A 144,179-nucleotide genomic window follows, 5' to 3' on the forward strand; every position below is an offset into this window, starting at 1 on the left:
TTCAAAGCGTTTCCTTATCACAAACCTACTATATATATAAAATACCGATACGCGCATAGTACCTAGAATACAAGTCGCGTACCTGATAAAGTGACAGGAGTCACTTGGAGAAGGATGAGATTTAAAAAAATACCTTCTACATACACCACTATAGTGCTCAAAAAATATTCAGTGGAAATTAAAAATGTTTAAGTCAAAAATAATCTTTGTGCAAGTACGATAGATGGCACTTTTGATGCGTATACAACACAAGTGAAGTTATAAATATATGTATATTTTTAGATGCCTTGACGTTCTTTTAGATAGAAGATACAGACAACACAACCTTGGAACTGTAATTATCATTCGTATACGTGTTAGTATCAACATTACCCAGAGGCTTTAGGGTAAAAATAAATATTGAGTTTTGAGAGTAAAAAGACCCATACCCAGAATTTTAGAAAAATGACGTCATACAGCCGCCATTTTGAAATGATGTAAGGACTCTAACGATCCGAATCTCAATCTTACATCAAAGGCATCAGTTCAGGCATTTAAAAGTCACGGCTGAATAAAGTACTTTGCATACGTACATGAAACCTGTAATATTACACAAATCTGCCTACCTTTCGGGGGGACCGAGTTCGAACGCTAGCATGCTGTCTCGTGTTATGTGCATTTTAAGTAAAAAAATATCAATTCTACTATGAAGATAAACGTTGTAGGGAAACTGGAAGGCCGAAGAGTTCTTCAAAACGTTTTCAACTTAACTAGTGTAATAACCAGAGCTTACAGCTTTCGCATTCTAAGAGAAGGACCCGGTGCTTTGTAGTGGACTGGTAATGTAACTGGCTTCGCGGTAAACATAATATAATATTTTATAAAACATAAATAAGCCTATAAGAAATACTTTTTATAAAATAAGCTGCAAATAAATCCTACTGTAACATAATCCTATTGTTACACGAAAAAATCCTATTATTACAAAAAATATTACGTGAACAATAAAAACGCTTAAAAACGAATTGCTCAAACTAGATAGCCACTAGGTTTTAAAATATTTGTTATCGCCGGAAAAAATAGCTTTGCTTGTTGGTCGCGTTTGGAAGTTTAATATATCACTCTCTAGCTCTAGTTTTAATATATAAATATGATGATAACCATCATCTCTAATAAAAAAATATTAAATGAAAAAACTATATAGTATGAATGTTTCAGGCGTATTTGAATTAAGAATTTTAGATTTGATTTGCTACGAAATACTTATGCATTAATTAGGATCTAACTGGCTTCGTACTTGACCATGGAATATTATTATTAAACTAGCTAATAGATCTTTGCGATACCGAACAATTTTATGATAGAAAGGTGGTTACAATGTTTGATAAGATATCGATGCCCTTAATTGTGTGGTTTGCAATACTAGAAAACTTATCGGCGACCCAGCATTTAAAACTGAGTTTGGAGCATCCACGCAATTTTCCCTGGCTGTCGGTATTCTATAAGATATACGCAGCGCAGCGCAGTGGTGAGCGTTGCGTTCTAATAAGTGGGAGGTTCTGGGTTCTTTCCCTGGCAGGGATAATTTGAAAATTAATAATGAGAGATTCGAAGGCCGTTCAAAGACATATACAACGTGTAAGTGAAAACCGAAATAATACTTCACAGGTTTTAAAGGTACATTATGTACTACTATCTGTGAATCCGACACGCTAATAGTCGCAGTGTAAACTACACCGGTTGCAGTATTATTTCGACGACGAATTACGTTATACCTACTCTTGAAGGCTGCCTAAATATTTTATAAGGAATCACCCCGTAAAAGTCCGATACGCGCATAGTACCTAGGATACGCGACGCGTACCTAATAAAGTGACAGGAGTCATTTGATTTTAATTTGTATGTGATGTTAGGGCTGTATCTAATTTCCTTCAGTGAAAACTATGGCAGTGGGTAAGTCCAATATTTTTAGGTTTTTGGTTTCACAGATAAGTCTCCCAGACAGTACATGATGTACCTCTAAAGTCGGTGAAGTAATATTTCTGTTTTCATTTACACGTTGCATATAAATATGGACTAACCACAAAACACACATAAAAAATGGACCAATATTGAAAAACAGCTTGCAGGCTAGGTACTCCTATTTCCATACACCATTTCCTCGTGGCCCGTAAATCTAGTTTGTAGTACATTCTGACGCGTTAATGATGTTTTAGTAACCTGTGAAATCGCAGTTTACTAACTAACCCCAAATTTGTTATTCCTGGAGAAAGGAAATGGGTCATAAACTGCAATCTACATAAACAGAAGCGTCATAGTTTTTAGAAAAAACAAACATACTTTTTTATCTGCTGTCCATATCATAATTAATCATTTGAGCAGCACTACAGCTTAAAAGAAATATACCTTCTAAATCAAAGAAAAAACTTTAATTCGAATACGGAAAATTAGTCAATAAAATAAGTTTATCTAGGGATAATAATAAAAACTAAAAGTAAGCTGGAGTTACTTTGCGGAAATCCATGATATATTATGAAAATTAAGCTTAATTTGCTATACTCCGCGAAAAGCAGGAGTCTGTATGGTGTAATTTATAATTTCTTCAAACCCAATAATTGGTAACTCAACAATTATTCATAAAGTAAAGTTAAAGTTAAAGTTAGCGGTAGAGTCAACATCTAAGGATGCTCCAATTTCGGAGCGAGACGTGCGTAGAGGGTACATTGCCGAAGATCTGTTTGGTGTGTTGTCTGGATATGTTGTTTTTTTTTTTAAGTAAGTACAGGGAGATCGTATCGCGGTGCACCTATTTACTTTCTACGGCACCCAGGTTGGAAAGCCCTGCTCTAGTTTATAGATAACGCAAAACGCGGACTCCGGTTTAGTACTAACTAACTGTAGATTTCTTTGACAGAAAAATTCAAAACCTATCTGACCATATTTCTTCTGCCATCGAATACACGATCTCGTCGTGCGAAGTCGAACTACTGGCTCACTGAGGCTACCCGATTATATTATATCCTAATCATGAAATAATAAATTCCCACCTCCCAAGTCGTAACATATTGATTGCAAAAGAAGACAAACTGAAATGAAACCGGATATGGTTTGTTTTGTTTCTTTTGAACAGTGGATCGTTTGAAACTAAATACATTATAATTCTAAGCACATGTTAACCTCTATTAATAGCTGTACGATTTACTTAGGGCTGTTATTATTTAGAGTGACCAATATTTTGTCCTTTTAACGATCTAGTAAGAATAGTTGGGTAATGTGTTGATCATTTTTAGGTAAGTAACTATGTTTAAGTTAGACCGAGAGATATTCTGTAGGATCGATTTTGGCCACTCGCCTTGGCTACGTGAAGAAAAGTGGTTTAGATTAGTGATTTAGTTGTTCGTAGTATGCCGAACGGTTTTATAGGTACGTAATTCTGTAACTTAAGTTCTTAACAGATTCGCGAGGAAACGGTCTGATCGACTTGCTTTGGTGAAGTGAAGAAGTGGTTCAGATACTTTTAATATTTCGTTGCAACCAGAACGGTTTTTTATCTGGTACGTAACTATCCTAAAGTTAGCCAGGGTAGGCGGGGAAATCGTCTGATCCACTCGCCTAGGTGACGTGAAGAAGTCTTTCAGCAGTTTTTTATAATATGCAGGTAATATAAATATACATAGATTAGGCTCAAAGCTTTGTCTGCAGAGATACCGTCAATTCACTCGACTCAGTGTCCTCAAGAGAGTGGAATAGTTCTGGTATTTTTATTTATTTATAGGGTCTACCAGCGATTTCACATAAATAAAAATAATATTACTTATCATATATATACATTACACAGATCATGCAAAACCATTTAAAGGTAAACACTACATGCTAATTCCGCTTATGAACTAATAATTTTCAAAGAGAAGCAATAGAAACGAATAAAAAGAACAACAACGATTTTAAGCATTTCGATGTATTCATGTGAGTATTTACAGGATTCCAGGATCCAATAAGTTTAGATTGTACCAAAGCTTATCCTGTAAAATCTGGAGGGATATTTTCTGGCCATTCGAATCGTCAAAAGACCGCCTCAGGTTTCTTTAAAGTATCAATTTTTTATAGTGTTTAAAATCTAAAGCTATCTCTTGATGCAATATCGTTACCAGCACGTGCCCAGACATAGGATTCTAATGAACTCTATCAATAAAGGCTAGCTTAAATAGGGAATGTAAGTATACCGTCGAGACAATCGATTCATACCAATCATAAATGCTAACGATAAGAAATATTAATACAAGAATGACATTTAAGACCTTTAGAATAAAATATAAATTCCAGTGTAGGTTTTTGCAAGTTAAATGTACCTAGGTATCTAAGGATCGGGATTGAGCGATCCGAACAAATTTCTACTATAACGGGTACAGAACAAAGACTAAGATGTGGGCGTACTAAGTGCACAATAAAATTATTGAGAAACGCGTCTATAACACGTATATATGGACATTTAATGAAGCTGTTATTACCACTTCCACATTATATGAAAATCTTGAGAACTATTATGATGATGATACATTACAATCATTATGGCGCCTAAAATATAGCTTTACAACACTAATTTGTAATAACTGAATAATATGTCATGCTTAAAACTGGTATTCGAGAGGTTTTATAGATTTATACTTTTTATTCAAACCTGAAAACAGTTTGCTTACCGCAATTTTAATACACTCATACAGTGTATTAAAATTGCAGTAACTTACTTAAAAAAATAATTTATATGAAATTTACTGAAGAACTCCTAACTTTGTGCAATAGTATTCAAAATATTTAACGTCTGACCAGGAAAATCTCGCCATATTGCGGTTAAAAAGGGAACTATTTTTTTTTGTACAAATGTAATGGCAATGTGGCGACTTCAGCATAGGTTTTTTATTTTCTCGGTTAGACTTAACTAACTAATAATAGTCAGTAGTTTGTGAAATAGCAAACATTACGTATTATTACGTGTAGATAGTGTTACTCACTATATTATCTCTTATCATAAGAGTTAAGATAAATTTTCGTTAAGGTTGAGTTGGGTTTCAAATGATATTAGGCATGTTACCAAGTGCCAACACGACTCAATAAATTTATTATCTGTATTATATGATAAGTCTTTCAACAAGCAACTTTCACTGGAAAGTTTTCATGTGAGATTGTTGGTAATTTTCTGAAATCTATATTAATGCTGCTCGGGTATGTTTATTATATTAGGAAAACGAACTCATTTATATTAAAAAGTAAGCCTTAATCGATGTCTGCTAGAGATCTAAGACTCAAAACTTGGGGACTGTACTCCCACCGCACATGCGTGAAATTTGGTAACCAGTACCTTTGGTAACCAGATACTCAAACCTAAAACAGATCTTAACAATATCGGGACGGTATCATCATCATCACATCAACCGATAGACGTCCACTGCTGGACATAGGTCTTTTGTAGGGAGTTCCAAGTTCCACGGTTCTGGGCCGCTTGGATCCAGCGGCTACCTACGACGCGCTTAATGTCGTCTGTCCAACTCGTTGGGGGCCGCAATAATATTATAGAGAAATAAAAAACTTGTTTAACGGTGAAGAAAAAACTAGGAGGAAACTTTCATGCATTCTCCATAACGTTTCCAAAGGCGCTCGTAGTCTACCAATTCGTAAAATCGCCCTCTAAAACTTTTCATTCGGAGGGAAGATCCGTGATTTATAATGTAATGGATCGGTAATGAGTTTATAATGATGAATGAACTTGTATCTTGAACTAGGACTCTAAGGACATTCAGCCATTTTTCTCCGGAACCCTAAATTGAACCAATGTTGCATCATCTTTCTAGAGTTCCCGTCGCGTTTACGTTAAGTGACACCGAGATCTGCCATATATGAAACCTTATATTGTACATACACCGGTCTTAAATTATTAAAGAGAATATTTGACGACGAAAAGGAGCACATTCAGTCTCGACTCGGGCCGAGTTCGCGTGGGTAGGGCCTACGCACCATTCCGGCAATAAAACCCTAATCATCCAATAGAAGTAAATAATACAGCGCAGTGAAAATAGCAGTATTTCCTTTAACTGCGACGCGTATTAATGCGGCAATTGTAGAGTTTGGTTGTTCTATTTTTGAATTTTGGCGCGTCTAGCCAGCTAGTGAGCAAATGGCTTTTATGGTCGCCAGCGCGAACTTTGAAGGCTCGAGAAAAGAGTTTCTAGTTTAGATATTAGAATTATTGTGTGTTCGAAAAGTTTAACAGTGGATCCATTTGTAAAAAGGAAAATGAAAATTTTCAAGAAGAAGCTCCGTTTCTCGATAGCTTCAAGCTACATCTAGACTTTTGCGTGTAGTTTAAGGTTTTTTATAAGTTTTGGTGTGCGCCTACTCACATATCAACAGCGACTAACCTGTTTCGTCACAGAAGGTAAGATATTTCTTTATACCTTTTGAGCAGTACAGTGACTTGAGTGAATCTCAGTACATAACATAAGTCGTACAGTTTTTAAAAATAAAAAAAAACATTTTCAAATTCGGAAAATTCATTCCAGCGACGAAAAAAACGTACATGTTCGTCAGGAAAGGATTTCTCGAAAATTCCGGAAGACAAAGTTTATATCATGGTCCCGGAACTTTTGTATTTATAATTAAACACGTGTTTCCGCTTTTTTCCAAAAATCTATCCAAACAGAGTAAGGTTTCGTTAGGAGGAGTAACGCGTAGACACATTAAATATTTTAATAATAACAAAATGTTGTGCTATCAAGACTCAATGTAAAAAATAACCGTGCCTAGAACCGTTTCGTAAAAATTTTAAAGTAGTCATCAACATCGTCAAATCAACCTATTGACGTCTGGTCTGCTGGATATAGGTATTATATTGGTATTGTGTAGGAAATCCTTAAGTCCACGTTCTTTAGCCGCCAACTCTTGGGGTCTGCCATCGCTGCGCTTACCGGTGTGGGGTCAACAGATGATGAACAATGGGTGAAAGATGAACAATGGGTGGGGGGATGGAACAATGGGAACCTGAAGTTGAAATGAATGGGCATAGGCCCATTCATTTCAACTTCAGGTTCGTGATTCGTATGTTAAGGATCTCCTAATTTCTGATTTGATCACATAGAGTTGCTCCGAGCATAGTTCTCTCCGTTTTTAGCTGAGTGACTGTGAGCCTTCTTATCAGGTCCATACTACATTTCTGAGGCGTAGCGCACGCACCCCTAAATCTTCAGAGTTATTTGCGTTTGCGGTCAAGAAAATATCTTGAGAAAACCCTCATATCTAAGAGTTCTTTATGATGTTTATAAAGGCGTGTGAAGTCTACCGCACTGGGGCAGCGTGGTGAAAACGGCTTTAACCCTTCTCATTCTCCGTATCTCCGGGACACCGTATCCGGCAGTGGACCCGTAATGGGTTATTGAAACATTTATCAATCACGTTTCAGTGTATTTTATTATCGAACCATAACGCGACCTATTTCTGATTTAATTATTGAGAGGTTGTCCTGTTCTCTTGTTCACATGTTTGAGATCGTCTTGTTCATTTAAGCCGCGAATTTCTCTAATACTGAATAAAGTCGTTTTATATACATTTCTTGCTCAAAATTGATGGCCCTTGATAGTTAGAGCAACACAACAAAGCAAAGTTGTAGTATTCCGGATGAACTCTGTCACAAAGAGCTCTATTACTTTTAAAAATAGCTCTGGTTGTTGTAGTGACTCTACCAGTTCGCACGCTCTTCCAACCGAAAAAGGAAATATACTGTGTGAGATATCAGCGATGTTATTATGACGCGATAGTGTTCGCAAATAAAGAATATTAACTTATCTCATAAATATTCAAAGATAAGATAATAATAGGTATGAAGATACGAGAAGACTGAAAAATTACAAATCCTCCCTTTTTATACGTAACAGAAAGGTCATTCATTCCAGCGTCTGTTTGCCCAGACATATTTATTAGGTTCCTCTAAGTTAAGATATAAAAGGCATTTTCTATTCAAGTGTGAAACAATAGGCACCCTTTGCTTTGATTTTAATTTTACTAGATATTAATAATTTTTATCAATATTATTTTTACTAATCCTTCATTACGCCTTGCACAAAGGCTATATTATTATCAGTATTTAGATTATTGTCAAAAATATTGCGTACGCTATACTCGTACAAATAAACTGCCGTGTGATGAAGGCAGATCAGAATACAGTTATTCCCACAACTCCACTTTCCGCGTTTGTCTTACGATAAAGGGATAGAACAGAGTACCGGTCCGGAGGGCTCTGTGCTACTACTACTACTGATTACTGCATTCACCAAGCTCTTTGCCCAGCGATTAAGGTCAAACCGTCCCATTGGGAGAGCCCTTTATTCCAGCAATGGAATGTTATATTATTATGTTGATTAATAAACAAAAACAAAGCGTCGAAATAATAAAGTTTATACTTTTACTAACAAATTTGTGCGTAAAAAGTGGAATTATAAACAAACCATACAGTATGTTCGTTTGTAATGAATGACATCTGTATTTATTCAAAGTCATATAAATCCTGCGTGAGCATACTTTTTAATATGTTTACGAAGGTAATCTAGATGTTATATCACTTTTATTACATGTATGCTGCTATGAAATTAATGAATTTCTAGATCCATGAAAGCTATAGGAGCCTAAGAAAATAATATTGATTCTGGAAAAAGCGATTGGCTTATGAATATAATTGCAAATATACTTCTTTACTTTACTTTTAACATTGGTAGAGTATACTACATCCAGACAGATTTGACAGTTAAAAGTGCTCAAACTGGTTATGAGGTGCTATCAGGAATTTAGGCTTATTGTAAATATGTACATACAAAGTATAAAAGATCAACGTGGGCTTTGAAGAAACAATTTTTCATATTTTAGTGCATAAAATGTTTTCCTAGAAACTAATTAGAATAAAATTACATTATTTGTTTTCCTCATTTCATTTCATAGCACTGGAATTTCTAATACTCAAAAAAGTAAAGTTAAAGTGGGTATAATAGATACGCTAATATTGCAAAGATGTTCTTATCTATTTAAATAAATACTCTTAAGACATCTGTTATCTTTATCCATGAGCAATCTCCTGGTGAGATACCAGACCTAGCTAAACCTCTTGGTGGTCGCAATAAATACTTACCTTTCTACCAGAATTGTGACATGTAGCTAAGCAGTGAGTGTGGTCATAGCTATATAGCATAACTATAGATAGGCTATGAAACTAAATTACCGTTTCTCAGGATTGCGCTGCCACGCTATTTTGCATGATCTATTCCATTAGAACAGTGCATTTTTCCGTTGTAAAAAGTAGCCTATACCTATACAGGTTGATACTCTCCAGCCCATAAAATATCTAACCAAAAATCATCATCAATCAATTGCTCTGCTAAAAGAAGGCTATCAACAAACATAGCTTTGCATTTTTAATAGTGGTACGGATTAGGACATTATTCTTGGTAAAAATAGAGTTATTAGTGGATTACACCTACACACAACTGACCATATTTATCCAAAAGGATCGACTCTTAAAGATTACGACTCACAGTATAGGTAATAATCAAATTAAAGATCCTATTTGATTATTAGGTAGCTCCAGTAAGTTAATTTGATTATTAGTTATACTGTGTCGTTCTTTTTATGAAAGTCGGTCCTTTTGGGTAGATATGGTAGCACACCTACCATAATCACTCTCAGATTTGCCCATAATTACCACGCTGGGTATTAGAGGCGTCGGTCATTGCAGTAGATTGTAGTAGTAGCACAAAGACCGCTGCTTCCTGATCTCTATTATATGCCCTTTGTCGCCTCGTAAGACACCTGCGAGAAGAACTAAGCCAAGCTCCACGCAGCCATGTTGTTTTTTTTTATATCTAAACAGGATTTTAACAAAATCTGTTCAGTGGTTAAGTCAACCTCGTTGCTTTCGATTTTTGTTTAATGTTATTGCAATCATTTCTGGTCTATCTATTAGATAAAAACAATTAAACACAGTGAGAATTAAATGATTGCGTTATATAATTTTTGTCTCCTGTAACAAAACAATTTCTCTATGAAGAGGTTAATTCTTCATTTATAAAGTCAAAACCAAAGTCAAATATTTTATTATTCAAATAGATAGATGGCACTTTTGATGCGTACGGTACATAAATCATATGTATGGTAGTAAGATAATGGCAATTACTATATTCGTAAATTTAAAATTAAAAGTTTTAAAAACCTCCGAAAACCTCCGGTAAAGAAATAAATGTAATTCATTAATTTTTGGGGCGGCCATCTTGGTTATGAAATTTGTCATAGTATTCTACTAGTCATTTGAACCCAATATTCAGAGTAGGCGGGAGAAAAAAAATGTTTTGTGTCATTTTGTGGCGGCGGCCATTTCGGAAAATTTATCCTAGTGCATGGTATTCTACTAGTAAAGCTTTTTCATTTAATATCCATAGTGAGGGAGTTGTGAAAAAATATATAATCGCCATTTTGTGGCGGCGGTCAACTTGGACCGATTTTCGTCAAACATAGCTAAGTTCTTAGCTATTTTCCCGACCTTTCATACTAAAGAAACAACATCAAACTCGGTTCATCCGCTCGGCCGCTACAATGCAACAGACAGACACACACATACTGACACGTCAAATGTCAATCCAAACATGGTGGACTACGGCCTTAACCCTTCTCATTGTGGGAAGAGACCCGTGCCCTGTAGTGGGCCGGTAAAAGGTTAAGATGATGCAATTAAATCAATGGCTACGATGTTTCGAAACGCGCTCTAAGAAGCTCACAAATAACTTAGTCGGGTGCAGTGGCGTGCAAAGAGGGTATCACAGAGGGCACAGCGTATACAAATGATGTAAAATGAAGAAAAGTTACGAGTTATAAATACTTAAGGGTTGGCTTTTTATAACTCTTACAATTCCCATCCTTATGTTTTTTATAACTCTTACTGGAGATTTTCTTCATTTTATATCATACCCTGTGCATATCCTCTCTGCACGCCGCTGGTCGGGTGTAATGTTAGTATAGGAGTAAGGATATCATCGATCGAATTATTGCCCTTAGTTTATCGTCCAATCATCGTTGGTCATCGACTCTAACCAAACCATTTATTATTAGTGGGTAACGTCTAACGCGATTTTGTGCGTCTAGTATATTATTATAAATCGTATAAGGAGAAGGCCTTATTCGTAGCGTCTTTGTTTGATGAACAGCCATGTTATTCGAATACTTAGGAAGCTATCGCCGGGATATTATTGTTTTATTTGTAATGAATATTAAGAAAAACGAAGCTGATATCTACATACAAATTTCCATAATATAGCTTTGCAAGGCCAACCTTTAATTTGATGACAATTCAATCAATTAATTTTAGTATCTACTGTTAATATTTAGAATATGACATTTTTAAGGTACCTCGTTACAAAATAAAGGCCCCAAAATCAAGGAGAAAACTGAAAGAGTCCAAATAGTTGATTTACTGAAGTAGAGCTGACATAGAAGTAGTTTCGAAAAATGTTTTTTTCTTATTTTTTTTCTTTTGCGTAAAATTGTTTTTTTCTTAGTAAATACACCTAAGACCACCAAACTTAAAAAGCAAAACAATGACTAAATACACATAACATAATCCAAATCGTTATCCAACAAAATGCATCCATATATGTACAGAATTTTTTACCCCTGGACCAGTGGCGTGCATAGAGGGTATGCGCAGGGTATGCAGATGATATAAAATGAAGAAAATCCCCAGTATGAGTTATAAATACTTGAGTTTAAGCTTATTATAACTCTTACAATGCCTTTACTTAGGATTTTTATAACTCGTACTGGAGATTTTCTCCATTTTATATCATCTGCATACCCTGTGCATACCCTCTATGTACGCCACTGCCCTGGACAGAGCAGGGGGATAGAATGGAATAATCCCAACAATAGCTCGTTTAATATATTCAAAATATACCAATCTAAACAGGATGTAGTTTTTCATAGAGTCTGGTCTTGCTAATGATTGTGGAACACGCTATCCAGCTATCGCTATAGCCTTCATATCTAACTACTGACGCACTCTTTGCAAATTCTGTATTCCCGATTTATAGAGTTGAGTAACTGAAAGGTGCTAACGGGAACTAAACCTTCGCTGCCTATCAGTCTGTCCGTATGTCTGTCAGTGTGCTGTACATAATAAAGGTCTCCTACTCCGGTAGCAATAATTTTACATTCAAGCATATTGTTACATGGTAGAACTATTTAATCAAGGTTTTTATTATGTATTGTTTTTGTTACAATTCATAAATAAATTAAATAAACTGACCGGAATATCATCAATAACACATAACAGTTCACTGCTGGACTAAATGCTTCTCCCAAAAGAAGGATTTGCCTATAATCACCTCGGTTCCTGACTCTATATCGAGCATATTCCATTAACCAATGACGCACTCTTTGAAGTCGCAAATTCTGTATTCCTGATTTGTAAAACGGCAACAATAATTTTACATACAAGCATATTGTTACATGGTAGAACTATTTAATCAAGGTTTTTATTATGTATTGTTTATGTTTTGTTTGTGAAATGCCTCTCCTAAAAGGAGGATCAGCCTAAAATCACATCGCTGGGCAGACCGATTGGTGATACTGTCGTAATAGCACAGAGCAGGTTGCTGTCCGTTCTTCGTTATATCCCCTTAGTCGCCTCGTATGACACCCGCAAGATTAGGAGGGGTGGTGGCAACAGCATTCTGATGTTATGCTGTCACCACACTGCATAAACGAAGTTAAAATTTTCAGTATGTATTTTCATTGCCGTTACAATTTTGATGGCAATTTACAGTATTTCTTGATTAATATATGCTAAACTTCAATGAGGCCCTCGTGTAAACAATTTATCGAACAGGTTTAGTTGTACTGCCTGTGCATTAAAGAAAATGCGTCAAATGTAACATAGAAACTGCTAGGCTAGAATATTTCAGTTGCTTTCACAGCAACTGAAGCAGCAGACATATGGAATTTTACTATGGGGTAATGCTGCTGAAATTGGCACTGTTTTGCGTGCTGCCGAACAAGGCTGCTCGTGCGATGTATTAAATGGTTCCGAGAGAGTCTTTGAGAGATAATTTCAAATAATGACAGTCGATAGCAAATACATATTTCAAAATTTAATGTATTTTCACAAAAATACTTATATCTCTTTAAGCTACCTTATCACTTTTAGTGATAAGGTCGCCTTTTGCTTTTAATTTTTTGTTTAACTATATTTGTAATTTCTCCTTTATTACGCAATAAAGATGTTTAAATAAATAAATATCTAAATTTAAGAGAAAATGTGACTACAATAATTTTAACGTTAGAAGCAAAAATAAACTAGCAGTGAAATTTACTAGAATACATAAAATAAGTAATTCATTTAAAGGAAATTGTATACAATTTTTAAAAATTACCAGTTTATAGCTTAGTGATGTCTCAAACAAAGTTCAGTTTATATTAAGCGAAAGCTTATATAGAAAAGTCCTATTATAGTAAAACGACAAAAATTTTTGGGTGTGAATTATTGCTCTAACCAGGTCTCATCTAAAAATATTGTCAAATGACAGTGTGTGATGGTGATAACAAAAAAAACTGTTGTTGGCTGTCTGTGTTGGCTTCTTCTTAGACCTTAGCGCGTTTTGAAACCACATAGCTTTAGTTTTAGGTTTACGAATGAAGTTGTCGCCATCACTACTCACTACTATGTACATATTTTGTATGTAATGAACACATCAAAAGTGCCATCTATATGCCTACTACGAATAAAGAAATATTTGACTTTGCCTTTAAATTACTCTGTAGCGTTTCATATTGCACTATGGGATGGAACTCTTCGTATGACCAACTCTGTTTTATATTACAAAATATTACACCATGAGCGCTGATTGGAAAAGCGTGAACGTATTTGGGTCTTAAAACAAGTGGGATAAGTTCCATTTTACTTTGAAGTAGCAGTGTTTCGGACTCGTATACTACTCGATGACTGAGCGCACAAATGTTGTAGTAACCTATTTGAAAGACCCTATAGAGACGTACAGGAAGTGTTCTCAAGTTACGCATAGATTATAGATAGGTATACTTACTACCGTTTCATTGATAAAGCTTCATTGATACATCCCATGCTAGTTTTATACTTGAATTCCCGCCGAAGTAAATCTCATCAAATCACACTTAAATACCTCTCGTCATACAAGCACTTGTTACCAAATAATGCAGGGCAATTTAGTGATGAATTTCCTTTTTTTTTTTTTTTTTCGGATTGTGTGTAGCTGATTAACCCTAATGATTTCAACAGCGTAACGCGGGCTTGTTGGCGAGCCTCGGAATGGGGCTCTGCCACGAAGAGTTTGAACCCTAGGGCTCGAAAAAGCGAAGGGATCGTCGGCCTGAGGGCGCCTCATGTGAGGCCGAACCTCGGCTCAGAAGACGATTGGAGTAAAAGGGTTACGGACGGTGGTTAATCCGCACGCTTCCGAGAACGTGGTGCGAGCCCACGTCCGGTTGACGTTAGAAGTCGGGGACCTCGCCAGCGAAGACGCTGTGCATAGGTTGATTGTGTGTTCTGATAGGGAGCATTGTCAGTAGTAATCTGATCGTCAGAGTCGTGAAGGTCGCCAACGTCCATACCAAGTTGAATACACCGGTCCTCGTCCGATGAATTTCCTGCACGTGTAACTACAGTAAGGCCTATTTTAGCTTCTATTCAAAATCTGTAACCTTTGACGTGAGTATCAAGGTAGCCCATACAATGGGGCAATTGGTATAGATTGGTATACAATGCCAGGTCCTTACGTGTTACAGCATAAGGAATTAAACTCTTAAAGATTAAGGTGGTTTTTCACTAGGTAAATCTCTGCGGTTGCTGTGCTTTTTGTTTTTGCTTCATTTTCATGTCTTAATTAATTTTAGTAATTAACAGTGAGTCAATAATGTTTTTTTTTAATATTTGCTAAAGGGGGTGTTTTATGTACGTTTCTACTATTTAAAAACATTATTGTAGTGCACAGAAAACAGAAACAGAAATTCTATATAACAGATTACAAACATAAAGTAATAAATAGGTAGATACAAAAAGGAAGTCTTTTAGTTAGAGTGGGATCTTTTAAAGACAACATTCAGTTTAGGGAGAAATTGAAAAAGTGGACACTAAATGTTGTTTGTTGTATTAAATATGTGCGCTCGTTGTTCTTTGAATATTAGCGGTTTTTAAGAAACTATGTTTATATATTAGCATATTGTTGGAAACAATCTATTCTCGAATCTTGAAGGCAGACGGACGGACGGAGTCAAACGGAATTTAAAAACATTTATGCGGAATTGGTCAAAACTAGTTAATCTATTAATTTTTATGGTTAGGTACCAAGTCGGTAAGGATATTTTTCGTCAAAATGGCATAACGTCGAAACTCGGTGTAGTAATAATGCAGTGTTTATTTCAAGCTCTGACATTTGAAAGGCTTTTTCAGTTGTCACACTGCGAAAGTATCCAAGGCGTTATGCCATGTTTATATGGGGGTCAGTAATAAAGTTATTGGTTCAATCAAGACCCTGGGTAGACCGTAGACATAAATCAAGAAGATGCCATATAATGGAAATATCCTCGTTATAAATGTGTTATATAATATTATTAGGGTAGGCAGTTGTTAGGGGAGGTCCTAGGTTTGAATCCCAGGTCGGGCCAAAAATTATATGAGTGTCACAGTAATTTTATAAAGTGTTTAAATATCCAACCTTTTGATAACTATAAATTCATATTTGCCAAATATTTTATTACATTTTTTAGGATTTACAAATTCCCTAATAATTATTAATTAATTAATAGATAGTTTTCAAGAAACAATTAAAATTATATTTGATTAATAACCAATGTTTATGACATTGAGTTGGTGGGTATTTTGATATAAATACGGGTGCATTTTCCATACACTTCAGTCCTACATGGACTCGAACGATGCAAATATGCCTCCAGGTGTCTTAATCGTTTATCATGAAGTATTGTGTATTTTCTATTACTTAAAGAATTTTCAATACCAGCCCGGAGTTAGGAAACCGACGGTATCAAACCCAGTGCCTAGGAGCTAATGTTAAACTGTCGGCCCTGTCTATTAGCACTTTCTTTTGGTAATACTCGTTAAAGCTCACCGACCTCGATTTGAGCAGCGTGGTGGGCCTATGCTCTAGTACCGTCTCTCCTATGAGAGGCGAGGCCGTTTCTGGCTGCAGATAATGACGATGATGATAATGGTAGGCAATGCTTTTTTGCATATATGAAGTGCGCGCCACTGGTAATATTTCGCTTTTATATATTTAAAATGGTTTTACGGTGAAATACAGACTATTATTTTGCAGACTTCAAAAGGTACGTATAGTACCTGATCGCCCACACTAAATCCCGATCGTGGGAATAGAGAAGAATGTGTGTATGATTGGCCAATTTATACAATTGCTCGTGTAACTCAGTTGACATAGCCTACCGGCATCCTACGGGTCTGCGCAGACTGGGCGACATCTGCGAGAGCATGCGAGAGTATTTATCCCACAGACGAGAGACGGCTTCTCTGATTGCAAAGTGTGAGATTTTCTACCTACGTTTACTTATTCGATCTTGTAAAAGTTAACTACGACTTATATGGTATTGAAGGAGCGCCACCTAGTTACAATAAAAAAAAAACCGTACTTTCACTAGCTCGAGCTTTTTAGTTACTATATAATTAATCGATTATAACTTCCACGCGTTCGAATAAGTAAACGAAGGTAGAAAACCTTGCTCTTGGTACTCTGATGCAGTAATCTACGCAATTGCCTTATGTGGCAAAGCCAGGAACGTGATTTTCGTAACATAATAGATTTGAGTTGGCTTTTGGGAGACCTTTGGCGCACTGGAAGAAGGCTCGAAACGTCTAGGTGAGAAAACAAACGTCTGTGCACCACGACACTTACTCAACGAATAAACTCCGACTTAACGATATGCGTATCGTTTAGTCGGAGTTTTCGTTCGTTTAGAGTGTAACAAATTTACGATTATTCTACACGTGACGATATGCGTATTTCGTTTGTTTAGAGTGTCACAAGTTTATGATTATTCTAAACGTGACATCCAAACGAATACCTTTCATTCTTACATTATAAATGCGAAAGTGGAATTGATTGTTTATTTCTTTGTCTATGTTATGAACAAATGAAGTTTTCGATTCAACACTATGTTCTATTTTGTAATTTTTTTCGCGATTACTTCACCAATTATAAACCGAAATTGATGGTTTTTTTATTTGGTACTTCATATCTCAAAGGTGGTCCTATTTAAATTTGGTGTAGATGTATGGAAGGGATCCTGGAAAAAATGAGGGAACTCTTCTGATATTATATGCACAGTTATAGCGATTGGAGTACTTTTTCATGTTACTTGAGATTTTTTTTTCCAAAAGCACAATTTCGTCAAGTGAAACTGGTGATGAAGACCACAGATGGCTACCGAATACGGACGTTATTACACGATTTGCGCTTCGATTAAGACATATTGTAGGTAAGCAATTTATGCTTATCACAATAAAGGAGCTGATAGTGAAGTGCCGGGAGAATTCCTCAACCTTTAACACTTTAGGAAAAGCAATATTTTGTAAATGGTTATGAGGGGTTGACATTTGGTTATTACAAGTAAGATATCATTGAAAACCTACCCACTAAATAGCGAACTTTGAGACCAAAAAAAAACTAAATTTGAAAATAAATAAAAAGCAAGAATTAAATATTTTCTAAAATACTTTTTATCAGGGAACGTTAGCGGAGTTTTAAATAATAACCTCTGTTTCCTTTGCACAGCTACTCCGATCTTGAAAAATATTATTGCCGCGCCTTGGTAGTAAAATCGACCATACGGGTCGATTTTACTACTAAGGCGCGGCAATAATATTTTACGTTACGGAAAACGGTATTACACGTTCTTTTGCCGTCATGTCCTCTCAACGCGACTTTCTTATGTGTTGATGTTTGTTGATATGCTGGCCATCCGGTGACGGCCATTTTTTGCAAACCTAATTGGCATATAATATAGTAGTACTACAAAAACATAAACTTAGCTAATCAGTTGAATAATTTGTTAATAAATCTTTTATTTGTTCGAAACTGACGAGTTTCGAGAATTTTACAATTGTAATGGAAATTAAGTTACTCATAACAGTAAAACTGGTGTTTCTTCTACGTGATGGTTAAGGCATTTAGATTTGTAATGACAATAAAGATATTGCTAATGAGCTGATTTTCTCGGCTTTAGCTAACAGACGTGCGAGTTAACGCCCATTAAGACTAATCGCTTTATGTCTTACAAATGTTTATGACTTTAACAAAAATGGATGTAGTTGTACATATATAAGTATAATGTACAAATATACACATATATGTACATCTTCATCCATTTTTGTTAAATGTAAATGTCTAAATTTACGGTTTGAACATTCTATTGTCAAAGACTATATCTACTTTTTAATCACAGATTTCACCAAGGCTACATTGTCTTTCTCTTCTTCTTTTACTTTTTTTGGCTATTAGATGTGCAAAATCAGCACGTTGTATTTCGCCAATGCCACGTAGTTACATTGTCTATTTGCTTGTTTTTTTGTATATGTCAAATACATATTTTCATTTCCTTTCCTTCGTACACTTCATGTATCATATGTTCACAATCACAATTTATGGTACATAAATATAAAAAAATACATGGTCGTACAACCGTAACATATTAAATTAATGCATGGTAGTGTGCGTAAAGTTTTTTTATTGATTTAATGTATGTTTTATGGATAATTTAATAAAATTTTAGCATTCTGCAGTCTATTTTATAAGAAATTTATACTCTTCTATCGGCGCAATTTTGGTAAAAAGGGGTACAATGTTTTTGCTTCACTTATTAAAATGTATATTATTTAATTGTAACCAGCGACACCACAGACGTCCTGTGCATTCAAGCAGCGTCACGTATAGGGTCCAACATGCAGAAACTCATTGAAATATATAGACAACCTTTCATACAAATCGGTCCAGCCGTTTAGGCGTAGTTGGATGACAAACAAACGTACCAAAGAGTTATATTTTATATTCTTTATCTATAGATTCCGAGCTATGTCGCTGTTAAACAATATTTGCAGTACGATCTGTCAGCCGCGCTTGGTTATGTTACAAATTTACACCAGGACTACAGGGGTCGAGGGGTGGAAGTTATTTTATTAATTGTTTGGTATCGTTTAATAATTTAATTTAATTAAAACGGTAAAACATCGTGAAAGATACATTTGATAACTTGATAACGTTTTATTAAGACAGATCACAGTCCTCATATATAATTACAAAAGCCTCAAAATCTACGCAACAATATTGTTTATAAAGAATCCTTATTGAATGTTTAGTAACTGTATCTAACCAGGTTGAAAGTAGGAAGTATCTCATTGTTAAAAATGTGGGGACGGGAACCCGCATGTCTCAATCTGTCTCTATCGATAAGTTTCACGATTAATATTTATTACAATGCATGTTTCTCTAGCGATCCAGGATCATGATAAATTTTGTGTCATCGATATAGGTGTGTTGACGAAACCCATTGACGAAATGTTAATGTTGTGTACTGCAACTATTTTTATATGTTCCACCACGTCACATATAAAAATAGACGTTTCAATAATGTACTTCCTTAATGTACTACAAGACTCTAATATCACCTGGTATGCTGATTCAGTCTAAGATGGTAGCGAATTTTGCTGTTATACCCGTCTTACTTAAAGACAGTGATATTAAACCCATCTGGTTTTAGCGACATCTTACCTTAAAGTCTATCGTTTAACAGAACGTCTTGTCAGGTAACTAGCCTAAGCTCAAGCTTTCTTCCAGAAGGCGTTATTTTGTTTCGATTCTTGGAAATCAACGTCAAGGGCACTGAGCGTGCTTTTATGATTAGAACCTAACAATAGCGGTATACTTAGATAAAATAATTGTTCAATGAGTAAAACTAACTGTTTGTCAATTTATTATAATAAATTCCAGCAGAGATACATGTAAATGGGGCATATTTAAAATGGCAAATGAGATGCAAAGTTTTGCTAAAATTTCCATCTGTTTTCATACGAAAGTGTAACTTAAGAGAGCTAAAATAGCTAGAGAAAACAGTTGCATCACAAAATTATTAATAATTTAAGAGTGAAAGAATTTCATAAGCTTGGACGGCCGATTGGCGCAGTTTGCAGCGACCCTGATTTCTGAGTAGGCCGTGGGTTCGATTCCCACTACTGGAAAATGTTTGTGTGAGGAGCATGAATGTTTTTTAGTGTGTCTGGGTGTTTATATGTATTATTCTAAGTATTTATGTATATTATTTATAAAAATATTCATCAGGCATCTTAGTACCCATAACACAAGCTACGCTTACTTTGGGGCTAGATGGCGATGTGTGCGTTGTCGTAGTATATAAATTATTTATTATTTTATTATTATTATTATAAGCTACTGCCAACTACTAGATTTACAGAATGCTCGGAAAATATGCTGTATGCTTTACATCAGCTTTTAGTAGGGCTTTTTGTGTCAGAGCTAGAGTATGCATATTTCTGCCGCCAACCTGCATTGCTGTCATTTTTACGGCCGATTGGCGCAGTTTGCAGCGACCCTGCTTTCTGAGCCCAAGGCCGTGGGTTCGATTAACTGTTAAAACAAGTGATATTGGGATTTAATATGGAAAAATTAGATGTGTGGCAATTTAACTTCAGCGCTTTCATAAGCTGCCAGTATGATTCGGTATTTGAACGACGGCAAAATTATAAAAAGTCTGTTATTGTTTAATAACAGACTTTTTATAATTTTGGTCTTTCTGTACTAGGCGGCTGGTTAGTTATCACCCTATCAAAAAAGCCGTGACGCGAAGCGATTTAGCGTTCAGGTACGATGTCATGAAGAAACCAATTAGGCGAATGGGTTACTGCCATACCCATAAAAGGTTGGCCCGCTACCAAATTAGATTTTGACATCAAGTGGCAGCCGGTTGGCGCTGTGGGCAGCGACCCGGCTTTCTACGTCCAAGGCCGTGGTTTCGATTCCCACAATTGGAAAAATATTTGTGTGATGAACATGAATGTTTTCCAGTGTCTGGGTGTTTATCTGTATATAATAAGTATTTATGTGGATTACCTATATTTATAAAAATATTCATCAGCTATCTTAAGTACCCATTACACAAGCTACGCTTTCTTTGGGGCTAGATGGCGATGTGTGTATTGTCGTAGTTTATTTATTTAGTGCAGTCAAGGGCTAACTTGTAGTGGAAGAGAAATAGAAATATGGCAAGTAATTTCCGTGAGATTTGCTAAGTCGTGACTCCTGGGTATCAGCCAGATTTTTATATGTCAGTAACATTTTCCGATCGTATAAAATGTATACCAAAGCGATAAACGCAACTATTAAGAAAAGTCTTAGATATTCCTATTTTTTGCAAACAGTGTACATATCATCAATCCGATATGGTTATCAGGGCTTATTTGTTCCAATTAAATTGTGATCTGTCTGTAACATACTTAAATTGAAACTAGCTGAGCCGAATTGTCTCTTATTGTAATGAAATAAAGCTGGCATTGGATGCAAATATAAACTTTGCAATAGGCTTTGCTTTATGAGGATTCAATGAGTAGGTATTGTGTTTTTTATATTAGGTTTTTATCCCGAGGGTCAATATTATTCTCATTATATAAAATTACAAAGTCAGATTGAGATGAATAATCTGGCTTTGTTTGTTTTATTATATTAAATGTTAAATCGGGTTTTCTATATTATGTTTGAGAAATGCAAAGGTTAAATGTTAAATTAAAATTTGCTGAATTTTAATGAATTATTTTGTAATAGCCATTATCCTTTGATCTTGTGCAAAGAACACACCATAGCGGATCTCCTTGTTTGATTCTCAGTTGGTAAATTAGATATTGATACCACCTCAACAAGGAATACTGTTGCTCTAGCAATTCTCTATATTAACGTTATCGTGTGATATATATTTTTTTTAAATAGTAGTAAGTACCTTAGTCACCAGTAATATGCACCCTTCAAGAATAATTCGTAATTCGGTTACACGTTGCATATCGATTATTTTATAGTAATTATATCTACAACTTTAACCAAATTTGAAAGCTATGAATATTGCGCTTTTGAAACAGGGCAGAATTTTTGGAAACATGGTAGGAAATTACTTAAATAAAGTTCAACGGGTACATACCACGATAATATTTTGGATTTGTCAATATTTCGACCCAGTTTGCATGGATCGTGGTCCCGTCGTGACCACACACGTAAGAAAATGCCGGGACTTTAATGTTATACCGACATGTGTGAGAATCGCGCCGCGTAAAGATATTCCTAATTCTGAGCAAATTCTTAGGGGTCCCGTCGTCACCACGATCCATGCAGACATATCGACAAATCCAAAATATTATCGTGGTATGGTACCCGTTGAACTATATTTAAGAAATGTTGATTAACCACGAAAATCTTAGTTTAAAAAGGAAAGAAATTGTAAATTTGCTTGTCACGTTGAAAGTTCGGTTAAAAACGGTAAAAAATATAACATTTCTGTCATGAAATTTCCAGTACCAGCCCGGAGTCAAGGAATTAGCGTTTTAACGTTAGGCCTAATGGCCTAATGTGGCCTAAGAGTCACAAATATTAACCCACCCATCAATATTTGAGGTGAAAGAGCTTTAAATCCTTCACTACTGAGATTTATTTAGAGGCACTTGTGACTTAGTGGGGCATTAATAAGACTGAGGGCGGCGATGATAATTTTTAAAGATTATGCAATTCTCACAAAAAGTTACTCATGTTTCGAAATGATTTAAAAGTACCTAGGTATTTCCCCTAAGTCAGTGTTATTCAAGAGTTAATACACCCCAAGCGTTAGATGCTTTCCGATTATTTACTAATAAGTCAAAGCAGAAACGATTGGATTTTTTCTGCGCATAAATAAGACGTTTTGTGATAACTTACCTACAAACTTGTGGTCAATAGGGATTCCCTTGCGAATCTCTTAGAACTAATATATTTCCTCATAATAAAAGATTGATTAACTGATGTTACAAGTGAATCATCTTATCGTTATAAGCGATAGTAGGTAACATATTAAAACAATGATTATTAAGTAGTATTCTACCCGGCTAAGTTTGTTGTGGGCTCTTCTAAGACCAGGGCGCGTTTGGAACCCTCGTAGCTTTAGATTTAAGTTGGCGAACGAAGTTATCACCATCCCGTTACAATTATGTAAACAATTATGTATGAACGCTTCATAAGTGCCTGTGATAGGCCTACATGAATAAAGAAATTTTGAATTTGAATTTGAATTTGTAGTGTGAGATTTTGTTATGGTCTGCAGTATGTTAATTGAATCTGTAGACATCAGAAAAATTATTATTGTAAAGATATATTTTTTTATAGCATTAAAAGTTAGCCCTTGACTGCAATCTCACCTGGTTGTAAGTGATGATGCAGTCTTAGATGGTAGCGGGCTAACCTTTAAGGATGAATGGATGGATGTATATATGGATGGATGGATGTTCGTTACGCTTTGACGCCACGACGAGTCAACCGATTTGGCTGGAATTTTCCAGAGTTATACAATATAGTCTGGAATAGCTCATAGGCTTCTTTTATCCCAGAAAAGCAAAAAGCTCCTACAGGATAGCATCCCTTTTTTTCGCATCTGTCTTTCAAAATCCGCGCCACAGAGTTTTAGATTGACGTTGGATAGGCATAGTTGAGGACTTGAAAAGTGACAAAGGTTACTTTTTATCCCGGGAAAACCAGTAGCATCGTGCGTGCGTGTGTATTTGAGTGTGTGAGTTCGTGTTTGTGTGTGCGTGTGTGTGTCTGTGTGTCTGTTGTGTGGTTATTCAAGTTGGACCTATCGTTTAGAAGTTACGATAGGTGTAGAAATGCTAAAAGCAAGAAAAATGCCGAGGGTCGCCCGGCCGCGTATTGTATAGTTTGGAGATAAAACTGGACCCGGTAGGTGGCGCTGCGATAAGGTAATTGTTTTTTTTACATATTAAATCGGATAATAACCAATTTGATGCAGATGAATTTGCACGGGCCAGCTAGGTCCTAAATAAAAAGCTCACCGCATTAAGAAATTTCCGCTTTTTCGTCAAGTTGGTTTAAATAAAGAGAATTAAAGTCAAATTACATACTCGTATGTCCACGTTTCATAATAGTTTAATCTCTTTTTATTGCACTTAAGTCGTAACTTCATAATTTGCATACGGTTAAGACGTTAAGCGTGGTCTACACAACCGAGTAAAGTATAAAACTTATATTAAAATTAACAATTAATGTTTCATACATTCCAGATAGCTCTAATTTACAAAATAATGATGAAAACTTTTTGTACATAATTCTATCAAATCTTAATATATATAAATCTCCTGTCACGATGTTTGTCCGCGATGGACTCCGAAACTACTAAACCGATTTTAAATTAAATTGGCACACCGTGAGCAGTCTGGTCCAACTTAAGAGATAGGATAGCTTAGATCTTTAAGTAAAGTCACAATTTTATTTTATTGCAAATTATTTGTCTATAATTAATTGACAGTCACATGTTATATGTATATACAACTATATTCATTTAAGGCTTAGCGATACTGAATACTTTAAAAACAAAATCAAACGCAGACGAAGTCGCGGGCAACAGCTAGTTAATTATATATTAATTTGATAGAATTTCAAGTAAAACATATATTTTCTTCAATACCGAAAGAGGCCCTGGTGTTTCTATGAGTGGGTGTCTAAAAGTTATAGCATAACATACTTTTATAATATTTCCGGAATTGCCGTGTGGTACTGACAGCTATTTAATACCACTGGATAGGTTGCTATAACTTTATTTTGGTCTTTGATGGATTGACGCCATTTTGGCTTTGTACGTTTGATGTGCGTGTATGTGTGGGCGTGTATGAGACGGTGTTTAACGAATGTACAAGAAACTAAAATGAGAATTATTAAAAACTACTATATTGTAATTTCCAGAGAAACTCGTACTATATCACATGAAACGCTTCCAATTTGGAAGATTATCCTGATGCACGGGTGAGCACTGTAGTCTTTTTAGCGGGAGGTATCAGGCTCGATCCCCGACAGTTTGGAATTTATAAATTTCATATTGTTTTTAAAAGCTGTCCTAACGCGACAATGTAGCACGCTAAGTATATTAACCTATAGGTTAAGGTACCTACATACGATAAGGTCTAAATCATTATCCCTAAGAGTCTACTCAGAGTACAACAAAATAAATCAGTTCTACCGGTTATTATATGTTGTAGTGCAATAAAAAAGCTGTCATTTGTATAATGAGCCAGTCTATTGTGTTAATAATAACGAGGATTAATAAGCATTAATGTAAGACCGAATGTATCTCTGTGTCTGTCACTCGGCCGTTGTGTAACCGCCCTTACACTAGCGTATCCTATATCACACAAACTGTTGGCGCCAAATATTGCGACATAGCGACGATTTTCAAGTAAATCTTAAACAGAATTTTAATTACCACTTTGGCTTTTGTCGGTACATATTAAGATTAATGCCGTGAGAAAAGGGTTTTAAGTAACTTTTAAGCTTGATACTAGCTTCTTGAAGCTAGAAGCTTCACACGCGTTTAAGCAAAAAAACTGTAAAAAACGAGGACAAAGAACGTGGGCAAGTACCTTATTTATAAAAAAATAACAATACTGTCTAAAGGTATCAACTTGCGTTGAACGTGAGCGTAAATTTAAGTGCGTATGAACGTGTGTGTGATTTTTTTTTGTTTTACAATAATTATCTCGGATTACCTATTACTTTTGCCATAACATTCCATTACCCCACCCCCATTGAAGGTTAAAACCTTATATGTAAACATGGACAACCATGGTAACATTAAAAGTGCCGCGCAATTAGTTCTTTATGACTATTAAGAACATTTCTTTCTCTAAAAGTATTGATCTCAGGAAAAAGGTGTGAAACAATAGTTTTTAATAATTATGAATACTGTACTACCCTATCCTTTATTACCTCCTTACTAACACCTTGAATACAAAGAACATACTCATACCTATATATCGAGAATAATCTAAATGAGTTAAGAAATACAGCTCTAAACAGCATCAATGGATTGCTTAATCGCTTGACAACACGGACGTACACTTCATATTAAGGTCTCCATGCACGCTGCAATCTTTTGTCTTGTCCATCCGTCACAGCGATATCGCATACGAAGGTTTGCACGTGTTCTTCTTAGGCAAAATTAAATTGACGTGTGTGCAACACGACAATTTTATTGAAACTATTGTCAATTTTTGCCTGTGTTCCAGGCGAATTAAAGAATATGAATAAAAAATATTCATTTACTTTTCCCGTTTATCGTTAGGAACCCTCCAAACCTGTGAGTCCTCCATAACTGTACTGAAAGGCGTTTGAAGTTTGAAGCCTTGGCCAGCGTGGTGAACTACGGCCAAATAAACACTTCACATTCTAAGGAGATCCTTCTCGTGTTGTGACCCAATAATGGATTCATACTAAAGATAAAGATGATGATGAAGGAAAGAGAGAAAAAAAATATTTTTTTACATTGCGCCACACATTACAATATTAACGACACGACGTATGACTGTTCTTTAGACTACATCAAAGATGATTTCGGAGATTTGTGGAAGTCTACTAAATGGCGCCACAAGAATAAATGTGATCTAACATATTTTGGACAACGGAAGACACCACATATGGAAGTGTTCGCATAATATGAGCGCAATATAAATTTCCAAGGATTGGTCGGACTTTGGTCCCAGAACATAACATCAGCTCAAACGAAGATCTTTCAATTAGTACGGTCGACCGCATCATCATAGATCCTTACAGATTGCATGTAATACGGGGCGTTTGCACAAACAAGTACGCTCGCATAAGTCTTGCAAAATCTACCGGTATGTTGGTGCAAGCTTCTGCCCCAAGTTGAACGTACTACTGTTACACACGTGCTATTTGCTTCTCGCTAATCGTAGCAGCCAATGGATCGCTGTAATTTGCGTGCAATCGCTGCGAGACGGATCCCCCGTGAATGGGGCCCTTTAATTGGTAGGATACGTACTTGGAAATGTAATTATAGGTAATACAAGAGCCTAAACATATCCGTGAGTCGGAGGTCCGTCAAATTATTAAGCTAACGTCATCGATGAGCACCGGATCCGAGGTCAACGCAACCTTCCTTGTCACTAGCTTAGAGTTATTACTTAAACATAAATACATAATATATCTTCATCATATCAACCCATTACCGGACCACTACAGGGCATGGGTCTCCTCCCACAGTGAGAATAGTAGTACACCACGTTGGCCGTATGCGGAGTTGTGGACTCCACACACCTTTGAGAACATTATGGAGAACTCTCAGACATGCAGGTTTCCTCACGATGTTTTCCTTCACCGTTGAAGCAAGTGATGTTTTAATTGCTTTAAACGCACAAAACTTAGAAAAGTTAGAGGTAAGTAGATGTTCTACCCACTGAGCTGTCACCGCGCATATTATATTATATACTTTGAACAAAACTTATAACTAATTTCAACATCATCATCATCTCCACCTCTTACGCCCTAATGCTGGGCTAAAGAGAATTTTTGAGCACTGTCCACGCTACTCCGGGGGTCAACACTGTCAAAACTACGTCAAAATACAAATCCTTATACGCCAGCCTTTTTAACCCGCCCTGGAAATCGAACTCGGAATCTATATGTGAAATTGTTTAACTTTAGAGCAACGAGGGAGTTAACCATTACCAATCTATTTTTCTTGATAAGAATCACATTGTTTTAGTTACATTCTAATTGATTGAGACGGAATTGACCTTTATGCATTGTATTAAAATATACTATTACATCATATTGGAATATTTGTACCTCAATAACTCTGGACTCAAGATCTTTCGCAACGGCCTTGCTGTTTGTTATGACGTAGGCAATGCAACGACAAGATAATTTTTCTACCTATGTTAGCTTATTTGTTACCTGCATACATTTTGTACAACTACTGCAATCTCAAGTAGACATGAATTCTGTACATGGACATTATAGATTTTAGGTCTAATAGGGTAATTAATCGTTGGGTCGTGTGGTGCAGGCATAGTTGTCAACTCTTCTACCGCAGTGTCAAGTTGGTGACTAAGGGAATATACGTCAGCGTCTTCTGTACTACTACTACCATTAACTGCGTTCGTCTACACATCGTAGGGATTATGGGAAAACTGTCCCATTGGTCGAGGCTTTTCGTCCAGCCAGGTACCTACTAGCCTATTAAAGGGGACACGAATTATATGAATACTGTAGCCACAAGAGTTAGAATTCAAAAGATACATTTATTACCAGTAGGCTACTCCATGAGCACTTTTGAAACGTCAAAAGCGTCTTTTATGAAAACTGAAAAATATATTTCTCAAAGTGAGAATTAGTTATACTTTTTATGATGGCCAAGTGCCCCCAACCCCCTTTCTTTTGCAAGGTTTCTATCCAAGTTATCTAAGTTTAAGAAACGGTATAGCTACAATATTGAAGTAGGTACTGAACCTACTAGATCGACAACTCGATAGACATAATAAATTTATATTTTAATACTGATAGTGTTATTAGGTACATATTATAGACAATGAACACAAACGAATGTCCTCACTTCAGAGTCTCAGACTTAACCTTGTCTTTATCGTCTCCTTCAAGTATTTAATTATGTTAATTGTTTACAAAGCATTATCAAATTCCAATGTTTCCTGACGCAGAAAATTCTCCTAATTCCGCAAAAGATTATTTATATGACACCTACAGTTGTATTTTAACGGTTAAAATGTTATGTACTATTTGATATAATATTTAATTGAAAAATTAAAAAACGCTTACTTTCTATAAATTTATTATTTTACTAGTCAAGCCCCTTCATTTGATACCCATATTGAGGAAATTATAAAAAAAATATAATTCGCCATTTTGTGTTGGCGGCCATTTTGGATTTGAAATGTGTCATATATTGTAGTACTCATATTTCTCATTCTATACCCATATGTAGGCAGTTTTGCAAAAATATGTAATCCCCCTGTTTGTGGCGCACAAACACTTCACTTTACACGTCTACACACGTCAAAATTATAAAACCCCATTGTTTTTGCAACGAGGGTTAAAAAAATAATCCTTAGGTTGTGACAACCTCTTTCCCATGTAATACTAAAGTGCATTAATGGTTATCTCATTAGGTCCACATCGTTAGTTCAAGCGTTTATAATTTTTTATCATTGCGCTGTTGACATGCATTCATATTATATAGGGAGCATTTTAAGAACTTTTTTGTAGATATAAAGCATCACGAACAAGCTACTCTAGAGGTTATTCAGCTTTCAGCAGTAATTGTCGCTAATGGGTATTATGATTTTTATTGAGTGTGAACTATGTTTCTTATTTATTTATTTACTCGTATAGCCTTTTCAACAATCTTATCTTACTGATTATTTACTTATCAAGACATCGGTTGCGCTTGATTGTCTTGCTTTAGCATAGGCCTCCCCCAGGTTCTTCCATGCTTCGCGCTCATGGGTTTTCCTTGTCCATAGAGGTCCTGCTGTCGCTCTTAAGTCGTCTTCCCACCTTTGCAATGGTCTTCCCCTTACCTTATCTACTCTTACCTTATCTAGGATACCACTCTGATATATTCCCTTCTTTCATCACTCTTCTTTTTTTTCCTAATTCAAAGGTTCCCTGGCAGAGATAGCTATTAAGCGATAAGGCCGCCTTTTGTATTCTACTTCTTTCTAGATGTTTCTGTTTTTATTATAATTTGTATATGTTAATGTTGTGATATAGAATAAAGAGTTTAATAATAATAATATTTGGCGCAATTTTTTTTTCTCCTCATTAAATGAGAACTATGTTAATAATACTGAATAATAAATGGGTCACGTGTATTTCTCAAACAAGAATTTGTGAACGAGAGAATATGCAGTACTGTTAACTAAGGAGTTATTCAGTGAACTTACTTAACAATGTTTAAGCGGTTTATCCGGCAATAGTAAAACTTGTTCAGTGTTAATCAGCTGTAAGCAACATACTGTGAACCTAAGGCAAACATATATGCAGATAGATAGCAGCAAACGACTATAAATTAGTCCACAAGTATCCCATGATTCCTGACTTGGGTTGAATAGTAGGTACTTTAAGGAACAGTATACGACCCTTACTGTAAACGTGGAACTTAATATCGACTTGCTGCTTAACACCTATGACTTAATAGGTCGTTAATTTAGCGTGTTGTTTATCCGCAACTTTTTAAAGAAAATACCAAACAATATGGATGCTTAGAGAATGTAGTTTTGCCTTTATTAAAAGGATGTAATTGAATGCGAATGAGTGAATTGAAGTTATTTGTAGCGATAATTATTCCAGAAATAAAAACCACACTAAGTTAACCGGTCAAGCCAAACAAATGTAAAAAATGCTATTTGTTTAAATCCCGCAGATAATGATAAAACAACAGCTTTTCCGAAATCAATATTATCCTATGCCTATCTCCAGGAAGTAAGCTAAATGTGTACCAAATTTCATCAATATCGGTTCACCGGCTAAGCCAAACATAGATGAAGAGCAAACGAGCAGACACTTTCGCATTTATAATATTAGTATGAACTAATGTGATTGATTTATTGTTATTTTATCTCGTAAAGCCACTAAGAAAAATAAACGTGCGAAAACCTGTTATTATTTCTCTAAATGACCCAGCTCCTACGTGAGGTAGAATAGATTCTTTTTAAAAATATAGTATTCCATTTCACGTTTCAAAACATATTTTACTTCATTTTCAACCATAAAGAGTTTTGTGTTTACGACGTGTTTAAAGACTCAGAGAAATAAAACGAACAATAAAGATAAACCGAAGACAATGTTATTACTTCTTGCTGCTGTTTTTACGTTTTTAATTGAAGTTATAATGGAGCGTTCAACCTGTATATAATATTAATATTTTAATTAAATAAGATTCATTATTTTTAGATGTATGACTGACTTATAGGTAATTAAGGAACCCAACTAAGGAAAACGTATTACCTCTATAAGTACACGAGCTTCAAAATATAAACCAAAGTGACCCGTTTACTAAGCCTACGCAGTCCGTCTGCCTGTCCGTCGTTTCGGTATAAGTCAGTCAGCGGGCTGTATTTCCTGAACTGTAATAGATAAAACTTTGATATTTTCGCACAAGAGCCCCAAAGAGGTTGATGGAGCACATGGGAGGGCACATAGAGGCCGAGGACGACCTAAGAGTCGGTGATCGAATGGAGAGGGATTTGGTGGTTTTGGGAGTTCGGAGTTCGAACGAAGCAGCTTCTTACCGCCTCAAATGGAGAAATTTGCTTGACCAAGCCAAGGCCCACCCAGGGCTGTAGAGCTTTGATGATGATGATGATATTATCTTCGTCGAATGCGTCTTTTTATTGGCGTGTTTTAGTTTTAAATCAAAGGGGGCGTTTTCACGCTATTTTGCCCCATCTTAATTATGTGAGTACTATTTACGGAACCCTCTTGTGCATGTCCAGATCGCACTTTGTCCGGGTTTTTTATTTCCTCTGGTGAAAAAGTAATTTACAGGGACGTTAATGACGTTATTCAATTATAATTATTAATCGTTGTTGAATTGGTTAACATGTTCAACTATGGATTAAGAAGTCCTGGGTTGCCAGATCGGGTCTTCCCTTTACACTCGACAAGTATTTGCTAGTTTATAAACTGAATTAGATGATCATCATCAGAAAATAAATCAAAGAGTTATAAATGCCACGTTGTGTCAAAAAATCTGTTTTAACCTCTTTTAATCAATTTTAACAAAATCGGTTTAACAATTTTAGTTTTAACCGATTTTGATAAAATCGTTTGATTGTGAGTTTGTTCATTTGCCCTTCATCGCCAAAGAAAATTTAGCATGTTTCGCATTAATAACATTAAACTAGATGTGCCCGCGTTCTTCGTCCGCCTTTATTATGTTTTTTTACGAATCCCGTGAGAACCGGTAGTTTTCTTAGGATAAAAAGTAGTCTATGTGATTCTTCATACTTTCCAATAACTCTATACAAAAAAATCAAGTCGATTAGTTGCTTAGTTAAGGCGTAAAGGCGTAAAGGTAGGACAAACAAACAAAGACACACACTTTCGCATTTATAATATTAGTAAGGATTTGGAACGAAAGTATTCACGTGGCATTAGCATTAATTACATGTTACAAGTCAGAGAATTAATCTATATCGGGGACAATGAATTTGGAAGATCCGTTTATTTATTCACTAAGTTATTGTGAGTTTATCTCATTTACCAACTGTTCTAGACAGTATTTAAAACCTTACGGACCTTCACGCATCAATACTTCAGAGGAAATTGTTAAAATTAATTAATGCAGTAAAAGCATATCGTCGTTATTTTAGTCGATACGTCCTTATTTCAAGTTTGACACCTAAAAGATACATTACTTTTCAATTTGGATTTCCCAATTCATGATGAATTCATCGCTTTTGGTAAAATTCAATGAAATCAAGGAAATCGGTGACAATTAATTTTTATGTTACGTACGTACTATATTATACTATGTCATAGTTGTATTTATTTACGTGTGATTAGCGATTCCTTGGTACCTAGTCCTACCAAGCATGACGCGTGTATTTTATCTGACGCTAATGTAATACCTATAGTTAAGGTAGGAGAGTACATTTTACCTTGTAGGGTTTTCCGTTATTTTTTTGTTTGGCTACGGTACGCTAAGATGCGTTCAGGTGGTAAAGGCTCTATGGTCATTTACCGTCCACCAACCATATGTAACGTTCGCGGGCGAACGCATTTTGAATGCCGGTGTTCTAATTCCGAAGTTTTTATTAAATTAATTGTTTATTTTTGCGATTCATTTATTATAGTCTTTGGTTGTGATAATATTTAAGCATTATCTGTGATTCAGTGAAATAATGCAAAGTGAATTATTTACGTAAAGGATTTTTTTTATCGGACATTTTTTAATGTGAGTATTTTTTCTTTAATATTTTTTTTACAAAAATTTTTTTGGGATTTTTTATGTTGATATTATTTTTCATTTACTTATTTAGTTCTTCAACATTACACATTTTTATTTTATATTTTTTTTATAACTTAATAAAAAAAATATTGTATCTTTGAAATAAATACTTTTATAGTATCATATTATGCCATAAACAAGTTTATTCACGAAGGCACAAAATTATTTTTATCGGCATTTGAATTTGGTGAAAATTTTTATGAAGATATTTGAAGATTAGATAAGAGTATTAAACTCTTTAATACAATGAAGCACTTTAATAGAAGTACGCCATTAAAAAAGAAAAAATCCTAAGCCACTAAAATTTAAAAATATGTTAAAAAAAAATTGGTAAAATTATTAGTTTACGAAAAAAAACCAGATAGAGGTATGGCAGTTATATTAAACCCATTCATCTCCAGTTCCCGACACCGTACCGAAACGCTAAATCGGTTGCAACTCATCTTTGTCGATGCCCTATCGACAAAGATGAGTTGCCAACCGATAACAAGAAACAGCCGAAGCCCCCGACCAGACTAGACCAGAGAAAATTCAGATATAATGAATTCCCAAATCCTCTGCCAGGAACTGAACCCAAGAACTCCAATTTATAATCCACAACGCTTAGCATTGCGCCACTGAGGTCGTCGGAATTGCACTACAATCTTAACTCGTAAAATAGATGCAATTCCAAACTTTTCTTTATCTTCGCTTTACTTTTTTTAATAGACCTATTATTTTAATTTGTCTTCTAATCCGACGTATCATTCTTGTGCACTCTCACTTTTTTGAATAATTGTTTTAATTTGCATATTAAGATTATAATCTTTAAAAACACACACCAACAACGTTTTAGGCGCACTTTATTATGTCCGCATTGAGATAGGTCGTTACGAAGTGTTTTAAATGAATTATTTAGTGTAAGCCATATTATGTGATGGTAGCGGTAATAACTCAGTGTATAGCCTTTCTTTTGGGGGGACCGAGTTTTATACCCGGCTTTTTGGAGTTACGAGTATGTGCGTTTTACTTTTAATTTTTATTTTTGAGTACGGAACACTATGTGTAGGATTATGAGTCCACAGAACTAAGATCATACAGAACCGTCTTTTAGCCATTATTGCATGCCGGGCATTGTGTCCAAAAACAGTGAAAACGCACCGCGCAAGTCTCACTTCACACCCGCGGAATGTTGCTAGCTCACAATCTTTTACCAACTTCGGGATGGTGCTGAAAAATCCTACTACATAACATGATTTCTGAAGACACACCCGAAATCTGAAATAGTGAAAAAATAACACGAAAAAATAAAAATATCTACATTTATTTATTATTTATTTAATTTGTACGGACAAATCCACTTACGATTCTCATTATACTTATGAACTACGCGAGCAATATGTATTTATTTAAATTTAGGGTACAAAAAATAGAAAAGAGAGAAATACTTATAATAATTCTAACAACAATACAAAGAAAACAGACAAAAAATATGTTTATTAAAAGGTTACCTATATAATCCACAGCCTATCATCCAAGTATCATACAAGTGTTTCAATTGTTATAAACTAGCATGTTTACATCAAAGTCCTTAAAGCTCAACAATAAACACAAAGCGCCATTGTAATAATAATATTGGGCAAATATGCTCAGTAATTCTGTATAGAATCTACATAGATTTGTTTGTTTTGGACTAAGAACCTATCTAACTAACTTGTAATAATTGTGTATATCGTAACACAATATTGCTTTATTAGTGGGATCTGACTGTATTAATGAATAGTCATCTATTCCATACAGCTGGATTCAATTCAATGAGGCTAAAAGACCAAATCTTACGGATTTATAAGTTATAACGACGATACCTTGCAATTTACAATAAATTACCGGTTGATATCTTGGGGATCTCTCTAAAAAAATTCAAAGTTTGTATTAAAGAAAAGCTTATAGAAAAGTCCTATTATAGTGTAAAGGATTAAGTAAATGATGAAAAAGTTTGGGTGTGAATAATTGCTCTAACCAGGTTGCTTATTAAATATTTTCAAATGACAATGTGAGATGGTGATAACATAAAGAACGCCCGGCTAAGTTTGTTGTGGTCTTCTTTTGACCAGGGCGCGTTTGGAACCCTCGTAGCTTTAGTTTTAAGTTTACGAATGTAGTTATCGTCATCACTACTCACTGCTATGTACACATTTTGTATATAATCAACACACCAAAAGTGCCATCTATGTACCTATTTGGATAAAGAAATATTTGACTTTGACTTTGACTTTGACATTTTACCATCGTCTGAGTCTCAATACAAGACTGAAGTATTAAAAATGCATTTACATCAAAATAACCACTAACGCAATGTCACGTACAGTAATAATTATATGCCTTGAAACCATAATATTTTTATTTATTTATTGAAAACTGTTTACCTTTTAATTAAGTAGGATTTTTTAGGCCATTTGTTGAAATGCAATTTAATAAAATATCTGGCAAATATCAAGTTAAAGTTATCAACGTGTAATTATTTAACCACTTGACAAAAATACTGTACTATGTTTCCTCAATACCAAAGCTGTACAGGTAGCGTCATCAATGAATAATGGAAACTAATTAAACGTATTAATTGGCTCTAAAGTGTGTTTTGTGTCATTCATTAAATCCTCAGTTTACCCTAAAGGCGATGGGGAAAAAAGTACTTGAAAAGTTTAAACATACCAAGTAGGTACCTACCCTGAAACTTCAATAGTTGGTAGCCGTAGAGATTTTTGTGGCAGAACTAGTCCGGGGAATTACCGCAATGGTTATTTCTTCCACTAAACAAAATTGCTGTGTGTTTTTTTATTTCTCTACAAGTTAGCCCTAGACTGCAATCTCACCTGGTGGTAAGTGATGCTGCAGTCTAAGATGGTATCGGGCTTACCTGTTAGGGAGTATGGTAGTCATACCCATCAGTTTCTACGCGACATTGCACCGGAACACTAAATCGCTTAGCGTGCCGCTAGGGTGGTCACGGCTAGCCACGGTCAAAGCCTCCCATCAGACCAGACAGGAGAAAATTCAGCTGAAGAAAATAAAGCTTATTTTGCTATACTCCGCGAACAGCAGGAGAATCTGTATGGTGTAATTTATAATTTCTTCAATCCGTATACTTCACACCAAACAGATCCTCGGCAATGTACACTCCACGCACGTTTCGCTCCGAAACCGGAGCATCCTCAGGAGATGTTTACTTTACAATGGCTTAACAATTATTCACAGTAAAGTCAATTAAGCTTAATTTTCATAATATATTATGGATTTCCGCAAAGTAACGCCTCTTTCTATCCAAGAAATTATTAATTTCCAAATTGCCTCTGAACCCGGGACCTCCTACAAGTGTGTTCCAGTCTGAAGGACGTCTTTGCCGGTGTGATTATTAGACATGCGGCTTAAAACCTATGCTAACCTAACCTAAGGATAATGGGCATAGCCGCAGCACGTTGTAGGACCTGTTCATTCCATGACCTGTGAAGTGTTGATCTGTTCAAAGGCGACAGTTTTCTACTTGACATCAAGTGCGCCATCTGCTTGGTCAATAAAAACTAAAAAAAAAAAAATTAATATCCATTGTTCATATCCTAGAGAAATTTCGAGCAATCTCTTAAAAATTGGAACTATACATACCTCTTTGAATTATCTACCTAATCATGATGGTTACGGAAATGAAGCAATTTCAAATATATGTAAATCTTCTTTACATTATGTAATTTTGTACAATCCAGCCTTTTTTTTGCGTTTATAATGGGAACTTCTGTCCAATTTTAAGCTATGTCAAAGCTGTAAGTTGATAACAACTAAATAAATAAATATACTACGGCAATACACACATCGCCATCTAGCCCCAAAGTAAGCGTAGCTTGTGTGTGTGGTACTAATATTTCTGACTACTATATGACTTGAATATTTTTATGATATATTTTTATGATATACTTATAATACACAGATAAACACGCAGACATTAAAAAACATTCATGTTCATCATACAAATATTTCCCAGATGTGGGAATCGAACCCACAGCCTTGGACTCAGATAGCAGGGTCGCTGCCCACTGCGGTACTCGGCCGTCGAATTACTTTTTTCTGAGATTTTCTGTCGAGACATCTGCTATGGGTTGAACGCTCGGAGTGGAAACAGGAAAACTCTACCAGGAAAAAGTACAGGGAAAGAGATAATTACAAAAGAACATTATTTTCAAATAATATAAGCCTAGTCAAATTTCTACGACTGGGAACACCCCCTTATAGAAGCTCTCTTCTAAATTAGAAAAGTAGAGTACCTACTACAACGTGGGCGGTGAGTGCAAATCTTAGTTTCCGATTATCATCAGGTTTTAGTGATTATGATCGGGACTTTATGCACGGGACTTTAGGTATGGAGACATTCGAACATTTAAGGTGAACCGTGCACACCCATCCAGTGGCTGACACGGATCAACGATGCAACGTTGCAACGACTGCAACGCTATCGACTGATTTACGTTGTTACAGAAACATTTGACGATCTCCCCGGTGTAGCTGTGAGCGCTGTGGGTTCAACGGGGAGGTCGCAGGTTCGTCCCCGGCGGGGGCAAATTGGGAATTTATAATTTCAAAATTTTCTCTGTTATTGTCTGGTAGGAGTTAGCACTATACCGACAAGGAGGTTAAGCTAAGCGTTTCAGTACGATGTGGCTTAGAAAATGATGAGGCGTATGAGTTTAATATAACGATGTCTCTCAATAAGTTCAAAGTTTATATAAAACGTAAGCTTACAGAAAAATCCTATTATGATATTAAGGATTACTTAAACGATAAAAAAGCTTGGGTGCGAATTGCTCTACCTTCATAGCTTAATATAAATTGACATGATGGTGATAACAAAAAAAAATACTCGGCTAAGTTTGTTGTGGGCTCTTCTTAGACCAGGGCGCGTTTGGAACCCTCGTAGCTTTAGATTTATGTTGGCGAACGAAGTTTTCACCATCCCCTTATATAAGTGCCAATAAGTGCCAGTGATAGGCCTACATGAATAAAGAAATTTTGAATTTGAATTTGAATTTAACTGCCCTTCCCGTAATAGGTTAGCCTGTTACCATCTTAGACTGCATTATCACTTACCAGCGGGTGAGATTCCAACTTAAAGGGCTAACTTGTAGTGGAATAAATGTATTGGTAACATCGTTGTACTACTCTGAAATTAATATTTGCTTTATTAAATAAATATCACTTATTTAAATTTTAAATATGCTTTGTATCCCGAGGTCCTATGTACTCGGCTCAGGCCAAAAATGAATGCTAAATTATTTAGATACTGAGTTTTGTCGAAGTCAAGAAATTCCGAATAAAGAGTTTGGCAATCTCTCGTGTAATAAAAAATTAATTAATAAATATGCTACGTCAATACACGCATCGCCATCTAGCCCCAAAGTCAGCGTAGCTTGTGTTATGGGTACTAATATGACTGTTGAATATTTTTATGAATAATATACATAAATACTTAATGTACAGATAAACACCCAGACACTGAAAAACATTCATGTTCGTCAAATAAACATTTTCCAGTAGTGGGAATCTAACCCAGGGTCGCTGCCAACTGCGCCAGTCGGCCGTCAAAGTTACTCGTAATAAGTTGTATACGCCAATTTCCTTTATCCCAACAATGGGTAGGCTTTGAACCTACAAAATTTTGGGTTCCTGCCCGCCTTCTTGCAATAGTTTACATATGAGCTTTTGAGGCTATCCATAAACACGAAGTCCGGTTCATGAACTAACTAACATCTTTAATAAAATACCATCTCGGTCAGTCTGCGTACGTGAAATAAGTTCTTAAGATCGCATACCGGATCTATGGGGTTTTCCGAAAACCTTTTGAAGTATGCGCGTCGGGTTTTTTGAGTCTGTGATCTTTAGTATAAGCACTGCGTACGTTTTAGCACATTGAAATTTATTTGAGGGCCCATCGAAGTTTACCATCTTAAGCTAATCCTAGAAAAACTGTCATTTACACCAGTTCCAGTTCCTCATAACTATGTAGGTACAGTTGTTCTCACATGCTTTACTTTGCTTTGGTAATATGATTTTATACAGTTGGTTTTTTAATAAACGACTCTATAACATCTTTGAGATTTTGTTAATGTTTGGCCATTCATATAGTATATTAATATTAATAAGTTGCAAAGTTTCAAAGTTACATAAATCATAAGCTAATCAAAAGACGATTTCTCGCGACTCATCCGCGTATAACTCATCCTCAAAAGATAGACACATGCTGATGCGTCTTTTTTAGAACTTTTTAAGCTTATACTTACAGCTTAACAACTGGGGTACATGATTTTTTCGAAGCTTTCAAAAAGAAAAAAAACACCGATTTTGAAACATTCTTCACTGTTGATAATGCTTCTATTAGTCTTAGCGTGTAGCCTTCCTCGATTAACTGGCTACCCAACAATGAAATAATTTTTCAAATCAGCCCAGTTCCTGAGATAATCGCGTTCAAGTAAATGAACTAGCTCTTCAGATTTATATATTAGTATAAAATAAGACTATAAATTAAGTATGAAAGTAAATTAAAAAACAAGAGTACTTTTTGCTCAGAGTGTACTCATTTAATGGAGTTAATTAAAGTAAGCCAGAATAAAATGATTATAAATAGTACTATACCAGGTTGAGTTTTTGAGGTTATCTTTATAGCGTTACTTTGGAAACCCTTTATAATATGATTAAAACACTTATTAGCATCACGTTAAATTAATAAAACAACAGAATGGAAAAGCTTTCACTCATCACAAATATTTTTGAAAGTTATATCCAAACATACCGTGAGAGAACGTGAAAAACATTTACCCCAATTTCCATTTTTCCATTCATGTAAAATAAGACTTTTACTTAATAACATTATAATTATTCAAGAGTTTATTTTATCGCTTTGTGGGCGTGATTAATGTGTACCTACTCATGATAAATTACAGGTTTCTAGTACTTAGAATTTTCGAGCTAAGCCGCGGACGGAAGCACAGATGGACCGACGTTACTTAAAACGCGCACGTAACTTATAAAAGTAAGAGGTGGCAGGGATCGAACTTCGCCCCCCCTGGAAGTAAAACCGAAGTCCTAGCCTCTAGGACTCTCACCACTTTGCAAAATTGTCCTTTGAAGGCATAAGTATTCACTTTTTGATCGAATGCTATAAAACTAATTAGTCTATCCGTTTGACACATAATAATAGACAGACAGTTATCCAGGAGTTAAACTTACAATAAACCTACATTAAAGGTTCCGAATGTCTATGCCTGCGACATCGCGCAATTTGTGAACAACTCGACATTCTGAACCCAACCTCAAAGATACATTGCAGTAATGCTAATTGTACTAAAACGGGTTTCCTTTCTAATCACGTGTTTAGCACGCTTTACAAATAAGTTGACCGCTAGCTATTGGCCGTGGCTATGCTCACATTATATTTTGTTACAAATTGTATGAAGAAGAATTTGTGTTGAAAAAGTAACCATCAGGTACTATAGATAGTAGGTATACAATTATAGTAATAGAACTAAAAGAAATCAGATTTTGTAAAAAAACTTACGCTTGGTAAAAAATTATACTAGATCTTTATCGGAGTGAAGGTATATTTATTATTCTGAGGAATGAATACAACGTTTTGACAGTTATTGCATGGGAGATTTTCTATGCAAATACTGTCAAAACGTCGAACATCAATTCTCAAATTTCGTTACTTAGGTTATCTAAAGTTTTAAGATTGAAAATACAGCTCCGAAAATAGGGCAAATATGTCCCGCAACGAAGTCTTCTTTGCTTTAATTTATCATCTATATACGTAATATATCATCTATATATTAGTGTTACGTTATCAACTTAATATTATATTATTCGTCCCAGTCAACTAAAAGATTTTTTGGGAAAATTTTTACTAAACAGCAATTAATTTTACCCAGATTTGGTGGTTTGGTTCTTATATGTAACAAGCCTTTTTCTTATGCGAGTTTTATCTATCAAGTAGTGGATATTAATTTGCTAAGGATGATGATAATTAGACGAAGTAGTATATAGAAACAAAGAATACGTTATATTATTTTCTCAGGCTTCAAATTTGCACTTTATATTTTTTAACAGACATATGCTAAGGTAGTATTTTATGTGCGGACGGTTACGCAATATTTGAATATTTCATTAGGTTAACTTTATTTTTGAGTAGCCATGGCCGATGGCCTCATTACGAATGCGAATTACTAACATGTCTAGGTAATTTTACTATAGATCACTATTTAGATAAAAACAATATGTCTTACGTACTAATTTGTTTACAGTTGTTATCTATATTAATGGTATAATTGGAATGCGGTGCAATGTAGAGGCGATAGGCCAGTGGGTAGGACTACGACTTTACTTTCGCGGGGCCGAGGGCTCGCCTTTGAGAATATTATGGAGAACTCTGAGGTATGCAGGTGTCCTGACGATGTTTTCCTTCACCGTTGAAGCAAGTGATAATTTTATTTCTTAAAACGCACATAACTTAAAAAAGTTTGAGTGCGTTACTTAACTTTTGTCCACCAATTCGCCCTGGACCAGCGTGGTGGACTATGGCCTTAAACCCGTGTCCTGTAGTGGGCCGGTGTTTAGTTGATATGATGATGATGACTGGGATACGAACTGGGTCGCCCAAAAGTGAAGTCGAAGTCCTACCCACTAGGCTATCACCGCCATGTATCTCAGACGAATTTTAAATTACAAATACTTTGCAATTTTGGGTGTAGTTATAATCTTCGGGACAAGTTTAATTAAGTATGAAACAATTTAAAACAATTTTTAATAAAGATTATGTTCGAGCGAATTTCGATGTTTACATTATGACCCACCGACTAGTATCCAAAGTGAACTTTAAGAAGCCTTAAGGGTACGAGCGTCGCTTTTAAACTAGTCTGTACTAAGTTGGTGATGTTAATATTAATTACTTACCTACTTTAAACTTGCTCCTGCATTGGTTAAAGAACTTGCTCTGGAAAGTATAAGAAAGGACAAATGAGATCATCATCATGATCATCAAATAAACCGATAGACGTCCACTGCTGGACATAGGTCTTTTGTAGGTTCCAAATTCCACGGTTCTGTGCCGCTTGAATCTAGCGGCAACCTGTGACGCGTCTAATGTCGTCCGTCCACCTCGTCGGGGGTCGACCAACGCTGCGTTTACCAGTGCGGGGCTGCCATTCCAGCACCTTGGGACCCCAATGTCCATCCCTCCCCCTAACTATGTGCCCCGCCCATTGCCACTTCAGTTTCGCGGCTCGTCGAGCTATGTCGGTAATTCTGGTTCTTTTACGGATCTCCACATTTCTTATTTTATCACGTAGAGATACTCCGAGCTCCATAGCACAAATACTATGTTACAAATAAGATGACTTCGATGTATTAAGAGTTTTTTTTAACCATACTATGAAACTAAACTAAAGACACACGTCATTCGGTTTGCTTAAAAACACTTTGTAGGTTGCATTCCTTGCAAGTCCTGCAAAGTGTTGCTCTGTTTATATACAATGGGCAGTGTACTTTTTTTTTTTGTCACTTTTTTCTGAGTGGTGTACAAATAAACAATATAAATAAATAAAAAAGGGTTTTTATGTCATCATATAGACCCATTGCCATTGATGAGGATGATGCCTTTGAGAATACTCTCAGGCATGCAGGTTGCATGGTTGGAGGTGCGTGCTGGGATTCGAACCCGGCCCCCCCCGAAACTGAAGTCAAGCTCCTACCCACTGCGCTATCACAGCTTCACACAGGTTATGTACCTTCTATATACTAACAGGTAAGCCACCTTAGTCCGATAATCGTTACAACATAAAAAACTACTAAATTATGCTTAGATTTATCTTTCAAAGTGTAGTTATACTCAATGCCGTAGATTGTCGTTGACCCTTAAAGCGTTTGGTCTCTCCTCACATTTGCATTTGCGTAATGTGCAAATTAGCCTTGAGAGTTACCTAAGTACCTATTTCTCAATAAACAGGTACGATCTTCACTTAAAGCTGCATATACTCCAAAAACGTAGGTACTTTATAATTTAGATAATAAAAACAGCTTCAAGTACGTCAACCTTACAAGCTCTTGTGAAATGACAAGTATTCTACTGCAAAGAGGATTCTACGCAAAATAAGCCGACAAGAAACACTACAGTAGCTGTGCCTGATTAATTATCGTTCTGTAAATATATGAAATATATAACTACTAATAGTAAGTGGTGATAGCCCAGTAGTGGTGGTGGGAAGGAATTCGACTTCACTTTCGGGGGGAGGCGAGTTCGAATCCCTCACCACCTCCTAACCTCACGCACCTCCTACTTTTCTAAGTTATGTGCCTTTGAAGCAATTAAAATATCACTTGCATCGTAAAGTAAAACATCGCGAGGAAACCTGCATACCTGAGAGTTCTCCATAATGTTCTCAAAGGTGTGTGAAGTCCACCAATCCTGACTGGGCCACCATGGTGGACTATGGCCTTAACCACTTCTTATTGTGGGAGGAGATCCGTGCCCTGTAGCGCTCCGGTAATGGGTGGTATGATGAAGATATTGATGATATAACGATTTGCTTATGTCTTCGACTAAGACTGCGTTTTCGATTTTTTGAATCCCTTAAGCATAAAAAGTTTTATATGTTTACAGAATGCAAGGTATCTTTATGCAAAATTGCGTCCATATCAGTTATTGGGGCTAAGGTAACAAAGGCTTTTTTTGTAAGCTCCAAGGTAAAGTTTTCCAGGTGTTTTTTCACCTATCAATCTAAAGGATTCAAAAGAGGTCAAAAAAGTTAAGTTAATATAAATAAATAAATAAATATACTACGACAACACACACACCGCCATCTAGTCCCAAAGTGAGCGTAGCTTGTGTTATGGGTTATAGGGCTATAGCTGATGAATATTTTTATGAATAATATACATAAATACTTATAACATACATATAAACACCCAGACACTGAAAAACATTCATGTTCTTCACAGAAACATTTTCCAGTTGTGGGAATCGAACCCACGTACCTAACCTAAAATCAAAGAAAGGGTACATAGCTCGGAGAACCAAAAATTAAGTTAAATTTAAAACAAAAAACAAAAATTTAAATTTAATCAACCATTTCGTAATAAATTAAACTCCACCATTTGTGCACTCTAAGTTAAGAACCCGTTCTTCATATTTTGTCAGTCAATAATGCAAATGAGCCCGTGGGACGAAAGCCGCCCTAAGCACTCTGCTTTACATGAAACTTACATTGAATTGAACTTACTTTACTTTATTATGTGTCTAACCAGCAATCCGCCCCGGCCTTCCGATAGTGCTTTTAAATAATGTGGACAATCCTTCATCATATCAACCCATTATCGACCGACTACAGGGCACGGATCTCCTCTAAGAATTTAAACTGTACCACGCTGACAAACTGCGGACTTTTAGACTTCACACACCGTTGAGAACATTATGAAGAACTCTCAGACATGTAGGTTTCCTCACGATGTTTTTCTTCACCGTTTAAAGCAAGTGATATTGAAATTAAAAACGCAAATAACTACGAAAAGTCAGTGGTGCGTGCCGTCGAACTCTGTCTACACAAAAGGAAAGCTGATACCTTTCCCACTAGGGTATCAGCCCTTCATTATACACAAATAATTAAAATAACGATACGAAATTGTTATAGGTTTTCTCAGGAATATTTTTCATGTAATAACGCGGATGCCATGTTATTACATGAACGAAGTAAGTGCCTTTGAGACACTACCTTACTGAACACGATGTGCTTCATATTTAGGGACAATCTATAAAACATACAAGTCATTAATGGTGCTTGTCCATTGATGCGCACGGACTTACTCCGCAAGTAACTCAACTCTGATTAATTCTTTTTAAATAAACACATAACACGTCATCATTACATCATCTAGGAACTCGTACAATAATTGACGCTATCCCTGACACACGCGTATTTATGACATCCTAATCGAATCGCACTCTTCACCACAATTTGTGGTTACAAAAATTACCAGTGCTTTTATGAAATATGAGACCAATAATTTATGCAAGGGCTGTCCTCTTATACGTCATATTAAATGCGTATTAAATTTTTTTTTTAATTAAATTTAATTAAAATTCCTATAGTTAAATTTCCTATAAGGTATTATTACTTTTATTAGGAGTATACCTAACAGGAAGTCAAGGCCTGCTCAAACCGTGGAGCTCAAATTCCACGGTTCTGTGACACAAGGTCCAGCGACACAGTGGAAATGTGCTCAGCGAGTCTTTTTTTTTTATTAAAAGGTATTATCATACTAAGCCCTTAACTGCAATCTCAGCTGGTGACAAGTGATGATGCATTAAGCCATTATATGACAATGACATTTAACTCCTTAATGAAAATCTAAAACGATTGGTGGCACTTTTTTTTCGGGTGGTAACCATCCACAGACCAAACCAAAGAATAAACTATACTACTAATACTAATATAAATATATATACTACGACAACACACATCGCCATCTAGCCCCAAAGTAAGCGTAGCTTGTGTTATGGGTACTGAGATAGCTGATGAATATTGTTTACACATAAATACTAATAATACACAGATAAACACCCAGACACTGAAAAACATTCATGTTCATCACACAAACATTTTCCAGTTGTGGGAATCGAACCCACGACCTTGGACTCAGAAAGCAGGGTCGCTGCCCACTGCGCCACTCGGCCGTCAAAGAAAACTAAGGCATTTTAAATTCCCAAAATTTACCTTCCTGGGATTGAACCTTCGACCTACAACCTATAACACCATATCAATCACCACTGCGCCAGAAAGTTCTATGTGCAATGGGCGGTTGGATAAAGTCGAGGTACAGTTATGGAAAGGTCTGTCTTGACAGGTTGAAATATATAGAGCTTTCGCGGCATACCCCCGCATGCTTCTACCTAACGTGCGCTGCAGGTATGGATCAGCACCTTTAAAAGTAACTGAGATCGTTAAGATATCCATACTCACGATTTTGACGAATGAAGACTGAATAAAACCAACGAGATTTTCCTCATTATACCGATTTTTAAGCAAGTGTTCTTTACTTAATTTTTACCTGTCTACATTCGCTAAAAATACTCATATAAAAGTTGTTTTTCTAAAATACCAGTTGAAAAAATCAGGTACCGATTTTTTCCAGGTGGTTAAAACATAATAAAAACAAGAGTAAAAAATTACTTTTTTGTTCGGAAAGTCTTGGCTCACGATTTCTTTGAATTGATTTTAAGCAAAAGCAATTGGTAGGTGTTTGTTTTGTTTTAATAAGTTTCTTTTTAATTGTATCCGGATGTACCTTTTTTATTGCAACGACTTGAGTTAGGTATACAAAAGAGAGCTGTAGAATGATTACTTAGAATCCGTGGAAGTTATTTAAGAGTCGTCTGAAGGACTACTTACTACATCCCTTTGAGTGATGAAACTTTCAATAAATTTTATGTTAAAATCTACTTATATATGTTATGTTTGTTATATATTTATATATATTATGTATATTTTATATTTATATATTATGGATATTTATTTAAATTTATAACATATAAATGTATTTATATCTTTACATTTTGGTATTTATGTTTATCTATCAACAATCCCGTTCTCTTGCTGTAATTCCTATCTACAAACTGCCTGTAAGAGATTGCTTGCAGCAATAAGGCCGCCTTTGCATGTCTAAATTGTGTACTGTATACTCCTTGCTGTTTCTTTTCCAGTATGTTATACGTGCAATAAAGTGTTTCTTCTTCTTCTTAGAATATTATGCGGATAAACAATGTAACGTTTGAAAGTCCATCATATTCTTTAACTTAAAACGTTTTAATGTAGAATTAAGTAAATTCTTATCAAAAAACGTGTTATTCAGTTTTATATTGTGGTTATGGTAACATAAGGAAAATGATGAAAAATTTACATCTGAATTGTCTACTACAATTACATTAAGAATTTCAGTTAGAATTGTTTCATGGATCTGCAAGTCATTGTGGAAAGTGTCTTATTGCGTAGGTATGATATTATTTAGTGATGCCATGACCGCCTGTTTTTTTGTAGTGAACTGCACTTTTAACCTAAGTAAAAATAGGGAAATTAATGAGCAAACTATTTTTTTTGAGATTATAGCTTATAATAAATAAATGTACTACGACAATACACACATAGCCACCCAACCGAAAAGTAAGCATAGTGGTATGGGTACTAAGATAACTATATATAGAAGCCTGTAATAGTATCTATTCAATATAAATTTTCACTTGATAACTCATGCCATTACTGATTAAAAGGGCCTTATCATTTAGACCCGAATCTATAAACCGCTTCATCCGACATCAAGCTGAGACCAACTTCTAAAATATCTTGCAATAATAACTTGAGAACCTGTTCTCAGCTTGATTATAAGTTTTTCATTTTACCATTGTAAAATTTTGAATCCTAAAAAAACGACGAAACGGTAACCTAATCAACATTTAAAAAAATGATTCCTGTTCAACTCTTTTAGTATAATATTATCTATGTATGTTTCTCTACTTCTGATACAATTGACAGTGTCAATAAGGAGCGTACTCTTAGTATTCTTTCTTCGCCATCAACTCCAGACTTTTTATCTTTTACCTTCAAGACTTTCACTGAATGTGATGTTAAGAAGAGCATATTGTCCATCGCCTCGAATGCAGTCGGTACTGATAGCGTCAGCCGTAATATGATCGTTCCCATTCTTGATGTTGTTTCCCCTTTTCTTACCCATATTCTCAACTATTCCATCTTGACTAGCAAATTTCCTGAAGCTTGGAAGAATGCACAAGTCACCCCTCTGCCTAAAAAGGCCAATCCTGTTTCTTTCTCTGATTTCCGTCCCATTTCTATTTTACCGTTCCTTTCTAAAGTTCTTGAGAAGCTAGTTTACGAACAATTCCATCTTTTCCTTAATAAAAACTTACTTCTCAGTCCCTTGCAATCCGGCTTTCGTGCTGGTCATAGTACAGTCACAGCGCTAGTAAAAGTAACTGATGATATTCGGTGGGCGATGGATAATAAGGAACTCACAGTACTGATACTGCTAGACTTCAGTAATGCCTTTAACTCAGTTGATTATGATATCTTGTTGAGTATCCTGCGCTCCATTAACATATCTCCATCGGTGATAGATTGGTTTCGGAGTTACCTGTTTGGTCGTCGGCAACGCATTCGGATTGAGGAGACCTCTTCATCCTGGTGTGATGTTGCGGCCGGGGTACCTCAGGGCGGCGTGTTATCTCCCTTACTCTTTGCTATTTTTATTAATTCAATTTCCAAACGTATCTCTTCTCTCTATCACATGTATGCAGATGATATCCAAATCTATCGCCATTCAACCCTTGATAACCTTGGTTCTACTGTTGCTGCTATTAACACCGATCTTAATGAAATTTTTGAGTGGAGCAGGCAGTATGGACTTAAGGTTAATCCAGCAAAATCTCAGGCTATTATTATTGGAAGCCCTGGTATGCGGTCAAGGGTTGATTGGGGAAATCTACCTAGTGTTGATTTTAATGGTGTCACAATTCCGTTTTGTGCCTCTGTAAAGGACCTTGGCTTGCATCTTGATAAAGAGTTATCGTGGTCTGTGCAAGTCAGGGATTTGAGTAGAAGGACTTTTGGCACTTTTAGGTCGCTGTGCCGTCTGCGATCCATTCTTCCAATCCCGACTAAAGTTATGTTAGCACATTCTCTTTTTCTCTCTATTCTCGACTATGCGGACGCAAGCTATCTTAATTTGACCGAGGACTATCTTAACAAACTTGAGCGTCTTCAAAATCTAGCTATTCGGTTCATATTTGGATTACGCAAATATGACCATGTATCTGAATTTCGTCAGAAGCTTAAGTGGCTCCCTATCCGCCGTCGCCGGGATCTTCATGTACTTTCACTTCTGTACTGTGTGTTATTTAATCCTAAGACTCCTTCTTATCTTAAGGAGAAGTTTAAATTTCTTGGAGTGCAGTCGGAACTTAGATCGAGTCGTGCGCTGACTTTGAGCATGCCGTTCCACAAAACGAAGTTTTATAAGCATTCGTTCACTGTCAAAGCTACTGAATTGTGGAATGCACTCCCATTGATCATAAGACAGTCGAAGTCATTGGGCATATTTAAAAATGCTGTTAAGGCTCATTATCTCGCTCAGTAAAGACGACTATTATTATTTATTATTATTTATTTATCTACTCAAACTCGTATTGAAGTATTTATGGTATATTAGGATATGTATTAGTATATTTATTTTTTTATATTTATCAATAGTATTTTTAATTTTTTTTTATTTGTGTAGTCTGGTTTATGTATTAGTATGTAGATATTTGTATGTATGTACTAAATAGTGTACCCCACCTATTTGTTTTCTTTTTAGTTTTCCTAATCCTAAGGTTGCCTGGCAGAGATCGCTACTTAGCGATAAGGCCGCCTTTTGTATCCTGCTTCATTCTTCATGTGTTTGTTCTTTTTTTGTCTTGTTTCTTTGCTTGAGTGGTGTACAAATAAAGAGTATAAATAAATAAATAAATAAATATGTACATCGACTATATTTAACGATGTTATGTACTTTGCAATAGAACAATTAAAATATGTAATACGTAGGTATCGTTTTAATATGCTTTATTTCACAACTAAGTAACTCCTATAAAATTACAAAGACAATGAGTGAGTCAGTTGATGCAATTCTTCCGCGGTACGTCAAAAAGGTTGTAAAACAAAAACCTTCGCGAATTTGACCTTGACGGAAATTAAGGAAAGCGTTGACGCGTGTCTTGTAATAAACTATTCATGATTAGGAATAATGGTTTTTCTGAAAAGCCACTGTCAAGGATATTTTTATCTGACTACCAAAACACGTGGAAGGTACTTTACTTTTGCACGCCTCATAAGCGAAGCGTTGAGGTTGTGCTGTGTTCTCGACATTTCAAAAAAAGCAGTTTTCTCGAAACTGAAATTGATTTTTTGTTATTTATATTGCACTTTTGGATTTTCCAAACTTTTTACTTTTGCATTTTCCGCCATATCTTGGCTCTATTGTATTTTGTTAAGAAATATTTTACAATCATTTAAACTACCTGCAAGAACAATCAGTTTATCATCATCATCATCAACTCTTGATCGGCCCACTACTGGGCACGGGTCACCTCTCAGAATCAGAAGATTTTAGGCCGTAGTTTCAGTTGAAGTTTTTAAGTTACCTCATGATGCTTTTTTTCACCGTTAAAGCATATGATACTTCATTTCTTAAATTAAAAACGCACATAACTTCGAAAAGTTTGAGGTGCGTGCGGGTATCAAAATCGGTCCTTCAGAAAGGAAAGCCGAAGCCTTACCTGCCATCACCGCTCGTTAAACATATTATAATTTTACAATTTAAATTAAAAAATGGCCTGAGTGCATTGCTAATTAAGCCTCAGTGCACGGCTACAGGGCTAAAAAAACCATATAATAGTTTCAGCATCGGTGCTACGGACTGTGTCTTAATTGGCGAAGTACTCATGCCGCGATTGCAATAGAAATGCGGGAAATCCAGCCGATTATTTCATATTTCATTCAAGTGTATTTTAAAAACCGTAAATAAAAATAAAGCCTCAATAACCTATCTATTGGTCCTTTGAATAAAGTTGTGTTTCGTCAACACAACTTTATTCACTGGAGTGCAAAACAGAGCAAAGACTTTTTATTTGGACTTTGAAGCCAAAGAGCTTGTGAATTTATCATCGGCTTGGGTATCAGATTCTGCAGAGCGAATGCTAGTACCACAAACAGGCAATCTTATTAAACATTGTCACAGTATTATTTCTTGCAAGCCGTGGAATTCTTCACAATATGCACATTTTCCGTGTTAAAATAAGGTATATAAGCCAAGTTAGGGACGAGGCGGTAAAACGGTTTTACAAATATTTAATTTGAAAAAAAATGTTGCTGTCATCACAATAATAATTTCTTTAGTAAAATTACGTTAATACAGTTGTGTAAAGCGTTAGGGCATAATAGAGCGTTATGCCATTTTACGTGACGGTAGGTTTTAAAGCCAAAGCATGCAGTTGCTGAGCACGTCAGTGAAACAATGTAGTCAGGAGAGCCCTCGTGTACGAGGCAGATCAGGTACTGAGAGAAGATCACCCTCTTTGTCTTTTTTTTTTTAAATACTTATACTCTCTTTGATCTAACTGCCTCTTTAGTCAAGTGGTAAGCATGTTCCACTACCGATCGCGAGGCCCTTGGTTTAATTCCCAGGCGGGCTATTAACATTTTGGTACCAGCCCATAGTAATAAAAACACACTGTCGAGCCCCTAGCTTGGCGATCACGTTTATCTAGTCGGTATCGATTTTTATAACTAACATGACAAATGCCCTATATATAGGAGCAGTCAGTAAGGTCAGAGGTCAACTCCCCCAATGAGTGACGAGCCCAGCATTGGGTGCGAAGCCGAAGTCTTAACGACTAGGCTATCACCGCTTGCCAGATAATAACTAAAACAATTTAGACATCATTTATCCTCTAATGTATATATTATGAAAATTAAGCTTAATTTGCTATACTCTAAGTATGGTGTCACTTATAATTTCTTCAATATTTATACTTCCCACCAAATAGATCTTCGATAATGTACCCTCTGCAATACACATTATGTAAAGTCAACATCTCCTTAGGATGCTCCGGTTTCGGAGCGAAGAGGGTACAATGCCCAAGATCTGATTGGTGTGGATTATACAGATTGAAGAAATTATAAATTATACGATACAGATTCTCCTGCTTTTCGCGGAGAATAGCAAATTAAGCTTAATTCTAATAATATATGGAATATGATATAGAGTCAAGCCGAGAATCGAACTTGCGACTTCTAACGAATACGGCACGGCGTATGCCAATGGTTGAATCATATCAAATAGCTACCACTTATAAGAGAGATAAAAACTTTTAAGGGTTCCAGTTACCGAAAGCCGTAAAGTGAAATCGGAGTTAAAAAGTTTTATATTATGAAAACATTTTATGACGAAATCATTTCGGAGGATAAATGTATCATGAAATCCCTAAGACATTTAACCTTTGGAGTAAATTTTTCGCTAAGATGATTTTGTTTGTGAATTTACCATTAAAAGGACTTCTATCTGACACATTGAGTGAAGAGCTTATTATCAAGATTTTGATTGTGAATTTCTTAGTTAAAGTACTTATGTTTGAGAAAAGAAGACAATCAAACGTTTTTTGTTTTTGGTCAAAAAAACTTTCAGTACAAACTCTTGGAGTTAGGGATTTGACACCTTGTGCCTCGGATATTGAGCCATCAGTATTATTGTATAAGCTGATATGATAACGATCGATAATGACTGCCAATCCGTTTTTGAGCTTCGCGTTGGTTTACGCTCTAAATCTCTCTGTCCTATGAGAGAGAAGGTATGGTGTAATTTATGATTTCTTCAATCCGTATACTCCGCACGTGTACGGATTGAAGAAATTATAAATTACACCATACAGATTCTCCTGCTGTTCGCGGAGTATAGCAAATTAAGCTTAATTTTCATAATATATTATAGATAGGATCACGCTTGACTACAATCTAGCAGGGCTAGCACGGACAGGAGACAAAAATTATATCCCCCGATTATATCTCCTTGGTTATAGTGGACAGCAATTATATCTCCTAAGATATAATTGCTGTCCACTGGTCCACCTGCTACATGGAATAGGAAAAGTTTACCCCCGTTTTTTTATCATTTATTCTTTTTCATTTTTTTTTTTATTTTTTTATTTATTTATTCCCATCTCACATTTTTGTCATTACAGGAAAAAGTTATCCTAAAAAAAAATTCAATTATCAATAAAATAAATTAAGAATATTATAAAAAATTAATTTAATTTAATTATTATTATTATTTAGTTATCTTAAATTCTTAACAATGCTTAAATATAAAATAAAAAACACTATTAAAAATTTATAAAAAAAAAAAAACATCCACCCTCCGTTTGCGGGGCTTTTGAATGCCCAAGCAACCGGCGGTCAGGGCTCCAGAATGAGGGACCTCCTCACAATACGCGCCGTTTCAAGGACTGCCTTCTGTATCCGACCATTGATCCAACAACCAAGCGAAAGCTTGCCCCCGTTTATTATTACACATATATATTATTTAGATGTTATTTCCACTTGTGCGCCAATGCTCTGAGAGTTGATAAAGCTGTGGAAGAAGATACATTAATATCCTTTCCCCTGGGAGATAATTGTCTCTCTCATGCTAGCCGTGCTGATAGATAGTGTATTTGTTGCTTAAGAAAGACGTTTACCTTGAAGATACCTGGTAACTCCGTCCATGTTGTAGGGACGTTCCAATCGTTTTTTTCTGTTCCAAAACAAGACGCAGATCGCTTTGTGCGCGTCAGGGACACCGAAATCGTTGGTTTTACAATTTCGGTAACGGAACTCCAAAAAACATAAAAAACGTGCGATCTTGTCACCGAATAAAAAATATGCGGTTTAAGAAATGCAGTGTTTCTCTTTATTCGATTGGTATGCAGAGTTAATTGACCGTTTTCAATTAAGTACGTCTGTAGGTTATGAGCTCATCTCTAGTCAATAACTGTACATCAAAGTCAGTGGGTCGGTGCATACTTAATTTTTTTTTTGCAATAAAGTTATAAATTCGCAATAAACTTCTCACTCTACTGGCGCTTAACGGCATAATGAATATGGACGCTTTTTGTTAATTTAACGTCCTCTCAGTCTCAGGCACCTCCTTATAAGAAGCTTGATAATTCAATGTAGATTTTCCTCTATACCTTACCTATATAGTCTATGTTTATAGATAGATAATATCTATTTTTAAGCAATTTTAATCACTATTTATTCGTCGTTTACCCTCCAGTACGAAGTTATCACTTCAAAAATGTACTATAAATTATAGAAAAATTTCATTACGTTTTTTTATGCCACCATCGTCACCGTTCTTTACCTACCAATATTATGATCAGAAAAATTCTTGTGTCGGAATGCGTAAATCGCGTAACTATATTCTTGCATTAGACCGTCCGTTTATTGAGGAAGGCCACACCTTATGGGATGTATTTAATATTCGCGGTAATAGCTTAGTAGTTAGGGATTCGACTTCCTTTTTGGAGGGACACAGTTCAATCCTCACGCACGCACATCTAACTTTTAGTTCGAGTTATGTGCGTTTTTAATTTATACAATTAAATATCCTCTGCTTTAACGGTGAAGGAAAACGTCGTTCGGGAATCTGCACGTCTAAGAGTTCTCCGTAATGTTCCCCAAGGCATGTGAAGTCTACCAATCGGCACTTGGCAAGCATGTGGGCTCATTCTGAAAAGAAACCCATGCCCTGTAGAGAGCTTGTTGAAATTCTGATGTTATGTACGACACGCTGAGTGAGCTGAGTCAAAGTCCTTGAAATCCTTAACACATTCAAAAGGCGGAAGTTAGATAACTTCTGTCTTATTATGAGGATGATAGATATATATATATAGATATGACCTTTAGCTCATTGTTTAGAGGAAAGTATTTGATTTATCACCTGGTCGTGGTCGAGGAAGAACTTTTAGCTGTAAAATGTATGCCAATCTTAAATACAGCTAAATCTTAAGTACAGATTAATAATTACTAATTTTCGATAGGAGAACCTGCAAGAAGGAGAAGGACCTGCAAAAAAAGAGAAGGGCCTGCGAAAAGGAGAATAAGTCAAAGGGCGATCTATACTTATTAATCTCCGCCTGACGGTGACAAGTCACCTAGTGTTAAGAGTGGGTCTGCTACGGCAGTTTCGGTGGCGGAGCCGCGGTTGTGTGCGGGGCCCTTCCTTTAGTTAACTTGCAAGCAATCGAATAAGCAGGTGGTGACTGCTCCCATGGACCTTTATTTAATAAATAAATAAATATACTACGACAATACACACATCACCATCTATCCCCAAAGTAAGCGTAGCTTGTGTTATGGGTACTAAGGAAGCTGTTGAATATTTTTATGAATATAATAAACACTATATTACTATATTTTTATGAATATATACTTATAATATACAGATAAACACCCAGACACTGAAAAACAATCATGTTCATCACGCAAACAATTTCCAGTTGTGGGAATCGAACCCACCATCGTTTATTATCATCACTGGACGAGCTTTTGTCCCTCTTTTTTTTTGTCTGCAATTGGTTGACGCCATTTTGGCGTTGGACGTTGTGAAGCTGATATAGGAGCAAATCCAAATTTTCTTTATTAATGTAGGTCTATCACAGGCACTTATGAAGCATTTATACACATATGTTAACATAATTGTAAGGGGATAACTTCGTTCGCCAACTTAAACCTTAAGCTACGAGGGTTCAAACGCGGTAAATTTTTTGTTATCACCATATCACAGTAAACTAATATTAAGCTATAAAGCAATTCACACCCAAGCTTTTTTATCGTTAAAGTAATCCATCATAATAGGATTTTTCTGTAAGCTTACGTTTTATATAAACTTTGAACTTATTGAGAGACATCTCAAAGATTTCATTCAGTAATTTAGCGTTAGAGCAACTGAAATTAGAATGACTTTAATATTATTTTTTGTTACAGTGTTTTGCCTAAACGCCTAATATCAAATGCATAAATTTATAACTTCCGAAATATCGATATGTTTATTTATAATCTGTAATATTAATATCAGAGTAAGTCAAATGCGCCAAATGTAGAGAAGTTTTCAGTTTTCCTTTGTATAAGAACAGACAGTCCAGTGGGAAAAATATAATTCAGTGCGGAACCCCGTGGACTTATAGGCAGTAGGAGTCCGACAATTGGTACTCGCAAATAGCGGTATTCTTCAGGATGACCCACAAACAAAAAAGGGGAAGCCCCGGAGCACAGGTAGTAAGCTAATACCCCCGCATATGATCACTAAAATAAACAACAAAATACAAATCAGCTGATCGCTTAACCGCGTGTTCAAAACCGTAATGCCGTCATTGACCTACATAGCAAGTTGATGTAATCATACGCTGCGCGGCAGCCTTATTCTGGTCGCGTTTTGAGATACTAACGCCATACAGTTCACCTAGTATTGTTATTGAGTAACTTGGTTGTATATTCAACCAACTGTTGCCCGTAATTAAATATTTAAAAGATGTTTTGTTAAATCCCGCAGAATACGTTAGTTTTTTCCCCGTTTCCAAACTTATTGCTAAATATGTGCAATACAAAATATCATCAAATCAGTGCCATTATTGAGCTGAACATAGGTAACAAACAAACAAACATGCACACTAAAATGGTTTTCACACAGTCAACACAATTGCAATGCATAAAAGAAACATAACATGATCTTTTTTTTAATATATGTACAGGTGAACTCCTTTCGGCTTGGTATAACTTATTGTTTGATAAGATTCGTTGAAGGTGGATTAAGTATGAGAAAATAAAGGGATGGAAAATTACCACTAATTACGTTACCATAACCTATATATAATTATAATTATAATGAACTTATTTGAAGACAGACATGTGTTTCAGTTATTGATAGCAAGTATTAAAATGTCAACAGACTACACAGTAGCTAATATTATATCCGCAAAAGTATACTACGTCTATGTTATTAAAATATTTAACAAACTTTTCTCATAGGTATCCATATCGATAAAATCTTGGATATTTGAATAAAGAATCGTTACAATATATAATAATAAAAATGCTATGACATGAGCGACTAATTTATTGACTAGGACCACTGACCTCTATTTTATTACAATAATAGAGGTCAGTGACAAGGACGTGTTAAATTATTAATAAATAAGAAACTCAGACATTTTGATTTAATAGCATATTTACTGTTGTTTTCGTGCAACGAAACAAGTTTCACTAGTATAATATTCGTAAAACATTTATATTATTATGTTTGAATATGAACATTCTTTTTTTTTACATTTCATTTTTATTTTTGTGATCTAAATAGTTGACAGGTAATTTTAGCAGTATGCTACTGTTATAATCATTCATTCCGTCCGATGTTCATACCATTCATTCATTCATCTGTTCATTACCATTTATATCTTGACTTAAATGTGAATGGTTAATCAATGATCGTTCATATCAATTATTATTATCATTTCATTTTATATTCTTTAATTTTGAATTAAAATTACTCAATGAAATTAATCATACAATTTTATACATAACTAAAAATTAAATTGAAATTAGGTTTCGTTTTATTTACTTAAGATAACTATAATTCAAAAATGTTTCATTTAGACCTACCACAGGCACTTATGCAGCGTTTATACATATAATATGCTACCATTAATGTAAGGCGATGGTGATAACTACATTCGATAACATAAAACTTAACCTAGGACCTAGGTCTGAGCCCACAACAAACTTAGTGAGCGAGTTAATTTTTTGTTATCACCATCTTTTTTTTTCATTACATTACAATTTATATAATTTGGGCCCATTTTATATAATGCATGATTAGTCCTCTTATGCAGTACAAAAATAGAATTATTATCAGTAGCATTACCCCATAATAATATGCCGTGGGACATAATGCTGTGAAAGTAAAATACATAAGTCGGGCAGTTTCTATATCTGTCATATTATGACGTATCTTTTTAGCCGCGTATGCTGTAGAGCTAAGTCCGTCCGTTAAATTATTTATATACAACGTGTTACAGAATGGCAAACAAATATTGAAGTAAGTATAAGTATATTTCATAATGAATCACCCTGTATAAATATTAAATCAAAAGAAGCAGTCTCAGAGATAGTACACAATGTACCTTAAAAGCCTGTGAAGTATTATTTAGGTGTATATATAAATAATTTATTACTTCTGTGTACATTTATAAACCAAAAGTAGACCAAAGTAAGTACAACTTGTTTTAAAAAACATTAGGGCATATTCAATTACAATCATATTAGATTGCAATCAAGTGCAAACCTGTCAACAGCAAAAATGGGTTAATTCGGTCCAGAATAACAGCGACTTAATTGCTTTTTAATTATGAACATTCATTTATTGCGAAATCAATTTTATTACAATTATTTAATTACTTCATTTATACTGATTTAATATTAATTGATATCGTGGTCATGAAATTATGCAGAATAACAATTTGTTATGTGATAAAAAAAAGTTGGCTTTCCAAATTTAGCATTATATTATGTCGGCCTATTAAAAAACTCGCCCAAAGTGTTCGCTTTAAAAAACTTACTGCTTTTTAAAGTGAATCACTAAATTATTGAAAAATAAATAAACATGGTAATTTATTTGACGGCCGACTGGCGCAGTGGGCAGCGACCCTGCTTTCTGAGTCCATGGCCGTGGGTTCGATTCCCACAACTGGAACATGTTTGTGTGATGAACATGAATGTTTTTTAGTGTCTGGGTGTTTATCTGTATATTATAAGTATTTATGTATATTATTCATAAAAATATTCATCAGTCATCTTAGTACCCATAACACAAGCTACGCTTACTTTGGGACTAGATGGCGATGTGTGTATTGTCGTAGTATATTTATGTATATTTATTTATTCTCATCCACATTGCGATAAAAACAACGTAAATAACTGGAAATGCTCTCAATAAACACATACCTACCTAATTTAATAGAAATTATTATAATTATGTTACTTCCACGTAATCGTTCAAAATAGGTGTGGTTTTGAAATGTCTCTACTCACGTGGGTTTTTATCGGAGTATGTCCGACTACTTTTGAACCTTTTCGGGGTCCTTATTCATGAGAGTTCAAGCGACGCATCATAAAGCTTTCTGTATTATTTTTTGATAATAAAGACGCTGTTTTTCTGTATTAATATTGTTCTTTCTTTATAAAGTCGTAAAAATAAATTCAAACTTTATTAAAAATAAGGATAAAATATTAATGATAGCTTGTAATTAATATTCGTATGTTTCAGTACTATATTATATAGCTATTTATATGACTTTGCCGTTATGCGGATTTTATAAATTTATGTATTGAATGCATTCAATTATTATATTAATAGGTATCTATCTATATTAATCGATATACTTTAATATATTGCATTGTAATTTATATCCGGGATTATTTCCATTTGTGTTGACACAGTAATTTATTTCGTCATTTGAAATCCACTACGCGTGACTAGATTCTATAATTAAATTGTCTTTATTCCACAAATGATATATATTATTTTTTTCATAACAGAAGCTCGGTGTACATATAGTACTCTTTGGTAGAAGAGTTTATTGTGACAGAGCTCATTCGGATACTGGACAGAATTTTGTGGGACGTTTTCTTGCATGCCCTGCGAGGAGTTGCTTTGCTTATATGCGATTGTTTTCCTCTACCCATCACGTGGGTCGTTTGCTTGGTCAGTCAATTATTATTATTACTAATAAACAAATAAGTTACAAACATAATAAAAGACGCATGTAACTGAGAACCTAAGGTTAAGAGTTAGTTGGAAGAAAAATTTTTTTTTACTTCTACATTTCTGCACCAAGATCAGTGATCTAGGTTCCTATAACACACGCTAATATTTTTTTATAAATAATATACATATAAACACACATACACTGAAAAACGTTCATGCTTATCACACAAACCTTTTTTCCAGTTGTGGGAGTCGAACCCACAGCCTTGGAATCAGAGAGCACGGTTGCTGCCCACTGCGTCTATCGGCCCTTAAACTATATCGAATACATGTGTAATTTAATAGGAACTTGATGTAAAAAATAGATTTACCTAGAATAAGTCCGGAGGCCATTCAGCGGAACAAAATCAAATTCATCTCACTTGCCGAGATATTGTTTTTTTTTTGTTTCGACATCGTGTTTGCTATGAGTTTATTTGTTATGAGTTAAAGTAAATAAAATATTTCATGGGGTTCAAAATTTAATAAATAACTTAACCATTAGGGTTGATTTACTCACATCCAGCGGCGTGCACTGAGCTTCTCACCAGGATATGCATACAGCGGGAAGATCGCCAAAAATGACAAAGATCCTCCTACTATACTAGTTATATATCAATTTTAGGGTAAGCTGTGCTTTTGTGAATATACGAAGTGCACGCCACTGCTCACATCAGCCACTATACTTCCATACTCATATTAGAAAGTATACCAAATAGGCTCCGAAAGTACTGGACTTATTTTAAAAAAATTTTCACCAAAAGAAAACTAATTTAACATGATCTCATTTGTTTAGAAAAAATTGGAGTTCCTTAAAAAAGAGCGATAATGTATATGGTATACATATACATTATTGCTCTATCATAGTAGCGAAAATTCGCCTATAAGATTCATTACATGGCGTGCGCGGAGAAAACTATCCCTATCCCTACTAATATAATAAATGACAATTTAAGTTGTTTGTTACGCTTTCACGCAAAAACTACTTAACCGATCCTCATGAAACTTTGTACACATATTTTTGGAAGTGTTAGAAGTAATATTAAGCTCGGTTCCTTTGGGAGAGAAGATGAGTGTTTGACGATTGTACACCATAACTCCGACAAATTATAACCGATTTAAATAATTATTTGAGTAGGTAGTATAGAGGTTATAATATGTGTTTAATTTTGCCCAAACTGTGGTTGAAGGTAGAGGACAGAACTCCTCAGCGGACAGCAGCAAACCCCTCATTTAAGGCTTAGCGATACTGAATACTTTAATTATTTTTAGATCTACAACTAAATTTAATGCCACATCAAAAAACAAAATCAAACACAGCCGAAGTCGCGGGCAACAGCTAGTAAGTTAAACATAAAAATTATAAACCAAACGAGTAAATAATATATCAACTTTAATAGTTGTCATAATAGCAGCTTTTGTGGTCAGAAATTGTATTAGTTCGCCGTCGGTAGAAACAAAAGCGTGTTACATATTTTGTATCGCTTTAGTAAATCTTATGCAAATAAATAGTTTTATCATCACGGGAATTAGTATAGCAGTAAAATACTTTTTAATGCATTGATTTTCTACAAAAAAAAAAATTAAAATAATTCATTTTAAACTTATATTCATTTTACACTCTTCATCTAATACTTATCACTCATATATTGATCATAATATTATTATTATTTCTTTCTGACTCCAAAGCATTGGGTTGGATTCCCACAACTGGAAAATGTTTCTGCGATGAACATTAATGTTTTTCAGTGTTTGGGTGTTCATCTGTATTTTATAACTATTTATGTAAATTATTCATAAAATCATTCATCAGTCATCTTAGTACCCATAACACAAGCTACGCTTACTTTGGGGCTAGATGGCGATGTGTGTATTTTCGTTGTATATTTATTTGTTTATTTATTTATCATAATAATCAAAAGCAATTGTAATGATAACCCTGTTAGGGCGCAGCAATTTGTAAATATTTACTTAATAAGCATGTAGCGTTACTTAGATTTTTTTGGATATGCCTACTGAAACATTTTCATGTTTGTTGTGTGCAGACATACATCATCAGTTATGTTTTAAAAATAGAAAAACAGATACAATTAAAACCAATTTTACAAGAAAAGCATACAAACCTCAAACAGACAAGTGTCTAGAGATAATTTATGTACAAATATAAACAGCTTTGCTTTTTAGTCACGCTTATATTCAAAACTGTGTGTTTAGTGACTATCGTTTGAAGTAAAAAAAAAAATATTATTTCTATTTTTTCTTGTCTCTAACCCTTACTCATCCAAATGTAAGTTTGTTTTTATGTTTGTTTCTTACACTTTCACGCTTCAACTACTTAACCGATCGTTATTACTTTTTTACGTGTAAATCTGGAGATGGAGACGGACATAGGATACTTTTTATTCCAGTTAAACTAACAGTTCAGCAGGCATTTAAAAAACCAATAAAAACGCAAGCAAAGTCGCGGCCAACGATAATGTTATATTTACTTACTATGCTATATGTTATACATATACTTATTTCCTGTGAGGCTATAAACTAATCATCTAATCTCTATCGATTTCAACATAAACTGTTCTGACAATACCAAACTTTTAACTCAAATAAATTTATATCTTTATAACTTGGGTACTTGAAAAGTTTTTACGTCCCTCGTAACAATTTGATGTAATTCAACCATTGCCATATGTTTGTCTTCATACAAAGTTACGACGAAGTATCGTAAAAGATGATTGTTTAATTAATTAGAACTGAGCTCCGGTTTCAACAAACTTATTAAAAACTTAAAGCTTGCCATTATCTTAAATGTTGAACTATGGCTTTAGGAGTAACACTTGTTCCTGAAAATCGCTGAAAAGATGTTTGCTTCTGAGCTTAAAATTCGGATGTTATAAATGAGTTTGTAACGCTTTCCAGCTTTAATTACTTAACCTACTCGTATCATCATAAAATTTTGCTTGCACGTTGTCAGGGGAGTCCCTGACAACGTGCAAGCAAAATTTTATGTAAAGGATATAAGGTATTAGGTTTCATTTAAAAAAAGTTAACTTAACTAACCTACTGTTTTATATGTATGGAAAATAAACTTTTAGGTAACTACGTTCGATGTTGATAGCTTAGTGATTAGTGCTTTGACTTTTTTCGGGGGACCGTGTGTGTTTCGGAGTTATGTGCGTTTTTTAATTTAAGCAATTTAAATATCACTTGCACAAAACGGAGAAGTAAAACATCGTCAGGCAACCTACATGCCTGAAATTCTCCGTAATGTTCTCGACGGTGTGCGAAGTCTACCAATCCCCACCTGGCCAGCGTGGTAGACTATTCGGCCTAAGTTCTCCTCATTCTGAAAGGAGACCCTGTTTTGGGCCCTTAATGGGTTGATAATTAGGATAATTCAGTTCTATAATTCACTATCATCCTCAGACTACCAGGAATTGCCCTCTTCTCCCTAAACAACCTGACAAGGTCTGTCTCTTCTACCTGACAAGCTAGATTGGAAGCAGCCAGCCTCGCTCTCATCTCCCGCAAGATAGAAAAATGATAGTAAATGTTGATGTTGGAAAAGAGCAACTACTGAGTTTCTTGCCGGCTCTTCTCGGTAGAATCTGCTTTCCGAACCGGTGGTAGAGGCACTACAAATATACATACTTTACGTTTCAAAAGTGCTTATTATGTAGGCCTACTTGAAATAAATGAATTTGGATTTCAACGAGACAGGGTAAGAGGCTGCGGCCGTGGCAGTTACCACATTACTGGCAAAGATTAGGCGATTTAGCGTTTAAATCAAATAATCTTTATATGCTAAATATGGTACAATAGCCTTCCTATTTTTTGGTGAACCTTCTTATTAATATTATATCAGTTGCGATGACACCTACAAACCAATTAGGGGTTTGCGATACCCCAATCAAATTATTCCACTACCACGTTAGACTGCTTTGTCACATTTGGATTAGCGGTATACGAATATCGCAATATTGTAGTATAGGGCTAACATAAAGTTGAATATAAAATACTACGCTGCTCTAATTCAGTCTACCCAGCTTTAGCGATTATACAACGTGTAAATGAAAACCGAAATATTATTTCACATGCTTTAGACGTACATTATGTAATGTTTCTGACACTTATCTGTGAAACCGAAAACCGAATAGTTTTGGAGTTAACCACTTTCATAGATATTGCTGAATGAAATTAGGTACATCACATGCAAATTTAAAATCATGTGATTCCTGTCTCATTATTAGGTACGCGTCGCGTAGCGTAGGTACTATGCGCGTGTCGGTCTTTTATCTTCAATAGGGTTGTCTTAAGTAAACACTTTGAATATATTGAATTCGTTTGTTTGGAATAATAAATATGCTTATTTTGATTTAATATTTTTACAGGGTGATTTTATATTATACAATATAGTTATGCATCTTTCAATATTATTCATTGATTCTGTAGCACGTTGTACTCGTATATACCTATAGGTGATAAATTTCCATAAACTGATGTGGAAAATTTCTATACACAAGAATTAGGTATTTAGTCTTGAAGTCAATAATTTATTCCCTCTCTATAGAATCTGCTGCTGAAATAGAAGAAGCAATAAGGTCCTACTCATTATTTTGGTCGGTTATAAGTCCTGTACAAAATTATCATATTACCTACACTTTAAAAAGTTCAGATTTTTTTAATTTTGTAGTTTCGGAGCTCCTATGTTTAAATACTAAAATGTAATTCTGCTTTATTCAAAATGATTAAATATTCCAATGTTCAAAATTAGGATGTATACAGGCTCAAGTCACTAAGGTTTCATTTTATTTTTTTATTAATAACTGAAAAAATTTAGTGCCAATAAATCGAATATTAACTGATATGAGGAAGTACTCTCAGAGGACACCTTTGTTCTCTATTTTCATTTGGCATCATAAATATCGAATTTTATTTTACTTTGTTGTAGAAAAACAAAATATATATATATTTGTTATTTTCTAAGGCATTCATTATTCAGTAACAGATTTACAAGTTATAGAATTTCTTGTAAATCGTTAGACTATAAATATAACATTATGTTCTCTGAATAAATAATGAACAATATATACTTTTAGCATACGTTTACGTTTCATATTTCACTTTATCGGCTCGCTCGTTAGTACAGATTCGTTCACGTTTCTCATTACCTTATTCTAACTTTATAAATAGTAGATATTCGTTTCAATTTCGCACCAAGTATAATTTTATAGCTTGTAAAATATCTATATTTTAAAAAAGGACATTGCATGGAGCTGGAATTATTGAAATCGTTATATCAACCGATCAGCGGTCCACAATGGGAAGGGTTCGGGCCGTATTCCTTAATTTATTCATTATGGGGAACTCTCAGGCACCAACATGTAGGTTTCCTCAAGATGTTTTCTTTCAACATTACTTAGAAAAGTTAGAGTTCTATGCTGGGATTCGAACTCGGCAACCCGAAAGTGAAGCCGAAGTCCTAACCACTAGGCAATCACCACTTTCGCTATTTATTGTCGAAATATTTAAATGTATTTATTGTCGAAATATTTTAATATTTTAAATCAGGATTTATCTAGGTTCTAGTCACCAAGGATTCATTTTATTTAAAAAAAAGAGAAGAAATTCAATACCAATAAATCAAAGTCTACAATCGAACTTTAGCAGCTATGAGTAAGTGCTCTCAAAGGACACCTTTGTTCTATATTTTCAACTGTCATCATAAATATCGAATTTTATTTAACTTTTGTTGTAGAAAAATGTTAGATATATATTTACCAGTATCGTGGTAATATATAACATATCGATATTGTGTAATTTACTCATCCTACATTTTAAATTTTACTACAAGTTAGTTCTTGACTGCAATCTTACCTGGTGGCAGTGGCGGGCACAGTGTCTTCGACCAGGGTGTGCATTAAACATAAAAAGGAAAAATTCCCCTCCAATACGAAATATATAAAATAATTTAGGTAGGCAGTGCTTTTGTGCATGAATGAAGTGCACGCTACTGCCTGATGGTAAGTGATGTATTCTAAGAGGGTAGCGGGCTAATCAGTTAGTTAGTATGGTAGTCATACTCCTTATAGATTTCTACCGGAACACTAAAGCGCTTGGCACTTGTTTTGTCGGTACATCGAACTAGCCACTACCAAAGCCGACCAGACCAACATAAATATGTTCTTGCAAATTGTAAATATTTCATTATCTTATAATACATTTTCCTAACATTTATATAATCGTATCGTTCATATTATCAAATTCAAATTCAAATTCAAAATTCATTTATTTCAAGTAGGCCTAATATAAGCACTTTTGAAACGTCAAGTCTGTCTGTTTGTAGTGATTCTACCACCGGTTCGGAAGGCAGATTCTACCGAGAAGAAGCCGGCAAGAAACTCAGCAGTTGCTCTTTTCCAACATCAACAATTTACATTTTGTATTTTAACATTCATTTTTCTATCTTGTGAGAGCTGAAAGCGGAGCCGGATGCTTCCAAGCAACCTTGTCATTAAAAAATTCATCAATTGTATAGTAACCTCGCTCTAATAAATGTGTTTTAACAAATTCTTCCAAAATCACCTTAGGAATCATATTATAAAAGCGTATACTCAATCCCACAAATGATCCCTGTACCTTACGCAGACGATATGCAGATGACACTAATTTATGACCATTTCTTGTAAGTCGACTGTTTATGTCCACTTTTTGTGTATAAAGACTAATATGTTGTCTTACAAATACTATATTGTTATAAATATATTGTGAAGCTACAGTAAGTATGCCTATTTCTTTAAACTTCTCACGGAGGGATTCGCGTGATTTAAGTTTATATATTGACCGTACAGCTCTTTTCTGCAATATAAATATAGTTTCGATATCAGCTGCTTTACCCCATAACAAGATTCCATAGGACATAACACTATGAAAGTACGCAAAATAAACTAGCCTAGCTATTTCAACGTCAGTAATCTGTCTAATTTTTCTGACTGCGTAGGCAGCCGAGCTTAGTTTACCCGCTAGTGAATCTATATGGGCACCCCACTGTAGCTTATTATCCAAGGTCACGCCCAGAAAAACTGTGGAAGTCTCTATTTTTAGTGATTCACCTTTTATCAATTTTCTTTACATTTGGTAAGATAAATTCGACACACTTTGTTTTTTTTGCATTTAAAAGTAAGTTGTTAACTGTAAACCAGTGCGACACATGCGACATAACACGGTTTACTTCGTCAGAGTTATCTTTACTCCTATCAGTCTTAAAAATTAGAGATGTATCATCTGCAAACAATACAATGTCGCATGTTCCACTGACATGGTACGGTAGATCATTTATATACACTAAAAATAGAAAAGGACCCAAAATCGAGCCTTGTGGGACACCCATTGAGGTATTTGAACCCTGAGACTTTGCATCATTTATGCAAACTCTTTGGGTTCTATTGCTGAGATAAGAGGCAACCAAATTTAGTGCAACGTTTTGGATACCATAGTGGCTTAGCTTAAGAAGCAAGGTTTTATGATCAACACAATCGAAAGCTTTAGATAGATCACAAAAAACACCCATGGCGTTCTGTGAACATTCCCAGGCATCATAAACATGTTTTATAAGTTTAGCGCCTGCGTCCGTTGTGCTACGACCTTTAGTGAAGCCATACTGCTCAGGGTGTAGTAAGTTATTTACATTAAAATGATATAAGAGTTGATTTAATATAATTTTTTCAAATATCTTACTAAGAGCTGGTAAGATTGAGATAGGTCTGTAATTGTTTATATCATTTTTATTACCAGATTTAAATAGAGGAATGAGTTTACTATGTTTCATTAGGTTCGGGAAAGTACCTAAATCAACACATTCATTGAAAATTATGGCTAAAAGAGGAGCAATGACGTCAATAATTTGAGATATTACCTTTACCGACATTCCCCATATATCACCTGTTTTCTTTAATTTTAACAACTTGAAGTTTTTACTGATATCCGATGCATCTATATGTTTGAAATGAAATAAAACTTTGCACTCATTAATGTTGCCTCTTAATAAATTCTGAGCTGCAGTAGGTGAGGAATTTAGTGAATCTGTTAACAAAATAGGAACATTCTGAAAAAAGTTTTCAAAAGTACTAGCAACTTCTGTATCAGTAGTTACCATATTATTATTAATAATTAATTCAAAATTTCCGTCTCGAGATTTAGTTTTCCCAGATTCATTATTAACAATTTTCCAGGTTGTTTGTATTTTGTTTTCAGATTTTACTATCCGATCTTTAATGTATAGCGACTTAGCTTGTCTACAAACATTTTTAAATGTTTTGGAGTAACTTTTTACATATTCAAGGAAGGTTGGAGTCTGATTGTATTGTTTTTCATCATATAGCTCATACAACTTATCCCTGCTTTTGTAAATGCCTATTGTCGCCCAATCACTAAACCTCATTTTTTTATTAGAATCTATGTATTTAAAAGTAAATACTTTATTAAATGCACTTTCTATTTCATTGAAAAGCGTACGATAAAGATTGTCGGGATGACAGTTTTCAAAAAAGAGAGCAGGAATTTTGGCTGATATTTCACCTTCAAATCGCGTCAGTTTACTCTGTGTTATCGGCCTGTACTTAACAATATGTTTATTTCTATTTGTACCAACAACAGTAATTTGTTGGCCACAATGATCTGACCTTAAATTGTTTAATATCGATTTACCTAAGATGTCACAGTTAAAAAAAATATTATCTAAACAAGATGCTGAAGTTGCTGTGATTCTAGTAGGTTCATCGAAAGCATTATTCAAATTAAAGCATTTAAATAAGTTTAACAACCTAGTCGTAGTAGTATTATGTAATAAGATATCAACATTGAAATCCCCGCATACTATTACATTTTTAGTAGACATACACAATCGCTTAAGGACATCTTCCATTACATCCTCGAATTGGTTGAAATCACCTGAGGGGGGATGGTACACACACACTATTATAAAACGCTCCAGCTCCACACAAGACAGTTCAATTATGCGCTCCACAGAAAGACTAACTATATCTTTTCGCTCCTTACATGTTATATTATTGCGTACAAAAATTAAGGATCCACCATGAATAGCAGTCTTTCTAAAGAACACACTTTACATTTTGAAGTTATTGATGTTAACTGCTATTTGTGCTCCAGTGAGCCAATGCTCAGTTATACACAATATGTGTATATTGAATTTTTCAACAAACAGTTCTATTTCTAATTCTTTGCCGGTGAAGCTCTGTATGTTTTGATGTACAATGTTCATATTACAGAGCTTCCCCGTTGTCTCACTGTCTAGTTTAAATAACTATTTATTATAGTACTAGAACAAGTACTAGGGTCAATATTAGAAATATTGGTGGTACTTGAAGTACAATATGGTAGAGGTGTCAATAGACTTAGTTACAATACTTGTAACAGTATCATTTAAGTTGTAAGCTAGTAAAGATGCCAAGTGATGCTTACTTTTCTTAGATAAAATTAAACTATCTCTAGACAATAGGGATGACATGGATTTATTGATGTCAAAATAAAAAACTGCGTCACTATGACGGCATGTCAGGTTATAAATTAATAAATTTAAATTATAAATATGTTCATTCTCCTTTGAACTAAATGTGCCACAGTAAGGAAAGGCACACATAACGAATTTACATTGAGTTTTACTATGTAAAGCTAGTAATTTATCAATGCATCTTATAACTTGATGCTTTTTGACATTCAAACTGTCTCCTATTAAGAGAACAACATTTTTATTTACATCTAAATAGTCACTATTCAAACTATTAATAAGATAATCGAAACTAGCCCCCGGTGAACATCTATTAGTCACTGAGTGATCAAGGTAATGGTTCATAATAGGTCCAAAACCTTTACCTAACATGTCGGAAAATATAATTGTCTGTTTTTCAGGCATACTTTTTAATAAAGGTGAAGGGTCTGGTATGACAGTTGAGCACTGCTCCAGGCATGTTTCTAATTGGTTGGAAGATACTGTATCACATAATTTTAGGTTAGTCATAGGTATCTCATGAGTACAGTTACATTTATTTGCTCAAAGCGAGCCATGTTGTAGGTACCTAGGGCTAACAACTCATCAGCTGCCAGAATTTGTTCATCAATCTGCCTTTGTGATAGCTCATATTTAATGGTTACAGTTTTAAGTGAGTCCTCCAATTGTTTAATTACATCATTGAGGCTTTGAATTTCACTTTCATAGTTTTCTCTACTTCTCTGAGAGGATAATGAAAGGGTGTTTAATTTATTTACTAAAACTGAGCGTTCCTTTCTTAATGCCAGGTTTTTTGTGCCAGCCCTTTGTTTTTTTATTAAAGTTTGAGATTTTTTAATTATTTTACTTATTTTAATGTATTTTTTTATTTTGTTATGGCTATTTAAATAGGAACAGGAATGTTGCTGAGGCTTGGGGTTTTTAATACAAGGACTATCACAAGTCAGATCGATACACGTTGGCATTGTTGAGGATGAAGCAACAAGTTCATCGTACAGATTATTTGTTGATAGTATTTCAGCACTGTGTAATTGTGACTGAAGGTCATTGATTGTTGAACATGCCCTACTTAATTCTCCCTCCAACATAGAAATTTTCCCTAGAGCTTCTTCATAGGTTGATATGCATTGTTCAAATGAGCTGACTGCCTTCTGGAGTTGGTCGCGCTCCTCTATGACCAGATTGTGTGCACTGTTTAACTCTGCTAGTTCACCTTTCAGTTGGGAGTTCTTGGCTATAATTGCTCTCAGTTCAACTTCACTGTCATCTTGTTCCCTCACCAAGTCAGCATTTACTTGTTTGAGTGACTTATCGTATAAGTTTATAAGTATTATCACATTACATATGTTTCCATGAATTCATCTATGTAAGACGATTCAAACATTGTCTCGGAGGCATTTCCTCCTGTGACTGTACAGACCAATTCGTGAATGATAATTTCGGCTACACTTGCTACACCAGAAACTGACGATCACTGATGCATTCGCTACACCGATCCGCCTCTTCGCTCTCCTCAGTGCAAGAACAATAAACCATGCGGTATCTTTGACTCCACAACCTTCTCCTCAACAGCCTCTCCATCACACCTGTCGATCGCGAGTGAAATATTATAACGCTTTTCAATTTTGTTTGGTTGAACGCGCGAATCTCAGAACGTGCTGTTTCGATTTTTATTACTTTATTTGGATTGGAAGTAACAATTATGGCTATACAACATCACGCTACGACCAATGGCTGCTATCATTAATGAGAAATGTTGCAATAACTGCAAAAAATATCCCTTTCGAGAGATTCTGATGCGTGCGATGCGTGAACGGTAAACGTTACGCCAAACGACGGCAGTATGAAGTACATCGGAATTGTCGTAATTGTTGTTTCTTTAAAGTTAAAACAGTCCGCGACAACATACGACTATTTTTTTAAGTCGACTCATTCGCGGACGAAGTCGCGCGGGTCCTAGCTAGTAGATTAATATATTAACATTCACAATTAATGCTACAAAATCGTTACTTATCATCCGGGCTGTTATTACAATCATAATTATCAATGCATTGCCGGGGTTCGAACTCGGTCTCCCCGAAACGAAAGCCGAAGTCTTACCAACTAAACTATCACCGTTTCAGGGAACTAACTACTTTATACCGAAACTTAATACCTAACGGTACCTTGGGCTTACCAGGGGATCGAAATAGGACCTCGTGATCCGTACTTGAACATTCAAATCGCTAGACCTAAGATGCAGTTAAGTTCTGTCATAAAGTCTGATTTATTATGCGAAAAAGATATGAGATTCAATATAAATAAGTCAAAGTCTAAAATTGAACTTCAACAGCTATGAGTAAATGGTCTCAAAGGAACCTTTGACCTATATTTTCAGCTGTCATCGAATTTCAATTTTGTAGGCAAAGGATATTTTGTACCTTTTACTTGCCAACCGTTGTAACTATTATGCCTCCTGAATGATTTCTAAATGCTAGGAGTTATTAACCAGTGATGTTCTTCATCATACTCAGCATTTTAAACTCTGGGTAGAACCCGTTCTCTGACCAAAGCAGCGAAGATCGAAGTATCCCACAACGAATATCAAGAAATTTTAATAGCCAATTCGACCTGGGATATCGAATCCAGGACCTCCTAATTATAAGAGTAATATTATAAGAGTAGTGAATGTTAAAATGTAAATTTTTGATGTTGGAAAAGAGCAACTTCTAAGTTTCTTGATTCTATCAAAAAGTTGTTTTAGGAGAATCTGCTTTCCAAAGCGGTGGTAAGTAATATGACGAGAAATGACAATTCTTTCTCGTGTCACTGTAGAATGAGTTGGTGGCACGGCGAGGAGGAAGCGGGACAAACACACTTGCCACTACATAAATTATATATTTAGTACAGAGTAAACCCACCCATAAATGAATTTTGAACTTTTTTTAAAGATTAAGTAAAACTTTAGCCATTTTGCCAGAGAGGTCGTGAAAAAGTTACTTATGAAATAAATATTACGAATAACATTTGAATCGCGGATTATAGCAAATTGTTTTAACACCTTCATTCCAATATTTACTATTCTTGCACGACTTTTATCTCCGCTAGTATAATGTACCTATTTGTTTTACTCATTGCCTCTATTTGTTTCAGATACTATCAATACAATGTACAAGAGGACGTGTAACATCGTCTGCCTTTTGGCGTTGGCTGTATCAGTTTGTACGTATATAATATTATTTATTTAATTTTATTTATTTAAGGAATTTAATTTATTCACTTGTTTTAATGGCGAAGGAATACATCGAAACCTGTATGCATGAGAGTTCTACAAAGCGTTTTCAAAGGTGTGTGAAATCTACCGCTATTATATATTCGCTATGGCCAGCGCCCAGTGTGGTGGACTATTTATTTATTATTTATGTAATATAAATTGTGATTGTGAACATAAGATGCATGAAGTGTACAAAGGAAAGCTTATCTCTTCCAGCTACCCCAGGAAGTGAGTAAGATGATTTAATTGTGGTATAGGTCAAATAAAGGCACAATATACTACATAATAACTACTAAGGTTATTCAATATATCTAAATAAGAACAAAATTCTACATACTAATACAATCAAATATGAAGATACTATATTATATACAAAATACTTAAAAATAATATAATAAATATTTTTATAGTATAAATATATATCTATAATAAGTAAACAGTGATAAATATACTATGTCAACGATAGATAATTCCCCTTTAAATTATGTTTAAAAGACTATGGTCCTAAACCTAAATGGTGTCGTGTGAGACTAGGGAGCTATTCTCAGAGAACACCCGTGCCATGTAGTGGGCTGGTAATAGGTTAATAACGACGACGACAAATATTTTACTGTATCATGTATCAATATATTGCGAACATCAGGTGACAGGCTACATTTTTTTAATCCACTACTAGTTAGCCTTTGACTTTTATGTTATCTGGTATGGTTATCATGTTAAACCTATACCACTATTTCTTTCCCGCTAAATCGCTAGGCGACACGTCTTTATTGACACCTTTGCCGATGTACCCACTGGATACTCCCATAGACCAGAGGAAATTCGGGACATATAAATTGCAAAATCGTCTTCCGGAGATAGATCCACAGAAATCTCACTTATAAGACCACTACGCTATGGAGGTCTGCAATAATTTAGTTCCAGGAATAAACCCATATGGTGTGAAGAATGTGTTAAAGCGTGCACCTACTGTGCTTTTAAATATCTTAGGTAGGCTCCGATTATTTTTGTTAAACATACAAGGACAATACACACATTGCCATCTAGCCCCAAAAAAGCTTAGCTTGCTTCTAAGTACTAAAATGACTGATGAATATTTTTATGAATAATGTACGTAAATACTTATTTAGGTATAATGTACATATAGACACCCAGACACTGAAAAACATTAATGTTTGTGGAATAGCAGTAATAAACAGTTTTAAAATATTAATTGATATGAGTGATGACCAATAAACAAACAGATACTAATCATTATCAACCCATTTTAGAACGAGAAGGGCTCAGGCAGGCAATACGGATTTACCCCCACATGCCTCTTAGACTACTGTTTATCACGTAGGCATGCGAAGTTTTTGATATTCCATGGCCTAAAAACACACATAACCCCTTAAAGTTAGAGGGAATCCAGCTCGGCCACCTCGTAAGACTAGCTGAAATCTAAACAAGAAAATCATCAACGATCAAATATTCTAATTACATAACTTTTTGTTAGTGTTTCGTAATTGCTTAATTCTCATCGTGAATATACAAAAAGTTCGTCTCGAAATGAGGTATTTCGGGTTTTTTAAACCATTAACTCAATTCACTGCGCGGGAGTCCCACAAAACAGGTTATGTTATAGCTCGCCATAAACGGTAGCCCAGTTATCACAAACCGGTATATATCAGGGTTTCCCATCTCCCCATGCAAAAACATTTTGCACCGGGGAATTACCCTTGAGTGGGAAATCTTAAGACTTTTTGTATAAACTTAATAGTTGCGGTTTGAATCATTATTTTAAGATCACAAAAATACCCATCAGGTTATTTGTTTGTTACTGAAGCTTTAGCAAAAGGTATGAGATATACATTATATATAGGCTATAATTTATTTTCAAAAAAATTGGAGAACCTTAAGAAAATTGCAATATTGTAACCGAAAGTAGCATAAATTCGCCTATAAAATTCATAACTTGGTGTGCGGTGAGAAAACTATTGTTGTCACATAAATATTATGTATTACATCATTAAATTTAATTTTAACCTATAAATAGCAAATTTTATTAGGTCGCCGGTAGAAACAAAAGTGGGTTACATTAGAATCGCAGTATTATTTCTTAATAAATAGTTTTATCATCGAGGGATAGGTTATAGCAGTAAAAAATACTTTTTAATTCATTCCATTCGAACATTCAATGTTATAGTTATCGCGAGTTTATAAAATTTAAGGAATACACATAAATACTTAATTATTACAACAGCTAGTCAAATATATATTGCGAAGTTACAGTAAGTACTTATATCTATTTCTTTAAATTGCTGTCTTGACGGCTTCGTCGAACCTCTGTATGACTAGCCTTACTCTTTGGCACAGGTGAGGTCAGGTCACCGTCTAGCAATAAAACTGTCTACGTGCGAGTCAGACATGTACATAAAGGGTTCCGCTCTGTGGCAGAAATGTACATTTTCTAATATTTTTTTTAAATCGCTGTATCTTGGTGGCTTGCTCGAACCTCTGTATGACTAACCTTACTCTTTGGCATAGGTGAGGTCGCAGTCAGGTCACCGTCTAGCAATAAAACTGTGTAAGTGCGAGTCAGACATGTAAATAAAGGGTTCCGCTCTATGGAAGAAATGTACATTTTCTATTATTCGACAATTGGATATTCAACCATCAAAATCTAAGCCCGCCCAAATGGATACATAAATTTCGCCGACCTTAACGAATATTATGCAAGGTCTATTAACATATTAATTTCGGTTTACACCTCAGTCGTGTTCTGTATCTCGTTGAATAGATAATGGCGGGTCATTCAATATTCAAGTAACTCGGTTTTGAGGTTACGAAGGCTGTTCGCACTGGTTAAGCTAAGATATTATGATACTAAAAGAATTATGTTTAATGTCTTGTAACAATGAATTCGTATTTTAATGAGAAAAAATAATAAATAATTTAAGTTGAGAAAGAATTAAGGAATCAAGTTTATAAATTTTAAAAGCATGTTAACATTTTATAACCGGCATGACTTGGACCTGCGACTTTCTGGCAATCGGTCTGAGCGCTTTACCACCTAAGCTACGGCTTTTAATCAGTCTTATAATAAAGAAATGAATAAAGGGCCACTTTATTTCGTTTGTTGTTCGTTGAACTTTTTTCTGTCATAACTACCAATAAGTCACACCCTTGTATTAATTGGTGGACTCCACACACCTTTGAGAACATTACGGAGAACTCCTAGGTATGCAGGTTTCCAGACGATGTTGTCCTTCACCGTTGAAGCAAGTGATATCTTAATTGCTTGATTGATATTATCCACACCGGTATTTAAACAAAATATACCTATGAGTGGGGTCAACATTATCGGGATAAATAAGGCTGATCTGCGTGATAAAACTTTCATCTGCCCCGATGATTGACGACGCCATTTCTGCCAGGACAGATGAACATCTTTTGCAGATGGAAGCCGGTCGTCACTGTTGTCTAATAATTGAGTAATCTGTAGTGTCTTGCGTGTAATTATGAGGTCAAGTTATAATATTATTGCGTGATGCCATGAGTCATTAGCAGTGGCGTGCACCGGGTTTTTGACCAGGGTATGCATAAAGAAGGAAGATGGTATAAAATTAAAAAATCCCTCCCCTTTATCAGTTATACAAAAATTTTAGGGTATGGTGTGCTTTTGTGCACGTATGAAGTTCACGCCACCGGTCATTAGGATTACTTGTGCTAAAAATCTTATCATACTGAATTAAGCAGTTGCATCTACATATACCTAATCTTCTCACTATTAAATAAAATCTACCACCTGAATTTTGTTTACATCTGTTCATATACTGTTTAGTTTGCTATCCTTAATATTTAATATTGTTGCAAGCGGTGATGGCTTAGTGTGCAAGACTGCGGCCTGCCTTTCAATGGAATCTATGATTTTTGGAGTCATGCGTGTTTTAAAAGCAAATTAATATCATTGTGACGAAAATTATAGTGTAGAAACCTGCATACCTGAGCGTTTAACATATTTTTCTCAAAGGCGAGTTTACCATTCTGGAGGCTCGATAGCCTTTTTTGATATTTATCTAGTCTCAACACCGAGAAAAATGAAGACGTTGCATTTTTTTAAATTCCATTATAAGTTCCACAATGCAGTCTAATAAGTTGATATGATGATAATAATGAAAGGTACACCTGGTATATCTAATTACTAGTACATATTTCATCTTAGTTACAGCGCAGGGTTCCGACAACAGCCAAAAATTAATTTATAAAATTCATTAACTGGTAAAATGTGATTTAAATGCAAAAGCTAGAATAATTATTACACCAAAGATCTTCATTACCATAATTCTAACTTATATATGACAGGGTAATATTTATAGTAAAAAGGACTACGTAATCGATATAAAAGCTTGGAATGATTGCTCTAACTAGGTTGCTCTTCTAATAATTTTTAATGACAATGTGAGATGGTGCTAACATAAAAAAAACACCCGGCTAAGTTTGTTGTGGGCTTCTTCTTAGACCAGGACGCGTTTTGAACCCTCGTAGCTTTAGTTTTAAGTTTACAAATATGGTTGTCGCCATTATCTCCCTTCCGTGTAATACTCATGTAATGTACGCATCAAAAGTGCCACCTATGGGCCTACTTGAATAAAGATATTTTTGACTTTGACTTTGACTTTATTTTATGTTTTTGTTTATGGCGAATGAATCGTTACTTATATTCCAAATAGGAAAATAATAATTAATAAATGTTTGTTTGTTTATTTTTTTGATTGTCTGTTTTGTTCAACTACAGATTTGATTTTTATTTATATTTGGCACATGTGGGTATGTGCTGAAGGATTTAAATCACATACACTACCTGTAGATTTAAAGGATGCGATGTGTTATTTATTATAGCTTAGCAATGTCTGTGTAAGATAAACTTTATAATCTTGTAAAGGACGGATTAGCTATAGTTAGGGCTGCAGAGCGAGATGTATGTCAACGTACGACAGTCTTTACGTCAGTTACCCGCACTTAAACGGATTGCTTTGGTTAATCTATTCTAGAACTTGACACTTACTAAATTAATTGGATAAATACATCTGTACTTCCGATGTTATATATATTGTCGACTAAAAATACTATTTTCGTTTTTAAATTCTCGGGAAACCGTTTGAATTCCCGGACTTAAATATATACCTCGGATCCAAGCTTTCAATGCACTATACGCCGAGCTAAAAAACCAGGTAAATATCCAAAATATTCAACTTGGCCTAAAGATGACACTTTTGTTGTCGCCATTGAAAAAAATTCTACCTTAGCTTACAAATTGAAGCAGCTAGATTTATTTATGCAAAATGAGTTCTGTTTGAAATAAATAGATAAACAGTAAGTTATTTAATAAGTAATATATATATGTCGTTTTTTTTTTTATTTTTCTTAAATTTTATATTTTTTCTCGAATTTTACTTGTTTAATACAGTACAGTTTAGTACAGTATTTAACAGTACTTATACTGTTTAATACTGTATTGTTTGTGTTGGTTTTATTTGCTCTTTTTTTTTTTTTTTTAAATTAACTCTTGTTATAGTAATAACGCAACGAGCGACGCGGAAGTCGAGCTCGTATTGAATTGAAGTGGTGATAGCGCAATGGTTTCTTCATATTATTAGTAGGTAAAGGTTAATCCCATTAAAATATCCTAGCATAAAGCTTTTTTGGGTGATGAAATTTGATTCCCAGGCATCTCTAATTTTTTGGGTTATGTGCGTTCTAATTTCAGAAATTAAAATACCACTTGCTTTAAAAGTGAAGGAAAACATCGTGAGGAAACCTGCATGCCTTAGACTTCTCCATAACTTACTCAAAGGCTTGTGCGCTTGATGATGTTTACGGATTAAACACCTCGGTTGGGACTTGGCTCAACAGAAATGATAAAAATTTAAAGAATCTCCTGAGATGGTGTTTACAATGGTGACACCGCAAAAGTGGCTCTAATACTAAGCTTGCGTCTAAAATCCTAGAGCCATTCGAAAATGCTGAGTGGCATAAGCTGACATATTGTAAACTCGTTCCTAAAGGCTGTTCAAACACCTTATGCAGCCCATTTGCCAAGTGAAATAAGCAAACTGCAAACATGTACCTAACATGTTTGCTGCGCCACGGCAATATATTTATAACGTTGCATTTATTTCACTTATCTTGCAAATATTTTATTTTGTTTTTCTTAGTGCATAATATCGGTTGTTTAGTGCAAGTCTGGTCTGGGTGTTGTGACTTTGACGCAGTGGTAACCTATTAGGGATACCATCATTATTACCATGTCAACCAATAAACGTCTACTGCTGTACAGAGGTCTTTTGTAAGGAGTTCCAAATCACGGTCTTGTGCCGCTTGGGTCCAGTGGCTTCCTGCGACTCGCTTGATGCCATCCATCCACTTCGCCGGGGACCGGGGTCTACCAACGCTGTGTTTACCGGTGCGAGGCCGGCACTCCTGCACCTTGGGACCTTAACGTCCAGTCCATCGGCTCTCCGAGCTATGTGTCTCGTCCATTGCTATTTTAGCTTCGCGACTCTTTGAGCTATGTCGGTAACTCTGGTTCTTCTACGTATCTCCTCATTTCTGCATAGCACTCTTCATCGCCCGCCGAGTGACCCTGATCCTTCTTATGAGGCCCATAGTTAGCTACCACGTTTCTGTAGCGATTAGTGATTACGGATACGGACCTAATATAACTGCCATTCCTCTAATAGGTTAGCCCGCTACGATCTTAGAATGCACCTTTACATCCCACCAAGTGAGATTGCAGTCAAAGGCTAGCTTTATTTTTATTGTTAATTTTATTTGTTCGTAATTATGCATGTTATAATAATAAAACCGATTGGATTCACCTATCGGTTTCTCTTAGTTTTCCTAAACCTAAGGTTGCCTGGAAGAGATCGCTACTAAGCGACAAGGTCGCTTTTTGTATCCTACTTTTTAAGTTTTCAGTTGTTGTGGCCATTTTTTTTTCTTTTTGTGGTGTACAATTAAAGTGTATAAATAAATAGCTTTCAGATACGCTATATAGCTTGGCGCGTCTTTGTTAGAAGGATAGTAACTATCTACAGCCGGAGCCATACTAGACCAGAGATTTTTACTTAATTGTAATTGACGGACCAAGCGGGTGGCCCACCTGATGCTAAGTGAAAAACTAGCGCCTATAATCAAAGCAGGGCATGCAAGGAGCTCGTCCTGCAACATGCCGCTCTGTGCCCATTAACCTGAGGCGTAGGTGTTAAGCCTCATGTGCCTGAAATTACAAGGGGAACCACGAAATTTCTGACCGGAATATAGTATTGCAATAATGCTACTAAGCAGCAGAAATAAGCAAGGCGATACTACTTCCGCTTCGGCTCTGTAGCTCTACACAAAACACTCTACTAATGCTAATACTAAATCAGAAATTATAAATTTCAAAATTGCCCCTATCAGAGATCGATCCCAGGACAACAGCGGTTACCACTGCGACATCGAGTCCATAGGCATTCACAATAAAAAAAATACCTTTAAAACAAAGCTTGAAACCGGAGCCTTAGCTTAAAGTGACATTTTCACGCGCAACCACTATATTGCTCTTACAAGTTATGTGCATTTTATGTTATTAAAATATTACTTCAACGGTGAAAGAAAACATCATGAGGAAACCTGCATGAATGAGAGTTCTACATAATGTTCTCAAAGGTGTGTGGGGTCAGCCAATCAGCACGGGGCCAGCGTGGTTGACTATGGCCTTAACCCCTTCTCATTGTGGGAGGCGACCTGTGCCCTGTTGTGGGTCGGTAATGGGTTGATATGATGATGATGATGTCTACAAATATTCGTGGAAGTTCAGAGAAGGTTTCTGCTTCCTTCTTCCTCCCTTCCTTATTACTGAGGATCGTGGCTCCGCTGATATTGCGCGCTTCACAATGTTTCACAATCTCTTCCAATTCTCATGATACGCACTGTAGACAGGACAGTCGAGTGCTTCCCTCACCTGGTCCCGCAGGGCTAGAATAGGCAGGAGACTAAAATAATATTCCCCTGGTATATCCCCTGACAAGAAATATAATTAACATGTCCACCTGCTAAACAAATATAACAAGGAATAGAAGAAGATCCCCGCTTATTATTACACATATATTATTTGGTTATTATTTACACTTGTGTGCCAGTTCTCAGAGAGTTGATGGATCTCCCCGGGGAGACAATTGTCACCTGCCCATGCTAGCCCTGCATGTTAGTTTGGCAAGGCTGCTTGCATTGTATTACAGGTGTTAACCCTTTGAAACCCTGCATGCGTCCTCCGGGTGGTGCTAAAGAGCACCAACGCCGAATCATAGCGGCGGTAAATAGCCCAATACCTGTTCTATCTCCGCAGAACAGAAGCGGTAGGCAGTGCCCGTGACTCGTGAGATGTCTAAACGACTGGCATGGAACCCACCATTGACTATTATCCCAAGATAGCTCTTAATGATAAGTTACTAAAGATAAGGTTTACACGGTTTAACTAAAAACAGCAATATACATAATTCTACTGCATGCGTGTTTGTCACCCTATTTCCTATTAAACAGCTGGACCGATTTGTGTATGTATTTGAATGGGTTCCTGGATTGTTTGAAAATAAAATTCGAGCCAGGCGCTAATTGGGTCCGCTGGTATCCTAATAATTCATGATAATTTATTTATTAACATTTACTAACAATTTATGATATCTTTATTTTATGTTAATATATCCAAATCTAAAAATAAATTATTTTGTTTAACAATTTATGTATCACACGTCAAGATCACCCTACCTGGGTGTGACCTGCGTTATTATCCTCATCATCTGTATGCCCATCAGTGGGATAATATTAAGCTTAGGATTAGTTAGTTATTATATGTATATATATAATAATTATATGATTATATGCCATATGTTATATGATATAGACATATGCCTCTTTCATGTTTTTTTCTTTGTTTTGAATATTTCCAATACAGGTCGTTTTTTAAGGGTTAGTTCGTTTTTAAGGGTTCTGTTTATATATTTTCAGTATCAGTCAGGAGTAGGAAAAGGTTTTCAAACCCCGTACATCAAAGAGTACGGGGTTACATAACGTATGTCTTTAATTTCGTTTATTAACCTCCGACGCAAAAACGATAGGGTGTTATAAATTTGAATTGCCTGTGAGTACGAATGTGTCTGTGTGTGTGTCAGTCTGTGTGATATCGTATTCCCTGAACCGATTTTGATTTAATTTTTATTTGTTCGAAAGGATACTTTTTTACAACTCATTCAATATGGGTATACTATAAAAGGACTAAACTAATAGAATACTGTAAACTGTGATAAATTTTAAATCCAAGATGGCCGCCATAAAATGGCTAATTACATCTTATTTTTAATAACAATATTATTTCAATATGGGTATCAAATGAAAGGACTTGACTAGTAGAATAATAGATACTATCTTTATTATTTGTTGTGGGGGTTTTTTTATTTAATTTTTAAGTTATTTCATACTGAATAATAGTATAAAGCCCACCAACTCTTATTGTAGTGGAAGGAGACTTTTACCCAGCTATGGGACGTTAACAGGCTCTGGATGGGGATGATTTTTGTGAGCTCATTAGTCCGATTAGTCTCTCTCACAGTTAAGCTTCCAGCTTTCTCAGCTTTAAGAATACTAATATCTACCTAGTGGCTTTTGGTGTTGAAACACCAAGCGAAATTCATTTGCTCTCGGAGATTGAAGAAGCGAAATAGGTAATTCTCACGATATTACCCATTATATTTTAGATAGATATAGGTTACGTTTTCGTTTACCTGTGAACCTAGAGTCGTAAATTAATAACTGTTTCGATATATCGATGGATAATAATGGATTTAATATATTACCTGAGTATAAAACTTATTATTATTAAGCTATCAGATATTCTGTTGTCTGTTTGTCAGATATATTATTAAATTGATTTGCCTTTTTACAAATGTGCTAGCCATTGTTTGCAAATAATATATGCAACTTACCGCGAGTGTTCACGAGATATCGTTTCGGTGGGTATTTTGATAACAATCGCAAATCAATACGGAATGGATGGGATTGTAGCGATACAATTCAGTTTTTTTGTCTAAGACAACGTGATGGTACTGCCATAGTCCGAATATCCTTTTTTTTTTAAATCACAGTTTATTTCATATATGTTGACGTCCTAAAATAAGGATTATAATTCTTGAACAAAAGGTCAACAATGTTACAATAATACTGCTTGAAGCGATAGTAGGCTGGTTTCTTAAGTTATATCAATAACGTATAAAGTACTGCAAGTATAGTTTTAGCAGATACTTTACTAGCACCTGACAAAATATATTATCTGTTGTTATATAGTGTCATTAAGGTTTAAAATTTGGTTTGGTAAATTAAATAATTTGGCAGACATATCCATAGATCAGAAAGGTCCACCACAATTCGGTTTCTTTTCGTAGCCAACATCTTCTGAGGATGTTCCACACTTTCAATACCAATGTCAACTTTTTGTGTGCAAGTAAACAAACAAAAACACAGTCGTGCCGAGTTCGAATCGGATTTTCAGTAATTAAAATATCACTTGTTTCAACTGTAAAGGGAAACATCGTGAGGAAACCTACATGGTTGAGAGTTCTAAAATTTTAAAGGCGACCATTCTGCAAAGGCCTTTTGGGGATGGAATATAGCCTAGACACTTCTCATTGTGGGAGGAGACCAGGGCCTTGTAGTGGGCCAGTAATGGTTTGGTATGGTTATGATATTGAAACAAACAAATAGATAGGTATACTGTAGTATATTTAATGTTAGTTTTGATTTAATGTGGTGCAAACTTTATCTTGATTCTAGAGGTTGCAATAGAAAGTAGTTGCAACAGAAATGCGCATAAATCTGCAACAAGAGCAGTCGATCCTAATATCACGATACACGGGCGCTCACGGATTTGAGGGTACGTCTATGATTTGGAGAACTTGTAGTACGACTGAATCGTCTTGATAATTGCTATTAATTCATCAATGTCAGAGCCAAAGAAACTTTATGCAACGTGTAACCGAATTACAAAATACTGTTGAAGGGTGCATGTGTATATTTCATAATCACCCTGTAAAAATATGAAATCAATAGAAGCATATTTATTTTTCCACACAAACTAATTTAAAACATTTTAAGTATTAAATTACGGCAGCCCTATTGAAGATAAAAGATCATTTTTAGTAAAAAAATCGCGTGGTTAATGTTAAAAAAACAAAACGCTCAGTCGATTTACTTTTTAGTAATACATCACAGAAAGAAACCACAAATCCCCACGTATTAAAATAAATATGTGTAAATAATAAATAAGTGAATACATTAATAGTTCAAATTTATTAAAAATTACCGGTACCGATAAACTTCTATAAATAATATTGTTAATATTGCTATTCTCAGCTCATTCTCTGCTTGCTCTCTATGTTATACAGTTCATTTTCTAAATCATATGTGACGTTCCTGAGGAACTTGTGTTAACTTTCAACAGCTTTAAAAACAGGATCATGGAACGAAATTCTCGTGTCTACATTTCGAACTTTAAATACTTCAGCAACCGCGCGCGGTGCAGCCTGGAATGGAATTTATTTAAGTTGGTGGAAGTTAAAGGCGTGATAAAGTTTCTTGGACCAATTTCAACTAAATACTCGGTGCCGTACCGTCTTACTTAACAAATTTTATTAATTGCTGTAACCTGAAAATATTTACATGGTTGATCCCCGTCTCGTCTTTTATTAATTATTAATAGTTACAAATGTTTAAGTAGACTACAAGAATAAAAATACAACACAAATAATATCTCATGAAAATGAAGCACAATTTGCTATACTCCGAGAAAAAAATCTGTATGGTGTATTTTATAATTTCTTCAATCTTGATACTCCATACCAAACAGATCTCCAGTAATGTATTCTCCACACATGTTTTGCTGTAACACCGGAACATCCTCATTAAATGGCGACTTTACAATGAATAATAGCTACGTGACTAAATATATCTTGGAATTTCGCAAAGTAAAGCCTGCTCCCATCCTACACAAATAATATCTATTTTTCTGTAGAAATATTGAAATTGTTTAAGCTGTGATGTTAACTTAAGGTTTCTACTTGTGAAAGTTTTAGTATTAAAGTAGAAAGTTTAGTAACTTTATAAAAATAGATGATATTAAAGGTAAATTAAACTAAGAATTTTTTCTTTATTTTAATATTACAAAAGAGTACGGTCACCGATATTTACCTGAAGAAAAAGAATTTCTTTTACGCCTATGGTAAAATTACATATTTGATATTATTTTAAGGTAAGGATTATAATACGGAATAATAAGTTTAATGAATTACTAAAATATTACAAATATATAAGAAGATTCACTTTTTAAATAAATGTAAACACATTGCGAACAACTTTAAACTGCACTTGCAGTGGTAGCGAATTTGAAAATTACTTTTCAAATTGAAGTTACTTAGTTGTTGTTAAGTTTGATAAATATTCCAATTAATTTGGCCGTAAATTTTGCCTTGTTATCATAAACAACGATTTCCGTAAAGTATAAAGTTGTAAATGTTGTGATGTTGTTGAATTTTGACCTCCAAGACCAATTCTTCATGGCATATCTTGGTATTTTATGAAGCATGGATGCACATACCCCCCAGGCGTAATAGTCTGCTAGTTGCATGAAAAAATAGTGTTACAATTTAATAGCTTTTTAATACAGCAACTAGCTTGCCAAATTAAATCGATCTCTGAAAGTAAGTGCTGCACATTATTGCGAGAAGATATTTCTGGAATACAACACTGAACAAGGCGCCACGATGCCTTATTGCGTCAACATATTTGTGTTAATTATTTATGCGTTAAAAAAACTTGTCCCATGGGTGAAACTGAATGACTTTAAGCTTTTTTAAAGTAATGTAAAATATAAGCTGATTAATTGTTTAGTGTCGAGATTAGGCGAATCATGCTATGTGCACCTATTGCAGGACTTTATTTGATAAAAGTTAAGGTCTAAATTTAAAAATAGAGTACTGTAGAGAGAACGTTTTTATGTTCTTATAATTGGACAAATGTAACATAAATTATAGTAATTATATAGATGTTCGTTTAAGTATCAAAAGTTGTGCAACGCAGTAATGAGAATGGAAGACGAATGGAGCGATTAGGTTGAGCAACTCGGTACAGCCTTGATTGGTGGTGCCACGATTGTGGCGTGACAATCAAACGGTGGCTATCCGGTCTCACATACAAGTTAAAGTAATTTGTTGAATGGAATTTGGAGAAATGGCTGTTGTGGTTAACTATGTCTCAATCGATGGAAGTCCTCTGCTGGAAATAGGTATTTTCTAGAGGTAAGGTCTTGTATAGCTTGTGTACAACGGCTCTTTGTCATTGTTACGATAGTAACATATTAAATCAATGCTCCGTTTGTAGAGCCCCGCCAGCTATAGTGTAAATTTTATGTTATCCAACGTCGCATCCGCGCTATCGTAAATCTTTATATTAAATGGAGATCCAAACGTCATAATTTGAAAATCATGAAGTAATCCAAATTTTACGATCCATTTTGAAATCGAAAAATGACCGATTTAAGTGCTTTTCTGCAAAGATAGGTTAGGTTTAGGTACCCATTCGGGTTGCCCTTCCAGTACCGTGGGACCCCAACGTTCATTGGTCATCAGGGCTATAATTTATCGTCGATTTAGTTTGATTGTGATATTTTGGATATAATAATTGATATTTCAATGATTTTAAATGATACACTCATTATATCGATCCAATACTGGCCCACTGCAGAGCACGGGTCTCCTTCTACAATGAGAAGGGGTTAAGGCCGTAGTTCACTACGCTGGCCTAGTGCGGACTGGTGGACTCAAACTTTTTCACCGTTATATAGAACTCTCAGGCATACAGGTTTCCTCATGATGCTTTCCTTCACCGTCGAAGCAAGTGATATTTTAAATTGCTTAAAACTTGGAAAAGTTAGAGGAGCGTGCTGACATTCAAACTCGACCCTCCGAAAGTGAAGTCTTGTTAGTACCGCTCCTGAATGATAACACTAAAACGTTAAAATTACATTTAGTATAATTCAAGCTTGAATATTATGTGCATACTAGCTTTCAGTCGCGGAAAATAAAAAAACTTTTACTAAATTTTGTAAAAAATATACTGAATCTGTTCGTTACGATCGTGCGAATTTACAGGTGTGATTGCAAGATTCCAGGAAACGTAGTCCCAGAGGTTAGCGAGTTTAAAGAAACCAAAAAACTCTTTAACTTTATTTGTAGTATTGGTTAGAGAGGAGGAGTCATAAGCCAGTATTATAATTATAATCATCATTATCATCATCATAATACACGGGAAGTTTATTGCTGGACATTTTTATTTTTTTTACTTTATTTATTAAGTTTACGTACAAACACTTACACTAAAACAACCGTTTTTAAAATTTTAACTATTTTATTTAAGTGTAATGTTTTCATAAAAGTAAACACAGCATATGAAAATGTATAATAACACCATGTCATGAAAAGAAAAGGTATCGTGAATGAGAATATAATAACAAAATATCTCACACACTAAAAAAATAAATCAACGAAACAGCAAATAAGGGTCAATTGGTCCATGATAAAAATATCTTATCTCTGAACTTATACAACGAGTCAAAGTAAATATCAACTTCAGTGCTAATGTGGTTTAGGGTCTTACATAATCTCAGAACAGGGGAATTGGCACCAAGAACAGTTCTACGCAACGGGGAGAGTAGAGTTATAGGTTTACGGGCATAATTAACAGGTACCCAAAATCTAAAACTGGATAGTAATTGAGGACAGTCAAATTTTAGCGTTTAGAATCTTATAAACAAACTGCAGGTCTAGAAGTTCCATGCGTTTTTCTAAAGAGTGCATTTTAAAGTATGCCTTTCCTTGTATTAAAATTTTCTGTCACCTTTTCCAATACTTGCAGCCAAATGCCAGAGAAATCTCTTTAGGTTTGTAGGTACTCGCTAACATTTTGTGACGCTTGTATACAGTGACTCTGCGACTTGTATAATGTAATCTGTCAACCTCGTGGGTGAATTACCAACACTGTGCAACCATTATAAGCCCACACAATGAGAAGAAGTAGCTGAAGTTTTACACGCGTTACTAGCACGTCACAACTAAGGTAGTTATGATGATGATGTATTCCCTACTAAAATTATATGGACACTTTCGTACGTATCCATATAGTTTAAGTACGTCAAATCAATCCTAATATTTAAGGTGTTTTTGTTTGTGACTCACAAAACCAATCAACTTTATTGTTGATATTAAATTATTTAAAGGGACAGAGAGTAACATGAGCTGCTTTTTTTTTTCACTTGGCGACCTGGGTAATTAGATTCTGGAGTGAGCTCGGCTGGCTGGAGTGACCCAGCGCGGAGCCGTCGCAGTGGCACTACGTACAACGGAAGGTTCCGGCCGACCAAGTACGGAGACAAGCTCAGGAAAAGAAGAAAAATAAAACAAACCGTTCCAACGTGATTTTTAAAAAACCGTAATAAACGCGGACGAAAAACGTGTTTAATACCATAAAGATTTAAGAACAGTAAAGTGAAAGGTTATAGATCAGGTTATCGCGTATAAGTCAAATAATAAAAAGCATATTTATATTAACTCAGTTTCGTCAGGTGACAAATACGTACCCATATTTTATTCCGATGTACCGCCAATGTTTGCCAATTTCAGTGTTATGCAAACGTAGCGTTCCCACTGAAGAGTATCGACAACCCCAAAGGGAAACGTTTATGGAACGACATTCGTAGATTTTGCGCAGCTCCCAATTAGTGTGGAACTGTAAATGTACGTGTCGAATAAAATCGGCCGGGACGGTTACGTACATACTCTATCCACATCTGTTCCCTCTATGTATCTCTTCACTACATAGTATAAAACAAAGTCGCTTTCCACTTAGGTCTGTTTCGCTAACGCTACCAAAACCACGCAACGAATTTTGATAGAGTTTTCACCATAGATTAGATAATTTTCCACCGATGGTTTGTATATGTATTGAAGCGTAATTACGTTTTTTGTCACTAGAAAAAAATATTTTGCTGAAAATGTTTACACCAAACGTAGGCTGACAAACTTTAAAGGGTAGTTAAAAATAATGGTGAAGAAAATTGGAGTTTTACTAAAATCCTAAATAGAACCCCGATTGATCTCTATTTTACAGTTGATTAACATAAGCCATGTTATCTCTCATTAAAACTTTAAAATAGCATTATTTAAGACACTACTATTTTCGATCCGTATCTAGTCTTATGTATAAGTATAATAGTTTTCTTGTGCAATAATTTAAATTAAAATAATTGTAATAATTAACAGTTTATCATTCTGTTAAATACGTTAGAGGAAATTATAAGTCATCGACCGGAAAAATATTTACAGACCCAACGCTCGCGTATTAGTAATTTGTAACTAAAAGTCAACTGCAAATTATTAATCCTTATCTTTAGTGCGCACTAGGTTATTACCGCTCTTTAAATTAAATAAAAGCTTGTTATTAAACTAAATAAACTCAAGTAACATAAAAGTTGATCGCAGATCTGCAAGAGCAAATTATATTAGTAGCAAATCACAGAATTAAGAATATTTAGAACCCTCATTCATGCATGCAGTGCATTGTGTCTAAAACAGTGAAAACGCCTAGCGCACATCTCACTTCACACACGGAATGTTGCTAGCGCATAGCTTTTTAACATTCTCCACATTTCCCTATTTTATGGTAAACATTTAGTTCAATTGAGGTAAATTAATTACTGTCAACTGCTAAATGAAATGAAGTCATTAACAGAATAGTACTGTAGTGGATTGTAAATTTTCATAAATTTAAAAAGCATATAAAAATTTTCGGAACCGACAGAATTTGAACCTGCCTCTGGCAATCGCGGCCTGAGCGCTTCTTCCAATTAAGCTACGGCTCTCTTATCATCGATGCCGAAATTAGTATATGCCTTTTTACATCAGTCTAATAGTGACTGTTGTGTTTTTAAATTTTTTGAAAATTGATTATTCCTCCAAGTGTAGGTAAAAAACACTAATAAAAATTATAAAATTATAGTGGATTGGTTTATGATGCTTCAATATAAGTCGTAGACATGGTTTCTGTAAGTTCCTAATTCTGTGCTGCAAATTAATAATTCTGATTACCATTTCTGAACTATTAATACCACTATAAGCTATTTAAATGCGCAGGCTGTATTTTCACTAAACATTAAAGCGCAGGGATCCAAAACTGTGATTTATATGAATAAATAATGTTCACAACATTTCCGCCCTTTCTCCGCAGTAATAGAAGTCCGCGATCATAAATTGTAAGGCACTGCTCTATGCAATATGTTTTCTAGGCATTACTGTCACCCAGACTTTATTTACTGAGTGGTCTAGTTTACGAGGTTCTATCGAATTAAAAGTACGCACAACTTGATATTACGTAGTTTACTTGACTCCGGCTCGAAAGTATGGAACTTTTATACAATATTGTAGCTCCTCTATTGTTCGGGAACGACTTCTGGAATAACAGTGGCATTTGGTATACTGTTTTTATGCGTGTCAATCTCATCCAAATCGGTTCGGCCATTTCGAATATTATACACAACAGACTAGACGGACAGACAATCATTTAAGCTGCCTAGCGGTAAGAAATGTATTATTAGATACTTTATTTACAAATAGAACTTAAGTTAATAAAGGTTAATAAAGGTTAAAAAAGGTTCATAGTCACAACCGATACGAGTAAATCTATAGAATGTATACAACGTGTTACAGAATTATTAAATACTGTTGAAGGACGCATAAGTATATTTCATAAGTAATCACCCTGTAAAAATTTCAGATCAAGCGAAGAATATTTATTTTTCCATACAAATTAATTCAAAACCCTCTAAATGTTTTCTTATCGCAACCCTATCGAACATAAAAGACTGACACGCGCAAAGTTCCTACGCTACGCGACGCGTACCTAATAAAGTGACAGGGGTCACTTGATTTTACTTATGCATGTGATGATAGGTCTGTATCTGTTTTCTTTTAGCAAAAACTATGGCAATGGTTTACTTAAAAACTATTAGCATTTCGGTTTAACAGATAAGTCTTAGAGACAGTAAATAATGTACCTGTAAAGCGCCTGAACGATTATTTTGGTTTTCATTTACAAGTTGTAAAGTGACAGATGTGATCATAAATTGATAAAATACAATAAAGCTAACGCGAGTGAAACCGCGGAATTAATTAAAAAACTAAAAATTTTCTCGAAAGAGTAATACAGTTAAAGAAAACATCTACCTTTAAAACGTTCAAAGGTTTGGTTTGTTCTGCATAAACCTACTTGTATCAGTCAATATTTGCAAAAGGAACAGTTTGCTTGAATAATATTTTTCAAATGATCTTCTAGCGTCTTGTCGGTAAAGCTAATGTTCAATAAATAAACATTATGCACCGACTTTAGAAAGTCAAAGGCAAACTTTCTTAAAGTATTTTTTTTATTTAGAGAAGATACATTTGAAACGTTCATTCATACATATTTTCTCATAGTTCTGTGATGTCAGTTGATGCTGGTCACAACAAACTTATAAAGATACCCCTAATAGTAACTAATATACTCTGTAAAGTGGCCGTACCTGCAGTTTCGAAATGTTTTGTCTTTTTCTTTAGAATAAAAAATTACTGGTAAAAGAAAGAGAAAAATAATTGTATAACTAATCACCAGTTTCATAACGTTTATTAGTTAGTCCGATTATTTTTAATATTAATAATGATATAAAATTTGTAATTATTATTAATTTATAAATAAAAATAAATGTTACGTTAGTTTAATGCTCGACAGACACGCAAATCCCATTTACTTGTTGGTCAGAAAAATCAACATTTTCTCACTTACAATGTTTCACGTTTTATAAATATAAAAACTAAAGCTATATTATCCTCAAGCATTTAACAACTTCATTAAAATTGTGTTGTATAAAAATATATAAGACAAACTTAGTTCTCTTTTAATTGGTAATTAAATGGTATTTAAGCAAAAAAAATCACATTCAAAATGGCAAACAAATTATGATAATAACCTTCAAGTGTCAGTTCATCGTCTCAACGTTACACAAAGTAATTATAGGTATCGCTTCTTAATTAGGGGAATTATCCCTAAATTGTTTTTGTACCGGCACCGTTGTAAAACAAATAGAAACAACAATTATCAAGAAGTAAAAATAAACTGCGGCGCGATTCAGACGTATACAGCCATGACCGAAGCCTCGCACCAAACAAAATTAGGAAATTCAGAAAAATGCCAGATAACCATTATCACAGCTGACGGCTTAACATACTCTTAGAGGCATGTTAGCTGTCACCACCAATGTCCCAACTCCGGGCTGGAACTAAACATTTAGCAAAAAAATACAATACCTTGCATTTTTGGGTCCGGGATTCGTAGTTAAACATGCTAACTACTAGATCAACGGGGCAGTCAGAAAATTCGGGTAGCTAAATTCGGTGATCGAATACTGGATACCTACTAACAAAGATGTGTAATGGTTATGGGAGAGGTACTAAAAATCGTTATCCTTAATTTTCTATTATACCTGCAATTAAAGCACGATTATTTATTTAAATATATTTTCTAAAATACTTCCGAACAACAACAAAATTAGCACGTGACTTGGCTACGCTAAATTAACAATTCAAATAGCTGGCTGACTTTGTGATATTCGTTTTTCGTTTTTTGACTGACTAACAAAGCAATTATGGTGTTAAAGCAATCTGTATGGTTATTATGATGAGATTTCTTGTGTCAATTATAAATTATTTACAGTGCCGACACAATTATTAGTGCATTTGCTAATGATTTTGACTTTATATATGTTAAACCTTATAAAATAATTATCTTAACTAAGCTAAAGATTAGATTAAGATTCAAATTGATATAAGTATTTTTGTTACAGGTGCAAAAGAGATTAATGTACCAGTAATAATAGAAACAACAACAGAATATAAACCGGAATTGGTTGCCGACAAGCAAAAAGCAGCGGAAGACATGACCGACCATAACCATAGACTACCATTCCGAGATGACGACAAAGGCTTGGATGATGTTATAATAGATAATGATAACATAAGTGAAACGACACATGAAAAAGTCATAGACAGCAGTGAGCAAATAAAAATACCAGAAAGCGCTTCTAAAGTTCTACTACCAATAGTATCAAATTTATCTTTCAATGATTTTAAGTATCAAACTAAGCTAAGAAATAATACGGGAAGTGGAAAATCAGACAATGTACAAGCCAAGAAAGCTTCTAAGAGAATTGAAAAGAAAAATGACCTAAGAGCTCATGTACAGTATGATGAAGTAACTGGAGAATTGATTGGTGGAGATCATCCATGCCATCGAGAATGTAAAGAAGGGGAAGAACCCATGATTTGTTATTATCATTTTAATTTAGAATGGTATCAGACTATGAGCAAAGCTTGTTACGACTGCCCATACAATGCGGAAGATTGTAAGCGTTTAGACTGTATTCCAGCGGATGGTATGAATAGAGCATTGAATGTTGTTAATAGAAAAATGCCTGGACCAGCAATAGAGGTGAGTTTAATGAGTGCTGCTTTAATTTGCTTGGAGTTTTATATAGTAGTGAAGAGTGTTAGATGATAGTAGATCTTTAAGTTTTTTATGAATTTAATATAATAAGAAACTGATATCAAGAGGTGGTGAAAATCAACGGTAAATATCGTCCGTAAAAGCGATATAAATAATGAATTTAAAATGACTTGCGTACAAAGTCGTAGCTATTCATTAGTATTTAAACTTATATATTTTCTGCAATCACGCTGTTATTTTTTTTTATTATTTTTTTTCCTTATTTTAACACACAAAAAAAAGCTTTTTGTTATTTAAGGTACCGTAGGCACAATGATTTAACTTTTTGCTTAACTAAAATCTCTGCAGTCATTAAAGTGCAAGGCCAAGTATTCACATTTTTAACTGGTTTTACATACCCTAAAAGCAAACTTAGTCAACATGTATAAATTATAATGAACGTAAACTTATGGTTGCCCTTCGCAATTTTTTTTTCTTTTGTGGCTAAACTTGGCCTTACCTATCGAGACTTGTTGATTAGTTCTGATAAATATATCCCGTTGACTACTGTTGTATTATAATATATAAGATACGGTGATGCCCCAGTGGGTAGGACTTCGACTTCACTTTGGAGGGGGTGAGTTCGAATCTCTAACTTTTGTTATGTGCGTTTTTAGCAATTAAAATATCACTTGTTTCAACGGTGAATGAAAACATGGTAAGGAAACCTGCTTGCCTGAGAGTTCTCCATAATGTTCTCAAAAGTGTATGGAGTCCACTAATCTGCACTGGGCCAGCGTAGTGGACTACGGCCTTAACCCCTTCATTGTGGGAGGAGACCCGTGCTCTATAGTAGGCCGGTAATGGGTTTTTATAATGATGATGATGATGACTGTTGTATTATCATGCACCGTTCAATATTGTTACTGATTACATCATTATGGTTTTTATTCTATCATCTGTATCTACATAACCACTAGTGGATCAAATGAATTCAAGTGCATCACAGTCAGATGTAACTCAAGTGCTGCATAATGAAATAGATACTTCATGCGAGAAAGAGGGTGTATCGTCATCCTTAATGACACTTTATAATGCTGTACAAGGAAAATCCTTTTCAAGGGATCTGCAAAACACGTTCTTTATGCGAGATACTTTTTACCTCCTTGAATAATTTGAAATAATGTACCCAAGCTGAAAACATGAAAACCGTTGTCAGTAACAAATGAACTTAAAATGATGGCTTTATTAATATAAGAATATAAAACACCTATGTTTAATTAAATAAGTTTCATTAAGAATGAAATGCCAGCTTCAAGGTAAATAAGAACTTGATCATAAATTTAGTACTCTTTAATGGTATTTGAAAGCAAATTTCCTAATTTTCTTGGTTCTGAAATTTCGTGCCCAATTTCATGATTTCTGCAGTTTTAGGTTTACTATAGAGAAACTATTACAAATCGATACCTCTTTTGTCTGCTTTATACTTTGATAACGTATCATAACTAGCTTAAGTTTTCATGAAAGATCGTTATATATTCTTCTTAGTTACGAAAAATATTGTACCTGCTGCCTACTGCATACTCCGTTGTCAGAAGTAAGGCTAATTTATATTGTAGACTTCTAAACAGGAATCCCACGTGTAGTCTAAAAAAAACCATGGTCTTTTTAAAAAACATTGTACTACAACATCATTAATATTCCGCACCGGAACACTTAATCGCTTAGCGGGACGTCTTTGTCGGTAGGGCGGTAACTAGCCACGGCCAAAGCCTCCAGACCAGACCAGAGAAAATTCAGAAGTAACAAATTTCCAATTTGCCCCTGCCAAGAATCGAACCTGGGACCTCCTATTTAATAGAATAGAATAGAAAAACTTTATTGCAACACAACAAAAAAAGGAAAATACAAGGAAAACAGTAATAGGACTTAGTGCTAGGGTGCAAAGGCGGCCTTATCACTAAAAGTGATCTTTTAAAGGCAACCTTTCAATTTAAATTCATAGCGCTCACCGTTGCGGCACGGAGGTCGTCAAAACGGGAAACTAGTGTGTGAATTATGGACTTTTTTTCAGGTTTGCCAACACGATAGAATTATAGTAGACGTGGAGAACGACCTGATGACGGAAGGTACCACAGTGCACTGGCATGGTCAGCACCAAAGAGGAACACCTTACATGGATGGGACCCCTTACGTCACGCAGTGCCCTATATTGCCGGAATCTACCTTTAGGTATTCGTGTTCTATTGCTCACTAAACGATAAGACAGATACTCGTAGATATATTACGTCTTTATTACACAAATTAAAAGAGAAAACAAGAAATAACAAAAGATATTTATATATTAGGTTGGGGAAAAGTTTCTCCCGTCAATTCTGGTGAATTCCCAGTTCAGCTACGTTTTAATTACTGATATGCCGATCTTGCTCCACTTTTTCAAAAATGCCATCCATTTTATCCGTGATAGGGCGACCAGAGCGAGGTGCATCTTTGACATAAAAATTTAAGGATTGAAAACGCTTAAACCAAATTTGTGCTACTCTCACAGACGCACTAAGTCCAAAAACATCGCAAATTTTTTTTGTTCGTGGCTTGCGTTGCATGTTTACCTTTTTTCATTAGATTCACTCATCTTCACAGTACGAAAAGCAAATAAAAATCACACATTTTCCTAATTTGAATTTGGAATTATCTTCTTTAAAATTTAAACTTTGAATGATACCAGCCAGATACAAATAGTATAGCCAAAGAGATTTTATTACAAGTTCATACATACTATAATGCGAACAGAAATTTTCCCCAACCTATTATATATAAAATGCGTAAAGGCGGTCTTATCGCTTTAAGCGATCTCCAGACAACCCTTTATGGAAGAATTAAGAATAATTAATTTTTGATAATGCTGAAAGAAAGTGCCAGCAGCGTAAAATTCTGGTACATAGGCAACGCAATATTTTGGCGTTGTTTTATACAACATAGTCGCCTGAGCCTGTTCTCACTATCTGTATTTTTTTTATTCCACTACAAGTTAGCCCTTGACTGCAATCTAACCTGTTGGTAAGGTTTGATGATGCTGTCTAAGATGGTAGCGGGCTAACCTGTTAGAGGCATGCGAGTTGCATTGCACCTTTACTTTTTGGTTTTTACACGGTATCGTATCGGAACGCTAGATCCCCTAGTGGCACGTCTTTCTCTTTGGCCACGGCCAAAGCATCCCACAAGACCAGACCTGAGAAAATTCAGAAATTATAAATATTAGAATTACCCCCGCTGGGAATCGGGCCACGGACCTCCCACTTATAAACCTCAGCGCTAATCTAGTTCTACTTTTTAACCCCTGGCGCAAAAACGACGGTTTGACGTGTCTGAGTCTGTCTGTGGCATCGTATTTCCCGAACGGATAAACTTATTTTGACTCTGCTTGTTTTTTTTGAAAGGTGAATTAGTCTGGAGTGTTCTTAGCTATGAAAATCTGTCCAAGAAAGCCGGCGCCACAAAATGGCGGGTTGCAAATTGTTTTATAACTCCCTTAATATGTATATAATTAAAAGGGCTTGACTAGTAGAATAATGTACACTATATTGGAAATCGGGGATGCTATAGGTTTTTAATTTATATATTATTTACAGATACCAATTTAACGCTACGCATTCAGGAACACATTTCTGGCACTCTCATTCGGGAATGCAACGTGCGGACGGCGCAGCTGGTGCTTTTGTCATACGAAAACCAAAATCTCAAGATCCGTTTGGAGAGATGTATGATTATGATAGGTCAGTATTTTTGGGCAATAGTTGAGCTTTTTGTGGCAGCTCGTCCGGGAAGTACCACCAAGCTGTTTTCCGGTATGGAGGGCGTGGTTCGCGGTGTACGGCTCATGATGCTTGACACCTACGACTCAGGTTGATGGACAAAGGGTGGAACATTGACATGTGCCTTGCATGCCCTGCTCTGTTTATAATCGCTGGTTTTCCTCTTACCACCAGGTGGGCCATCTGCTTGGTCCAGTTGACGCAACAGTCATCTTGAAGTTTTTAATTTCCTTTCGGATTGATATCCCAGAAAATATTTCCTAAGAAGTAATACTTAAAATTCGGTACAACGGTAAAGCTGTTAAAATATAAAAAAAAAATGTGTTGCATAGTACAAGCGAATAACAAAAATAAATACAAAATCTTCAGATCAAATAATATAGTTAGTAGAGTAAGAAGAGTGTAGTGCTATTAACCTCCACCAGCTATCTGAAGATTTTGGATTTTATTCCTTATTATTTCGGGCTTAAGAAAAAACAGAGCCAGAAAGTAAATTTTTTAGATTTACAGTCCTTACCAAGGGTCGCAACTCAAATTTTTTAGCGCCTCGAGTCTTGTCAAGGTTTTATCTCCACACTTTCAGGTCAAGTGTTTCACTAGCTCTGTCTGTATAATATACCCACCCTACAAGTCCTTTTTGCAATGGATGATATCTCCGAATTTCGTAAATGCCGGATAACCACGCCATTATAACAATTTGGAAACACAAATCAACGCTTAAAACAGGAAATTCGACTACACAATTTACGATTGCGTTACTTGTCTAGTCGGCTAATATAATGCATATGCAAATTGCCGTATTACATCACTGAGATGAATTAGGTCTTGATGTATATTCAGAAATTACACTTGCTGAAACGTTATTAACGTAGGTGGCTTCTTACTGTTACATGCAGCGAACTTTTTCGTTCACTTGTCAAAGGCTATTGATGATTTATTGTGTTAACGACTAAAACACCGGGAGGTATCTCTGCATCGTTCGAGTCCATGTAGGACTCAAGTCTATTTATAATGCAGTCAAAATACCTACCGACTCAATGTCATGAACATTGGTATATTATGAAAACTGAGCTTAATTGCGCGAAAAGCAGGAGAATCTGTATGGTGTAAATGTAATTTATAATTTCATCAATCCTTATACTCCACACCAGTTTCGTGCATAGAGGGTATGCACAGGGTATGTAGATGATATAGAATGAAGAAAATATCCAGTACGAGTTATAAATACTTAAAGGTAGGCTTTTTATAACTCTTACAATACCTGTCCTTAAGATTTTTTAAACTCGTACTGCAGATTATCTTCATTTTATATCATCTGCATATCCTGTGCATACCCTCTATGCACGCCACTGCTCCAGACCAAACAGATCTTAGGAAATGTACCTTCAATCTCAAAATCAAAAAATCATTAACATGTAAGATCTGTTTGGTGTCGAGTATAAGAATTTTAAAAATTATAAATTACACCATACAAATTCTCCTACTTTTGTATATTTGCGGAATATAGCAAGGTAAGCTTAATTTTCAAAATATATCATAGATTTCCGCAAAGTAACGCCTGCTTCTCCAATCCAATGAACATTGGTTGTTAATTAAATATAATTTTAATTGTTTCTTGACAACTAAATTGTAAATAAAATAATAATCATTAGCGTATTTATAACAATCCTAATGTATTTAATGAAATAACTGGTAAATATGAATTTATAGTTATCAAAAGTTTAATTATTTCCCCACTTTATAAAACTACTGTAACAATTGCTTGTAGCTCGTTTTCAATTGCGCTTAGAATTATGTCGTTTTTCAATTGTTTTCATTTTAGATCTGAACACGTCATGATAGTAACGGATTGGATCCACCAGATGTCAGTAGGGATGTTCACCGATCACCACCATTCCTCTGGTGATAACAAACCGCCGACTCTCCTCATCAACGGTGTAGGACGCTTTAATATCTTCAACGAAACTGCAAAACTGACATCAAACAAACCCATGTATATGCAAGCTGCTAGGTTTAATGTTGAACAGGTAAGGTCTTTTAATTCAGATAAAAATCTTCTCACAGCAGATTTTGAGATCTATTGATAATGATATTGATATTGATATTGCATTGAATAGTGTCTAATTTTGAAAGTTGTCCAATCCAGTAATAGTTGAAGTTGAATCCGGACTTTGGCACTTAAACAAGATAAATGAAAGTCAAGTTTACAAATGCCTTGAATACTAGTATTTTTGGAATAATAAATTTGACAAATAAATCATAAATATGTGTACTGTTACATTCAAAAATTCAAATAATACTCAATAATAGCGTATACTCAGTTCAAATCATTCACATTTCTATTACAGCGTAACATACTCAGATTCAAAGTGTTTATTTACAATATCTTCATAATATTAGATTAAAATAAGCACATTGATTAAACTTAACCCTATTTCTAGGGCTATACGTACCGGTTTCGCGTGATCAACGCCGAGTTCCTTAACTGCCCTATAGAGATGTCAGTAGACGGACATAACATCACTGTGATCGCCTCCGATGGATATGAACTGGTACCCATTACTGGTAAGTCTATTACGATCGGGTTACACAGGAATAAAGTTAAACAAATATTGCTCTAATAAGCAAAATTTCTTACTGCCTACTAAAATAATAGATTGGCACGTCATCATAATTATCGACTCATTACAATGCACGGGTTAGGGCTGGCCAAGTGTGGCTCGTTACACTACACACGCCTTTAGGAACGTATGGAAAACTAAAATATTTAAAATGCACATAACTCTGAAAATTAAAGTAGCGTGCCGTAGATCAAAATTGGTTCCCCAATAGGTTGGTTGCACCTATGCTATCACCGCATGTTTTGCCCAAAAAAGCTTAAATAAAGTATTTTGTGACAAACTAAATATATTTTACTGAGTGATTGATAGAGCTGCTCAAAAAGCAGGATGTATTTTAAATATGTAAAACTAGGCCCAATGGTTTAAACGTCTGAGCTAAAAAAGTAGCTTTTTCTTTATTGACCTGCACGTAGGTATGCTTATTGTACTTACACAGCAATAAGCTAAACTAATAATAAACTAGTAGTAAATACTAACTCTAGGAAATATCGAGGATCGCTACTATTGACAAGGTAAAGATATCGACAAAAAGACAGACAAGAAGTTTTGAAAACGTTTTATTAGACATGTTATCGTTCTAGTAATCAACTGAATTTTGTCTGAACGTTTTATTAAACAATAAAGTTAGAGAGGTGGAAGAAAAATTTAATTCAAACGCTTCAGCATAATTATTTGTTAAGTTAAATAAAATAGAAGTGTGTGTTAAAAGAAAAAAAATGCTTAACAATTTTTTAGAAGCATGTTTGTAAAAAATTGTACATCTTTACTTTAGTCCGTAAATGAACTCAGATTGTAGGCCGTGAACTTTTATAAGTGGGCTGGGCATATAATTACAAAGTGTGTAATTTATAATAACATCCGGAATATATCTAAGGATACATTATAAAACTTGTAAAAAGTCCTGGTAAATTATTCGTACAATCGATATCTTTTTATAAATCAACTGTAGAGTTTCTTGCTGTCTTATTCTCGGTAGTAGATATATTTTTTCTGAACTGGTAGTGTCATACAAGCAGACAGACTTTATATTTCTGCAAAGTAAGCCTTCTTACAATAATAATAGTAACAGTTAGTAGAAATAATAAATTGTACTCACGCAATCATTGCATGGTTATAGCCACTTCCCTCGTCACATACGCCGGCGAACGCTACGACTTCTTGCTGAAGGCGAATAACGAGATTGATAACTACTGGATCCGATTCAGAGGACTTATGGATTGCGATGAAAGGTATGTACAGATAAAACAACTATTTAATGCTTAGTTTTAGTTCTAGGAATCTAAAACGACCAATTTTGTTTTTATTGACCTAAAAAAGTATTTTTTTTTCTCGAATCCTGCTGCTATATTTTATTTTACAACGCAATTAAATCTTATTTTTTCCTCTTAAATAAATACTTACTATATATGATATATTTAGTACTTTATATTACTGATAGTAATTAAGATTTAGTTGTAAGCAAATATACTAATACGAAGTGGTAGTGGTTTTATAATAGCCTAAATAAATTGAGGAACAAGTTCGGGAATTAAAAAATAAAGTAGAGTCAAGTAAGAATAAGAAATAGAAAAGAAAAAACTTAATTGCAACAAAACACAGAAGGATAAAACCAAAGAAAACAGTAATAATACTTAGTGCTAGCTTCTGTTAGCTTCAATGATTCCAGTCCACCACGCTGGCGGATTGGTGGACTCCACACAACTATGAGAACATAATAGGGAACTTCCTCTCGATGTTTTCCTTCACAGTTGAAGCATGTGATATTTTAATTACTTAAAACGCACATAACTTAGAAAAATTAGAAGTCCTGGGATTCGAACTCGGCCCCCCGAAAGTGAAGTCGAGCCCACTGGGCTATCATCGCTATCATCGTTCACAATTGCGTAGATGCAATTTCAGGTTATTACAATCACAAGTTAATTTTGTAAATAATTAATCTTAAGGTTGTTTTTTGTATGAAAACTGATATAAGATATTTGAAATTGTAATCATATTTTTTCTAATCGAACATAAGTGATACTTACTTCTAAGGGTTTAAGTACTCTTTTCAAATTAGCTTTTTCTAGCAAATATTTCTTTGCGATCCATATAAAACTATTTTATGAAATACAAAAAAGGCAATAAACAACAAAGAACTATTGCCTCTCATTGTTATTGTGTATTTTTTCGTTTATTACAGATTCACGAAGGCAAAACAAGTAGCCGTACTACACTATGAAGGCGCTATGGAGACAGAGCCGACAGGTGACCCCACCTGGGAAGAATTGCACAATGAAGGACTGGTTAGTGGATTTGGTCTTGCTTTTGGCTTGCTTGAATTTTTTCCAATTATTAAACAATAATTGACAATAATAGTTTAATTATTGGAAATAATAATAATTTATTTATTTCTAAATTAATTTGAGTTAATTCCCAAAAATAACTACTACTTTAAGAAATGTTAATTACCAATAGTGTTCAAAGTATGTAACGGTTTATTTTAGAATCTAACTGGGTTTGAACAATTATACCAAATAAAGATTTGGCTAATTAAAAAAAAACAGATAAACGCACTAATTTCACAGATAATCTTATGAAAATGTTGTTACAGCAACTTAACGCTTTAAACAAAGGAGAAGAAGAAGACGAAACTATAAGTGTGGCTGAAATGAAATCTCTAGAAGGATATGATGAGAGTTTGAAGGAACACGCAGACTACCAGTTCTACGTAGCTTATGACTTCTATGCTAAGAACAATTCACATTTTCATCGTTCCCCCTACTACGGATATTATCAAGGTAAGATTTCTTATATTATTCTTTTTCTTATTTAGAATCTAGATCAAGTTGTTAACGTGTTTGAAAAAGAAACGGAAACCAGGACCAGTTAAAGTAGTATATTTTGTTGTTGGTGACATTTAGATTTAAACTATTACTCTTATTTTTAGGATATCAAGGAGTCTTATAAACTGTTATTAGCAACCAGGCAGTTATACCGTTGGTCCCTAAGCTCTGCTTGGAAATAAATAGTTTTATATCGTGAAAATTATAAAGTGTATGTATATTAAATCTTTCAGGACCCTATTAATATCGTAGGAATAAAAGTACATTTATCCTTTTTAAAGTTCCTGTGAGAAGAAACGGCCTGAGTTTCTTTTTTAAGATCAAATCAAAGTTCAAGTCTTGTGTGCAGTGATGCAACTGAATTCGAATAGTTTTTCGGCATTCTATAACTTAATTTTTTTTTCGTTTATTCCAGTTCCGGAAAAAGATGATCGTCTCTATACACCACAACTAAACCACATCAGTATGAAAATGCCTTCAAGCCCACTTTTAATAACTCGCCCATCACCAGAAGGTTTTTGCAATTCATCAAGTATATCCGAAGACTGCAAACACGGCTACTGCGAATGCTCTCACGTGCTATCAGTAAGAAAAAATGCTGTGGTAGAAGTAATTATTGTTGATGAGGGCGTAACTTTTGATGCAAACCATCCATTCCATTTGCACGGACACAATTTCAGAGTAGTCGGTATGAGACGTTTATCTAATACGACAACTATAGAAGAAGTTAAAGCGTTTGATGACGCAGGGCTTTTAAAAAGGAATTTAAAGAATGCTCCGCTTAAAGACACTGTTACTGTACCAGATGGAGGCTATACCGTCATACGTTTCAAAGCTGATAATCCTGGTTATTGGCTGTTCCATTGTCATATAGAGTTCCACGTGGAAATTGGTATGGCTTTAGTTTTTAAGGTTGGAGAGCATAGAGATATGCCGCCAATACCTCACGATTTTCCAACTTGTGGTAATTATATGCCTGATAATATGTTGGAGCATGCGACCACATCAAAACCAAATCCAAGTGATAACCCGTTAATTTCAATAACACATTGGTGGCCAGTAGTTTATGTGAATGGCACTACGTCATCAGCTATTGTTTTAAGATCGCCAGCTTTCATTTCATTATGTTTAGTAGGTTTATTTAATTTAGTAATTGGTACGTAACTTTATTGTTTAAAATTTCTCTACACCACCAATTAATTATTTTTGTTGTTTTAAGTGACTGTTCAGAAGGGATTTTAGCGTATAAACACCGCTGGTACATAAATTAAAAACAAATGAGACATGCCTTAAAAAGTTTATCTTGTAGGAAAACGATTGAAATTGTTTTTACGACTGAACGAAGCTCTAAAAATGTTTTTCTACCCTCACCTGATAGTTTCTGAGCAATTCAACAAAACAAAACTTCAGTTTTATAGTATTAGTATCGATTGTACGAGTATATTGGTATTTAGGTAAAAGGTTTTTAAGTTATGGTTCCTATTGTATTTCTAGGTGACTAGCCAATATTTATACGTATGGATAAATACGGTTTTAGCTGCGGCTATTTCATAAGGGTTTTCACATACAATCAGTTCAAGTGAATATAAAGAAAGTGTATTACTTCCAACTATTCCTTTTGGTGCTTTTGCTTCCTAACTCTGTCAAGGCTCCTACTAATTGGTATTATTTAAAATAGATAGGGACCGTTATTTTTCTTCTGTATCGGATAGATGAAAAAACTCCTCAGCGACGATAAGAAATTACTCACAAAAAATGCAGTGGTTTAGTTGTAGACATTTCAGACAACTTATGAGTAGTTTTTTATGAAATATATTGAAAGTAACTCTTGAATTCATAGGCGTGTGAAGTTGACAGACTAAACCTTTGTTGTTCTGAGAGGAGACCTATGCTATATATATTATTGAAATAAAATATAGAGTAATATTATTTGTGCTAGCTTAAATTTATTTATCGTTTGGAGCATCTCTTGTGTACAGTCTCTTATTATCTAGTAAAGAATATTTAGTTTTTTTTATTACAACTGCTAATCAATTTGGTATGTCAAATACGAATGTGTACTTATTATTTCAATGTTATTTAATTTATTTGTAAAACTAACGTATACGATATACGCGTATTTATTAATTCAATTATTTAATTTATTTATTGGATAGTACTTATATTTGCCAATTATATTTGTAAAAAGAACTTCAAAAAGTTAAGCGGAACAACAGCATTATATAAGTTAAAGTTTTATATCTGTTGCAAATAATGGTATCTATTCAGATCATTACTATTAATGGCAACGTTAGAGAAAAAGTTGACGATGAAAATTGTTATATACATAAAATAACGTTAGTAAATATACCTAGTAGTAATTTAGAATAAATTGTAAAGTATCGAAGGAGTAGGCATTAATTAGGCTGAAACCTACTGTTAGTAAACGCTTTACACTCTGCGATTTCATAACCTATGGTAACTTGATACCACGTTATTCTGTATACGTTTTGATGTTTTATTCTAAATTACTTTTATAAAGTGTCCCACACAGTGGCGTCGTATTAAAGCAAATAAAAGGAGTGTTTTCACTTTTATTATGATTTTCTAAGTAGTAGATAAATTGAGATGTGTTGTGTGATGTGGCACCTATGATGTTTTAAGTTAATCAAGGCCTAACTCAGACAAACGATTTTAGTCTATAAGTTATAATCGGAAAAAACCATATGAAAATTATTAGATATAGTTATCGCAACTTCGTTCGTCTGTGATGGGCCTAAAGTAAAACCTTGCCAAAACCGAGGGCATTTTGAAAAAATGTTCTCTTTGTATTACTTCGAGTGTAATGGACGTCGCTGATGATATGTGATATTATTTAGTTAAGTTTGTTTTAAGTTATGTTTGTATTAAAGTTACTGTTGTAATATAAGTAAATAATATTTTATGGACAAGAAAACATAAATTTCATTTAAACTGTAATATGTTTTTTATTGAAGTAAAACTTCAAACTTACACCTCCACGAGGATAGTAACATATTAAATTATCAGATAGAACAAGTATAAACTGAAACAATCTAGTTAAAGCGACAGCCATAGGCAAGGTACTCTGACTTATAGTGACAGTGACTGACAGGTGTTAGCACAGAATAATCAATATTTTTTTCTACTTTTTTTAATTAACACAGAACTCCAACGCAGTCAGTGCTGATCGATAGTATACTTTCCCTTTAGGCCAAGCAAAAATCAAACTTCTGAAATCCTTGAGCAAAACATTTTATTATTTGTAAACAGAAGAATTTAGCTCTTTCTATGGCAATCGAAATGACAACATATAGGAAAATTAAAAATTTTAAAATCCCTGAATGAAAGTGTACATTATTCTACTAGTCAAGCCCTTTAATATCATACTCATATTGAGAGATTTGTGAACAGTATATAATCCACCAACCATCGGCGGCAACCATCTTTGACCGATTCTCATTAAATATAGCAAAGAGCACTTCCGACTAATTCGCCTTCAAAATAAATAAAAAACAAAATCAAAATAAATATGATGCCATAGACATACTTACGCATACACACACACACCCACACACCCACAATCACACGCACACACAGACACACAGTCACATCAAACTTAACACTCCGACAACAACAACCTATTCAGTTAACATTTGATTTCACCATACTGGGCATAAGCGAAGCTTGTGTTATGGGTACTAAGATAGCTGATAAATATTTTAAAGAATATAAAACATATAGGCACTGAAAAACTTCCATGTTCATCACACAAACATTTTCCAGTAGTGGGAATCGAACTCAGAAAGCAGGGTCGCTGCCCACTGCGCGAACTGACTGTCAAAACTACGTTTCGTATGATATCGTTGAAATGATCAGCTTAATGAGTCAGTTATTAATTCGGAATCATAATTATCTATAGATAGTGGCAGCAAGGAATCTATTTATGCAATAGACGAACCTGATCATAAAAATGTAATGCTAATTTTCGGCTAAATTGCTTGCGATATAATTACTCTTAATTATCTAGTAAACATACGCAACACAAATTAAAGACTTAAGCAATCGCTAGCGAAACAAGAGACTCCAATGCCAAGTAAAAATAACAAAGATTTTAGTGAGGGTCAAAAAACATAGCATTGTACAAAAATAACCTTCGCAAAAAGATTTGCCACGTAAATAAGAATGAACAACTTTTGAAAGCGCCCCTAAATTAAATTTTGTTCTAATAAATTGGATATGTACCGCGGGTACCCGCTTGAATTTCAAATCTAGCCCTCGTTGGTAGAGTTTCACTTTGTTTACATTTTTCCGTTATGCACCAAAAAAAGAACGTGAAGCTTTTTCAACGAATTGGCTTAACGTATGACGTGGCTAAAATTTTTCTAAAATTTTGCTAATGACACAATCAGGGCGACCGCGAAGCGTACCCTGCTTCAAAACCGTATGAAAATTATGAACACCGAAAAAATTGGCTTGATTCCTTGTTAATATTTTATGGCGTATCTGCTTCGATGGTGCATTATTCGCATGTTCGACTACGTATTACGAAGTCCTGGGTTCCTGGTGGTTTTATAGATTGTTTTTTTTTGTTTATAAATCTTAGTTCGGGGTTTGGAAATCAATTGTATTCAAAAAAATGATTCAGAGAGCACGTTACGCTGTTAGTTGTGGTTATTATCATATACCAAACAACCAACTCGTCTGCCCAGCGAGGTGATTATGGAAAAACTATCTTTAATGAAGGCTTTTAGACCAGCATTTAACAGCAAAAGATACAGGCCATTGATGATTGTTTGTAGTCGTTAAAGCACACCAACCCGCATTAGAGCAGAGTGGTGGGTATGCTTTTAAAACCTCTCTTACATGATAGAGAAGGAAAGTGCGTAGTTGTGGGACTTTGATAGGCTGTTGTTGATGGTTATACGGAACCTTAGTGTATAATTATTGAATTTGTACTGGTTGGCATATTGATAAGTTATTCAGTAAGTAAATCAGAACTATACTAAAAAAATAAATATACTACGACAATACACACATCACCATCTAGCCCCAAAGTAAGCGTAGCTTGTGTTATGGGTACTAAGATAGCTGTTGAATATCTTTATGAATATAATACATATAAATACTTATAATATACAGATAAATACCCAGACACTGAAAAACAATCATGTTCATCACACAAACATTTTCCAGTTGTGGGAATCGAACCCACGGCCTTGGACTCAGAAAGCAGGGTCGCTGCCCACTGCGCCAATCGGCCGTCAAACTATGCTTCCTGGATGGATTTATTATTCGATATAAAGCTATTGCTAAACTTCGAAGCGTATGGAATGGAATAATCGCAACAGATTCGAAATATATTTTACGAGACTGATACTAATTATTCTGGTTTGCCTACTCTAAACTTAACTAAACCAAAATCGAATATAGGGCTATTCTTTTCTACGGGAAACATTGTTTAAAGTATAGCATTTTACAACAGAACTGGCAACACTTCTCATTGCCATTACGGCGAAGTTCTAGATTAAGAAAGACTTCGTTCACGTGTCCAGTTAAGAAAACCATTATGTCCGTCTGTCCATAATCACCAAGCGCGCTGGGCTCACGGAGGGGTTAGTGATAGCAGAAGATAGTAGTAGTGGCATAGAGGACGATGCTGCCTGCTCTCCGTTATATTCCTTTTGTCGCCGCATACGACCCCTCGTGTTGGGGTGAGGCCAACTGTCTGATATGGCGGTACTACACATAACGCCAGCATAAAATATAATATGAAGAACATTCTCAAAATTCCAGGAGAGTGGAAGTGAACAATTTTTTAAAGCGACCCTAAATTAAATTCGAGATGAAGTCGACGTGAACTCGGCGGTATCCGCTTGAATTTTAAATCTAGCCCTCGTTTGGCAGCGCTTCGTTTTGTTTACGTTTCCCCGTTGTAATTCGTGTACCGAAAAGAGAATAGAGAGCTCTTTTTGAACGAATTGGCTGATCGTCTGAAGTAGCTAAAATTTTCCGCAACGCCAGTAACGTTTTAACAATGGCAGTTTCGGTAACATAAAACCCGTGGATTAATCATTAAGTACTTTAGTACGTTAACTTATTTAAGTATACGCTACTATCATACTGGTATTAAAACACACTTAAATTTGTTCTCACTATCTCTATGCGTCAACGTCGTAAGAAAATTTAGTAGAAAGCGTGCTGCTTTTATACCAAACAGGTGTCGCTTTTTCTCAAAAAGAATACCAATACACTGTTTTAAAAAAATTGCAATGGTATCCTTACTTTAATATTATAAATGTGAAATTATAAAATTGGTTTTTATTATTGTTAATGTGAAAGTGTTACTTGCCTTAAGTTAGCAACATCAACTTGATTTTTGGCATAAAGTTAATTAAAGGGGCGGAAAATAAGATATTTTAGGGATAGGGATAGGGATATTTAAAAACCGTAATACACGTTTATTACCGTGGTTTTTTTTAAGCCGCGGGCAACAGCTATTGTAAAATAAACGTCAAAAAACTGAAACTCGCCTCCGAGGAAATTAAGTTTTTATAGATACCTGAAACTGAGCTAAATTCAAGCAAAATTCAAAACAACAAGAGGTTGCTCATAATGGTTGCTTGGACGAAATCACTATAAGTGATAGCCTTGGTTACACAAACTACCTTTGTTCTTATTTATATATTTCTGTTTTGTTATTCTGTGCAATAAAATATTTTTGATTGATTTATTGAGGCAAGTGCCAGGGTGGAACTGTAGCAGGCTCGGACCAAAACCGGAAAGGAGTACCTGTACTGACCTCAGGGATGGCCCCGCCAAGTACCAGCCGAAAGCTTTAGACTTGATAGAGGAATCACTGACAAATCACTAACATGGGTAAAGCAACTCATCGATTAGTTTTTTGTTTAAAGTTTAAGAAGAAATTTAAAATAAATTGGTTATTCTTATTTTGAAAGGTAAATATATAAATTACTACTTATATCCTTTCCAATGATATATAACAGCAAAATAAAAAAAAAACTGTTTACACATCAAGGAAATGGTTAGATTTATTTTGAGTCTTAAACAAACAATTATTAATTTAGCTTTCGAAAAACACGAATATGACAACGAAAGCAAAAATGGGTGAAGTTAATTGAATCTGCTGTTGTTTCGTTATAAAATGCAAAGCAGATTTATTTTCCTCTTCCATTTGGCAAACATCGTCACATAAGACCTGTTCACAATAACCGGCTTTTACACACGTTTTTGCGTATTATTTGCGACCACGTAACCAAGTAACCACGTAACCACGTAACCACGTAACGGAACCTACTATTATAAATACGTTAGCTATACAAGTCCGATGAATTGACGAGTGTTGGTTTTTATTAGAACTTATTATAATAACATTTATAAGAGGATATCTACAATCTGCTATTTGAAGTTTTTCGGTTTATTGCCCGAAATTAATTAAATAATCAAACTAGATTATTACTTTCGGACAATAAACCAATCACAATGTTGATGACTTGCAGTCTCATCACGTTGTTTCTTTTGAATTGATGGTGTATTCGTAAAAATCTTATTTTCTATTGACAAATTTTCTAAATCTATAGCATTGGAATGGTTATAATAGATATTAACATATTTTCTTAGTACTTTTTGATAATTACTTAGAAAACAATGGCACGATGGCAGTGACGTGCATAGAGGGTATGCACAGGGTATTCAGATGATATAAAATGAAGTAAATCTCCAGTACGAGTTATAAAAACTTATATAACTCTTACAATGCCTATCCTTATATTTTTTATAACTCGTACTGGAGTTTTCTTCCATTTTATGTAAACTGCCCGCTTAATGCGTACCTTGTATGCACGCCACTGCACGATGGCATTTTTTTTAGCTAATAGGAGATTAAATTGCACTTACATAAAACCAGTATGACCGAGCCTTTGGCATAGCATCGCATGAAATTTTGATGATATTCACAACTACGAAATTTATTTTGTGTATTTTGTACATGCAGTGTGTTTTGTTATTTATTACCATAAGAAAACAATTCGTGCAACATTAAAGTTACTTCAGTTTAGGTCATTTTAATTGGTACCACAGGGATGGTTAGCAAAGAAAAGTTATATTCTGCATTAACTATATTTCTCTTGATATGTCGTCGTTTTCAATGATTCTCACAAACGGCTGATAATAATGCGCTGGGTCTCGCATTTAAAGCAAGCCGAACAGCATCAGAGTAGCGTGATGGGTCTTAGCTTCATATCCCTCTTGGAAGTGGCGGCCGATTGGCGCAGTGGGCAGCGACCCTACTTACTGAGGCCGTGGGTTCGATTCCCACAACTGGAAAATGTTTGTGTGATGAACTTGAATGATTTTAGTGTTCGGGTGTTTATATGTATATTATAAGTATTTATGTAGGTATATTATTAATTAAAATATTGATCTGTCATATTTGTACCCAAGCTACGCTTACTTTTGGGCTAGATGGCGATGTGTTGTAGTGTATTTAAGTAAAAGTAGAGAAAAATATTTTTTCAATTATATCGTCATCTTCTGAGTTCTGACGAATAAACTTTCATCGTGCATTTAACCATTTTAGAGGTTGAATTCTCCAACCAATCTGAATGCCAATTACAAACGACGGACTATCATACAAACTTTCATCGAATATTTAACTATTTTAGGGGTTTTCTTACTAACCTTCACCGTTGAAATTTGCATGCACGTTCTATGCATCCTGGACTGACAGACTGTCATAGGATATCCTGCATAAAAAAATGGTTAATAATAATAATAATAATAATTTATTAACCAAAATTCACAAGTAGACTTAAAACTATTATGGTGTAATCATAAATTCTTACGAATTTTACCGTACACCACCGTGCCGTCGACAAAAGGTAACATCTAAAGAAATTAATTAACACCCACCTACTTACTACAGCAATCAAGATATTCCATATAAATAAAATTCCCTCAATATAATTAGGTAGATACATCGGAAGTTTAAAATTGGTAGTAGGTAGGCAGGTAGGTACTATAAATATATTTTAATATTAACTAACAATCTTATTTAAACCTATATCCTATAACTTTATTAGTAATGTTAACTATAACTAACTATAACTAACTAATTTTTGTGGGATTCTTAAAACCCCGAAATAAACGCGGACAATGTCGCGGGCAGCAACTAGTTTATAATATTTCGGATAAAATCGGGCATTTCATTATAATTTTAGCAGCTTTTAAATAATATAATTTAAAATAAACTTAAGCGGATTTATTTTGCGAACGTCATTATTAATCCAGTTGGGTCCAAAGTTGTAAGCAGATTGTCACTGTGTTCTGACATCATTAATTAAGCCGGGACATAATGGGGTTACATTAGACTTTGCGTAATCATTTGAAAATGTTTCCAGGTCTTCAAACACGAAAATTTAGCCTATGCCCAACATTATTGAATGTTTTAAAATTTATAACATATTTTTGATTCGGAAAGTCTAACGTATAACTCAAAGGAGAATGTTTATTTTTCACAGAAGCCTATCTCAGTTTTTGGCCGACCATATTAAATACAATAAAGTAGTGGACAAAATAAATTACTTCGTAAGGCCATATACTCGCAGAGTAAGGATTCGGGGGGACCGAATTCGATCTCCAACCTCTAGCTTTTCGGAGTTATATATCGCATTTTAAGCAACTTAATATCCATCGCTTAAACGGTGAAGGAAACTATCCTTAGGGAACTTGCATGAATGTGAATGAATGAAGATCAATGGCGTATGAAGTCCTATCCGCATTTGGCCAGCTTAGTAGACATAGGTCTCAGTTATTCTGAGCGGAGACCTATGCCCTGTAGTGGATCGCCAATGGGTTCATTCATACATTGAAATTAATTTAAACGTTTCTAAAAATTTTCACTAAGTATTTCCAATCTTTTATTGATCATTTTGGTGCCGAAAAACACTCCACTAAAAGTTCATTCAGAATCAGAGATGGCAATTTCGTTGTCTCTAATTTACATATTCAAATACATGATCAAAAGAGTTTCCCTGAATCGACAGCGTCCGTTAGCTGAAAGTAAATGTATCACAAACTATTCAAGTTTTAATGTGTATACCTTCGTATTAAAAGTCGGTTGCTCAGGTATATATATATTAGTATATAGTTATTCGTATGTAGGTTATAAACAGTGTACCCCACCTTTTCGTTTTTCTTTTTAGTTTACCTAATCCTAAGGTTGCCTGGCAGAGATCGTTTCTTAGCGATAAGGCTGCCTTTTGTATACTACTTCATTCTTGAAGTGTTCTTTTTTTTGTTTTTCGGAATGATGTAATGTACCAATAAAGAGTATAAATAAATAAATTAAAATAGTTAGCATTTTCACTTACACAAAGCCTAAATAAAAACAACTCTGTAAAAATAATCTAATAACTAAATAGGTACTTATAGATACTCGTAGGTCTGCTTTTTTTTATAAATAAATATACTACGATACATACACCGCCATCTAGCCACAAAGTAAGCGTAGCTTGTGTTATGGGTACTAAGACGACTGATGAATATTTTTTATGAATAATATACATAAATACTTAGAATATTCATATAAACACCCAGACATTGAAAAACTAGTTAGTAGTTATGGGAATAGAACCCGCAGCCTTGGGCTCAGAAAGCAGAGTTACTGCAAACTGCGCCAATAGGCCGCCGCTTTCTACACACATAGGAATTCATGTGATGCTAACTACCGAAGTGTGATGTCGTAGTCAATTTATTTATTCAGACCAACGTAAGCATGTTGACCTTAAAATGCAATCCTGTGTAGTTGGTACACCAGGGGGTTGAGTAAGGTTTAGGTCACTAGGTCGTTACAAGATATTCTGTGAACAAAAGGTTGTTGTCGATACTCTTGTGTGGTTGTTACGAAGCGATCATCGGACATGTATGTACAAAATAATTAAATCTGCCGTATAGCCAGAAAAGACGCAAAGTTCAAAACTGAGACAAAAATAAATTTGTATTTTTGATACTAAAAAAAGTCGCCGTGTGAACAAAATAATACTTTTCAAGTGTAAAGTAAATAAATAATAAATAAATAAATAAATATACTACGACAATACACATATCGCCACCTAGCCCCAAAGTAAGCGTAGCTTGTGTTATGGGTACTAAGATGACTGATGAATATTTTTATGAATAATATACATAAATACTTTAGAATATATAAACACAATATAAACACCCAGACACTGAAAAACATTCATGCTCATCACACAAACATTTTCCAGTTGTGGGAATCGAACCCACGGCCTTGGACTCAGAAAGCAGGGTCGCTGCAAACTGCGCCAATCGGCCGTCAAAGTGTGTGTTTGATTTGAATAATTTGTTAAACCATCTTCTTTCTACCATCGAACTGCGTGGTACCGAAAGAATCTGCACCGTTACGTTGTTTTAATACCATCAACACGCACGAAGCGTTTTGCTTCTTCCTTTCTGATCCGCACAGCAAATGCCTGGAATGCCTTCTCATCTTCCGTCTTCCCTACCTATAATTTGGGTACCTTCAAATCAAGAGTGAAAAGGCATCTTCTAGGCAAGCGCGCTTCATCTTAGGCTGCATCATCACTTACCATCAGGTGTTATTGCAGTCAAGCACTTGTCTATATACCTAAAAAAAATTGTAATGAATTAAAAAAAAAAAAATTCTTCTTATTCTTAGTAAAAAAATACTTTATACTGTTGGTGATACTAAGCGATTCAGCTATTATGTTTCACATATAATAGTCGCATTGCTATGCCTTCCTGGTATTGCTATCTTCGCTGGTATCAAACAGGAGGCCTGTGACCAGTAGTGGTACATTAATACGCTAAGATTAAGGTTTATGACACCCGTGTTGTTCAAATGTCGTAAAGCTTGCTCTTTGTTATTAGCACTTACTTGTAATAATAATAAGAGTTTCAATCCCACCAATCTGTATTAGGACAGCATGGCGGATCGAAGCTCTATTTAACGTAATGGAGTTGGAAACTATTATAATATCTACCTCCTGTTTTTTTATTACAGAGGTATTACACATACTGTCATTAATTTTAATACGTAACTATCATTCATTTAAACATTTATTTCTTTATTTTTACATCTTATTAGTACGGCAGGGCCACTTACACTTACTTGACGGAACTACATAATTTATGGATAACTAACAAATGAATGAAAAATGACATTTTAACATTATAACAGGCAAATTTTGATATAGTGTTCTATAATTGTACTCTGCGAATATTGATATAAAGGTTCATATTCTCAGAGTACCTCAACATTTCACGGAACAATGCTGTCCACACGTCCTGGAATAGATCCCATTGAGCATTGCTGTCCAAGAGTTCGTTGAATGACGGCAATCAACACGGTATAGGTTCCATGCTTCGTGCAACAGTGTGACAAGAAGGGACCACGAATTTCTTAGACGAAGGTTAATTATCATATTTTGGGGCACGTATGCAACACAGTTGGTTAAGCAGATCTAGAGCATCGACGTCTCGTCATAAGATTTGGCAAATTATTTTTAGTTTTTCGCAAGTCCGTCCGACCAAGTCGAAATCGATCGCAAGTTGAATCCTAAGCAACTAAAAATAAATTTGGTTTGATACATGAAAAGGTTAATGTACCTACCCAAATAAAAAAATTGGTTGTCTGTAAAGTCGGCTTACTGACGATAGTTGAACGTGACAACGTCGTAAGAAAATACTGATGGAATGGTTGCATTTTTCAAAACAAAAATTTTTATTTTATTTGTTTGATAGATATTATCGTTGCTATAAACAATTGACAAAACATGTAAATGTATTATTGTATAGATGCTGTCTACGCGGACGCCTCACTCACTCAAGTAGGAGAGAGACAGATGTCGAACGCGGAGGCCGACTGTGCCTCTTTGTCGCTCGTTCCGCGCTTTCGCTTGCACTTCAAGCCTTGAATGGAACGCCTCAGAACGAGGTAACGCCGCATACGTCATGTTTTTTCGTGCGTGCAGCCGGCTCCATCAAATTATAAGACGTTGTCACGTCAATAATGTAAACTTACGAGGGTAATATCCATAGCGGTTGAACAACATACGAGTATATATGGTTTATTGCTCGAGATAATTTAAGAATTCTAACACTACTCCATGCATTCGAAATACAAAATAGGCGCGCCCAAACTTTGCTTTTCATCAGCCATATTAGTCGTAAAGCGTATGGTTATCTTGATTTAAAAATATATGTTTTTATTTTTCATAATATCTCACATCTGTTACTCACAGGAGCAAAATCTCAAGGTCTAAATAGTAAAACTAACAAATCGGCCGGTTCAAATTTACATATTCAAATTCAGGATCAAAGAGATGCCCTGGAATGACGTTTGCGCTGATGTACTGGATATCTGTATGGAACTCACACACTTGCAGAAATGTTGTTTATGCCAAAAGATGTATGCAAACTGAATAATTAAATTACAAAGTCCAAGAAAATACTAAATAATAATCTTCCGTAACATTTAAATGAATAAATAAATATACTAGGACAATACACAAATCGCCATCAAGCCCTAAAGTAAGCGTAGCTTGTGTTAATGAATAATATGCATAAATACTTGCAATATACATATAAAAACCTAGACACTGAAAAACATTCATGTTCATCACAAAAACATTTTCCAGCTGTGGGAATCGAACCCACAGCCTTGGACTCAGATAGCAGGGCCAGTGCCAACTGCGCCTAACTGCCGCAAATGCAGTGACTGGCAAACAACCTACAGACCAAAAGTCGAATATTTTGAGGGAATATTCTAGCGTTACCTACTTTACTAAAAAGGATTTTTTTTTTAATTCTACCCCAAAGAGTAGAATAATATCGATGGAAGTCCAGATTTTTTAGGTTATATTCATGAAACATGGTATTTGGTTTTTTGATTAAAAAATACTGACACCTATTTTAGTTTTTGAAAATACCACTCCTTTATGTATAATCTTTCATTTTTCAAAATATTTTTCATGTTATTACAACGAATATTAAAATTAAATTTAAAATGACTTAGTTACCTAGATCTAAAGAAAGCGGCACTTCCCTATCCCTATTCCTATCCCTACTAATATTATAAATATCAATGTAAGTTTTTTTGTTACGCTTTCACGCAAAAACTACTTAACCGATACTCATGAAACTTTGTAGACATATTCTTGGAAGTGTTAGAAGTAATATAGAATACTTTTTATCACGACATTAAGCTCCCTTCCTTTGGGAGAGAGGATGAAAGTGTTTGACGATCTTACACCATAACTCCGACAAATTATAGCCGATTTAAATAATTATTTTTGTACTATAGAGGTTATAATATGTGTTTAATTTTGCCCAAACTTTGTGTAAATCTGAATGTGGTTGGAGATAAAGGACACAACTTCACAGTGGACAGCAGCAAACCCCTCATTTAAGGCTTAGCGATACTGAATACTTTTTTTTTTTTAGAACTACAACTAAATTGAATGCCACATCAAAAAACAAAATCAAACACAGACGAATTCGAGGGCAACAGCTAATAATATATAATCGATTGTTAAACGTCAAAACTTAATTTAAAAAAGAAGTGCAGGTGCCAACCCGATGGTGATGATCATTGAATTAAGACAATACAGAATCCTCATACAGTCATTATTGTGTCCAAACTATTGAAATTGCCACTTGAAACGTGCGCGGGGCAACGTTATTTACACCCGCGGAATGTTGCTAGTTCACAATTTTTTTCCCATTTTCCCATTTTATGGTAAACGCATAGAAAATTAGAGGTAAAATAATTCCTATCAACTGCTAAATGGTTTAAAGTAACTAACCGTTTGTCCGAGAGCCCAATCTAAAGTGAAGTGGTTATAAATGCTTCAATATACTCGTAAGTCGTTTACTCGGTTTCTGTATGTTTTTAATTCTGTGATAATGATGAGGACAAGGAAAATTTGTTTTTTTTATATTTACCTATTCCTTAGTGAAGAGAGAGAGAGTGAAGTAGTTATAGCCTAGCAGATTATAGATATATATAAAACTTTAGCCATTCTTTCTATTTTTTATTTCCCTCTTGTTATTAGAATGTAAGTTTACATGCAGTTTATATCTACCTATTTGTTCTCGCTCACATTGTCTTAATCTCTATTCTTCGTTTATGTCCTTAATTTGTTTAGATAAGCAAAGAAAGAGTATAAATGAATAAATTGACTATATTATTCTCGACAATGAGAGGGGACGTTTATATCAAGCAGTGGGACTGTAATTGTCCGATGTTGATGATGTTAAAGCAATCCATCTCCGTTTTCTGCGTAACGTTTAAACTAGGTCATACACACCTAGTGCGGTGAATACGCAAGTGAACCCCGTGCTCTCACTTATAGGTGTATCGAGGGACACACAGAGTTTTTAGTGGGTGCAAGTCCCACATAACTACTCCGTTTCCCCCAACGGAGTGGTATGTGTCAGGCATTTTCTCTGTATAAAAAAAAAGGTCATACACACCTACCTACTTAAATATTATTGCGCTGTTTTAAATTCCGAATAATCTATATTTTCCCACGGTAAACCTGACTCGTGTAACCTGGCAGTGTTTGGCTGGCTGCCAAACCAACGTTATGGACAGTCACGGGAAGGGAGGTGAATAAAATATTTAGTTATGAGTTTATCGGAAAGCAAGACTTGGAAGCTGTTTAATACTCGTGGAAAAGTTTTCTGGAGGAACGCTTTAACTTACTTGTACCTCCGAAATGTGATTAAAGTTATGTGTGTGATTTAATAAATGACATATAATAAACATATTTTGTAAATAAATCTTACACCGAAACCCCCCGGTGGCTTATAATTTTAAAACATGTCTCAAACTTTTGACCACCTCCCTGGCGCAGTGGTGAACGCTGTGGTTTGAACCTCCCACTTAGGGAGGTCCCGGGTACAATCCCCAGCAGGGGCCAATTCGAATTTTCCCTAGTTCGGTCTGGTTGGAGGCTTCAGCCGTGGCTTGTTCCCACTCCACCGACTAAGACGTTTAATCTAACAGGTCAGCCCGTTACTATCTGAGAGTGCATCTTCACTTACCAACACTAAGATAAGTTTAAATAGGTATTTTTTGGTAATTATTTTTTCGCCCGTTTAATATACATTGGTAAATAGGTTGGTTTGAATTTTTGGTTGAATGAAACAAGCTATGTAGCGCCATTCACACATTACACACATTAAAGAACAATTTTTTGTCATTATTGCTCCAACAGAATTTGTATGCTAAGCTGTTTTTTTATGTTTTTGTTTTTTTTTTTTGTTTTATTATTAAATTACCTTTATTGTATTCTACCTGGAAGGAAGTGATTTCCACGACACAGGGAATCCTAGTGTGGAAATCACAGACTTTATCTGTATTCTTTGGATTACTTTTTATGAGTTTGTTTGTTTGAAATAAATAAATAAATAATAAATTTTCATAACTAGATATTGCTAAATTAACACTTTCACCCATGCTTCTGTAGCATAAAAAAATAAAAGGGTGCCTTTACTTTATATTTGGAGGAAATAAAAACGGAAAGGTGATTTGTCGATGGCTCTGACATTGGTGACCGTACTAACAATATAAAGAAAGAATAAATGCTTATGAATGTAATAAATAAACGTGGTAAAATATAGGAATATTTGTTTAGTATTTTATCATGCTCTAACATTTGAAATATGCTCTCAGTTGAAGTGTGACAAGACACTGCATACCTCTTTGACGATATAAACTGATTATAAGTTCTTATAAAATAGTTCCAAAAATACTTCAAAAACCTGTCTAGTATTTAAAAATACAGTTAATTAAATTAATCGAATAAATTAACTCATCGGTAGATGATCGGTGAATTATTTGTAATTCTAACGCTTGGTTAAAATTATTCCTTAAACATTAAACGAGCGTTAAAAAAGGGCGCAGAAAAACGAATTCCACGAATTAAGATAACAGGTAGGAGGTTCTAAATCAGACTCAGAAAGGGAGTTGGTAATAAATATCTTTGGAAGATGGACGGTGCTTTAGGGTAAATGGGGGAAAAATAGGCATTGTTGCTTTATCCTTAATCTGGCGTATATTATGGCAATGAAAGAGTCCATTGTGAGGAAATTCGGTGATTTTTGGTGTCCGTTTTAAATAAAATTGTAGCGTTTTTTTCCTACAAGAATATAGGCTTTCTAGCCCGATGGACATCAACTGGTTTACTGGATTTTCAGATACTTCTGTGTCACTAATTGTGTCAAATAGCTTAATACGAACTGATACGAATACTGTGCTTTCTATAAATAAAAATATGTGGTTAATATTGTTAAGACCATACGTAGGTATGATCAAGTGGATATTGCTAAGTATATCTATGAAATTAATAGGAGCGTACTAATATTACTTAAATATTCATTTCGAGACTTGTATAATGTATATAATGAATGTGTGTATAATTAAGTGAATGTACGTAATTTAAAAAATAATAATTATAAAAGTCCATGTCATGTAGTGTAGTGGAGTATTACAAATTTTTTTGTATTAAAAAATCATTCCATGATGTCATTAAGTGAAGTCCGCTCAGTTAGGGTAAAAACTAACACACACACACAAACACTCACACACACACAGAAAGACACACATAAACACGCGTTCGTTACGGGAAAAGTTATTAAGTAGATTCGTAAACAAGGCAACAAAAATTAGTTGCCTCTATGATTTTTCCGTTCAAAGCGAAGTAAACTAGTTTTGAATTTCCACTTAAGCGATTTTTTAACTTGACGGGGTTCATTAACTTTAGCAAACTGCTCATTTATATTTCAGCGCGATTTTAATAAAAACATTGAAAAATACTGTGAAGATTTAAAGATAATCGGTTTTTGATTGGTTTAGAGGATAATCTTTGTATCAAAATTTATATAACACGGACAATCAATACTTCGCACATATTACTTAATTATTGAACATAATATTTTTGTCTATAGCAGCTTACTTGCCCCGGATTCACGCAAAATACTTTATCCCATAATAGGAATTGTCTCTGAACTACACTGTTTCCATTTCTTTAACCCGTTAACTACGGACTGAATTAATTCTATGTTCTTGAAAACCTCCATGCAGGGGTATCACAGGCCGAAGATAAAAATATTATTAACGTCTCTACTTGCTAAAGCAAGGGAACACGGAATAGGAGAAGTTTACCCCAGTTTATTTTTACACATATATTTTTTCCACCTGTGCGCCAGTTCTACGAGAGTTGATAAACCTGTAGGAGAAGATACATTTTTATCCTTTCCCCGGGGAGATTATTGTCTCCTGCCCATTCTAAATACGCTGGAGACCGACAGCTTCTTTCTAATTTTTACAGTCTAAATGTTTCTTGGTATATCCTCTGAGAAACACTCTATGCATTAGTAAAAACTCAACTATATAAAACCGGTCACGTACCAACTTTTAAGGGTTATCGTTTTTTCTTTCTTTAAAAGCCCATCTGAATAATGGACTGGTAGCTAATTCTTTACATTTAGTCTTATCTATACTAATATTATAAAGAAGGAAGATTTTTTTGTTTGTTTATTTGTATGTTTGCCCAATATTTTATAACCATCTTCACTAATAAAAAGCTAAATTATTTTCAAAAACATTGGAGATCCTGAAGCAAATTGAAATAATGTAATCCAGAGTAGTAAAAACATTATTTGTCGTGCGCTGAGAAAATGATATTTAAAAAAAAATTGTACTATATAAAAAAGTACTCATACTCATACTCGTACAAAAAAGTCCGCGAGGAAATATATTTAAATTTCATAGTTAAGTCATAATAGCAGCTTTTTTGTTCTAAAATTAAATCTAATTAGAGATCTATCTCTGGTTAAAACAAAAGTGGGTTACATTTGTGTCGCGGTATTAATTATTATTTAAATAAATAGTTTCATTATCTCGGGTTTTTATTTATCAGTAAAATACTTACTTTTGTGAGCTACGCGCCTCTTTCTGTTCTCTTTACCGATCATTGTCACCGGATTCATTTGTCGGATTGGATATATAACATGCTCTTATAATATGATTCCTAAGGTAGTTTTTGATCTACCAATGCACAAGTTTAAGCAATGTGTTAAACTGATAGGAAAATAAATGTTAAAAAAATAAACAATTTGCAATTATGCAAATTGTTTATATTTGAAAAATAAACTTGTGTGTACTTGTACACGCGTTAGAAGTTATACTTCTTTGGCGTAACAAGATAAAAATCTTTTAAATTTTTTTATCCTTCTAATTAAAAAAAAATATTCTCACCATTTTTTCCTTAACGCGCCAAAAGAAGTATAACTTCAAAAACAACTGCTGAGTTTCTTGCCAGCTTCTTATTGGTAGAGTCTGCCTTCTTTACTGGTGGTAGAGTTACTACAAATAGACAGACTTGACGTTCCAAAAGTGGTATTAGAGTGAGCATATTGAAAAATAAATGAATTATGAATTTCGATAGGTTTATTTATGCGGGCTTAATCGGATAACGAACCGATGTTAGATTTCATTAGAAACTTATATCATTAGCTAGATTGGAACAACAGTTGAGTTGCAAAACTGGCGGTCTGGGAGAAAACAAAATCTAATTCGGAACTAGTGGGAGCCACAGTTTAGTTGTGCCCTAACTCGGCCGCTTCGCATTTACATATTCAAATGCAGGATCAAAGAGTTGCTCCGGAGCAGACGTTTGTTCAAACGCTAACTGAATGAAACTTGCAATATGCTGAAATGTTTGTTTAAACCCTGAAGATTGGAGATAAATTGTAATATTGCAGTTATTTTTATATTGCCAATGTATTTTCTAAGCCCCCACGATCAATAACGACTGACAAGATGTGCAGTCCCATACAAAATCAAAGGAACAAGAGGATGTTACACGTTAGGAGTGCTATTTCCAAGGTCGCTCCAGAGAACGAACCATCTGTCCAGGTTGCCGTGTATCCGATAGCGATGTTGGGAAACTCATGTAGTCTTTGCGTTGGTCTGCCTCGCCCATATACTTCAGTAGAACGTGCGTTGACGTTACGGTCACCACAATGTAACGTATAAAAGTATTTCTTCTTCTGCTGAAACTTTGATCTTTCATATAAAAAAGTTTAAGTTAGTATTTCCAAATATATTTTTAAAATTAGGTAGTCCGAAGATCATCAATATCAACCCTGTACCGACCCATTACAGGAGCAAGGGTCTCCTCTCACAATAAGAAGGGTTTTGTAGGGCCGTAATTTTGAGAGAAAAGATCTAAAACTAAAAAATACAACCTACATAACACAAAAAATTCAACAACGCTGTTCAATTCATAGCACCTTTTTGCATCGGAGGTTAAAAATAATCATCAGATTACTGACATTTTCGTTTTTGGGTTGCTCTCTGTTATTATTTCTTATGTTAAGCTAATCAAAAAGCAGTTTTTGGCTGACCGCCAAGCCGTTGTTAGGGAGGTTAACATCATAGATTGTGCGGTAGCGATAGCGGAAGTGGCAGCGATACTATAAGCGACAGAGGAGCTCGTCCGTAGCATGTCTCGTGGATCTGTCAGACAGCATTTTAAAATGCCGCTCGAAAATATGTCCGATTTCCCTTTTAAAAATAAGCGATATTTTTAATCAGTATATTGAAATATTTCAAGGTATTGCTATATTGAAACTGTATAGCTTCGCGTATCTTCTATCGCTAGCGCAGTTTCTTCACTTTCTCTGTCTAACTTTTCTAAGTTATGTGTGTTTTAGTTGCTTCGACGCCGAAGGAAAACATCGAGAGGAAACCTGCATGCCTAACAGTTCTACATAATGTTCTCAAAGGTATGTGGAGTCCACCAATCCGCACTGGGCAAGCGTGGAATACTGCCCTTAACCCTTCTCATTGTGGGAGGAGACCCGTACCCTGTAGTGGGCCGGTAATGGGTCGATATGATGATGATTGCCATAATTATTGATTTGTCTATAATTATGCGTACATTGTTATCCACTTTTTATTTATAAACACTAATGCACGACGAAATGGACAAGTCTATAGCAAATACTACACTACACATTATAAGCGATGAACTACACATTTCTTTAAAATTTCTTTTTCACCGAAGGATACATGTTATATATTCCCGAGGTACTTGAAAATATTAAAAAGCGTATTTCTGAAGCCAGGGTACTTTATACAGCGGTTTTACTAAACTGCTCACTTACGAGGTCAATTTGCCATAACGTGAAATTGTAGTTTCGCATTTTTAGCAAAGAATAAAAAACGCTAGTGCCTTTGCGTAGTAGCAATCTAAGCTATTATTTGCTTGAAGAGATAATTGCATTGCAGCATGAAAATCTATTCAAGGGGCCTGTGAAAGGAAATTAAAGCTACACACAGTACAGAACAGTTTGCTTGTTTCCTTACGGCTTTATTGGCTCAATCAATCTGAATAGGTAGGCAAAGCGTTATTGCTTTAACGGATTTTATTAGTTTATTTACTGGAAGTTCTAATTTTATGTGATGGTTGAAGTTAAAAATGTCTAAAAGGGCCTTGATGCATGTAACAAATAGATGGGTAATAAGTTTTTTGTCTCTCAATATTGTGGATCGTTTTTTTTTTATTTAGTTTTTAGAATTGTTTAGAAGGGAATACTTTCGAGATCGTCCCATTGTCGCAGTCATGCTCTGACGGGGAAATAAAATAATCAAATGGAGGTCGACGGAAATTATCATATTTTGTAGCCATGTATACAGTACAGTCTGATTGCCGAACTCTTTATGAAACGAACTTCTTCCTAATCAAATGATATCTATGAATGATTCAGGGGTATGTATATGGCGGCTGTTTTTTGTTAAAGTTTGACATTTAAGGCAAGCGTTCACTGCTTTTCGCTGAATTTTGCTGTGCTGAATTTCATATTTATAATTTAAGCCGTTGTTACCGGGTGGCTTAGTAATCTTGGAAAGCTCTGCCAGGAATGCGAACTCTAGGGCTCAAGGAAACATCTAGAAAGGCTAACGATTGCTTCTTTTTCTCAGAGCCATGAGCGCCTTATTCTCGTCTTAGGCAATAATTGAAATGTCTGTATATCTTGCTATGCAGTGAGTGATCTAGAAATTGGTTATAATATGGTAATAAAAATATCACTTGCTTCAGCGGTGAAGAAAAACATCGTGAGGAAACCTGCATGCTTGAGAGTTCTACATAATGTTCTCAAAGGTGTGTGGAGTCCACCAATCCGCACTGTGCCAGCGTGGCGGACTACGGCCTTAACCCCTTCTCATTGTGTGAGGAGACCCGTGTTCTGTAGTGAGCTGGTACTGGGTTGATGATGGTGATGGTGATAAGTTACTCTGCCTTGCCTTCTACTGAGCCTTACCTGAAATATAGCAGAATACCGACAATAATTGGTTTCAACGCAGCGCAATGGAACCTGATAAGTTGGCACTCAACTCAGCATCCTCATTGACTGCTTCATCAATTAGACCGTGTCAAAGGGGCTTATAGATTGAGCCCAGCTCGAATACAAATTATTCCCAAAAGGTCTATTATACAGCGCTTCGTACAAATCTACGACAAATGTACTACTTTTTAAAGCTGTATTATACCACCGTTGCACTCAATAAAACATACTTTTTTTTTAAATAACATTCTGGATTATAAATAAATAAAATAAAAAAATAAATTTACTACGAAAATACACTCTTCGCCATCTAGCCCCAAAGTAAGCGTAGCTTGTGTTATGGGTACTAAGATAGCTGATGAATATTTTTATGAATATAGTACACATAAATACTTATAATATACAGATAAACACCCAGAATTTTTCCAGTTGTGGGTATCGAACACTTCGATGTGGGATTATTCCTGTCTGTCTCCCTACTCTGTCCGTTCAGGGGGTCAAATAGGAATCAAACGACAATATCTACGACATTTAAAAAAATTGTATGCCTTTTACTTTGACCCTAAAAAGGTTTTGTAAATTTTATCTGGTATTCATCATCACCATCCCTCGCAGGCAGGCAAATATCTCCTCTCTATTAGGAGAGCATAAACCACCACGCTGCAGAATGTTTGAAATTAAAGAAAAGTTAGAAGTAGTAACCAGAACCGACGGTTTAGCGTGCTTTCCGAGTCACGGGGGTTGACATATCCTATTTCCTAACTACGGGCTGCTACTGAAAATTCTTTTATCGAATACACAATACCTAATAAATTTTGGCTCGACCCGGGATTTTATCCAAAGTACTCTACCAACGAGGCAGGTATGGTATGGTATTATTCATTGATAACTATTGTCTACGTGGCCTCATACCGAGCAAGAAGGCACTGGCTTCTGATGAAATAAAAAAATAAAACTAGTTTAATAATAGAATTATTAGTTACAGAAATGAAAAATTTAAAACAAACTCAAAGACAGATGTAAGAATTCGCAGTGTACGGGTTGTGCTTTACCATTTTATTACAGAACCCTAAAAGAGGCTTTATGAAGCACTTTAAGTTATCCAGAGTATGGCTGGGAAGGACAGATTAAGGCATCCTAAACTAATAACTAAATTACCATACCCCGCAAACATGAAGGGCGACGCTTAAATGATAAACAAACTTGCATATTCCTATGCTAATAATTTAAACAGATTTTCAAGTCTTAATCAAAAATTTGATTTAGCAGGACAGAATTAGGGATATACAGAAACCGTGTATACGACTAATATTGAAGCAATAAAAACCACTCCACTTTAGTATGGTTTCTCGGACGACACGTTATACCATTTAGCAGTTGACAGAAATTATTTTACCTCTAATGTTCCAATTGTTCACCATAAAATGGGAAAATGTTTGTTACCTAGCAACATTCCGCGCGTGTAAAATGTGACGAGCGCGGGGCGTTTTCACTGTTTTTGGGCCATATTAATGGCTGACTCAGGATTCTGTGTGTTCTTAATTCAATGTTTAGCAGGATCCAGATGTGCGAATAGCTTGGTAAGGAAAGTATAAAGACTTTTCGTTCTTTACCACAACAATGTTTATTTAGTTACTTCAGTTCAATATTGAATCAAAAATTTCCTAATTGATCTAGTGGTAAGTGTGTTTAACTTTTATTTTATTTGTCCAATTATATTTTAACAAACATTTTATTATGGCATTGCCCATTCTCTTAGAAACTTGGAGCTTATGGTGAGAATGGCGAGTTCGAGAGAGTATATATATATATATATATATATATATTATATATACATATATCTTTCACGAAATTATATAATTTAATATAAGTATAAAATAAAAATTGAAAACAAAAGCTAAAAGTTTAAATTTTGACATTCTATATGCAACAGTGGCAGTGAACTTGTCTGGTGGGAGGCTTTGGCCGTGGCTAGTTACCAACCTACCGAAAAAGACGTGCCGCTAAGCGATTCAGCGTTCCGGTGCGATGTCGCGTAGAAACCTATTAGGGGTGTGACTACCATACTCCCTAACAGGTTAGCCCGCTACCATCTTAGACTGCATCATCAACTACCACCAGGTGAGATTGCAGTCAAGGGCTAACTTGTAGTGGAATAAAAAACTACGAATTATCAGATACGAATACAAAAATTGAAAGGTATTGGGTATAAGTTTTCTATTTAAAATTGTCATTACCAACCCACAGTTAGTAGATTGACAGTGTCCACCTGCGTACCTCAGAGAGCACGTTAAACTGGTCATTAACATTCTTTAATAATTAAATAAATAAATAATAATATACTACGACAATACACACATCGCCATCTAGCCCCAAGTAAGCGTAGCTTGTGTTACGGGTACTAGGATGACCGATGAATAATTTTATGAATAATGTACATAAATATTTATAAAATACAGATAAACACCCAGACACTGAAAAACATTCATTTCCATCACACATTTTCCAGTTGTGGGTATCGGACCCACGGCCTTGGACTCAAAAAGCAGGGTCGCTGCCCACTGCGCCAATCGGCCATCAAAATAATTATCGTTAGAGTCCATCAATATGGCATGTCTTAGAATGCTCCTATGTTAGCAAACAACCAAAGGAGAATGCCGGACGTAGTATGGGATTTGGTTTCACATAGTACTTATAAGGTGCCTTCATGGAATTTATAGGGTTTAATAATTACAGTACATTACCAAAAACATTAAAACACAGTTCGCCGGATTTCAGAGTTACAAGCAAATGAAATTGGTGAATTTAGGTTATTTTGACACATGCGATTATTGTACCTACCTACTGATGGTACTGTTCAAAATTTGTATTTTACGTACACAAGTGACGTACCTCTTTTGTTTTTTTTGTGTGTAGATTTAAACAAGATAAAGGAAATAAAAGGACCACTAATTTATTTCATTAAAAGATTTTTCATCCGTCGAAGTTAAGGCTTGGGATTTTAGAGGTTATTCTTTAAAAAATAAAACTTAATTTTTGATACCAATTTTAATGAGGCACCTATTAACAATACTTATTCGGCTGCAGATATATTTATTAATTTCTTCTTACACCACAACACTACCAACTAGCTTAGCAGCTCAATGAAGACTGATTCCCTCTCTTTTAAGAAACCAAAATGAAATTTTAAAAGAGTATTTTGATTAATCACATTATTTTATCATAATTACCGGAAGTCAAAATTGAGCTACTAAGGATTTAAAAATATGAAAATCGTTAAACATCTCTTTGAAAATCTACAAGTTAAATTAAACATATTTTTACGGAAGTTTGAACAATATTTATAATTTTAAACTAATTTTTTAACAATCAGTACTTTTATTTTATACAACTTACGTAATGTTTCAAAAGTTTCAATAAAATTAACATCTTATTTTAATAAAAGCTAACACACCAAACGAAACCGTGCTCCGGCATTCTCCTTTGCATTTATAATCATCATCATCAAACCCATTACCGAGCTCACTTCAGAGCATCGGTATCCTCTCGGAAAATTAGAAGGTTTTTGGACTCTACATGTCTTTAGACTTCACATGTCCTTGAGAAAAATTATGGAGAACTCTCAGGCATGCAGGTTTCTTCATGATGTTTTCCTATACCATTACAGCATGTGATATTAAATTGCTTAAATTAAAAAAAACGCAAATAACTCTGAGAAGTTCTAGGTACATGCCAGCTTTTCCGATAAGAAATCCGAACCTTTACCGCCTAGACTTTCATTGGTTTTTTTTTTATTATGTTAGTATTGGATACTTTGTGGAATTTCATGAAATATAATGAAAATTAAACTTAATTTACTCCGCGAAAAGCAGGTAAAACTGTAGTATGTACAGTGTAATTTATAATTACCCTAATCTTTATACTCCACACCAAAGATATCTTCGGCATTTTACTCCCTTTGCACGTTTCGCTCCGACCCTATAGCATCCTCAGGACACGTTGACTTTACAATTAACAATTGTAAAATCTTAATAATTATTTATTGTAAATTCATCATCTTGAGGATGCTCCGGTGTCAGAGCGAAACTTTCGTAAGGAGTGTATTGCTAAAGATCTGATTGGTGTGGAGTATGAGGATTTAAGAAATTATAAATTACTCCGTACAGATTCTCCTGCTTTTCGCGGAGTGTAGTAAATTGGGCTTATTTTTTATAGCATGTTAGTATTATTATATAAACAATAAAATAATATAAAATAAACAATTTAAATATTATAACTTCTAATTGCCTGTTTCACTAAATTCTCAGTTGATCACGTTATCATTCCGACGTCTCTCTGAAACTCTGAGCGGATTATGGTCGCCTATTTATTCGGACTTGGATTCGATTAAACTCGACAAAATTGCTTAATCGGATAAGACGTGTATTCTTGATGAGTTTCTAGATTTCCTGTTTGCGTTCAGCTCAAGTTTTACGCTTCTTAACCGAAACCAAGGGGAATTTCTCAATTTAACTTGTATGTAGGGGACTTACTTCTTCGTAAGGCTTGAATGTTTAATTACAGCTAACGCGGTGCTGAGTTCATCATCATCATCATTATCCACATTTGCCTATTACCACCCCACTGCTGGGTAAAGGCTAGACCCACCACGCTGCTCCAATGCGGGTTGGTGGGCTTTAACAACAATTATGACAAGTAAATTTTCTTTTAAAGTAATAATTGATGGACCAAGCCGATGGCCCACTTGATGGTTAGTAGAAAACCATCGCCTGTAAACAGACTTTGCAGGGCATGCAAGGAACACGTCCACGTCCTGTGTCGATCAACAGAATTTGTAATTCTAACACATTTTTTTTTTATGAATGTAGTTACAATTAATTGCTGGTGTGTCTTATGAATAAATAAATAAATAAATAAACAGAGATGTAGATTTATACACTGGCAACCACGCCTTTAACAGCATTGCAACAATGCTGCTTGGTGGAAAAAATAAGCATTAGGTAGCAGTAAGTAGTACATTCCCGGACAAGCTCAGTCTCAAAAAACTACTGCGATAAGTGATAATAACTGTGACAGGCAGCTTAAAGTGCTTTAAGGACCATGGGGGGTAACACCGCTTATTTAATAACTCCGTGCTGGTACGGAAAATCCTTTAACAGTAAATACACCAAATCTAACAATTTTTGTTTGACACATTATATAATCGAGGCAGTTCTCTTCCGATCATATCTCCCTCCACTCTAATGTCGGGTCTTCCTCGGCCACTACGACCTTGTGGTTTTACATCATTATGAGAAGCTTCTAATATATTTTTTAATAAAAATTGTAACAAAATCAACATAGCAAAGTTTACGACATTTAAATATTCCCCGCAAAACTGGGCCACACTCCTCTCATAATCCACATTATTTTAGTCTGAATTTTAAGCTGGCTTAAATCAAACTGCCGAGCCGTAACAGGGCTGCAGTTTCAAATTTTGTCTCCACACATTTTGCTGCGTAATCTGCGAGATGAGCTTGCATGGGTTATAGAAGGAAATTCAAAAGCTAAAACTTTTTTTACAAAAAAGAACCGACTAGCTTTTTAGTTGTTTTGACAATGTCTGTTCATTTTTGTCAAAAAATTTTTTTAAGCCTTTTAATTGGTAGGTTTGAAATTATATCGAAGTTGGAACATTCAAATATCAACTGCTCATAACCTTCTATTGCTTTTCCCGTGTTAAAAGTATTAAGATGCCTAATGAATATTTTTATGAACAAAATACATAAATAAGTATAATATACAGATAAACACCTAGACACTGCAGTCGACTTACAAGAAATGGTCATAAGTAAGTGACATCTGCATATCCTCTGCGAAAGTTACAGAGGTCATTTCTGGGGTTGAGTATAAGCTTTTATAATTTGAGTCCTAAGGTAATTTTGGGCCTACCAATGCATAAATTTAAAGCATGTGTTAAAACACATTTATTTCAGCGAGGTTACTATACAATTGATGACTTTCATAATGATAAGGTTGCTTGGAAGCATCCGGCTCCGCTTTCATCTCTCACAAGATAGAAAAATGAATGTTAAAATGTAAAATGTAAATTTTTGATGTTGGAAAAGAGCAACTGCTGAGTTTCATGTCGGCTTCTTCTCGGTAGAATCTGCCTTCCGAACCGGTGGTAGAGTTACTACAAACAGACAGACTTGACGTTTCAAAAGTGCATATATTAGGCCTACTTTAAATAAATGAATTTTGATATCGATTTCGATTTTTTGACTGAAATACATTCATGTTCATCACACAAACATTTTCCATTTATTGTAATCGAACAGCCCTAGACTCTGAAAGCAGGGTCGCTGCCCATTGCGCCAATCAGTCGTCAATAATAAATAAATTCCAATTGCTTTAAAGGCGAAAGAAAACGTAACGTACTATCAAACCTGCATGTCTGAGAGTTCCCCATATTTTTGTCATAGACTTGTGAAGTGTTGGTGAACACTAAGCCAGCGTGGTTGACTACGGCCCCTTCGCATTCTGGGAGGAAATTTGCCCTGTAAATGGACTGGTTAATAGCATTAATAATGATTGTGAAAGAAGGGGGTACGTGGTCAGTATAAGTACATTAATGTCAATTTTGATGAATTAGTATTCTAAAGGCGACTGTTTGTACAAAGTTTTATATTAACCCGATTGTGGGCAAAGTATTTAAAAAGAAATTATAAATAACGCTACACAACATCAGAACCATGTGGCACAGGGACATAGCAACTCAATAAACTGAATCTATAGCTTTTTTTCGACACCATTATTGTGTTGAACTCACATCGAACTTAATATATATAAATATATAAATATTACAGTATAATTTATAAAAATATAAATACGTATACTACCTCATTACACACATCCCAAATCCATCTAGCCCCAAAGTAAGCGTAGCTTGTGTTATAGGTACTAAGATGACTGATGTTGATTATAAATAACTATGGTTGTTTTAATAAAACTATCTTTGTTTTTGGTTTTTTTGGTCAATTTTGGTTGAATTAGAACTCTACAGTCTTAGGATAACTTGTTTGGATCAAACAGATTTACAGGGCCCCCTAATTCCAATATAAGACTTATAAACCACAACCACTTTAAAACCACAGTGTATTCTACAATCACATCAACCCTTTACCGGTTCACTACAGAGCACGGATCTCTTCCCACAATGAGCCTTTAATAACCCTTTGTTAAGTTCACCACGCACACAATCTACAATACAACGGGATAAAAATAAGGGAACGGTGAAATTTTATTATGTTGTAAAAAAGCGGACCCCACATTGGCTTAATTATTCGTACAGATATTTTCAGCTGCTCCGTTGACAATTAATTAGTGCTGTTATTTATTACAAGCCGTGCAGGCGGGAGCGCTTTTATTAAAAATTTATTTCATAAGGACCTTCTCTTCTTTTCAAGCGACAAATTGAGAAATGATTGCGTCGATTTTTCTGCTTTATTAAAATTCCGGAGCGACTATGAGTGGGTAAATTTTTATTTCCTCTATAATTTTTTATTTAGCCTTTTAAAGTCTCAACGCTGGACAAAAACCTTCTCCCTCATGCTGCTATAACAGAGTGAGCTCAGATCTAGGACCCCAAGGTTGTGGGTTCGCGGGCCTTTATGATTATCACTTCCATCATCATCATATTACCGGCCCACGGTAGGGCACGGGTCTCCAACAATGAGAAGAGGTAAAGCCCGTAATATATAGACTCCTCATTACATTACATTATGTAGAACACATTATGATGTTTTCCTTCACCGTCGAAGCAAGTAATATTCAATTTATTTAAAACGCACATAAATTAGATTAAAGTCGTAGCAAAAGCTGGGATCCGAACGCTGCCCCCCGAAAGTGAAGTCGAGTTCCTACCCACTGGGCTATCACCGCTTCTTGCGAGGAACACTTTTGTTTTCCTTATCCTAAGGTTGCCTGTAAGAGATCGCTACAAAGCGATAAGGGCGCCTTTTGTATACTTCTTCTGTCTGTGTTTTTTATTTATTCTTCTTCTGTATTTTTCATCATCATAATCATCATCACATCAACCGATAGATGTCCACTGCTGGACGTAGGTCATTGTAGGGGTTCCAAATTCCACGGTTCTGAGCCGCTTGGATCCAGCGGCTACCTGCGACGCGCTTAATGTCGTCTGTCCACCTCGTTGGGGGTCGACCAACGCTGCGTTTACCATTTCGGGGCTGCTATTCCCTTTCTCCGAACTATGTGCCCGGCCCATTGCCACTTCAGCTTCGCGACTCGTTGAGCTATGTCGGTAACTCTGGTTCTTCTACGAATCTCCACATTTCTGATTCGATCGCGTAGAGATAATCCGAGGATAGCTCTCTCCATCGCCCGCTGAGTGACTCTGAGCCTTCTTATGAGGCCCATAAGAAGGCTTATTGTGTGTAAATAAAGAGTGTAAATAAATAAACACGTCGAGACGACGCGCAGGTGTTAAGCCTCATGTGCCAGTAGTTACCAGTTACATCGGCAACCACACGTTTAGACCAAAAATACTGCTCGCGGTAGACCTAAGCATGGCCTAAGAATAAGAGCTTTAGGGGTGTTGTGGGGAATCGGTGAACGATCTACCAAGACCCCTGAGGCCAGGATATAAACATCAGTAATTTCCTAATTCCAGCCTAATACTGAGAATTTCTTCTGAGATGTCACGAAAATTCAATACAAGCTCCTGCCCGCGACTTCGTCTGCGTGGACTTCAGAATTGGGTCTAAAAATTCGCTCGTTAACAATTTTTAATCTTGCCACGGGAACTATTTGAGAGACCGGTATAGAATGTCCATTTCCACAGCTTTGAAATTTGGTATGCCTATAACAAATTTTATAGGCATACCAAAATTTTATAGGCCCGCGGTTTAGCTTACGAGCTAAACCGCGTTATTTTCAATTTTACCTCAAGAACTGCTTAAGGAATAGGGATAAAAGGTAGCCTGTGTCCTTTTTTACGCCAAAGGCTACATACATGCCGAATTTCATCCAAATCCCTTTAGCCGTTTTTGCGCGATTGAGTAACAAAAATCCACATTTTTACATTTATAATATTACATCAATATCTAACAATTGCTATAATTAAATCATGATTTTTTGATTTGTAGTCAGACATGCATTTCTGATTACTAATCTACTCATGCATTTCTGACTACACTACAGGTTATTTATTATTTTAGGCGACAAGTTTTAATTTTCTCCATCATAACAAAATTATCTTGTTCAAACCTAAATTCATACTAAGTCGATGTTATCTTTTCAACTGAAAACTCTTCTTGCCTATTGAAATTACTTCCAACAGGTATTTCCCGGAATTTCTATTTGTAGAAGTTCACAGGAAAACTATTCAGCCGATCTCGATGGAATTTTCTCTGTTAAAGTAAAAGGTCAGAAGTAAAACAAAAGTTTTTTTTTGATCTGTTGGTAGGTACTAAGTGTTTGACTAATATCTTTGATTTTCAGCTTTTCTTATCTTATTTATGCCTGCAATATTTTGATACTATATTCTTTATAGAATTACAGAATTGACAGAAATTATAAATTCCCAAATTGACCTACTTAAATTCACAGTGTTGGTCGGTTGGTCATGAAAACAGTAATCAGTGTGGATTACTATTTTCATGACCAACCGACAAATTATCGCATTATTTTGTCGTCGTTGTATTTTGTATTTATATACTGAAACAAGAAATACTTTGTACTTACCTGTGAATAATAAATAAATAAATATACTAAGACACACATCGCCATCTAGCCCAAAAGAAAGCGTAGCTTGTGTTATAAGTACTGAGATTACTGTTAAATATTTTTATGAATTGGATACATAAATACTTATAATATACATATAAACACCCAGACACTGAAAAATATGCATGTTCATCACATTTTCCAGTTGTGGAAATCGAACCCACGACCTTGGACTCAGAAAGCAGGATCGCTGCCCACTGCGCCAATCGGTTATCAATATGTATATGATATATAATACTAGATATGTGAACTTTCTTTTTTCCTTAATAAAAATGAACCTAGGTCTAACACTCTCATAAAATAAAATAAGTACTAACACTAATTACAAACAACTCGATAACGATTGGATAAGATCGCGGACGTACAAAAACTAGGCAAAAATGAGTAATATAGTAAAAACAAACAGCATAAAAATTAAATCAAACAATAAACTCAGTGTCAAATCAACAGTGGGAAATTCATGTGCAAATAGATGACGTGAATAAATAATAAGAAATCTTTTCAAGGAGTTTGATTTAATACGCAACAGCTGCGAATTGGGTGGAATAATAAGATTTTTTCGTATCCGTATTGCTTTGTGCTTTATTTATTTTTTCTTTTTGAAGTAACAAATGGAAATTCATTCAAAGCGATGTTAGATTACGATTTTGATAATACACCATTCCATTATTACACATGGAGGTGTACAGGTGATACCGCAGGTAAGTTATTTTTTTAAAATGTTAAATTAGAGAAAAGTAATGATTGTAAATATATAATATGCAAGAGGCTCGGAGATTACTTTATTCATTTTAATACTAGATTTTACTTAACCGAATATTTGCGTCAAATCTTGCAAGTACGTCGTATATTGTATAAACATATATCTACTATATAAACTTGTTTTTATAATTGTAGTAATATTTTTTTTAATATGAATTACTAGCTGATACTTGCGACTTCGTTCGCGTGGATGAAGGTTTTTTTATCCCGCGGGAACTCTCTTATTTCCCGTGATAAAAGGTAGCCTATGTTCTTTTCCGTGTCAAATGCTACATGTATGCCAAATTTTGCGTGATTGAGTTGCAAACCTCCACACCGCAAACTGCTAATACATTTTTTCATGTCAAAGTTTCTACGTTGTGAGCTAAGTGAATGTTTGGATTATTACAGGTTTTTACAACGTTTGCAAATAATTTCAAAATTAATTATATTATAAACTGCATTACAAAATAAATGTCTTCAAATATTTTACTAATTAATAAGGTTATAATGTTGAAAATATAATAATTGAGCGATAAGACCGCTATTGGAGGCCTTAATGACTAGATAAAGATTCTTCTCCGTTTTTAGACTTGTGATTTTGCTGTTCTTTACATGTGCAAACTTATATTTTTAATAAGACCTAAATTAGCCAAATCGGTCTAGCCCTTCTCTAGTTTAGTGAGACTAAAGAAAATAAATTAATTAAATATATGCGATATCCGGGCTCGGCCTTTTCTCCGAGGCACGAGATCGGACACGAGCAAATTGCTTACTCTGGGCCAGTACAAAGGCTTTGATTGAACAAAAAAACATAATGCCAAAAATCAAATGTCTGGGCCAGTGTTGGGAATATTGCTAAGTTAGGTTACCGAGTAATTAACCTAACTTAGCAACGTTTGGCCCAACCATGGAATGAAGTTTCGATACTTAAAAACTACTTCACGAATTTGCAAAACTTATGTACATTAAGGATACTGTTCAAACAGCAATTTCGTTTAAAAATAATCACCCGAAGCTTACCGTCACAAGTAGCTGCTTAATAAGAGATGTTTTATAAAAAGAGTGTTTAAGTAATTTAGGAGAAGCCAATCAGACGGGCTCTTGTAAAGCTGGATGAAGCTAGCAATTATAGCGTTAGAGCAAACTGTGGATTATTTATACCTACTAACTGTGTACAAGCGTTAGCGGAAAAAATAATAAAACTATACAACGAGAAAATTAAAACTAAAATATTACTTAAGGCTTTAGAGGTACATTATTTACTGTCTCTGAGACTTATTTGTCGCTAATAGTTTTTAAGTAAACCACTGCAATAGTTATTACTGAAAGAAATCAGATATAGCCCTAACATCATATTTAAAATTGAAATCCACTTAGTTCTTTCACTTTATTAGGTACGCGTCACGTAGCGTAGGTACTATGCGCATGCCGGTCTTTTATCTACCACAGGGTTGTTATAAGTAAACCCTGAGAATGTTTTGAATAAGTTTGTACTGTAGAATAAATATGCTTCTTTCGATTTAATACAGGGTGATTCCTTATAAAATACACTAACTAACTAACAGACCCTTCAACAGTGTTTCGTAATTCGGTTACACGTTGTATATAAAATATATAGTATTAATTGATGGCCCAAGCAGATGACCCTTTGACCTTTTGCTTTATGGAAAACAATCGCCTGTGAACAGACCAAAGACCAAAACTTCGCAGGCAACACGTCCTATAACATTAAAAAAAAAAAAAAAAAAAAAAAAAACTCACCGAACACTTATCGGTGAGTTAAATTTTGTGTTAAATTTTTTTTTTTTTTGCAAATTAAGTTTATATGATGCTTTGTCAATGCTATGTGCACTTGTCATTGACGTGCATATCAGTCCATGTGTTCGTGTGTGTGCTATGTTTAAAAAACGTGTAATATGCATGTTGTTAGTGCTCTTAAATAAATAAATAAATAAACATACCTGTATCCATCAACCTGAGTCGTACGTGTCACGACTCATGTGTCTGTAATAGTACCAGCATCCACGCCCTAAGACCGGAACACAGCATTGCAATAATGCTTCTTAGCGGCAGAAATAAACATGGTGCACTTCGTCGGACGAGCGTCACAAAATACTCTACAACTACTAAATGATATATAGAAAAAACAACTCGATAACCCAAAAAAAAACAACGACAGTTTGTCTTTGATTTATTTTGTGTTATTGATTTGTTTTTCATCATAATCTTTAATCTATTACCAGAATAAGTTTAAGTTTCTCTATTGTTTCTTAATTTTTCTTTTTGTATTTTTTTTTTGTGTGCAACAAATAATTCAATCAATCAATCAATCATAATGAGCATATGTCTCCTCACGATAAGTGTTTTGGGCTTTATGGTCTGAGAAATTAGAGGTGCATTCCGGGAATTGAACGTGGTGATCCCGAATTGTAGCTAAAGCCTTCACAATAGGCATTACAAACGAATTAAAGACGAACTATGCAATGCCTAAATAAGTGACGCCTAATCTACGGAGATCCCTAATTATACATCAACCGGTTACCGATAGTATTCAAGTAACAGTCCTTTTTTTTAGGCGATGCCTAGATTTAGTGAAAACAGGTATTACTGCGTAACGACTTCTTAGTCACTCGGCAGTTATTATGATGCAGCTACATCGACTACATAATATTGACATTAGATTCTGGATTGTAGTCCAAAAACAAAAACACCTTATTTTTACACTAATTAGTTCTTTCTAATTAGTTTGGCATATAAAATACCTGAACTGAAAATCCTTAATAAAAGTTACTGAATAAAATGTCAAATAAAATCTCACCGTGCAAAAAGTTTCCGAATTTCCAACCAACGAAAACTGACTGACTCGGGTAGTTTGTTGCGCGTGATTATAACCTGGCTTCGAACTCTTGGAAAGGGCATAGAATGTAACCCTCTAATTGGGCATGCAAACTTTTTAATTAGAATTTACAGAACCGGCCCGACAGGCTATTGTGCACTCACTTTTCGACATTCATCAATCTAGCACATTCACGCGCTATCAGACCATGCTATTATGTATTCGCTACTCAAGCCTACATTTTTCCAATAAAAGACTTGAGAGTAACAGCGTGCTACGAAAAAAGTGGTTATAGCAACCACAATTTTGGTAGCACGCTTTTAACTCGCCTTTTATTGAACAAATTGCAGGCTTGAGTTGCGAAGGTTGAACATGTCGTGTTTTCGAGATAAACCCTTTACCTCACGTTTCGGTAAAAATAGCAGTCAGGCAACGAATATCCAACTTGGATTCAAGGCTTCAAGGTTTTGTTGCTACATTTGTCGATTTCCCTGTCAGAAGTCTGCATGAGTGATAAAAATATGCAAACTTTCAAAGACTTTCTAGACATACAATTTTGAAACCTTTGCAATGCGAATATTATTATAATATTACTTTGGCATTTGTTGTTTGTCTTGTTTTTTTATTTTATTGTATTATTAGCTGTTGCCCGCGTTCTCGGTTTTTTTTTAAAGTTATCAAACGTTTGTTTTTCTAAGATAAAAAGTAGCATTTAATACTCTCTGTCCTTTCATCTAACTGTATCAAGTAGATAGTTTGCTTAGTAAGGGTGTAAAGAAAGGACAAATAGACAAACCAACAAACTTTCGCTATATTATTTAATAATATTAGTGCGGATGTGTATAAAGCGTTGTTGTTATATCTATCCATCAATGAGAATCCAACCAATCTAATATATAAGACGGATGAAGTGTGATGTAAGTGGATCGGAAGCTGACCTCAAGAAAGGCTTCTTATTAATATTGACCTGGTTGCTGCACTTATAAGTGTATTATAAAAGTAGTCGAAGTTTTATATTTCAATACAATTTATTTTATTTATTTACTACGACTATAGCTTACTAAACTCATCGCCTTCTAGCCCCAAAGTAAGCGTAGCTTGTGTTATGGGCACTAAGATGACTGATGAATATTTTTATGAATAATATACATAAATACTTATAATATTCATATATACATACAGCCACTGAAAAACATTAATGTTCATCGCAGAAGCATTTTCCATTGTGGGAATCGAGCCCACGGCCTTGGACTCAGAAAGCAGGTTTGCTGCGCATTACGCCAGTCAGCCGTCAAAACAAAATATATTGACACCATGTGTTTCAAGATAATTAAGGCAGCGTCAGGGGTGTTTACCTAAATGCATAAATGAGATCTGAGTTCATATGTGGAAGACTATTGACCTGTCTTCTCAACGTCTTTCCAATATCGATAAACGTATTGTTTTGCTTCCTAGATATTTTTAAACGTTGCTCCAAAATACCGCTATCTTCGTCTTCATATTGATATGAAGAACCGTGTACTTTAGTGGCCGAGTCAGTGTCCTAACCACTGCGCTAAGAAGCTTTATAAATATCGTCTTAACTTTCCTAAATCTGTTTAAGTTCTAACTTTAGTATTTTATAAGTTATCACAAGGTTTTACAACAACTTGTTCAAATACTTATTACAAATTACGCGAGCTCCGCTGTGTGGCACCAGTTTTAATGACTTGCGGAAACTTCATAAAAATATCAATTAAAAAAGTTATAAACTAAGCGAGTAACTCCGCCGGGTTCATAGTTATTGTTTTGGATGATTTATTTTATCTCTTTATTTTTATGAGAGTTTTGTATCGGTAACGTGATGGCAAAATCCTTTTTACAAATTGTGAAATATCATTACTGTGCACCGAGCGGCATGGTTTAACGGACTAGGTTAAGCAGCATGAGATATACAAGATAGATTTTTTTTGATAAGAAAGAAACAGACTTTTTGAATAAATCTTATACCAACTAGAATGTTAATAAATTTTTATATAAATCAAGCTTGAATGCTTTGTGCTACACCTAGCTAGTTTCGAGTGTATAGGTTAGGTTAGGTTCTTGCGTAAAATAAATAAATGCGTTCTAATATTTGCGGCCGATTGGCGCAGTGGGCAACGACCCTGCTTTCTGAGTCAAAGGCCGTGGGTTCGATTCCCACAACTGGAAAATGTTTGTGTGATGAACATGGCTATTTTTCAGTGTCTTGGTGTTTATATGCATATTATAAGTATTTATGTATATTATTCATTAAAAAATATTCATCAGTCATCTTGGTACCCATAACACAATACGCTTACTTTGGGGCTAGATGCGATGTGTGTATTGTGGTATATTTATTTATTTAATTGTACGATAGCAGAAAATGCGTTTGATTTTCTGTCATTTGTTAAGAAGCTCCGTTGTCTATTCCAGAAACTATTCATTACCTCTATATGGAATTTAGATGGCGTCATTTCGGAAAAAAATCCGAGTTGATAACCTGAAATCGGTTAAAAATGGCGTATATGATTTTTCTATATGAGTTATAGGTTTTAAGATGTAAAAATGCTTTTTTTCTATACATATATATATGAAGGTGAATGTTTCCTGCAAATTGAGTACTATTTAGAAACAGAACTTTGTTAACATTCGAACCTTTAAATCAAAATTCGATTTAAGACTAGTTTAAAAAAAATATATAAGAGAGAAATCTTGTGTTTTCGTTATCATTAGGTAATGTCATGTAATGTAATTTTTATCATATTTCTGGTTAACCACTTTTCTCGATTCGATAAAATTTTTACGATAAAAAAAAAAAATGAAAAAGTTATCTCTAATGCAAAACTTTGTAATCTTTCGAATACACAAGTTTAGATAGACGCAATCCAGAATGCCGCTAAGCATGCAGGTAAAGTGCCACGATTTAGCAATGCCTATGCTGACTGAAATCCCACGGTGCAAAAACATAGTGCGGGGTCCGGGTGCTGTGCCACGGAAAAGCCACACACATCTACGAAGCCCGGATAAAGCCCTGCCCTGTTAACCGGTATTTACTCGAAAAAATACACGGTATTTACCCAAAATTGGCTTAGTAAGAAAAAATTGGCATGTGGTGACGGCAGACCAAAATACAGCTTTCTCTACCCGCGGGTGTCGTACTAGCCGACTATATTAAAAAAACGGGCAGCAGCGTCCACTGTGCTAATAAAACTATCTATTGCAATTATCAACCCATTAGCCCAGCATGGACCAACCCCCTGCCGCTGGACTAAAAGCCTCTCCTAAGGGGAGAGGCTTTTAGTCCAGCGTCCTGTTATTATTATTATTATAACACTTCATCTGTACACCACATAAAGAATGTATAAAAGGAACCAAAAAAAAAGAAACATGAAGAAAGAAGTAGAATATAAAAGGCGGTCTAACCGCTTAATAGCGATCTCTGCCGGGCAACCTTAGATTTGGGAAATAAAGAGGAGAACAGAAGACTGCAGGTGGTACAAAACTGTTATGGACTATTGATGAAGATAAAAATTACGAGTTGTAGTAGTATTGAAACAGGTCTAATTTCCAAATTATTGCCATCATTAACAATAGCCATAATAAATCAGATAGTCTAATGAAACGTGAAATCCGCAATCTTTTTAAAGCAAAGTTTCTGTCACGGTAAATCCCGATTTCGTCGCATTGCGGGATTCGGCCATCTTTTCCACAATTTGGACGTATTAACGGCCGTTCCTGTTTTAGAGGATAAGTATCGGACATTTATTTTGTTTGGGGTAACCCTGAGTGATGTGTTTGTTGGGTAAGTAAACAAGTCTCGCAATAAAATTGATCTAAGACGATTTTTTAGTTACGCACTTTTATACTCGCAGACGTGCAAATGTTATTTTTCCGTATGTGTGGTTTTTATTGTTGTACTTATACAGTAGTAGTTGGTGGTCAATCTATGATAGACTACTAATCACGTAATGCGTTTAACAGTCTATATAGGTATGTATTCAATGTCGTAGTCGGGTAAAAGAGCATATGCTATCTCTTTGCGACTTGAAGACTTCTCTTTGATCGAGCTAGTTGAGGTAACAAATAGGTCGGCATAACAATTTGGTCGTGAAGATAGATCGAGCAATATCGTGTATGTAAATTAAGAAATTTGTGTTTAACGAGTGTACATGTGATCCTAGAGCCGGCAGTTACCTTGGCCAAAGAATTGGTTAGGCCATTCAAACAGCATTACCATGCTGTTAGCATACTAGGCAATATGCTTCGCTGCGGTGGTCCCGAAGACGTTGCAGATTTTATATGATAAAGTTAAAGTTTTATTTTGGTTTTATTTTCTAAACATTTCAATTACACGAACACTTTTTTTATGAAAAAAAGAAAAGAAATGAATTGTATTTTGTACAATTAATAAACCGCGGGTGTTGTAGTAGGCGACTAAGGAAACATAACTTAGAGTGGGTAGCAGTGTGCTGTGCGTGTGTGACTTGTACTCTGATCACACGGTTGGGAGAGGCCTTTATTGTTCTGCTAGAGGCTATTGATGATAATTTATTTTTATTAACGATAGGCCAGACTTGACAGCGAAACTCATTCCCATAAGAAGCAATGATGAAGTTTAGGTTGGAGCACGCTTGCCAAGAAGAAGCCTATTCACTCTAGCCTTGAAGGTGCTTAAATTATACGTGGTAGGAACACAGTTGCCGGGAGGGCGTTCCACATTATAGCGGTGTGTATCAGAAGTCGTGGATAAAAATCGTTTCGTGAGTGTAAGGATGCCACCGCTCACGGTGTCTCGCTGTTCCGTGGTAGAACGGGGAAGGAGGTTATTTGTACTATTCATAATTTCTTTGGAACAAAATTCATTTAAATTTAGAGTAAAGCGCAGTTCCGGCTGTACGCTAGCACAAAGCAGATGTTTCTATTAGTGAAAAAAATCAATTTGCTAATTTAATTCCATATGGAAATAAAAGTAGAAAACAACATGATAAAAGACCGAAATTCAGGAAACACGGTGAATGAAATTCAGAAAGGAGTTTCCTTGGAAAATCTCGATATAAAACAAAGTGTCTCCGAATGTGAGTCAGTAATGGGTACTTATTTTTTGTGAAAAAGAATTCAGCGAAGGGTTAATGTAACGACAATACTTTCTGGCCGACAATTCTTTTGGGTAAATAAGGTAAAATGGTACCATTTAGGACCGGTTGTGCGGTCGTCAATTAATTCTTTATGAGAGAAATATTAGCTATTATTAACAAGATTGATCATCAAAAAAAAGTCTAGTATTCGTAGCTACAGAGCTTTTTTGAGAGTGAGCTTGTCCGGGTAAGTACTACTGACAAATAACCGTAGTCCAAAACGCTAGCCAAGTGTGGTTTGGTGACTTCGCACGGCTTTGGGAACATTATGGGAACGTTATGGCATGCAGGTTTCATCATGATGAGCTGGTTCACCGTTTCAGCTAGCGATATTTAACTGATGTTTAACTGTAAAAACGCACATATCTTGGATTGATCTGAGTCCCGCTAAAGGGAAATCTTACTCGTTTGGCTATCACTGCTTTTATAGATAGCTTTTAGCGCTTTCACCATACTAACCTACTTAAGTATTACCTTAAATATATAGGCAGATACAGTCTACTTATATTTTACCTTTTATACCATTTTTACCTTTTAAAACTATTTTATTCATAATATTGATTGCTGTAGAACAGGAGTTTGGTTATGATAAATCAGGAGCTAAACATAATTTAAAATTAAAAAAAAACTAATAGACAGATGAAAAAATAATAACACAGTATCTACTTGTGGCCAGAATTGTAATAAGAGCTGAATGAGTGGCGTAGGTCGCGCTATTTCACGTCTGTATAGGGATATACCCGTTTCGAAAAAAGAAAGGTTTAATATACATACATTCATAAATAGTTTCGAATATAGAAGTGTATGACCCTTCCGTTATCGAGTAAAAAGAGGTTTTAAACTGTATTTTTTTTTAATTAATTGCCATTGGAGCTCATTGAGTGATGGCGTGACCGTGAGTTTTTTGCCACCTGTGTCTATCCGTACAATTAATTTCTCAAAGTCGTTACACTCTACGGCGGAAGAAGCAATTTTTCAATATTCCATAGCAGCCTTCTA

The 144,179-nt window shown here is 35.0% G+C and overlaps 1 protein-coding gene across 2 annotated transcripts; it reads left to right on the forward strand.

Moving 5' to 3' along the window:
- Positions 1-5,938: 5,938 nt before the first annotated feature.
- LOC120637720 (laccase-2-like) lies at positions 5,939-105,212 on the forward strand. 2 transcript variants are annotated; one of them, XM_039909684.1, is made up of 11 exons: positions 5,939-6,409; positions 72,245-72,313; positions 92,362-93,005; positions 95,074-95,231; positions 96,629-96,772; positions 98,634-98,838; positions 99,253-99,376; positions 100,550-100,661; positions 101,612-101,714; positions 102,023-102,209; positions 102,670-105,212. In XM_039909684.1, the coding sequence occupies exons 2-11, from the start codon at positions 72,259-72,261 to the stop codon at positions 103,416-103,418; spliced, it is 2,481 nt and encodes an 826-aa protein (XP_039765618.1). In that variant the 5' UTR covers positions 5,939-6,409; positions 72,245-72,258; the 3' UTR covers positions 103,419-105,212. The 2 variants fall into 2 exon arrangements, with proteins under 2 accessions (XP_039765618.1, XP_039765626.1); XM_039909692.1 differs by lacking the exon at positions 5,939-6,409 and adding an exon at positions 32,807-33,087.
- The last annotated feature ends 38,967 nt before the right edge of the window (positions 105,213-144,179 follow it).

Source organism: Pararge aegeria, chromosome 1, assembly GCF_905163445.1.
Source record: "Pararge aegeria chromosome 1, ilParAegt1.1, whole genome shotgun sequence".
Classification (NCBI taxonomy): domain Eukaryota; kingdom Metazoa; phylum Arthropoda; class Insecta; order Lepidoptera; family Nymphalidae; genus Pararge; species Pararge aegeria.

What these genes read in the sequence shown, in the direction of transcription:
- LOC120637720 (XM_039909684.1), top strand. Translation starts at nt 72,259, where the DNA reads ATGTACAAGAGGACGTGTAACATCGTCTGCCTTTTGGCGTTGGCTGTA. An exon ending in GAGATGTATGATTATGATAG is followed by an intron (nt 96,773 to 98,633) that starts GTCAGTATTTTT and finishes TTTTCATTTTAG; the next exon opens with ATCTGAACACGTCATGATAG. An exon ending in AATTGCACAATGAAGGACTG is followed by an intron (nt 101,715 to 102,022) that starts GTTAGTGGATTT and finishes ATGTTGTTACAG; the next exon opens with CAACTTAACGCTTTAAACAA.